The following is a 144,179-nucleotide window of genomic DNA, read 5'->3' as shown; positions in this document are numbered from 1 at the left end:
TCTAATTTACCAAGGAATTGATGAGTATCTTTTAAATACTTTCCCACTAGCATCTCCTGACATTGGGAACCACTAGGAATAATCAAAGGCTTTTGTCAAAGTGGGGAAGAAAGAGGACGATAAAAGACAATAGGGTTAAAGGTACACACAGCCATACAAGAAAGGTGCTTGAAACCAAATAAATAGAAGAAAAAAAGCCCCACAAACAATTGTATAATCCCTCCAAGGGGTAAAGCTATTCAAGTCAGTAAACAGACTCTTAAGATCAAGCCACTGAAAGCAAAGACTAGTACAGTGGTATGTTTAAAAGAATGAAATACGTTTAAATAATGGATGCTTCAGCTTGTGTATTGCACTTCATCAGCATTTTTCCCCCTTTTTGTCACTTGCAGAAAGCCTGACTGCTGTCTTTTGAGAGACAAACAATTTAGACTGTGTCTGGGAGAGCTGAGATCTAAGATAAATAGCTATCATCTGTGTGATAGAGCCTGAGACAGCATGGCACATGAGTCAGGGAGCTTCATGATTGCTGTCAGATTATTAGTTTGGAGACTTGTTCTATTTGTGCTAGCATAAGAACAATTTGCTATAAATATATGGTAGAAGGGGTGCAATTTGTTCATCCTATAATGCCTGTTTCATGCTCTAGCAGAGCCATCTGAGTCATTGAGTCAGTGCATTGTTACAGTGCTGTTTCTATAAAGTATTTCCACAGAATCTGAAATTTTGACTGTAACCATTTTATTGTCAACATTTGTAAATAAGTATTAATACCCTGCATCTTGCAGGCTGCAGCTGAAAATCAAGAGCTATTATTTGAATTTCTAAGGTAAGGTGTTCTCAAAAAATCAGGCTCCAGAGATTTCAGGCTGGACTTTCCAAAACAGTGGTAAGATTTTCCTGTTTCCACTGCATCTCAGTTGCTTCTTGGTTAAATAGGAAGGAAACCATCTTCTACATGAACAATGTGGGAAATAATGCATTAAGTCTCCTGAAGAACCTGTATCAGGGAACACAGAAGGAGTCATGGAGAACACATACATCATTCAAGCTAGTCTTGTATGATGACCAGTAAACAAGGCATAAAACAGCACAATGATGAAAGAGGAAATAGCTGCTCAGGAAGTAACTCCACTGCCCACCCTGGGCACAGATCAATATACCAGGACTAGTGAAGAAAGAAAAAGGAAAAAAACAGTCTTTTAAAGGCGTGCATCACACTGCCGTTTCACAAAAGGCATAAGCTAGTGTCAGTGTTCAACAGCTGCCGAACCCTGTACCCCTAGCGTAGCTTTAGTTTGGGGACAGTAATTTTTTAGCCTTACGGAAATGCCATTAAAAATTTGGTTAACATTACTGAAAGCCTTTGTCTTATTTACACAGATAGGACAAAACTGTAGTCATCTTCAACTACAAAGAAGATAATCCCAATTAGAAAAACCTTTAACTTTCAGTTGGCCTTATCCCGGAAGGCCAGAAATAAGCATTTTCCCCTGTTAGAAAGATGCTCACAGCTTTGCACTGAAAAATCTGGGCACTGACTTGTGCTGCTCTGTCAGTATTAGTATAAATGCATGAAAACTTCAGGTACTTGGGAGAATTTGAGATAAAACACCCTGAAAGTTTATTTAGCCAGTTTCTAGCACTTGCCTATATGCTTCTGCATGGTGAGTGACTAAGGGTCCCTTTTCTGCCTTTCATTAAGGACCAATGGAAATTCTTAGAAAGAGAACAACAGCTGTGAGTGGCACTACAACAGGAGACCTCTATTAATGTATAACTCTGTCCCGTTATTTGTGATGTTAGACATCCTGACCTGAGCATCTACATCTTGTTTTCATTAATAAGGGACTCAGTACTAAAGGCACAGAAGACACACCATTTCTTTTATTGCTCTTGCTGGTTAGTAGCATGCAAAGGAGCACCTTATTAGATATTCTTACAGATGGCTGCACTGAACCATAGGGAGGGAAATACGCAGAGAATTTAACATAATACTCAGTGCTGCCTGTACTCTCCTGATGAGCTTCAGAGAGAATAAGGCACTTTGTGGTGCCACAGATGCTAGTGTTCAAAGCACAAACTTAAAATAAGCTTTGTCTACAGGGAAATGTAGGCAAGTTCCTAACTCTACATGAAATGTGCAGATCCTTTTTTCTTTTATTTAACTAAGAAAGGCTTTCAGTGCCTTTCAAAGGAAAAGAGTGAGTGCAGGTAACATCCTTTCCTCGCTGAGTTACTTACTTGATCTACAGAGAGCTCAAGTTTAAATGTCTTTCTCACAACACTCATATCCCAGGACTGTATCCTGGCCAGTGAGATAGGCTCATGTGAGGTTCTTTCAAACTCTTCTGCTAAAGCTTATTTGAAATATCACTAGGTAAGATGGAGAATCAGAGCTAGAGTGATACAGAAGCCTGCACACTGTATCTGCAGGAGGCACATGGGCTCTCCTTTCTGAAGACAAGGAATTCTAATCATTCCATATGAAGTAAAAAAGTCCACCAAACTTCAAAATGCAGCACTGAGTGTTACCATGAAAGAACAGCCTCCTGCATACTCATGAGAATTTTTGCAACTCTAACATTTCTAACATTTCACTTAGAAATGTTGATTCAGCCTCCTTTGACTGGTCTTCATGCTGCCTCACAAAGAAATTCAGAGATGGGACTGATCACCAGTGGGTTTTTTTCCCTCAGGTTTTCAGCAATATAACAAATACTTTCTTTGTGGTAGCATCCTTTTTCCCACACTTCCTTGGCTTTCCTAGCATATGCTGAAAGAACAGGATTGCCTTTTGGCTTGAAGTCCTAGATCTGTCCATGATTTGATCTAACATCTGCAGCATTTCCATGCTTCAGTTTCTCCACGCAAAACACTATCTTGAGCTATCATCTGCAAATAAGAAGGAAAGGATAAGGATACAGGAAGCTGGAAGAGTTGGCAGGGCTGTATTTCTGGAAATTTTATTTCAAAGCATTATTCCAAAAATTTACTAGTCTGTCCAACTCATTGGTGGTCCAAAGGGATAGTCTGAAAAATAGGGATATATAGAACATAAACTGTGAGGCCAGCTGGGAGGAGGTTATCATTGTGCAGTCTTAGCTAAATAAAAAGAAGAGAGGCAGAAAGAAAACACTGCTGATAAAGTAAGCAAACAATAAGCTGTAACAGCGCTTAGAGTAGTAAGTTATGCTGTTTTCAGAGAAATTTTCTTCCACTGGAACTAGAACCAGTTTTTAAAATTTGCCAGTACTCCAGTTGGAAGCAGATGGCATTTGTGAGGCTGGAAAGATCTGTGAGTCTTTGGCATGTGAGTCTTTGGCATGAAGCCAGTCACAGTTTGGAAAGCAGAGGTTGAATTATGGAGGAAGTGGGGTTTCCTGCTGTTATTTTTTTCATTTACTCTCCAATACAGAGAGCTACCACTCAAAAATGTCCCTGAAAAGACAAGCAGACCTGTATGCACTCTCTTGCACCTTGACGTCCGCTTTCCCTGCTAAGTTTCTACTTTGCAGCTTCATCATGAAGTTTCACAGTGGGTTAAATTTTGGTGTGATTCAGAAGATGAGCCAGTATGGACTAAGGGAAAGGAAGGCTCACCAATGCAATAATGTGAAGCTAATGCTGCTGCTGTTTCAAAAAGTGAGAAGGAAGGAAAAAGACAAAGGGAAATGCTATCAGCAAAAAACATTTGCTGCTCTTCATTTCTTCATAGGCCTGTCCCTTGGTCTTCAGTGTCCCAGAGAGATGTCTTGATCACTCCTTATTATTGTTAATAAGACATGTTGATTCAGTAATTTCCTTACAGTTTAGATACAAAAAAACCTTGTGAGGTTGCTGAAAACCAGCTGTTACCTACAAAACAAATTTTGCCTATGAAGTGAATTAAATGATAATGCCATGTTCAAAGGTTGAATACAAAAGAATTTGTGTATCTCTTCCAATTTGCTAGGAGTTAGACTAGATGACCTTTAAATCTTCTTTCCAACCTAAACCATTCTATGATTCTGTGATCTCTAAGTTGGGCCCATCCATAACAAATGTTAGCAGATCAGAATTCTTGTTTCTCCAACCAGCAGAGCCATTTGCCTCTGTTAAGCTTAGTCTAACTACATCTCTGCTGCTGCTGAATAGTATTTGAAATAAAAGGGAAACAAAACCCACAAACAAAACAAACAAACAGCCCCCCCCCAAAAAACCAACAACAACAAAAAAAACCCACCACCAACCCCAAACCAACAAGCAACAATGCCTCCCTTGACAATACATAATTATTACAGTGCTTGCACAGCACTCTGTGTGTCTTTTTTCTCATTACTTGTTCTCCAGGGAGTTAGGATTAGCGTTGACATCTCGGCTATCTCAGCTTCTAGTCCCTTATTACAGCTTCTGTGCTGCAGCTGAGACCAGACTGCATGTCTTGTTAAGCACTGGCCTTGTGATGCATGCTAGGAAACTCATAACTTTGGCATTTATGAAACAAAGAACAGTATCATTATCTTGTCATGGAGTTACCTCATAACAAGGTTTTGCTGTACAAAATTCTAACTGTTATTTCCTCCCTCCATCACTTTATCTAAAGTCTTACCTAATAGGCCAATAAAATGATTTGTATAAAGACTTGTTAACAGCTGGATTTTCCCTTCAGGGTTGTGGAGTGAAATGAATTTCTGTAAAAGAAAAGCAAATTAATCATGATTATTTTTCAATGCATTCTAACTCCTCATTCAAACCATCATTAATGATTTATCAGGTAGGCCCTACTGCTGACAAATGCAAAGACAATTAGTTCTTCACCTAACACTGAGGCCTGTTTATCTCTTCAGCTCAGGGTTTTTTTCATTTTATCCATAGGACAGGTAGTTGTAGCTGAATTGCAGCAAAGCCTCAGGGAGGACTCTAGGTTGCACACAAGCATGGCTCATCTGCTCACCCTAATGATGTTATAACACTTACGTATATAGCAATACCAGATAACAAGTGAACATTTCTGCATGCTCAGTAGTGAAGCATGAGGCATGCACAGGAGGTGCTTTTCATCATAGTCTTAAATGCTCAGGCTCTGCCTGTTCAGGTTGATACAAGCCACTCTGTGCATGGTCAAGTTATGTGACCTCTGTACAATGGGTGATTGCTTTTTTTTCTTCCCAGCAGAATGTCTCTGTTATCTTCAACATTCTTAAAGGTATTTCCTGATTAGAAATCTAGCATCACCTTGGTATGCTCCATAGTCACTAAACAGGTCACTTACAAATTTTACATAGTAACATCTTACTAACAAAATGCACATCTATAATTCTTTCTGCAGTATATTGTGTTAATATCCATTTAATTACAGCAATGCTAATGGTGATCTCTTCATGTTACAGAGTCCAAAGGCAGCCATATGTATGTGGTGTGGCCAAACATGTGGGGACTCTTCAAAACCTCACTTGATTAGATGTGAAAAAGGAAAGGAGATAGTCTCCTAATCTCACTGCCTGCTCTCTGTGAAACTGAAACCATCCTTCACATCATAGATTTGCTACGTCCCACCACTACATCACATCTGCAGCTCCACTTCTAGCTCAGCCATATCACATGACTCCACAAATGCCAGCCTCTACTGTGTGACCCTTTCCTTCTCCACCAGAGAGCCAGCAGAGTCTTGCATTCTCCTAACAGAGAGATCAGTGACTGGTTCATGTGCAGATGGCTATAATGTGAGGGTGGCTTCACTTGGAGCAGAGTGTTGTGCCATAACCAACTGTCTTGCCTCTGCTACGTGGGTCAGCTCCTGAACAACTGAAATTTGCAGCCCAGATTTTGATGTTTTACAATCAAGATCTGTCAGAGATTTTAGATCTGTAAGGATCCAGGTTCAAAATATCTGATGAAAGAGAAGGATACAAGCTGCTCACTAATCTTCTTTATTTCAGGCTCCTGCTTCCAGTTCAACTTTCTTCTGTCAGATGGAAACAGGATAAAACTTTGGAAGACTTGGTGAGTCAAATAACTTGGTGTTGAATAGAGAAGCAGGACAAGGGGCCTACAAGAAAGCTGATGAGGGACTTCTTAGGATGTCAGGTAATGACAGGACTAGGGGGAATGGAGCAAAACTAGAAATAGGTAGATTCAGATTGGATGTTAGAAAAAAGGTCTTCACCATGAGGGTGGTGAGACACTGGAACAAGTTGCCCACAGAGGTTGTAGAAGCCCCATTCCTGGAGGTTTTTAAGGCTCTGAGCAACCTGATCTAGAGTGAGGTGTCCTTGCCCATGGCAGGGGGGTTGGAACTGGATGATCTTTGAGGTCCCTTCCAACCCTGACAATTTTGTGATTCTGTGAGAGAAGCACTGCCCAGAGGAGACAAGATGGGATGTGCCCTGGCACAGGGAGATGAAGAAAAGGAGCTTTGCTTTCCTTTCCTTTCTTCTTTCTGTGCACCTTCAAAAATCTTCCTGAAGATTTACCTCTATCAGAATAGTTACCATGAAAAGTGAAGGATCCGTTTCAGGAACAAGGTGACACACTCCATCTTCCTGGCAATAAATAATGGAAAAGGTTCTGAGTGAAAGTATCAGTCAACACAGTGGTGTATTTTCCTGCTTGGAGCCAGGATGTCAAAAATTCTGACTTTTTTCTACTACTCTGCTTTTGTGATTTAAAATGTCTTGGCACCTTTAGAAATTATCTTGTAATTCCTTCTGGAAGATTGCAAATTTTATTGTAAAACTCAACTACTAAAATTGAAGGTTTCTTTTTGTTATTAGCTAGTGTTTATTGATTAAAAGTTCAGATTTTCCCCAGTTCATTCATCTCTGACACAGCTGTGTCTTTTGGTCAATATCCACTTTCTAGTAGCTAATCCTGATCTCCTTCTATGATCAGGTGACCCGCCTGGTGGATGTGGGGAGGCCTGTGGATGTAGTCTACCTGGACCTCAGCAAGGCCTTTGACACCGTTCCCCATAGCAAACTCCTGGCCAAGATGTTAGCCCATGGCTTGGATGGGAGCACACTGCGATGGGTTAGGAACTGGCTGGAGGGCCGAGCCCAGAGAGTGGTGGTGAATGGTGCCACATCCAGCTGGCAGCCAGGCACTAGTGGTGTGCCCCAGGGATCAGTACTGGGCCCCATGCTCTTTAACATCTTTATTGATGATCTGGATGATGACATTGAGTCCATCATCAGTAAATTTGCTGATGACACCAAGCTGGGGGCAGGAGTTGATCTGCTGGAGGGTAGAGAGGCTCTGCAGAGGGACCTCGACAGGCTGGGCAGATGGGCAGAGTCCAAGGGCATGAGATTTAACACATCCAAGTGCCGGGTTCTGCACATTGGCCACAGCAACCCCATGCAGAGTTACAGGCTGGGGTCAGAGTGGCTAGAGAGCAGTCAGGCAGAGAGGGACCTGGGGGTGCTGGTTGATGGTAGGCTGAACATGAGCCTGCAGTGTGCCCAGGCAGCTAAGAGGGCCAATGGCATCCTGGCCTGCATCAGGAACAGTGTGGCCAGCAGGAGCAGGGAGGTCATTCTGTCCCTGTACACTGCACTGGTAAGGCCTCACCTCGAGTCCTGTGTCCAGTTCTGGGCCCCTCAGTTTAGGAAGGATGTTGACTTGCTGGAACAAGTCCAGAGAAGAGCAACAAAGTTGGTGAGGGGTTTGGAACACAAGCCCTCTGAGGAGAGGCTGAGGGAGCTGGGGTTGCTTAGCCTGGAGAAGAGGAGACTCAGGGGTGACCTTATTGCTCTCTACAACTACCTGAAGGGAGGTTGTAGACAGATGGATGTTGGTCTCTTCTCCCAGGCAGCCAGTACCAGAACAAGAGGACACAGTCTCAGGCTGCACCAGGGGAGGTTCAGGCTAGATGTTAGGAAAAAGTTCTATACAGAAAGAGTGATTGCACATTGGAATGGGCTGCCTGGGGAGGTGGTGGAGTCGCCATCACTGGAGGTTTTCAGGAGGAGACTTGATGGGGTGCTTGGTGCTGTGGGTTAGTTGTTTGGGTGGTGTTGGATTGGTTGATGGGTTGGACGCGGTGATCTTGAAGGTCTCTTCCAACCTGGTTTATTCTATGTATTCTATGTATTCTAATCAACTATTACTATTAAGTTCAGCAACATTGGTTTTAATAGGGTTATTTTCAGGAAAAGAGAGGGTAAACATTTCAACAAATATAACACCAAACACTCCAAAATTAAATCCAAATTAATCTCAGCCATCCTGAGCAACATGAAATATTTATTGCTTGTTGGCCATTAGTCTCATTTTCATCTGGCCTATGCACCTATGTCCCATGTTTCTGGGTGCTTTTACTCGGCCAAGAAGGACTCTTGAGGTTATGTATCTCTACTGTACTGTGACAAACAGGAGGGCTGCAGGCACCTGGAAACAGAACACTCAGTGATGCACCAGTTCTGTAACAGAGGTACAGAGAAAACAAGAATATTTGCAGATCTTTCATTTATATTTCTCTCTTCTCAGTATTGTAGAGTTATGGAATAGAGCAGCATGAATCTGGAGTCGTTCTGTTTAAGAAATAGCTTAACTGAAGACAGAATAAGACATGGGAATTCGGATTTTAAAAGAGGAATCTTCTAGAAGAGATATTCCTCTAAATAAAGCCCAAAGTAAGACGTCCTGTAACTGTAAATAAATCAGTCCCTCTGCAGAGGAAAGAGTAGGGCACAAATTAGGGTCAACTGAGAAGTTGGGAGCCCAGCTGCAGTGCATGCACACCAATGCATGCAGCATGGGCAATAAGCAAGAGGAGCTGGAAGTCCTGGTCCACCAGGGTGACTATGATGTAGTCGCCATCTCAGAAACATGATGGGATAACACACATGATTGGAGTGCTACACTGGGGGGTTACAGGCTCTTTAGGAGAGACAGGCGAGGGACAAGAGGAGGAGGGGTGGCTCTGTATATTAGGGAGTCACTCTCTGCCACAGAACTTGAGGTGGAAAATGAGGGGATTGAGAGCCTGTGGGTTAAAATCAGAGGGCAGCCTAACAAATCTGACATCCTGGTTGGAGTCTGTTATAGACCACCCAACCAGGATGAGGAGGCTGATGAATTGTTCTACAAACAACTGGAGGCTGTCTCAAGATCATCAGATCTTGTCCTTGTGGGTGACTTCAACCTGCCAGATATCTGCTGGGAACTCAATTCAGCAGAGAGGAGGCAGTCCTGAAGATTCCTGGAGTGAATGGAGGACAGCTTCCTGATGCAACTGTTAAGTGAGCCTGCCAGGGGTCAGACCCTGCTTGACCTGCTGTTCTCCAATAGGGAAGGGCTGGTGGGGGATGTGACCATGGGAGGCTGCCTAGGGTGCAGTGATCATGAGATAGTGAAGTTTTCAATATGCAGGGAGATAGGGAGGAGTACCAACAGAACCTTCACCTTGGACTTCTGGAGGGCAAACCTCTTTAAGAAAACTATTCACAAAGTTCCCTGGGTATCAACCCTCATGAACCGAGGGGTCCAGGAGGGTTGGACCTACTTCAAACAGGAGCTCTTGAAGGCACAGGAACTGGCGGTCCCCATGTGCCGAAAGATGAGCCAGCGGGGAAGGCGACCGGCCTGGATGAGCAAGCAGCTCCTGGAGAAACTAAGGGAAAGAAAGAGGCTGTATCACCTTTGGATGGAAGGGAAGGCTTCTTGAGGGATGTTTAAGGAAGTTGTTAGATTATGTAGGAAAAAAATTAGAGAGGCAAAGGCCCAGTTGGAACTGAAGCTGAACACCTCTGTGAAAGATAATAAAAAGCATTTTTACAAATATATCAACGCTAAAAAGAAGGGCAAGAAGAACCTCCACTCCTTACTGGACCTGAGGGGTAACATGGTGACTGAAGACAAGGAAAAGGCTGAAGTACTGAACACCTTCTTTGCCTCAATTTTCAACAGTAAGGCAGGAGGAGTTCAGGATGAGTGGCCTCCTGAGCTGGGTGATGGGGTCAGGGAGCAGTGTAATTCCCTGGAAATCCATGAGGAATTGGTTCGGGACCTGCTGAGCCACTTGGACACTCACAAGTCCATGGGACCAGATGGGATCCATCCTAGGGTGCTGAGAGAGCTGGCAGATGAGCTGGCCAAGCCGCTCTCCATCATTTTCCTCTAGTCCTGGCTCACTGCAGAGGTCCCAGATGACTGGAAACTGGCCAGTGTGGTCCCCATCCACAAGAAGGGTCGGATAGTGGAACCCAGAAACTCCAGGCCAGTCAGCCTGACCTCAGTGCCAGGGAAAGTGATGGAGCAGATTATCCTGGCGGCAATAACTGCGCACCTGAAGGATGGCCAAGGGCTCAGGTCCAGCCAACATGGATTTAGGAAGGGCAGGTCCTGCCTCTCCAACCTGATCTCCTTCTATGATCAGGTGACCCATCTGGTGGACGTGGGGAGGCCTGTGGATGTAGTCTACCTGACCTTCAGCAAGGCCTTTGATACCATCCCCCACAGTAAACTGCTGGCTAAGCCGTCAGCTCGTGGCTTGGACAGCAGCACTCTGTGCTGGGTTAGGAACTGGCTGGAGGGCCGAGCCCAGAGAGTGGTGGTGAATGGTGCCACATCCAGCTGGCGGCCAGTCACTAGTGGTGTGCCCCAGGGATCAGTGCTGGGCCCCATGCTCTTTACTATCTTTACTGATGATCTGGATGAGGGCATTGAGTCCATCATCAGCAAGTTTGCAGATGACACCAAGTTAGGAGCAGATGTTGGTCAATTAGAGGGTAGAAAGGCTCTGCAGAGGGACCTCGACCGACTGGCAGATGGGCAGAGTCCAATGGCATGGCATTTAACAAGTCCAAGTGCTGGGTGCTGCACTTTGGCCACGGCAACCCCATGCAGAGCTACAGGCTGGGGTCAGAGTGGCTGGAGAGCTGCCAAACAGAGAGGGACCTGGGGCTGCTGATTGACACCTGCCTAAACATGAGCCAGCAGTGTGCCCAGATGGCCAAGAGGGCCAATGGCATCCTGGCCTGTATTAGGAATAGTGTGGCCAGCAGGAGCAGGGAGGTCATTGTGCCCCTGGACTCTGCATTGGTTAGGCCACACCTTGAGTACTGTGTCCAGTTCTGGACCCCTCAGTTTAAGAAGGACATCGAGACACTTGAACGTGTCCAGAGAAGGGCAACAAGGCTGGGGAGAGGCCTTGAGCACAAGCCCTATGAGGAGAGGCTGAGGGAGCTGGGATTGTTTAGCCTGGAGAAGAGAAGGCTCAGAGGTGACCTCATTGCCCTCTACAACGACCTGAAAGGTGGTTGTAGCTGGGAAGGGGTTGGTCTCTTCTCCCAGGCAACCAGCACCAGAACAAGAGGACAAAGGCTCAAGCTGCACCAGGGGAGGTTTAGACTTGAGGTGAGGAGAAAGTTCTTCACTGAGTGAGTCATTCATCATTGGAATGGGCTGCTCAGGGAGGTGGTTGAGTCACCATGCCTGGAGGTGTTCAAGAGGAGATTGGACGTGGCACTTGGTGCCATGGTCTAGTCATGAGGTCTGTGGAGACAGTTTGAACTGATGATCCTTGAGGTCTCTTCCAACCTTGGTGATACTGTGATACTGAATACTGTGATACTGTGAAGTAGGAACAGGAAATAACCTGCCAGAAGTAACCTCATTCTAAGTGAAAAACATCCTCTAGTTAATCTTTTAAAGTCAAGGTTGTGCTTTAGGTTTGCTTTAATAAAAAGCCTTTTTCAAAGTCAATAGCGTCTCATTGACTTTGATCAACCATTTTGGATCCTTTTGAAAATCAGATGCATCTTGCCTGCAACATTACTCACATGAGGAGGAAAAAGTGTCCTGTCTTAAGAATCTGTCTGGAATACTTAAATGAGTAAAACCAGATGTTATTTTAAAACATAAGCAAGCAACTTCAGGGTGTGGTGCAAGTAAGCAAGGGGGAGTGGGGGTGGAGGGGTGGGATAACAGTTACCACAAACAAGAGATGAGGGGAAAAAAATAAGTTACAACAAACAAGAGATGGGTATGAATCACTGAAAGTTATGTGATCACAATGCAGATGGCATAAGCAAGAACTGAAACTTCCAGAAGAGGGAAGCAAAGAATAATTATCAGCATTTCAGGATTTGAAAGTAATTCATCAACATTTCTCTCTCCTGCAGTGTTTTTGAAGCCAATCAAACCACATCAAGAATGAGTGGAGTGACCCTCTCTTTAAAGAGTCATGATGATAGCTGAGATAGACCATGGCTTCTTCCTAAAACAGTTGCTAATTCTCATCTCTGAGTTGAGTAAAGCCTGAGGAAATTCTCAGCTGTGAGAATCATTATCTTTTCAGTCTGAGTAGTTATAACCACTGCTTTGCTCAAGGGCTGGCTGTTAGTTCTACTCTACGCAACTTTGTGTGGAGTCTAGAGTAGATGTGACACACTGTTTGTGTCAGAAATGTCTCTATACATTTTATGTCTCAAACTTCAGCTCTTGGAACACGTGACTAAGGGTGAGTCTCTAGGTTTTGTTTTTGTTAATTACAATTCTTCATTGTCATGGTTTCAGAGAAACAGTCGAAAACAGGAACCATGACTGCTAAATACAGAACCCAGTAAACCAAAACACACTTAAAAAGGTCTTATTATTCTAAGACACTACCACAGAGGTTTTTTTAATCCAATACTTATTTGATGATCAGAATGAGGTATATCCTGAGCAGTCTGCACTTCTTGCTGACTTTGCTTTGCTAGATGGTTTCATGAGATGCCTTCTGACCTCAGTGATTGTGATTCTGTGTTTGCAATTTCAGACACCTGATTATAATTGTAAAGGTGTTCATCCTATAAACAGTAAAAAGAGCTACTGTTTTCTGTTGCTTTGTGCTTATTATTTCCCAAACACTTCCCGCTGTGCATGAGGGCGCTCACACACACTCTCCCTTATGTACTAACAGATACGCACACGGTCCTTGCTCTTATCTAGTCTACATGAATCATGATGTTGGATTTTACCAGGAAGACTCAGAGTACTTTTTTTGAAGATAATCACATGGGCAAACACCTCTATGGAGCACACTTGAGATTGTAATGCAGTCATGGAACACAACAGAAAGAAATTCTTATTCATACATGATTTTTTTTTTTTAAATAATCATTCGAAGTTGTCACAATGTGTTCAGTATCCTGACTGTCCATCAGATAAATCCTGCAGGTGAGAGAACACTATGTCAAAGTATCAAAAAAGCCCCAAACAATTGGGAGTCCAGAATCCATACGTATCATACTAAATACCAGGTGCCAAGTCGGTGTTTGGAGAGAACACATTACCTTAACTGACACTTTTTCCACTCTCTTTTTACAGAATCCTAGGCTATCACAAAACTTACCTCGCAGGTAGATGTTTTCTCTTCATAAACCAGATGAGTGCAAAGACATACTAATGAAGTATTGTTCTGCCAGAATCACAAGCCTCAGGAATGAATGGCTTGCATGGGGAGCAGTATGCAAGAAGCTGTGAGGAACTTTATACACTTGCTCATAATCTTTAATGAATGCATTTTACCCATTTTGCCGTTCAAAACCAAGCACACTATTTCAGATTCTTAGGTTCCACTGAATAACACAGAGAAGGGAAGGTCACAATTTGAGACCGAATGTCAGCATCTTTCAGCATGTTCACTCATAGTCATCCTTTATCTGAAAAACTACTCAAAAGCTACTCAAACTGTTTAACACAGCTGCTTGCATTAATGTTACTTATTTTCTTGCTATGTAAGCTTAAATGTTCATTGAAGGTAGCCATAAAGAAAATGTCTATGGCTAAAGCAAACATTCCTTAGTTTATGGATTGAGTATTTGCAAATGAATGTGTACCTGAGGCATCAAAGCTAACATTTCCCTGATGTACTGTGCTGTGCGGTGCAGTGCTTCATTGTTGAATGCGTACAAAAACCATTTAGGTGGTACCTCAGCAGCAAGTCTGGCTGTAAACTCTACATTTGCTAAGCCTGCCAATAAACTTTTCATATTTAACATCTGGAACTGTATCAACTTTATCTGGTTCTTCCAACAGCAACCCAGCAATGTGAATGCAGTAATCTTTTTGAAAACCATCTGAGGTAGGTTTTTTTGCCCTTGACACATCTGACCCATATAGAAAGTCTTACAGAATGACATTTTCCTAATTTGCCACTCATCTAGTGAGAGCGTTCTCATCTTACCATTTCAATGGTAAACTGCTTTAACTCTCTGTGTGTCCTTTTGTTTGGGCATAAATGAACAAGCACCGCAACATTAAACAGAGCAACCAACATTTGTCTCCTGTCCATTTGTATTAATCAAGTGTTAACAATGCATTTGGAGTAAATATTTATGGAATGCTTTCTCTTGCATCCTGGGAACACACTGTAATTCTGAACACATGGGTAAAAGCCAGATGTTTCTCTCAGACACAGTAACATACTATTAAATAGTTCTCCAAAGTTTATATCAATGTACAAAGTTAAATTGTGTATCTCTTAACCAAGAAGAATTAAGAATAATTTATTATTAATAATTACTGCCAGTTCTTTTTTACAAATACTTCTTTTTCTGTGTTAATGCAGCTATAGAATCTCTGAGGTTGCTGTTCCTTCCACTCTTATAATAGGTTTGTTTATATTTCTGGTCTGTTGACCATCTGATCACACATATTTCTATTGCACTATTCCCAAGAGTCATTCTGCATTTTACCTAGTGACTGTTTCACACAAAACACAGAAACAGGCCAAAGGATGACACCTATCCTTACATCCCCCCAGGCTAAAAGCTCCAAAGCTACAGACATATCCCTTCTCTATTCCTTCTACTTCTTATTTCCATGGCTGTTTTGTGGGAACTTACATTATAAAGCCTTGACGTGCTTCTCAACCATCCTACTTCTGGGTGGTGAAGACACAGGCTATGAGGAACTGCAGACATATCATGCTAGATTAGTACTCCTGAATGATTTTGTGAGCAGCACTGAAGCAACATACAGAAAACGATACAAGAAAGTAAGTACACTTTATCACTCTGATTTCTTACTTAACAGCTGGCATTCTTAGCAACTGGCATTCATGTTATTTTCTCTAGAATGAATTTCCTGCAGAGAAATGAAGTCTAAACCAAGGTGGATACATTCTAATTGTAAAAACCTCTTTTTTTCAGAGCCGGAAGGAAACAGGATGATCTCCAGACATCTGTGTGAGTCATAGCACGCTAACGAAAGACAGATGGGCATGCTTATTTGGCAAGACTTTTTTAACTTCTCATTTGGTGTAACTATTCTTCCAGCTTTTGCCTTAATTACATTGTCATGAGGTGAAAAAAAGAAACAGGTATCAGGATGTTTGGCTTGGATTTTCCCTGATTTGTACAGATAAATATTTCAGGATTTCATAGGTTAAGATCAGATAAAGGCAGTGACTTACATAAACCCTTGTTTAGGACCCTGTTTCCTCAAATCACATTTAAAAAATATTATCTTGAGGAGCAGACTAGAAAGGCTTGGAGTCAGTGCTGTTAGGGCTGAAAAATCTACTAAAAACTCATCTGTCATTGTAGCTTCAAAATACATTTTTATTACTCTGTTTCACTAGCCTCAGCAGTATCAACCCACTAGAAAACCATGCATGTATGGAAGAGCTGGAAGCACAGCAATAAGGTTTAGATGCTATGATTTTCCATGAACCAAAAGAAGATCAGAGCAATTCCACTGCACTGGAAATGAGCTGCTATTCAGTCTTGCCTCAAGCACCACATTTTCAGCTGGCTAATACTACCAAGAGGCTAGGCTGTTACTTAATACTCCATTATCTAAGAGCAGCTTGTCCCAGAAACACAGAAGTATCTCAGCTTCTGTTTGAGAGAATAAAGGTTGTATCACACAACCATGAGTCCATGGAGTAACAAATTATTGCAGGGCGGGGCAGGGCAAGGGCAAAGTGGGGAAGGGAAGGGAAGGGAAGGGAAGGGAAGGGAAGGGAAGGGAAGGGAAGGGAAGGGAAGGGAAGGGAAGGGAAGGGAAGGGAAGGGAAGGGAAGGGAAGGGAAGGGAAGGGAAGGGAAGGGAAGGGAAGGGAAGGGAAGGGAAGGGAAGGGAAGGGAAGGGAAGGGAAGGGAAGGGAAGGGAAGGGAAGGGAAGGGAAGGGAAGGGAAGGGAAGGGAAGGGAAGGGAAGGGAAGGGAAGGGAAGGGAAGGAAATTTTGTTGGAGTGAAAGCTTTGCCATACATAAATATTGCAGCAGGGAAAGAAAGTGTACCCTGGCAAGACTTTCCAGGCTAGGCTTATTTGTTTGAACTTCACTGAGTGTACAGTCTTAAATGGAAGCCCCATGGATTCCAGTTATCTGATCTTTTTTAGCCTGTATGAATAAATAAATCATAACCCAAGAAAAGATTAGCAGCTGTTCTCACTGCTAAATAAGAATCCAGTCAACCAGTGTAGTACTCCAGGTTTTTGCTAGTTAAAAGCCTCTTGAAAAGCCTCTTGACTTACACTCATACAAAATTAAAGTCTCATAGTTGCATAAACAAGAAAATCTCCTTCCAAGGGAACATAACATAAACTAGTGCTTGACATTGTGCCGTTCAGCAGACATGTAGTCAATACCAGCATGAACTTTGTGAACATTCACTGCTGACCAAGGTTTTGAAGTTTTGCTCTGAAGTCTTCTTCCAAATCCAGAGCATGAAGAGATCCCGTGAGAAGTTAGATCCTCCCTGCCATCGGGAGAACATGTACTCAGAAGTTGTTTTCTTGCTGAGTGAAGCTCTCTGGAGGAAAGGGGAAGTTCAATCTTTGTTCAGCCAGATAGTTCAGACTTCTCCACAGATGCAGCTGGGAGCTGTGTGCTGCTCCGCACCTTGCCCCGCACAGCTGCATCTGACCTAAGCAGGCAGCCAGGGTCTGCCAGGATGTAGAGCAGGAGCACAGAAAATAATGATGATTAACACTCACCACTCACACCCTTCCATTACTTCCAGTTTGGCTTAGATAAGACTGACCTTTTATGCTATTTTATGTTGCCATACACTCACTCACTTTGAGAGAGAAATTTTTCTGACATGTTGATTTTTCTTATTTAACGTTTGATCTTTTGACAAAAGTCAGCGTTTGGACATCAGCAGGCAGTTCTAGGACAGATGAGCTGGTTGTAGCCACAAAAGCCACTTTGTATCAGGACTAAGATCATCTCTATCCTTATGCAGTGTCCAGCCTTGTTCTCTTATACGCAGAGAAATAAATTCTGTGCTTCTATTTCCTTCTGTCTTTTCTGCTGGGGCATAAGCTTATTCAAAACAAGCAGACTAGCTCAGAAGGCAGCACAAAGACACCACCAATAGAACTTGCTACCTACTCGCAGGGCCCCTTTGCTTTTTACTGCATGACTGTCCCTGGCACTGAAGGACCACAAAGGCCAATCTTCTTCCCACAATTGCACCTTCAGTCAGGGGCCTTCTATTTTTTTCTCCTTTTCCTAAGGTACATTTCCTGCTAGGACAAACTCTGCACTGCACTTTTCTAATGATACTGAATGTTTACCTTCTGTGGTCTTCAGGATGTTCAGGCTTTGTTAGAAGAAACAGCATCTCTGTCAGGTGTGTGAATATCTCTACAAATCTGGGTTATCTACAGTGGTCCTGACTAACATCTGATGAAGGATATTCCTCTTCACAAGTGCAGCAGGTGGTGTTACAGACTTTTATCTGTCTCTTCCACTGCTGTACCCATGTACATGCAAATGCCTAGTAAAATTGTAAGCTGAACCTCAGAGGAGGTGAAATATGATTGTCTGTCCAATCCATAAACTTTTTATTCTCCAAGTGAAACTAATGTACACAGAGGTGTTCTCTTCCCAGGAAGCTATACTTATTATGAGGCACAATTCAAATATGAATAATTAACCTATTTTACTGTATCCTATTTGGGGCAAAACAAGGCTACAAAGATGAAATAAACCCCAAGAAAATACACAGATCCTACTGAAACAAAAACTTCACTTATAGTTTCATTCTGATGGGACAGCTATCTTACAGCTTCTGCTGCTATGAGTAAGTTTCCCATGCACCTCCCTTCACTGACAGAGTATTGCTTTCAGAAATAAAACTTCTTGCTTTGGCTACAGCTCACCTCTCATGTGCCTCTTTTAATATTTTACAAAAATTACATTTGGTGTGTCAAAATGCAGTCTTTATGCCTGCCTCTGAAATTACAAAGCAAGTCTCCTGTATACTGGTTGGTTTTTTTTCTTATATGAGTAGATATAATGCTTACATAATAAACACACCTTCAATTTTTGAACATCTGTGACTATATTTTGGCTCGGTAGCCGGTCAGAACCGCTCCTTCGGGACAGCACCGCTCGCTTTGTGAGTTTCTGCTGGGCTTTTTGCCTTGCTTTCGGGGTTTAGCGGGTCGGGAGGACTCCTCGGGGGCAGGGATTGAGGCGGGCTCGTGCTCTCGCGAGCGTGCACGGGAGCTAGTGCCTGACGTCAGCCGCGGGAGATTTAAATCCCGGGCGGGCTGTGCGCGCGGCGCCATTTTGGCTCGGTAGCCGAGAGCCTTTCGGCTGCTTGGGAGGAAAAAAAAAAAAAAAAAAAAAAAAAAAAAAAAAAAAAAAAAAAATTTTGGTTTTCACCCACACGTTGCACCATGGTCATTACTCGGACCAAGGGTAGAAAAACAGCATCTACCCAGACAGAGTTGTTTCTCCAGCATGCTGGAGTCCAGGCTGCCAGCTGCAGAGAGTGCTTCAGCCTGGCAGTTGGAATAGAGGGAGAGGGAGAGGACACCTGTGTCAGGTGTGAACAGGTGAACTTTCTCCTCAGCCTGGTGGCTGAGCTGAAGGATGAAGTGGCCGAGCTGAAAGAGGAGGTGTCTAGGCTAAGGTCAATAAGGGAAAGTGAAAGGGAGTTAGACTTGTGGGAGAAGGCTCTGCAGATCTCCCCTGCTGAGGGACGGGCCCCTGAAAACGGAGAGGGATGGACACAAGTCCCTGCCAAGGGTGGCAAGAGAAATCCACCCCGGCCATCTCCTCCCCCTCCGCTGCCCTTGCATAATAAGTATGAGGCCCTGCGGGCTGAGGGCGGTGGGGATGAGAGGGCTGAGGAGCAGCCATCCAGAGGGGAGATCAAGGCCAAGCAGTCCCCGCCAGCTGTAACGACCAGCTCCAGGGAGCAGCCTAAGGCCAAGCCTAAGGCCAAGCGGCCACTACCAGCTATAACGACCAGCTCCACAAAGAAAAGGAGAAGGGTTATAGTTGTTGGGGACTCTCTCCTGGGGGGTACTGAGGGACCCATATGTCGTCCCGACCCATCCCACAGGGTGGTCTGCTCTCTACCTGGGGCGCAGGTAAGGGACATTGCAAGGGGAATCCCCAAGCTCATCAGTCCCTCTGACTATTACCCTCTGCTGGTAATACAGGCTGGGAGTGATGAGATCGACAGGAAGGGCACCAGGGCAATTAAGAAGGAGTTCAGGGCCCTTGGACAATTGATTGATGGGGCAGGCGCACAAGTGGTGTTCTGCTCAGTTCCCTCAGTGGCAGGGGAGTACACTGAGAGGAACGGGAGAACCCACACCATCAACAAGTGGCTCAGGGAATGGTGCCAGCGGAAGAACTTTGGTTTCTTTGATCATGGGGCTACTTTTACGGCACCCAACCTCCTGGGTCCTGATGGGGTGCATTTATCTAGAAGGGGCAAGAGAGTCCTAGCACTAGAGTTGGCAGGACTCATTAGGAGGGCTTTAAACTAGGTCTGAAGGGGGTGGGTGAAGACATCGGTCCCTCTGCAGAGGTAAGAGTAGAGCACAAGGTAGGGTCAATTGAGAGCTCAGGAGCCCAGCTGCAGTGCATGTACACCAATGCACGCAGCCTAGGCAATAAGCAAGATGAGCTGGAGGTCCTAATCCACCAGGGCAACTATGATATAGTTGCCATCTCAGAAACATGGTGGGACAACAGGCACGATTGGAGTGCTACACTGGGGGGCTACAGGCTCTTTAGGAGGGATAGGCGAAGGAGGAGAGGAGGAGGGGTGGCTTTGTATATTAGGGAGACACTTTCTGCCTCAGAACTCGAGGTGGAAGATGAGGGAATTGAGAGCCTGTGGGTTAAAATCAGAGGGCAGCCCAACAAATCTGACATCCTGGTTGGAGTCTGTTATAGACCACCCAACCAGAATGAGGAGGCTGATGAATTATTCTATAAACAACTGGAAGCTGTTTCAAGATCATCAGATCTTGTCCTCGTGGGGGACTTCAACCTGCCGGATATCTGCTGGGAACTTAATTCAGCAGAGAGAAGGCAGTCCAGAAGATTCCTGGAGCGGATAGAGGATTGCTTCCTGACGCAGCTGTTAAGTGAGCCTACCAGGGGACAGGCTCTGCTTGACCTGCTGCTCTCCAATAGGGAAGGGCTAGTGGGAGATGTGACCGTGGGAGGCTGCCTAGGGTGCAGTGACCACGAGATAGTGAAGTTTTCAATATGCAGGGAGATAGGGAGGAGTACCAACAGAACCTTCACCTTGGACTTCCGGAGGGCAAACTTCAGCCTCTTTAAGAAACTTATTTGTAAAGTTCCCTGGGTACCAACCCTCATGAACCGAGGGGTCCAGGAGGGTTGGACCTACTTCAAACAGGAGCTCTTGAAGGCACAGGAACTGGCGGTCCCCATGTGCCGAAAGATGAGCCGGCGGGGAAGGCGACCGGCCTGGATGGACAAGCAGCTCCTGAAGGATTTAAGGGAAAAAAAGAGGCTGTATCACCTTTGGAAGGAGGGGAAGGCTTCTCGAGGTATGTTTAAGGAAGTGGTTAGATTATGTAGGAATAAAATTAGAGAGGCAAAGGCCCAGTTGGAACTGAAGCTGGCCACCTCTGTGAAAGATAATAAAAAGCAATTTTACAAATATATCAATGCTAAAAAGAAGGGCAAGAAGAACCTCCACTCCTTACTGGACCTGGAGGGGAACATGGTGACCAAAGACGAGGAAAAGGCTGAGGTCCTGAACGCCTTCTTTGCCTCAATGTTTAACAGCAAGGTAGGAGTCCAGGATGAGTGGCCTCCTGAGCTGGGTAATAGGGTCGGGGAGCAGTGTAATGCCCCAGAAATCCATGAGGAATTAGTCCGGGACCTGCTGAGCCACTTGGACACCCATAAGTCCATGGGACCGGATGGGATCCATCCTAGGGTGCTGAGAGAGCTGGCAGATGAGCTGGCCAAGCCGCTCTCCATCATTTTCCTCCAGTCCTGGCTCACTGGGGAGGTCCCAGGTGACTGGAAACTGGCCAATGTGGTCCCCATCCACAAGAAGGGACGGATGGAGGAACCTGGAAACTACAGACCAGTCAGCCTGACCTCAGTGCCAGGGAAAGTGATGGAACAGATTATCCTGGCGGCAATAACTGCGCACCTGAAGGATGGCCAAGGGCTCAGGTCCAGCCAACATGGATTTAGGAAGGGCAGGTCCTGCCTCTCCAACCTGATCTCCTTCTATGATCAGGTGACCCGTCTGGTGGATGTGGGGAGGCCTGTGGATGTAGTCTATCTGGACTTCAGCAAGGCCTTTGACACCGTCCCCCACAGTAAACTGCTGGCTAAGCTGTCAGCTCGTGGTTTGGACCACAACACTCTGTGCTGGGTTAGGAACTGGCTGGAGGGCCGAGCCCAGAGAGTGGTGGTGAATGGTGCCACATCCGGCTGGCGGCCAGTCACCAGTGGCGTCCCCCAGGGATCAGTGCTGGGCCCCATCCTCTTTAACATCTTCATTGATGATCTGGATGAGGGGGTTGAGTCAGTCATCAGCAAGTTTGCAGATGACACCAAGTTGGGAACAGATGTTAGTCAGTTAGAGGGTAGAAAGGCTCTGCAGAGGGACCTTGACCGACTGGACAGATGGGCAGAGTCCAATGGGATGGCATTTAATAAGTCTAAGTGCCGGGTGCTGCACTTTGGCCACGGCAACCCCATGCAGAGCTACAGGCTGGGGTCAGAGTGGCTGGAGAGCTGCCAAACGGAGAGGGACCTGGGGGTGCTGATTGACACCCGCCTAAACATGAGCCAGCAGTGTGCCCAGGTGGCCAAGAAGGCCAATGGCATCCTGGCCTGTATTAGGAATAGTGTGGCCAGCAGGAGCAGGGAGGTCATTGTGCCCCTGTACTCTGCATTGGTTAGGCCACACCTTGAGTACTGTGTCCAGTTCTGGGCCCCTCAGTTTAGGAAGGACATCGAGACACTTGAACGTGTCCAGAGAAGGGCAACAAGGCTGGTGAGAGGCCTTGAGCACAAGCCCTATGAGGAGAGGCTGAGGGAGCTGGGATTGTTTAGCCTGGAGAAGAGAAGGATCAGAGGCGACCTCATTGCCCTCTACAACTGCCTGAAGGGTGGTTGTAGCCAGGTGGGGGTTGGTCTCTTCTCCCAGGCAACCAGCACCAGAACAAGGGGACACAGTCTCAAGTTGTGTCAGGGGAGGTTTAGACTCGAGGTGAGGAAAAAGTTCTTCACTGAGCGAGTCATTCGTCATTGGAATGGGCTGCCCAGGGAGGTGGTGGAGTCGCCGTCCCTGGAGGTGTTCAAGGGGAGATTGGACGTGGCGCTTGGTGCTATGATCTAGTTGTGAGGTCTGTTGGAACAGGTTGGACTTGATGATCCTTGGGGTCTCTTCCAACCTTAGTTACTGTGATACTGTGATACTGTGATATTTACCTCAAAGAGCAGATAAGCTACACAGCAGGACTATAGCATGTTTTGATTCCTGGTCACTCTGATTATGGGACCCCTTGAAAAATCTTCCAACGCTCTACAAGGAGAGATGTGTGTCTAAGTCTTCACTTGACTCAATACCAGGATGGTATCTTGTAACAAGTTAATGCAAGGGATAACCTAAGGGGTAGGAATCACTCCCAGGCTCCCCTGGTAGAAATACAGCTTGGGAGACTCTTGAAAGAAATTCTTCTATCTGTTTAAGAAGTTACTCCCATTGCTCATCAAGAAGTGCATGTTTTCATGACAATTCATCTGTGTTTCCATTGTGCATATCTCTGTATGTCTCTGCTTTCCCAAGTATAGACAGCAAGACTTAACAAGATGTCATTTGAACTTGCAAAATTAATAATGCTTTTTTCTAGGAACACTACAAAAGCCCTTGCACTCCATCTATTACATATTAAATGACAAGAGAGAAAAGTGCTGAAAAGCCTTAATAGTGGTCCCCTCTGCCAGTGTCTTCTCTGGACTGTTTTCAGTCCTGTTGCCATTGCTCTAAATTTCCTCAAATTGCAGCTCCGTAACACAGCTCCATGATTCTAAATAAAACAAAAGCTTGCCTTGGCTTTGCAGGCAAGCTGTCAGGATACCATCTTAGCCCAACACAGAATCATAGAATTGTTAGGGTTGGAAGGGACCTCAAGGATCATCTAGTTCCAAACTCCCTGCCATGGGCAGGGACCCCTCACACTAGATCAGGTTGCCCAGAGCTACATCCAGCCTGGCCTTAAAAACCTTCAGGGATGGGGCTTCTACCACCTCCCTGGGCAACTTGTTCCAGTGTCTCACCACCCTCATGGTGAAGAATTTCTTCCTAACATCCAATCTGTATCTACCCATTTCTACTTTTTTTTCCCATTCCTCCTAGTCCTATCATTACCTAAGACCCTAAAAAGTCCCTCACCAGCTTTCTTGTAGGCCCCCTTAAGATACTGGAAGGCCACAATAAGGTCTCCTCAGCGCCTTCTCTTCTCCAGACTGAACAGCCCCAACTCCTTCAGCCTGTCCTCATAGGAGAGGTGCTCCAGCCCTCTGATCATCCTCATGGCCCTTCTCTGGACACACTCCAGCACATCCAGATCCTTCCTGTAACAGGGGTATGAGGGCTGGCTTCCTTCCCCAGTTCCTCAAGGACCAAGTGCCATGCTCAGATATTTTTCAAAGTCTTCTTCTCTCATGCTCTATAATTCAAATAAATGCTGGCCTTGAATTTTCTTCCTGATCTTCCTCATGACAGCAGAGGCCACGTTTGCTCAGCCAGCAGCAGGAACCCGCCTTAAGTCCTGTCCTCCTCTGAGATGTACTGAAGCAACCAGTCAGCTGCGCAACCTGTCAGCTGCTTTGAACAACTGCACAATGTTAAAAGCAAAACAAATACTTTAAATACTATACTAAACCTATAGGAGCAATTAAAGAACTATAATCAACATTAAAAGTCACATTTAAGATGACTGTTTTCATAAGTACTAGGGAGAACAAAGCCAAAATTGTAGATATTCTAGCACAGAATTTATAAGAGATACAGAAACAAACCAATCAAGTTCTACGAGAATGGCTTTAGAGCTAAAGATCTAAACATTTTTTTGTCTTTAAACCAAACATTTTGCAACCAACAGTTATTTGGGACTAATTTTATTAGTAAGATTCACAAAAATTTAAGAGCAAAGGTGCAAAGGCCTGAGGCTGGAATTGACTTGGGTTTTTTTTTAGAATCCCCTTTTCATACTGCATTTCAAGTCCAGTGGGGGGAAAAAAAAATCAAAATTTTCAGCTTCAGTTGTTCATAGCACAAACTATGATGACCTTTTCCAGACAATTACATAAACCAGTAATGATAAGCAGTAGGGATCCCTATTAAAATACAGCCCACGGCTCTTTTTTGTGTGTATGGCTTCTTTTTGGCCCACAGTTACTAGCTACACTGAAAAAGATTTTATGAAGAAAAACAGCAGATATGATACATTCCAACAGAAATCATCTTCCAAATATGAACAGCTAGCATAACCACAGCTGAATACAGCATTTGCTTAATTCACCAGAGATGGTCTGAGACATCTTTTATCCTTTATACTCAATTCAATCTAGGCATACTAGTAAAACCCCATTAATCTGTTTCATGAGTCATAGGCATCTTTGTTCTGTGCACTTTGCTGACAGTTTCCTTTATCTGAGGGTGGAAAATGTGCTCTATACAAAATTCCAACTTGTTTGTAATTTCTTTCTGGCACAGCACATTTGCCTTACCCAATAGATTGTGCTTTCCTTTACCAAATATTGCTACAGCTGAAATCAGCTGAAAATGTTGAGCAGAAAATCCCTTAATGTGAACCACAGAATTGTATTTGAGTGGTCTCAAAAGACAGTCTAGGTTACAGCTTCCCAGAAACCCTGCTGCTCACGTGCTCTGTCCTCTGCAGATCCCATTCTTCTTTCCTCAGTCTTTTCAAAGAAATGGAACTGAGCAGGCCTTTGGTTGCTTGTTTTTTAACATACGGGCTAGACAGTTGTATTTTAAACAAGAGAGTAGCAGTCTGACATCTAACGTTTGTTTGTTTGTTGCATCACCCACACATTGATTGTGTTTGGGAAATAAGTTATGCTGGAGGGAGGGCTGTTAGCAGAAAGCACCCTTCTGTGGAAAAGCAATGGCAATCTTTCCTTCACAGTTTGGAGCAGATCAGATTTCAGTTAACTGCTGCTCCTCTCAACTTCTCCAGCAGGAGCTGACCTTTCTGAGGCATTCCCCAAATAGCGTATGAGGGCGGCAACACAAATCAAGTATTTTTTTACAAACAAACTGGAAGACACAATCAGTAATGCATGCATAGCCACACAAAAATACATCTGCCTCTCCTTGCAATAATAGTCCTACTTCAGCTTCGGAAAGAACATACTTGTGAGGGTGTATAGTTACAGATTTTCTTCCTCTCTTCCATTCTCTACTAAGGAATTTTTCTGAGCTCTTAAGTAGCACTGCCCAAAATTAATGCTGCTGAGTTAATTAAGGGTCTGCAAGCCAGATTCCTGAGAATTTGACCAAGCAAGCAAGCAAGCATTGGTTTTTATTTTTCCATATGATAAAAGCTTGAGCAAGAATGTAAAGTCAAACTTTTAGTATTCTGCTCTTAAATGGTATGAGCCGAATAACAGGTTTTCTGTAGATATCAATTTGGTTGTGTGTGTCAGTTTCACCTGTTATACTTGTAAAATCTTTTATATCATTATCCAGATGCCTCATTGAAGACATGCTGATAGCAGGGCAGAAGACAATGTATGGTATGCTGTGAATTACACCAGTAATTAAACATACCTCAAAACTCACAGCAACTAGGAATATGCTAAATGAAAAGGCAAAAGATCACAATGCCATTAATTTTTTAAACAAATAAATACTGCAAGTCATGTCACTACCTGAAAGAGTTGTATAAAAAGTTAAAAGGAGTTATGTAAAAAGTTGAAAGAAGTTACATAAATTATTGTTTGTAAATAAAGATGAAGTGGCATGTGCAAGAACAGCTCAAACATGACATTCAGCTGTTGCCAAGTGAGGACAATAAAACAGCAGAACTGGTGTGCTGAGCTGATGTTTTATTTAAATCCCATTGTGTCAAGTTTTAAAAGTTCACTGCAAAAGCACCAGGCCAGAACAGAACTTGTCAGGTCTGATGCATGTTTGCCCAGTGCTTCACTCATGCATTCTCTCCTGCCCAGCATTACTTCTGAAGCAGAAAATTCATTGCCATAACACAAACAGATAAGCAAAACTCCATTTTCCTTCTCATTAGACACCTTTGGGATGTGAATACTAAGGCTGATGAGTAGAGTAGAACACCATGAATCTGTGGATTTTCAGCTACTTTTAAGACAGTAAGGAAGAGTTTCTTCTGTGTGCCTCTTCTCGGTGTGATCTTCATCAGCACAGAAAAGGAAAAGAGAATGGGATGGGATAGGAAGCTATTTTAGAGAATGGCTGGTAGAGGGTGGAGGCTTATCTTTTGTATAAAGTTAAATTTCTGGAATTCAATGGGTTGTTGTTAAATATCTGCCTTTTTCTGATGGTGTCAGTTTTGTGCTACCTAATCCCTCGAGCACCAGAAAGCAGCAAGACACAGCTAAGTCTGTGTACTACAGGCTGCACTAAATGCACCACCTCTGTGAAAATGGTGCAATAAAATTTTGGTCAGTTTTCGGCTGTGTCAACTTCAGCTGCAAAGGCTGAAATGTAGCCTTCTTGGTTCTGTGTCCTAGAAGACAGAATTACTTTTATGCCACTTGTGGTCTGCTCAAGTCATCTGTGGCACCTGCATTGGCTGCAGCCATGGATTACATCTGAAATATTCCAAGTGTGTTAAAAAAATTAGAGCTCAATTTTGGAAGTTTCAAAGGTGTCATTTCACTTGTAGAGCTATAGAAATAAACAAGAGGAGGTGAGTCTGATGTTTTCAAGATCACAAACCAGGAGCAGAAATAGAAATCTCAACTACTAAGCTCCCTCTTTGTACCACTGAAAAATTACTCTTTGCCCAAAATGTGGGAAGTCCTTCTTTTCAAACCTTTACACACACTAGAAAGAATTTTCTGCTTTCTGTACTCTAAGACAGTAGCATTCTCTGTGACTCGGCTACTTTTAATTATAAAAGAACAGCTTATTAGAGTGATTGCCCAAGTGAGTCATTCATCATTGGAATGGGCTGCCCGAGGAGGTGGTGGAGTCGCCATCACTGGAGGCATTCAGGAGGAGACTTGATAGGGTGCTTGGTTGCATGGTTTAGTTGATGGATGGTTAGTGTTGGATGATAGGTTGGACACGATGATCTTGAAGGTCTTTTCCGACCTGGCCTATTCTATTCTATTCTATTCTATTCTATTCTATTCTATTCTATTCTATTCTATTCCCTGTAGCCGCAATTCCACATAGAATATTCACAGAAAGACACTAAGTGCACCTTTCTCTACCATTCCACTGAAGTTCAGATAAACCATAGGCCACAGCTGCCCTTAGTGTCTTATTACATGGTAGTCTCCTGTAGGAACCCATATTAACAGGATAAATCTGGAGGAAGGGGATTGAGATGGCAAATGTATGTATAACTGTCACTAAAGCACAGAAATGTGGACATAGTTCTTACTAGTGAGCAAGAAGGAAGACATTACAGATTTCTGTAGTATTTTGTAAATTTAAAAAGGTTGCCCCTGGCATATATATCTGCAGGTGTCAACCAGAACTAGTAGAAATATCCTGGACAAACCCATAAACTTTACCTCTCTTCTGACATATCATATGAGCAATATGATATGTTCTACTTGCTTAGCTGGTTTTAAAATGCTGAAGTCTGTCACTGCACTTGACACAGTGCAGACAGAAGTGTAACAAACCAGGATAAGGAGATATGGCAACAAAATGGAACAGTATATGGGGGAAAGAAAGTGAAGCAGTGATAGGAAAGGCCAGCAGCATTGTTTTGAGATTTTGAACCTGGTAATAACTAGCCTCATATGTGAGTTTGGCCCTATTGGGATCAGTGAAACTTTACTCCAGTTCCTCACTCCACCCCCACCAGAAAAAGGCAGAAGGATTTGTTCTCTTTTGTTTAAGCTTTCTGACAGTACTCTGGGCATTAGGAAAAAGAGCAGTGTAAAAATAAACTAGTCAGAAAAATGAATATGGAAATGACAAATGCACGAGCTATTTTTCACAAGTGACGCTTGCTTTCCGCATATCTTAAATTCTTGGGAGAAGTTATTCACAGCTAGTATTTCCAAGGCAGGTACAGTTATGTATCTTGCTTTATGAACTCAAATTTTATGTGCTCAATTGGAAAATATTCTATTGTTTGACATTTCTTAAACTAGAGAGACAGGAAAAGCGGGTGTTCCAGCTGCATGGTTTGTATTTCACATCCATACCATTTAAATTTTGTCTTGAATATATGTTTTGTTTTTTTCCTTAACTTTGCAATGCAGTAAAAACTTCAGTCAGCTGCACTTCTCTATGTTGTGCACATTCTCAATGATGTTAATGTTGCTCAAAATTACAGTGTAGATCTGCCCCTCCAGATCCCAGCATTTGCAACAAAATCACATATAAAGATGTAAATTTTTATTCATAAGATATCCTTTAAGGAAATTATAAAAGAGAACTTAAATTATTTAGGCTTACTAAGTGCCTTCCTGTTATATGTGCTTTTCTTCTGGGAAGGGAGAAAGACAGAAGCAAATAATTAATAGAGAATTGGAGGAAAAACTATTTCTGTCTCTTGGAAAACACCCAACCCTGCTCCTGCCCTTAAACTGACTTTAAATCATCAGTTTCAAAAGCCCCCAGAAAGTCCAAGTATAAATTGACTAATTTATTTATGAAATATATGATTGTTCACTGGAATAGTTTATTATAATAATGGAATAATTTAAACTGCTTTTGGTTTCTTCTCAGCTGGACCATGACTTCTATGTCATCAACTCTTCAACTTCTTGCTTTCTTGTCACCCAGACAAATATCTAGGCTTCCTCAGCATTACACCCTTTTCTTTACCACTGCTGAACAGACAGATGCAAGGCAAAGGATACAAACAGTTATCTTTCAGAACCCAAACTCAGGAAATCAACTTTGTTCACCAAAAAACTGTATGAGGACAGCCATGCTTTTCTGTGACACGATCCAAAAAATCCACTCTAATGCTGGAAATTTTTCTTTAAAGAATAATTTTAAAGTTTTCAAAGGGAAGCAGAAACAATGGTTTCTTACTCACCGTTTTAAGCACCCACACATTGAGAAGCATTTGCCTATTTCTGTTTGTTTGTTCCTAAGACCATATATGACTAGCAATGTTTTTAGTTCTTCTGTGTGCAAAAGGAGATTAGTCCAGGGTATTCCCATATTTAAAGCATTGAAAGGTTGCTGCTGCAATGATTTTGCATTCATTTCTATAGCTCTGTCATTTCAAGAATAGATGGTATCTAATTGTCCTAGTGCACGAGCACCAAATTAAGCATCTTTCCAATACACACACATGACTTAGAGACTTGAGCTTCTTTGGGCCACTGAGTCTGTAGCCAGGCTATGCAAAGGTGGAAGCCACTGTATCTCAAACTACACATGGGCCTGAAGCAAAATTTAAAAACCTTTAATAATACAATCACAGACTGCTTTGGGTTGGAAGGGACTTTAAAGATCATCTTGTTCTAAGCTCCCAGTCATGGGCAGGGATACATTCCACTAGATCAGGTTCCACTAGACTATCCCTCATCCTATTACTACATTCCCTGATACAAGAGTCCCTCTACATCTTTCCTCTAGGCCCCCTGTAATTCCAAGTGCAACAGTACACAGCACACTGGAGCAGCTGCTTCTTCTATTCTGCAACACATGACTAAAATAGCTTATGCCTATCTTAGACTGTAGATGACTAAAGCTGCTAACAGCATTTGCCTTAGCATCTTAATGAAGGATTCATGTATGGAGATGTAAGTATGAAATACAGAGAACTTTTTGTTGAGTGCAGCTCCAAAGATTTTGCCCTGATGTGATGCATCTAGCATGCATACACAAAATCATTATGAACAAAATGCCTTCACAAATGGCTGCTGAATTCTTGCCATGTTTGTCAGATCTAATGTCCTCTTTCAAGAATCCAGCCACACCTTCACTGCATTTATGAAACTGAGCAGTCAGATAACATGTGATAGAGATATAGAAGACAATAAACCATGGAAGGATAATTAGGTCTCATTAAACCTTATCTTTCTTCACTGCTCTAAATCAGTTGTTTCTAATTTGAGCCCTCAGCACAGCATATAACCTGGGGTTATCTCTTTGGATAACCACTGAAATTCCTAAATCCTGGTCATCTTGAAGTTCACATAGTTCAGTGTCAAACCAACCGCCTCTCAATCCAACCAGTCTAACTCACATCTCTGGTGCAGATGGCCTTATGTTCTGTGCTGCAGGAGGCATTGGACGACGGGATCACAGGGTACACAAGAAATCAAACCCTAGTAAGCCTTTGTTACCCAGGGCTGCACTCTCCAGACAAAGAAAGGATGGGGAACACATGCAGCAGCATGTACAACAGCGAGATATGCAGACTTGAGTTTGAAAGGAAGGTTTTCAAGACGAGAGGATTCTTCTGCCTTGTTTTACCTTCTATACAATGTCAGTACTGGGAGTGTCACAAATATCATATCTTGATAGAAATTAATGTATTAAAACTTTGGTTTACTTTTTTCTGAATATAGCAGTTTATGAAAGCAAGCTACTTTACTTTGGAGAAAATACAAACAACAACAAAAGTATTAAGTAGGATATGTTCAGGTATTATGATAGATAGCAACAGTAGCTGAACAACTAAAACATATATATTCCTGTTTCATAGAATGAAATACCTGTAATACAGGTCAGTGGTGCCGAAATCACTTTCATTTAGACTAGGAAGGATGTGTTTCAATCAAACAGTACTAGTGTCAATATGGCACATACCTATTTAAGAATTGCTTCAGTCAGTTTTCTCCTTTCTCTCTGAAGAGCATAGATAAACCAAATTTAACACCAGGGAAAACAACATACAAAATCAGCACTAAGCAATCATCTTAAAATTGAATTATTTTATTATTAGAATTTTAAAAAAAATTTAAAAAATGGACATCACAGGCTTTTCAAAAGTAACAGATGAAAGGTATTCCAGGTTTTCTTTTCAGTAAGTCAAATATTTACATTTAAATAGAAGTGACTTAAAATATTCAAAACAAAGTTTCATGATGAAATACAGATATAGAAGAAACATATTTCAAAACATATATATAGTGAACCATGAAACCTGAATCTCAGCAGTTAAACTACAGAGACAGATTCACACAGTTAGTATACAACTGGAACATCACTAGAGGAATCAAGAACTCTATCAGCAGAAGACCTACTTTACTTTCATTGGATACATCTACACCATGGCATAATTTACAAGGCTTTATCTTAAAAAAAAAACCCCAAACAACTATTTCATTGAAATTGATAAGCCTATGTAGAGGTCTATATCATATAGTGCTATAATAAGACTGCTCTCAGAATTTCAGCTAGTCTAGATATTTCTAGCCCATACTGTTATGCAGATAAACTGTAATAAGAGCTCTCTGGGCAGCAAAATATTCAACTTACTAGAATTCAGTAAAAATACTATTGTGTCCTGAAAGAGAAATTAAAGAATTTTTTAACTGAAAAAGGTGAATATAAATAATGAATAATAAAAGACATTTTAACCCACTGCAGTAACTGTAAAAAGAAAAATCTGTTCCAACAGAGGAAGAACCCATAAAATACAAAATAATTAAGAAAACCTCCACATTTGGTATGCTTAGCATAAAAATACCACAGAATTAATTCTAATGAAGATCTCTTAATATCCAGATTACTCTGACATCCCTAGATCTTTAAGAGGAAGTATTAAGACATCTTAAGAAAACTGTTGCTTATGAAAAAGGTATTAATGGACAATGGTCAGCAAGCTATTTGACACCGGATCCTAACAAAAGCCTACTTGTTCCAATTCTCCCATTGTGAGTTATTCCAGATGAATATAAATTTGTCTTTAAGGGGAAAAGAGTTACAGCTGAATGTATTAAATATGAAAATTCCTAAGAGAAGGGAAGAGAAACAGTGAAGAAATCGCTCCAAAAACTGCAGGATACCTAGTTCCTCAAGATCTATGTATTGATTAAGATACTCCTAAAAGAATTAGCAGTAATACTTTTATAGCTGCTAGCACACTTGAATAGCCTATGTATCACCACCACAAATCTGGTTAACAGCCTTCCTGTGTTCTACTGCTAGATACATAAAAGCATAGCTGACCCTCCATATAACCAAGGAAGAGCATGTTACGGGTTGTCGCTGCAGGCTGTACTTGCTTGAATGGTGTTATGCAGGAGATAAAATATTTCTCTGTTTGTGATAGAATACAGTAACACTAAAAATAACATACAATCTTACAAGAGAAAAAAAGTTATTTTATTCACCAATAAACAGCATGTTCTATTATGGAACTAAATGTTGAATCTGTATAAAATAATACACAGCTACTTTTTAAACAACTTTTCACCTAATGTTTCTTCAAGTTTAGATTAATATGCAGAAGAATGTTCTATAAAATCGTATTTCTTTTTATGAACTGTTATGAAAAAAACAGACATAGAAAGGTCTTAGGATAGTCTACAGGAAGTGTAGCTGAAGTATGTACAGATGTTAGAAGAAGATAAAAAACCAACAAAACTGCATAACTGCTGCTACTGGAAAGGAACAGGTGGTTTCAACAGAGAGAGGGCATTTACCACAAGAAGAGCAGAAGGTGACTTAGATCAGGCAACTGGCCTTTGCAGAGGTTGTTCATCATCTACACTTCTTCTGCAGAAACTCCGTGCTGTAACAGTATCTGTATTGAACACACTAGTTGCATACAATCCTAGGAAGAAACCCTTATGTACCCCCTTTGGACTCTGGTTTATTCTGAATGTACTCTTAGAACTGGAAATAATACTGCTGCCGCTTCAAACAAACCCAAACCCAAAACAAACAAACAAGACCCCACAGGCAAACAAGCAAGCAAGCAAACAAGCAAAAAAACATCACAGAAAACCCTGAACAAACCTAATACAGTTTTTATAATCTTTACCCAAAGACGAAATGGGGATTAGCTATACAATCCATGCTTTATACTCCATTCTTGGAAAACCATTTCATGATTGCATTGACTGACTACACCACACCAGTTTGTAGCCCTAAAACTTCAACTTGTTGCTAAAGTATTGTTTATTTACAGGAAACTTTATTGGTGGAAGAAACCCCTTCTCCTAGCTTAAGTATGAGGAAAACGTTGGGAGAAAATAAGGTTTCACAAGTCTGACTTACATTTAAAAAATAAAGACAAATGTGAACCTTTACATCCTCACAGCAATAAGAAACATAAAGGTCAGAATCCATGCTTCAGTAGATAACTGTAATAGAAACCAGCACTGAAGCCTTGACTGTCAGTTTCATGAAAAAGAAAATTATGTTTCTGGCAAATAGTTTTCTGATACACACTATTAGATGGGGCCACAACCACAATGTCAGCCACAAAAATACTTCTTACACGAGTGTTCAGAAACATTGCATCTGACATGAAAAAGAGTTATTGCAAAGTATTGCCAAATTCTGATGAATAGTAAAAACAAAAAGGGCAATGTAATTTCCAGGTGTATTTTTTATGCCAACTTTGTGACAGTAACCAAATGAACTTGTGCATCTAATAATAACATTTTACTACTGCCAGTACCACCCACATCCTTTCCCTTTTTCCCTAGTGCTGTCTTAGTCCATGCACTTCACTGTCCATTAGCAGAGGCTGTAGCCCTCTTCTTCCAAAAAGCATCTACAAGTGACAGAGCAGTAAAGTTTTAACTGCTCCCTAAACACTCTGCTTTTAGCAAATAAAAGTCTATTTGTCTTTCCTTTGCTTCTTTCAACATGTGGAGAGCTATGCTGTTTCTGGCAAGGTTGAAAGCTCATAGGCAAAAGGGGCAAAAAGCTATGCTGAGGCAGAAAAAGGAGAAGGTCCTAGAAGGACCTTACTTCAGAAAATGGAATTGGAGGAAACTGAGAAGAAGGTGCATTTATCTTCGTAGTTCACAGACAGCTACAAAGACAGCTCTTTAGCTGCTCACATCTCTGAGTTTGTTCAAGTTTGAACGGTTTCTTCAGGGTTTACAACTTCCAGCCTTCATCATGCTGCTGTAAAAGTTTTGTTTCGAGCCAAACCATAAACTGTTCATATCTTTTAAAGATCCTGTTCTTTAGAAAAAAGTCTTGTGGCAACCTTCTCTCCTTCCAAGACATCTCGTATCAGGCGAATGCCCAAGCTGTTTGCAGGGGCTCCCTGGTAGAGACTATGAGCAGGACATAGAGGGAAAGACCTTCTAGGACAATCATTGCAAGAAGAGCAGATTGAGCAGGTTGATAGGTGCTATTGGAAGAAGTGATTCTAGGATTATGCATGTTACTCATATAATCAGATAACCTGCCGTAGTACTAAATTATTTTTAATTTTACAGATGAGTTAACTTGTGAAATTACAAAGCTTGCAGTTTTTTTCTAACTGAAGTTCCACACATAGAAAAGCTGGTAACTACAAATAATGAAACTCATTTTCACAAGATGTCAGTGAAATCTTCAGATCAAAAGATTAGCAAAATTGAAAAAAAACCATCAAACAACAACTTACCTGATATACATAAATCTGGAAAATTAATTAGCCATAAAGTAGCTAGTGCCAGGAAATTATACCCCTGCCTCAAAGATCAAAGCAAGTGGAAAGCACTAGCACTAGTACAAAAGCATAGTTATCTCACATCTGTTTGAACAGGAGTTTGCTTTTACCTCATCCGAAGATGATAGCTTTGACAAAGACTAAGTTTGGAAACAGGAAGCTTCAGGGCTATGATGTAATGTGGTAATTCAAATGAGATAATTAGGCTTTCTCTGATAGGTTTGCAGTCCTGGGGAGGGGAGGAGGGGAATGAAACCACCTCCAAGAAGAACCCAAATTTGATTGGATATCATGTGATTAAATAGAGAAGTGCACAGTACCAATTCCTGTTCTTTTTGTCATGAGAGAGAATTCTTAAATGATGCTTAACAGCAACTATAAACACTCTGTTAAAGGACATCCTTTGAGCACCATTACTAATTTCCTGTGTTATGTGCACACAGCTAGATCCATATTGATGGATTATACAATGCATGTGCATATATGTCATTTTACCTGATGGAACATGGAATAGAATATATTTGATGATACCAAACTGAGTGAGAAAGCAGATTCTTTGGAAGGCAGTGCCATTCTCCAGGAAAACCTGGATAAGATGGAAGAATGGAGTAACATGAAGTTCAGCAAGGATAAGTGTAAAGTCTTGCACCTAGGAAAACAATCTAGGAGTGTAGCACAGGCTGGGATCTTCCTGGCTGAGGAGCAGCTCTGTAGAAAGGGACCTGGGGGGTCCTGGCAGACAGCAAGCTCAGTGTGAGCGAACAGCATGTTGCTGCAGTAATGAAAGCTCAACAAGATGCTGGGTTGTGATGGGATTAAAAGTAACTGGTGTCTTTACAAAGGAAGCATTGTTGAGGGGCGTTGGAAGAGAAAGGGGGGAACCAGGCAGTTCCCCTTATCTATGTGCATAAACAACAAAGGGGCATCTGCAGGATACCCTTATCTTAAACTCAGGGTAAATCAGTGGGAGTCTGTCAGGAGGCTGACAAGACACTGAACACAGCCTGGACTTCTGAACCTTTAGGATCAGAGTGCAGGCTTAATAGACTACTAAATATTAACTTCTCCACCCAGAGTCACGAAGAACCTAATTTAAATGAACACACAATGTATGTAGTAGGGGGATTGCATGTGAAGGGGGGACATGTAATAGGCATTTCAGGAAAGACTGTAAATCCTGAGTACCTTAGCCAATAGGGAAAAGGAGAGGGAAATTAGCAGCTGGGAATTTAGGATAAAAGGGGAGCTGCGGCTCCCAGCAATTTGAGAGACCCCACCAGAAATTGTCCTGTGGACTCTCCCTTTATTCAAATAAAGCTTTACTAAACTCCCCTGTCTCTGTTGTGACAGGAACTTCTAGGTAGAGGGAGAATTTTTCCTTACAGTTGCTTCAGCAAGGGCATTACCAGCACAGATAAAGAAGTCATTATCCCACTCTGCTCAGTGCTTGTCACACCTGGAATGTTGGTATTTCTCTCTCTTTCCCCATTGGCTGAGGTGCTCGATTTAGAGAATTGCCAGTCTGAGTCCTACATGTTCCCCCTTTACATGTACACCCCTCCCTCTCCCCTACCCCCATCATACATTGTATGTTCCTTTATATTAGGTTCTTCACTTCTCTGGGTGGAGAATTTAATATGCAGTTGCCTATTAAGCTGGCGCTCTGTCCTAAAGTTCAGGGTGTGTTCAGTTCATTATCTAGGGAGGACAGTTTCCTGATGATTCACAGCAAGACTTCTAGTGAGACACCAGCAGAGGCTCTTGGTGACTTACATGTAACAGAGATAAGGGTGGACTGTTGAGATTCCTAATCGTGTCTTTTTTTTTTGTTTTTTTAATCTCAACGTCCCCTGGCCAGATCTTCTTCATGCTTATGATCAATGAATCCAAGTCAGCTGCACACCACTAGTCACTTTCTGAGCTGCACACTGTGTGTCACTGAACTATTTTTCAGTCAGTAATCAGCACATTCTTGGCAAGTGGAAAACCAGGATTTGGGAGAGGTGTTTTTGTCATACCTGGCCCTGAGCAGAGCTCAGCACAACTGCATCTACGTAGTTCCCACCCCAACCTACAGCTGCAGTGCTTCAGGCTGCTTGAACAGCACCCTGGGGGACTATCAGCTGAAAGCATCCAATACGGGACATGAAACAGCCGTTAGAAAAGGACAAAAACAAAACCAGGGCCTTTTAACATTCATCTTCCCACACCACCAAAATTAATTAAGAGAACTCAAGTGCCATTCTGTGCACAGGTTTACATTTGTACCCATCAGCTGAGGGCCCAACATGGCATCGCTTAAAGATGCAAAACTCAAAGCTGTTTTACGCATTTTCTCTCTGACCAGGGAAAAAAACAAGCTTGTTATGGGCAAGATTATTAGTGTCCTAACATGTTTAGTGCCGGGCAACTTTTCCTGAGAAAAAGTTGGAAAAGAGAGCGCCTGGGTGAAGAGAGGGCAGCGGCACAAGAGTGCATCTCTATTAACACATGTGACCAAGTGCTTACGCCCTGGAGCCCATTTCGTGCAGAAAACGGATTCTCCTTTCCGGGACCCTTGGTCCGGTGCCTCCCCCTGCTCGCGGGCGGACTGCACAGGAGCGGTCAGGGCTAGCAGCACACAACCTCACTCTCCAAAGCCTTGCTCCTCCAGCCCCCCAGAGCCAGGACGCCTTGGCTCGGCCCACATGGGAAAAACAGTTCCCGGCCTGCAGCCGACGCCCAGCAGCCTGCTCGGGGAACGGTGCTGCTCCACCACGGGCGCGGCAATAGCAGATAAGGGCCGCCCAGAAGCCGCGCCCTCAGGGGAGCCGCCGGAGCCCTGCCACACGGAGGAATGCCCCTCTCTCCCGCGGCCGGCGGCTTTCGCGCCCCACCCCTGCCGCTGCGTTTTCAGGCCGGGCGCTGTCCCGCCGCGGGAGCAGCCCCGGCGAGCCAGGGCAGGACGAGCAGCCCTCCTCTTCTTCCTCCCCCCGCGGAGTGGGGACGGTTCCTGGCCTAACAGCGCGGCGGCTTGGGCGTGTCCGCTGCCTGCTCCCAGTCTCACGGAGCGGCACGGTGCCGCCTTCCGATCGGGCGGGAGCAACTGCGGCGAGTGCCGGGAGCGGCTGTCACGGAGCGGGCGGCGTGCCTGGGGCAGGTAGCCATGCGGCGCTGGAAGATCCTTCCCTTGTTGGTGCTCATCGTCCTCCTCGTCCCCGTCAGAGGTGAGGGGGGGTGGGCATCGGTCCTGCCACGGACCCTCGCTTCCCCGCTGAGCTTGGGCGTCGACTGCTCCCCTGCCCTCTGGCCCCGGAGCGGGGGGAGCATACGCAGCCGCTCCGAATGGAGACGGGCTGGTTTTGTGGGTTTGGGGATATTTTTTTTCTTCTTCTTTTAATTAACTGGAACTCCTTACTTGTTTTGAATCTTCAGTCAATACGTGGTACTCCCTCCAGTGGGACCCTTGGGTTCAGGGCGGGTCCTTGAAAGGGGGCTGGTAGGGGGATTTCAGGGCGGCGGGGAGCTCGGCTTCCATTTTAGGAAAGAGTGGAGTTACAACAGTTCCAGTGCATCAGAGTTACTCACCAGAAAATTCGCAATCACACGATAGCCTTTTGAAAATAAAATTATTGTGGCCAAGCTGCAAGGCAAAGCACACCCGTGTGTTTTCTGAGAAGCTTCTTACGGCTTCGGTGTATATTAGGGACGATTTTCTTGATTTCTGATCCAAACATGTATGTAAGAGCAGGTTGGTATGTGGTATGAGAGAATACTTCGGGCAGGGGAGAAAAGTAGCAAAGTTCCCAGAACCAAGTGTTTTTCAGGAGGAGGGTTCCTGAACCGAAATCTGTACTGCAAACTCATTTCCCATTTACATTACTTACTGTTAGGACTGTGCCCAGGTATTTTATTCCAGCTGTTTTGTAAAAGTAACACTTCAAAACTTAAACATTTGTCTCTGCTGTAAGAGAGAATGAAAAATATCTGTTCCTAGCATTGACTGGAAGCTGTAAAATACAGCATGCAGGATGCCAGATAGGCAGTTTGGTGTCAAACCTGTTTGAATTAAGTTCTGCTGTGGACTTAACTGTGCTCTTAACTGCTAGGTTAGCAAATCTGAGCTCTTGGAAAAGTGGTACAATTTTACAGTAACTGGCTTTAAACTGGCAGGCTGCTAACATTCAGATACCACCTTGTTACTTATATGGAAACCTTGCTCCACTGCCTCTGCAGTCGGTCCTCACAGTCACAGACAGTAAGATCTTTGGGATGCTCTTAAGATACGGAAGTATGCGGAGTCACTCAAAATCAGTCTTTCTGAACTTTATGCCAAGTAGTTTGGAGGTGAAGAAGGTCTGTCTGGTTTCTGCTTCACTAGAGGGAAGGTGCACAGAAACTGCCTTTGGGGGCTTTGCATCAAACTCTGAGAAAACGCTACAATTTTAATAGTTTGTCCTTAAAAAGCTGGTTTACTTATCTGGGTACTGGTTAATGCCTATAATACAAATCAAGTAGGTGTTAGTTTGGGCAGTTTTTCCTTAAACAAAATACAAGAATTTAAGCACCGTTCAGAATGTCAGCCTAGGGATGGTGCGGCCCTCTGAGGGAGTTTCAAATTTGTGGTGCTGCAATCTTAAAAAAGAAGGCAAAACCTGAATTACATACTTCTGAAAATTTAAACTTCACTGTTGGTACGTTGTCTGTACTCTGAATTTGCAAAACTGCTATAGAAAGTTAAGGATCTTATAAAACAGTTGAGCAGTTGTGCGGTGGTTTGCAGGTAACTGGTTCATTTGGGCTGCATGCTTTCATGATTCAAGTGGATGAGTCTGGACTGAGAACTTCTTATGGGATCATCTCATTTAGGCACATAAAAACTTTCAGTGTTAAAGCAATATTCAACACATCATGGGGATTTGAATGTATTATTAATCAAGGATGAACTTTATTTCAGCTGGCTTATAAAAAGAGCTTCCAGTTTTAACCTCAAAGTTGGTATTTAAGTATTGTGTCATTTGCCAAGCATGAGCCCTGCAAGTCATGCAGAGCTGGAATTTAGATATCATTGGGGCTGGATCCTGAGTAAGGTCAAATGTACATTTTTATATCATTGATTTCTATAGGCAGTCTGACAGCTTGCCCCTGCTGAGGAGTGGGATCTTTCCATTTTGCTCCTCCTGTGTTTGGACTGGTGCCCACTGATGCCTCTACTGAGATTACTCAGCGTGATAAATCAGCTTACTTTACAGAGTGTTTGATGGGTGTCAGAGCTAGCACAAGGGAGTGGCAGGGCCAGGCACTGGAGAGTAGAAATGGGGGGGGAGGCAGGGGTGGAAAGGGCAGGAAGCTTCCTGCTTTGGTTAGCTGTGAAGTATGAGACCAGCGCAGCCATCTTACATTTGCAAAACCACCACATTATCAACATTTAGTTACCAAAACACAAACAAACAAAAAAGTGTTAGAAAGCAGATCTTCTGTACAATTACTATGTAGAGCACAGCGCAGCAAAAGTAAGATGAAATAAAACCCACACATGCTGAGCAACAGATACATGGCACAAAAATCCTCCTTATCTACTGTAGAAAGATGAAGGCATAAAGAGCTGTCTGCTTACTGAGAATCTTGGTGGTACATGCTTTAAATATTCCTTGCAAGAATTTGGTAGAAACACAGTTGCCATAAGAAATAGTTCTGGTAGTGAACACCCAGAAGTGAGCAAAATGCACACTGGAAGGAGGTTATCTGTATTGTAAGATCAGTAGCCTAAGGTGCATTACAAGTGGACGTGCCTTCTTTGTAAGACCACTGTAATTATGGGGCTATGAGCAAAGGGAAGGAAATTCTGGTGCCCCTGACTTCTTGTTGAGGCAAGTCAACATTGAGAAAATTGACTAGTTGGATGAAAGGTGGTGAAATGAGCCCATCTGTAGTCTAGTAAATGGGATTTACAGCCAGGGCAGGGAGGTGGCATAGGGGCTTCTGGGGACTGATCTATCCTTTGTGGCCTCTCTAGTCATTTGCATTTTAAATCTGATTCAAAAACAACCAACAAACCACACGACTTTCTTTATATTGAACAATTTTAGTAGTGGTGCTAATGTGTGTAGATGGCATCATGAATTTGAAAAACACAGCACATTTCTCTTTCTTGCTATTTCCTTTACTTTGAAATGGCCAAGAGGGGTTTTTCCATGTGTTGTTATTTATATAACATGGCCACTGCACTGTTACGTCAAAATGACATCACTGCAACAATCCTTCAGCTTTCCATAGTTACAGTGATTTAACTTGGCAAGAGTTAAGCATGACTCAGCCTACTGCTGTCCAGCCAAGACCAATTTCAATGTTTTCCTGATGTTGCTCTGGTACATGTGTTGAGAAAAGGCTCTGGTTTAACTCTCGATGTCTTGAACCTCTCACAGCAATCAGCCTGCCTTTCATGAGGTTACAGCTGTGTTAGTAATATGCAGTAGTAATAATAATTTTCATCAGTTCAGATCATCTTGCCAGGGAGAAAGCTCCTTTCTTTAAACCAAGCTGCTTTCCATGCTCTGCCACGGGAGCCTACTCTTTGGAGTGTATTAAAAGCATTTTGAGAGAAAACTGTCTCAACTTGGGGAACTTTTACTTAAATTAGCTTATGGCTAATGAGCATTAGCTTTTAATAATGGATTTGGAAACTGAGAGAAAGAAAACGGTCAAGCAAACCCCTAAGGTCTTCCCTTTCTGCTTCACTCCTACCCACTACATTTTGTCTTGCCTGGTTTTCACTGCAGATGATGTGCAGCCCATCCTGTGCTCCTTTGGTGAGGTGACTGGCAGAGCAGAAAGGTTGTGTGCCTAATAGTTTCATGGAATCATAGAATCAAGATTGGAAAAGACCTCAGAGATCATCAAGTCCAACCTACTACCTAATACCTAACACCTCATGACTAACTAAATCATGGCTCCAGGTGCCGCATCCAATCCTTTTTTGAACATCTCTAGGGACAGTGACTCCAGCACCTCCCTGGGCAGCCCATTCCAATGGCCAATAACTCTTCCTGGGAAGACCTTTCTCCTCACCTTGAGCCTAAATTTCCCCTGGTGCAGCTTGAGACTGTGTCCTGTTGTTCTGGTGCTGGTTGCCTGGGAGAAGAGACCAACCCCCTCTCGGCTACTACCTCCCTTCAGATAGTTGTAGAGAGCAGTAAGGTCTCCCCTGAGCCTCCTCTTCTCCAGGCTAAACAACCCCAGCTGCCTCATCCTCTCCTCATAGGGCTTGTGCTCGAGACCTCTCACCAGCCTCGTTGCCCTTCACTGGACACATTCCAGGATCTCAATGTCCTTCTTAAATTGAGGGGCCAGAACTGGACATAGTACTCAAGGTGTGGCCTAACCAGTGCTGAGTACAGGGGCACAATGACTTCCCTGCTTCTGCTGGCCACACCATTTCTCATGCAGGCCAGGATGCCACCGGCCTTCTTGGCCACCTGGGCACACTGCTGGCTCATGTTCAGCCAGATGTCAACCACTACTCCCAGGTCCCTTTCTGTTCCTCCTTGCTGATTTTCTTCTGTATCCCTCTGCTTCTCAGTGTTCCAGCTCCGGTGAGGGTCTCTTACGGTCCCTCAGGTCAGTTGCTGCTCTTGAGTGAGTGGACCTGTTGTGAGTGGCCCACAGCCGTTGTACTGCAGAGGTATCCTTGCCTGGATGTGAATTGCTTATAGCAGCAGTCTCTTGGGGACGTATCCTGTTGGCATGGAACCTCTCCTGCCCAGAGCACACGTCTCCAGCCACATGTTCCTTCTCTTGTCTCCTCTTTTGTGAGTCTCCCAGACCATATCCTCATGTGTCTCCTGTCCTGCTGGCTGATGCTCTTTCTTAGGTGTGTTCAAGCAGGAACACCCCATGCTCCTCTGACTGATTGAAGGTTTGGCGTGCACCATTGGTGTTAATGCCAACATGATATGACTGTAAGCTGCACAGGGCAGTTCATGTCCTCTTACCAGACAGGACACCCTGCGGCCCTCTGCTGCTGATACTCTGCCCAGTATCTGCCCACATTCTTGAGCCACATGTACCCAGGAACTGTTTGGATATGCATCTTATCTGCAAAGACATATGTGATACAGTTTATGTGTGGGAACCCAAAGGGAGTAGCTAATGGAATGTTTAGCTGGCCTTCATGTCTGTGTAGGAGCTCTGGAGGTTGACAAGTGATGGGACATTTTTTAAAACTTCGAATCGTGTGGGAAAGGATGGAAGTAGAGATAATGATATGCTGTATCTTGGAAGTGGATGGGAAAACCAGTTGGGGAAAAAAACCCATCTGTTAGAATAAGATAAACAGTGGGCTTGAAGGGAGTAGGGGGTGGGAAAGTGAATTTTACCATGTGTGAACTTCTCAATAAATAGCCACTGGCTCAGCAGATCAAGGCCATTCTGGCCAAGCTGTGGCTGTGGCCACCTCTTTGCAGACTGGTCTGTCAGTTTGTATTTCAGCTCACCGTGGTGAGACCAGCTGGATCGGGCCCACTGTATTTTTTACGATTCTCATGAACAACCTTGAATGATAAGGACTCCTTCTTTAGGGATTTCAATTGCTGCAGGGTATAGGCAAACTTGGGTCATGATTCTAGTGTTCCCAGGGCTGGCTGGTACTTTGTCTTGCAGCTGAACTTGGGGTAAGTGGTGAGGGCTGCTATGATAGGCTGCTGTGTTATGTAGCTCCCCCACAGCTTCACAGAGGTGAGATTCCCTTTGCCTGGAGTGCAGTTTCAAGGAAGCCGTGTACCATTCCACTTTTCCAGATGCCTGAGGATTAAGGGGATTTGATGCACCCACTCCACTCAACAGTCTTCCTCTGATTCTTGAACAACTATGGTTTTGAAGTGACTACCTCTGAGTCCAGCCAAGCCTGCATTCCATCATGGCAACAAATATGCTTGTTCTAGCTAGGATGCTGGCTATATTTTGTTCCCAAGTGAAAAAGCTAGCAACCCATTTCTAGCTTTGCCACTGTGAGGACGCAGCACCGGACTGTGTTGCTGGAAAGGAGGGGGCAGATCTCGTTGGCAGGTTTCTTCAAACTTCCCTTTCTCCCATCATACTGATTCACCATTCATACTTTCCATGTGTTTTGTATTAACGCCATAGATCTCACATTGCCTAGCTGCTTGCACTGTGACTTCCTGAGACAAATCTAAGCTGTGTTCTCTGCCCTAACACATGAGCCACAGTTTTGTGGACCCACCTGGCTAAAAATAGCTTTCCTTTACGCTCACACCCTAAATCTCTGCTGGCAAGTTGAGCTAACTGGTCAGCCTCATTATTATGTTTCTTAATTTGCTTTTGAATTTCAGATCTGTGTATTAACACTGTGTGTTCAATCAGATGTTTCTCCAAGTAACTCTTGTATTATTCTGTATTTGTGGTGGGTTAAAAATTCCCCCCCAAGATTAAATTTGCCAGACCAGCTTAGTTGGAAGCAAATGAAATCTGTATTTACAAGCAAAACTACAATCTACAATGAAATGCAATGAATATGTACAAAATATACAGTATTTACAATTAATAAACAGCACAAGAACACCCCCTAGCCAAAACCAGGGGAGCTGCAACAGCTTCTCCCTCCCTCTGCTCCTCTCCCTACCCCCTGTACACAGGAGGGACAAGAGATAGAGCAGAGCAAAGTTCTTGTTAATATCAGTCACAACAGAAGTGATGCAGTTGAGGTCAATAGAGCCAGGAGACGCGTCAGCCAGAGCCAAAGAAGTGAAAAGAGAGAGAAATTATTTACCAAACTAATTCTTATGGTAGATAGCTCTCCAATGGGATTGTTTAGAACTATCTTCATTTTCCCTTTTACACCCAATAGTGATTTATTTACATTCTACTACTTTCTGTTCAAGATCTGTGATAAAAATTTAAAGGCATAGTCTAAAACTACCACAATGTTCTTCTGCTTCTGAAAGTGGTTTTCTTCACTGCCGCTGGTTACTGTGACTCCAGTCTGACCCTTCTCTGCGCTGCATTAGTGATCACTCGGGAGTCTGTGGATGTGTATATTCAGGGCCACTGATTCTGCTGAGTGTTTTCCAAAGGCAGCTCCAAAGACCCTTATTTGTTTAATCCAATAGCAGTCTCTCCTCCCTTTGTGGAAGCCTTGAAAGTTTTGTGGATGATGCTATGACAGGTGGTAGGGCTGTGTTTCCATGCCTTGGAACAGCCAGTTTCAGGTGTATATTGCCTGTTATTCCAGGTGAAGGCAATTGGAACCTCACTTTAGCCAGAGGGATTGGAAAGAAAGCTTTTGCAACATCAGTGATGCAGCTGCTATGTTAGCAGCTGTAGTTCCTGGTGTGAGGCAGCTCTTGCATGAGTCAGAAGCCAAAAAATATACCCAGCATGTTAACAGCTGATGTTGCAAAAGGGAGGAGAGAAGCAGTGTTTCTACTTGTGTGTTGTGCCCTTTGCCTGTTGCTTGTATCTTGCAAAAGCATGTAGTGGCAGTAGCAGCACCGAGTCAGCTTTTCTGTAGACCAATAATGCAAAAGCTAGTGTTTGGAAGGTTGGTTGGTAGCATAAAAGCTTAGTTTTAGTATGCTTTTTAATTGAAAAATAATTTTTAAAAATTGTCTTCTGTTACCTATGCTTTTAAATTTATAGTGTAGGTATGATTACTCTGCTCGCTGCAGGAAAGCACTTTTTTCACCTGCTGAAAATAAAATCACTGCAGGGATACTCATCACAAGCTCATTTGAACTGGCTTGGTTTCTGGTTTCAATGTGACTGGGAAGCTCAGAAGAATAGCTTCCAGAAGATTTTCTACAAAGAGTTCCAGAAAGTCATAAGGCAAATTCCTGTGACAGTCCAAGAGCTTAGTTCATGGTGCAAGGGCTGTTTACAGTCATTTTTCTGAATACGGAATAGTTCCTTTAAAATACGAAATTAACATGTCAAACACAGACATCATACTAATGCACTTTGGGCAAAAGATAACTTTAGAAGAAAACAGTTACATTTTAAGTCGGGTCTCATCACACAACATCACTGGCTATGTAACAAATACAGTTGTTTCCTTTATACAGTTTTCATTCACTCCTGAATAGTACGCATCCTGCAAACATCTAAGAAATGGCATCTTTGACTGTACTTGGAAAGCCTGTTAACTGGGGCAGCTCTTAATTAACTGCAGATGTTAATGCTCCAATTTCCTTATGGCTTTTGTCTTGTAAACTGTTGAATCACTTCTTCTCAAAAACTTTTCACAAGAAATGCCATTCCAATGTATCCAAGAAGCTCATTTCACTTTGAGACAAAGAGTTTTAATCTAAGTAAATTCAAACTTTGTTTTTTTGATAGCATTTGTTCTTTCATCAGGTAAATGTTATGACTCCCTATACAAGTTAATCCTTCCGTGAAATGGAAGTTCTTTTTGATGAAACAGCCATTGATTTCATCAGAAAAAATCAGGTTTTCATTCTAGAACTGTCTTACATGCCTTTGGCCTTACCCACAGAAAATATTGCTCGCATCTTTTATACTTGTGAGCAAGTCCAATATTCTGAAGGAAAAATAAAGTGAAAAAAATGTGTAAACTTGGAGAGCAGATCCTGCAAGTCTAGTTATGCATTGCAACATTGGTAGCGTTACTGAGTGTATTACTGCCGCAAAATTACTGCAGACCTTCTCTGCCTAGAAAGAATGGAGTTACACTCTTCAGACTTAGGTTTTAATACCGCTTGTTTGTTCCCTGAATCGGTCTGAATAGGTAAGGGGCAAGTGACAATAGTAGTAACGTCATGATGTGATGAATTGAAAATAAGGGAGGCAAATGTGTTAGGTAGGATGCAGTTTTTATTAGAGCCAAAACAGACAGCTATGGAGTCACACCAGTCCTTGTTAAATTTCGAAATTAGAAGTTTCAGGTTAAAGTCTGGGGGAAGGGTTTGCGGAAGCCTATTTGGAAAGCTTTTGGATATAGTTATTTTCTTCTGTATTTATCTTTCAGTCTGCTGTTTCATCCCTTGCCTCTAGCTTGCCTGTATTCTTCTGTCTGCCTCTGTGTTTCTCAATGTAACCTGAATGCCAGGCATTTGTGATTGAGCCTCAAATTCAGTAGTTAACTTCACCAACTGTTCCCTGCCCTGTTCCTCTGAAAATGTAGAAAATGGTTATACAGACATCACTTCTTCAGGTAAGAGCTGTCGCTGCTTGTCTTAGCCAGCAAATTCCAATCTTATTTGACATTCCTGGCCTCTCCCCTTCTCACTACAGCTTCCAGCTTTCCTTTTTGCTACTTTGGTCTTCTGTAAAGGGCAGCTCTTTACTGTGCTAAGCAGCGATGCAGACTTTTTTTCTCCAACATTTGGGCAAGAGCTGTGATTCCGAAGCTTGTGGCTGCAGCAAGCTGTCAACCACATCTCTTCGACTGATTCCTTCCTCCTCTTCCCTGCCACTGATGCTTCTTCTCCTTTCCCTTGGGTGTTGCCATTGCACCTTTGTGACCGTCTTCACTGCCAGTGCTGTACCAAGGCCCAGCTCCCTTCAGCTAGCAATTCTTACTTGTCCTGAGAACAAGTTTTCCTATTTCTTTCCAGTGGTGGTCTACAATTTGTAATGCAGGCTAAAGTGTGGCGTGTATAATGATGCCTGCAAGTGATAACACTGGAACAGAAAATCCAATTTGCATTAGAAGGTGATGTGGAATCAGAGTGCATACGGTGGAACTATTTCTTAGGATGGACCTGGAGAACTGCTGATAAAAGTTTTTGCCTAAATATAGCAGGAGTACTTTAACAAGATGCACTTGAACTAGAAGTGCTTGTGGTCTCACTATGAACACATTCCACATGTTTTGCTAAGCACATGAACACATTTGAACTACTAGAACACAGCTTTGTGTGATGGTTTAACCAACCCACATCAACAAAATTTCAGCTGAACACAGTCAGGGAAGCAAAATGGAAAAGCTATTTACAAAGCTATGATGGAATGCAATGAATATATACAAAATATACAGTATTTACAATATTCTACAAGTTTTTACAAAAAAACAAAAGCAAACAGCACAGAAATCCTCCGTGGACAGGAGGATGCTGCCCTGCTGCCCCCTCAAACTCTCCCCTCCATTTTTCCTCTGGTTAATTAGAAGAAAGGAGAAAAGGAGAGATGTTAGGGAAACTTCAGTTACTACAAAAGCGTTGTTAAGAATTTAGTAATGCTTATCTCAAGGCTAGCAGATAAGGGTCCTCTTTCCAGTCTTGCAGACATGCATGCCAGCAGAGGGAGTGAGAAAAGAATGTAAGATCGTAAAGCTACATCCCACACATCTGCCAATGAAATTTGTTTTCCTTTTTACACCCAACTGCAGATTTGCTCAAATTTTTTTTAAAGGCATAGCCTGAAACTATCACACCTTGGTACAAAAGTGAAGATTTGTATTGTTTCTCAAAGGATAGAATAGAATAGACTAGATTGAACGAGACCTTCAAGATCATTGCATCCAACCCATCATTCAACACCATTTAATCAACTAAACATGGCACCAAGCACCCCATCCAGTCTCCTCCTAAACACCTCCAGTGATGGCAACTCCACCACCTCCCCAGGCAGCCCACTCCAATGGACAATCACTCTCTCTATGAAGAATTTCTTCCTAAAATCCAGCCTAAACCTCCCCTGGCACAGCTTGAGACTGTGTCCTCTTGTTCTGGTGCTGATTGCCTGGGAGAAGAGGCCAACCCCCGCCTGGCTACAACCTCCCTTCAGGCAGTTGTAGACAGCAATAAGGTCTCCCCTGAGCCTCCTCTTCTCCAGGCTAAGCAACCCCAGCTCCCTCAGCCTCTCCTTATAGGGCTTGTGCTCCGAACCCCTCACCAACTTTGTTGTCCTTCTCTGGACACATTCCAGCAACTCAACATCTTTCCTAAACCGAGGGGCCCAGAATAGGACACAATACTCAAGGTGTGGCCTAACCAGTGCAGTGTACAGGAGCAGAATGACCTCCCTGCTCCTGCTGGCCACACTATTCCTGATACAGGCCAGGATGCCATTGGCCTTCTTGGCTGCCTGGGCACACTGCAGGCTCATGTTCAGCCTACTGTCAACCAGTACCCCCAGGTCCCTCTCTGCCTGGCCACTCTCCAGGCACTCTGACCCCAGCCTGTAGCACTGCATGGGGTTGCTGTGGCCAATGTGCAGAACCTGGCACTTGGATGTGTTAAATCTCATGCTGATGAACTCTGCCTATCTGTCCAGCCTGTCAAGGTCCATCTGCAGAGCCCTTCTACCCTCTAACAGACCAACACCTGCTCTCAATTTGGTGTCATCTTCAAATTTACTGATGATGGACTCAATGCTGTCATCCAGATCATTAATAAAGATATTAAAGAGCCTGGGGCCCAGCACTGATCCTTGAGAGACACCACTAGTGCCTGGCTGCCAGCTGCATGTGGCACCACTCACCATCATTCTCTGGGCTTGGCCCTCCAGCCAGTTCCTAACCCATCACAGTGTGCTCCCATCCAAGCCATGGGCTGACAGCTTGGCCAGGAGTTTGCTATGGGGGATGGTATCAAAGACCTTGCTGAAGTCCAGGTAGACTACATCCACAGCCTTCCCCACATCCACCAGGCAGTCACCTGATCATAGAAGATCAGGTTGGTCAGGCAGGACCTGCCCTTCCTAAATCAATGCTGGCTGGGCCTGATCCCTTGGCCATCCTGTAAGTGCTGTGTGACTGCACTCAAGATGACCTGTTCCATAATCTTGCCTGGCACTGAGGTCTAGGCTGACTGGTCTGTAATTCCTGGCTCATCCAACTGGCCCTTCATGTGGATGGGTATCACACATGGTGAGGGGTTTGGAGCACACATCTGGGACATATCCAGTGAGCCAGGACTGACGAAAAATGATGGAGAGAGGCTTGGCCAGCTCATCTGCCAGCTCTCTCAGCACCCTGGGCTGGATCCCATCCAGTCCCATGGACTTGTGGAGATCCAAGCGGCTAAGGAGATCTCTAACTACTTCCTCCTGGATCACAGGGGAACTATACTGCTCCCTGGCTCCATCTGGTACTGTGAGTACTGGTGCTCAGGAGGCCAGTTGTCTGGAAGACAATCTGTCCTGCTATTAAAAATTGAGGCAAAGAAGGTGTTAAGTACCTCTGCCTTTTCCTTATCTTTTATTACCATGTTTCCATCTGTGTCCACCAAGGAGTGGAGGTTGTCCTTGCCCCTCCTTTTGCTATTAATATATTTATTGAAGAATTTTTTGTTGTCCTTCACAGCAGAGGCCAGTCTAAGCTCTAAATGGGCTTTTGCCAGTCTAATTTTTTTCCTGCATGACCTAGCAACATCCTTGAACATTCCGTGGGTTGCCTCACCTTTCTTCCAAAGATGGTACACCCTCTTTTTTTCCCTTAGTTCCTTTAGAAGCTCCTTGCCTAATGAAAATAATGCAGGATGGGAAGTGGGAAAAATAAACAGCACCTTTTTAAAATGATAAAACAAAACAAACCCTCATCTGACAAACAAAAATCTGAAAACAAAAAACACCCTCATCTGACAAAACCTGTGCAACATTTCTAACCTGACATCTACCTGTGGCTGCCATTTGGTTGGATTCTAACTAATCTATTAGGTTTTCATTTGTCTGGCTTGGGCAGCTAAAACTAGTTTCATTGACACGGGTGCATGCAGTGTCTGTGTGTGTTACTGGCCTTCAGAAGTATTTAATAATTTTGCATACATGATACAAAATGAGTTGAGGTACAAAAAATGATACATTTTACACACATGAAATAGGAAAAAAAAGAGCCTTCTCCTTCAGTGTTCCACATTGCCCAGAGAAGCACACTGCTGTCACATCATGTATCCTGGAGCTGAAGTTAGTCTCCACATTTCCAGACCAGTGCTGATGTGGTGCATTGGAGCTCAAGGTGTGAAATCCTGGCTCACTGAATTGTCACTCAATGCAACTCTGTCTCAATTCCTTAGTATGAAATATCAGTAGGAAGACAGACACTGAAACAGGTCAGAGTTTGAAGTTTGAGTAAAACAATAGATTGTTATAAAATAAGTTGACTAATCCCAAAACTAATTCAATGTCAGAGCAATGGCTTAAAATAGGTGTTGAATCATTGCAAACCTCTATACTGGGTCTGGTTTGCTCTACCTACGCCTTCCCCACAGGAAACTCTTATTGTAAACCCCAAAGTCTTCTTTCTTTAAGCAAAAGCTGTAATAGCTGTTTTTAAGCATGCAGATTGAATTACCTATAGCTCACAAGCCACAGTGAAAGAGAGCCTAAAAAAGCAGTCAATTTTACTGTTCAGTTAATGGTTTTGAGTAGGTTACAAGTTTTGTTTGGAGTTCGCTATTAGTATGCAAGCTGTACTGAACTGGTAAGACTTATGGTGAGGAAGGTAAAAGTAATAGGCTGTAAAATGAATAGTCATCTTACAAGTATCAGCAGACAGTCCTGTTAACAATGAGTCATAATTTTAAGGTGCTTCTGTAAAGAGAATAGTATTCTTCACCTAGTTCTGTGTGCATTGCAAGTGCACAAGAGCCCATTCTGCCCCTGTACTCAGCACTGGTTAGGCCACACCTTGGGTCCTGTGTCCAGTTCTGGGCTCCTCAGTTTAGGAAGGATGTTGACTTGCTGGAGCGTGTCCAGAGAAGGGCATCAAAGCTGGTGAGGGGTTTGGAACACAAGCCCTATGAGGAGAGGCTGAGGGAGCTGGGGTTGCTTAGCCTGGAGAAGAGGAGGCTCAGGGGAGACCTTACTGCTCTCTACAACTACCTGAAGGGAGGTTGTAGCCAGGCAGGGGCTGGTCTCTTCTCCCAGACAGCCACCAACAAAACAAGAGGACACAGTCTCAAGCTGTGCCAGGGGAGGTTTAGGCTGGATGTTAGGAAGAAGTTCTTCATAGAAAGAGTGATTGGCCATTGGAATGGGCTGCCCAGAGAGGTGGTGGAGTTGTCATCACTGGAGGTGTTTAGGAGGAGACTGGATGGGGTGCTTGGTGCATGGTTTAGTTTATTAGATAGTGTTGGATAACAGGTTGGACTCAATGATCTCAAAGGTCTCTTCCAACCAGGTTAATTCTATTCTAGTCTAGTCTAGTGTAGTCTAGTGTAATCTAGTCTAGTCTGTAGTTCAACTAAATTTTAAAGACAAGATTTCTGAATGGAAAGCCATTTTTTATTTACTCGTTATATTTAAATTCTATTTCCTTGATCAGGAGGAGGATCACTCATAAATGTTGAGTGTCTGGAACTTTTACTCCACTGGCTGCCAGATCACAAGTCTTGTTTTCTTAGTAGTTCCATCTTCCTTGTGCTAAAATTTTGCCATCTTTCATCTAGTGCAGACCTTCCTAATTTTTCTGCAACTGAGTCTCGCTGCTTCATTTCCTGTTTGTCACTGAGCTGCTTCTGTAACTGTTCTTCCTTCCTTCCCTGTCTGAATCTAAGAGGCTAACAGAGTTGCAGAGTATGAGAAAATAAGAATGCGAATAAAATACTGGTGTTCCCTAACCACTTGGTGGGGAGGGAAGCTTCCAGTGTATCACCTTACACACTTCCTCATTGTGTGAAGTTTTTTACTGAATTGGGATGAGCAGAAAAGATGCACAAGTCTTAAAGTCAAGAGATCACACAATTGCCCTGAAAACACTTCTCCCTTTCTTAGCACAAGGCTGTGGAACTGTAGAGGTGTATACAGAGATTTTCTGTGCAAAGAGAGGAGGATATTACCTGAACAGAACCAATGAAGAGTTTGTTAGCAGCTTGAATAAAACTTTCTTAAATTCAAGTCTAGTCTTTTGACTGACCACTATAGGGTATTCAACTATTAGTTTTTGGTGCTGTCTTCAGTTTGGGTTGTTAACCCAGTGAGATTTAATGTTTATGAATCTATTCAAGAAGGTGAGAAGCACTGAGTATTTGAAGGGTTTTGAAGGCACACCCCTTCCTAGTCCCACCATCTCTTCTGTTGTCTTAGTGGTATATTGCTCCACAGTTTTGACTGCTTTTGACATACCCACTGTTTCAAAGTACACTCTTCAGAGCAAGAGATTATATGGATGTTGGTCAACTGCAAAAAATTCTTGACAGGAACTGCTGAATCTATTAGATTTAAGTGCAGAAATCCTCAAGAAACAAGGAGATTATTTGACCCTGGAAGAGGGAAAGGTGCTGACAGACTGATCTTTGGAAAGTGTAGTGGAAGTTTGCAACTGGCCCTTGCTGACTGAGAAGACAGGCTAGGATGTTAAACACAGGGTTACAAGGGTGAGTATTCATGCACATGAGGTGTCTCAGCCAAACTGAAGCACTTCAGATGTGGTTTTACACTGAGTTCTGGTAGCCTTCAAGCATTCGGGTGCAACATGATCTGTCTAGTCACTAACATCCATGCTGCTGATTGCACATCATACTAATGTTTTGCAAAGTACCTGTATTTCTGCAGCATTCCTGATGCTTGCTTTTTGATCCAGATGTCCTTGAGGTTAGTCTTGTTACAGTTAGTTATTTATAATGCCAGCCAATGCTGGGAGAGTTTCAAGAAGATGTTAGGGGAGCTAGGATGCTGGCATCATCTTGGTTGTCCAGGCATATCTTTTCTTCTGGATGACTTAAGGCTTCCAAGAAATAAAGTCTTAGGGCCAAACTATCATTTGATTACTTTTATCAAAGCATTAACAGTACCAAAGTCTCTTGTAAAATTCTGCTACCTCACTACATTGCAATAGGTAATGTGAAGTAATATGTATTAACAACATTAATACACTTTTATACCATAAAGACCGATTGATACAATATTTTGGGAAGGGAAATTTCATAGCAAGAGTAAACGTGAGCCTTCTGGTATCCTATAAGCTACAGGTGCAAGGCTTGTCTGCTTTGTGATAGTCAAAGTCCTGCCTGTCAAACAAGTTAAACTTGGACCAGATGGGATCCATCCTAGGGTGCTGAGAGAGCTGGCAGATGAGCTGGCCAAGCCACTCCCCATGATTTTTCATCAGTCCTGGCTCACTGGAGAGATCCCTGATGACTGGAAACTGGCCAACGTGGTACCCATCCACAAGAAGGGCCGGTTGGATGAGCCAGGGAATTACAGTCCTGTTAGCCTGACCTCAGTGCCAGGCAAGATTATGGAGCAGGTCATCCTGAGTGCAATCACACAACACTTAGAGGATGGCCAAGGGATCAGGCCCAGCCAGCATGGGTTTAGGAAGGGCAGGTCCTGCCTGACCAACCTGATCTCCTTCTATGATCAGGTGAACCGCCTGGTGGATGTGGGGAGGCCTGTGGATGTAGTCTACCTGGACCTCAGCAAGGCCTTGGACACCGTCCCCCACAGCAAACTCCTGGCCAAGCTGTCAGCCCATGGCTTGGATGGGAGCACACTGCGATGGGTTAGGAACTGGCTGGAGGGCCGAGCCCAGAGAGTGGTAGTGAATGGTGCCACATCCAGCTGGCAGCCAGTCACCAGTGGTGTGCCCCAGGGATCAGTGCTGGGCCCCATGCTCTTTAACATCTTTATTGATGATCTGGACGAGGACATTGAGTCCATCATCAGTAAATTTGCTGACGACACCAAGCTGGGGGCAGGAGTTGATCTGCTGGAGGGTAGAGAGGCTCTGCAGAGGGACCTCGACAGGCTGGAGAGATGGGCAGAGTCCAAGGGCATGAGATTGAACACATCCAAGTGCCGGGTTCTGCACATTGGCCACAACAACCCCATGCAGAGCTACAGGCTGGGGTCAGAGTGGCTGGAGAGCAGTCAGGCTGAGAGGGACCTGGGGGTGCTGGTTGACGGTAGACTGAACATGAGCCTGCAGTGTGCCCAGGCAGCTAAGAGGGCCAATGGCATCCTGGCCTGCATCAGGAACAGTGTGGCCAGCAGGAGCAGGGAGGTCATTCTGCCCCTGTACACTGCACTGGTTAGGCCGCACCTCGAGTCCTGTGTCCAGTTCTGGGCCCCTCAGTTTAGGATGGATGTTGACTTGCTGGAACGAGTCCAGAGAAGGGCAACAAAGTTGGTGAGGGGTTTGGAACATAAGCCTTACGAGGAGAGGCTGAGGGAGCTGGGATTGCTTAGCCTGGAGAAGAGGAGACTCAGGGGTGACCTTATTACTCTCTACAACTACCTGAAGGGAGCTTGTAGACAGACGGATGTTGGTCTCTTCTCCCAGGCAGCCAGTACCAGAACAAGAGGACACAGTCTCAGGCTGCACCAGGGGAGGTTCAGGCTAGATGTTAGGAAAAAGTTCTATACAGAAAGAGTGATTGCCCATTGGAATGGGCTGCCTGGGGAGGTGGTGGATTTGCCATCACTGGAGGTGTTCAGGAGGAGACTTGATGGGGTGCTTGGTGCCGTGGGTTAGTTGTTTGGGTGGTGTTGGATTGGTTGATGGGTTGGACGTGATGATCTTGAAGGTCTCTTCCAACCTGGTTTATTCTGTGTATTCTGTGTATTTTAGCAGCCAGATCTGCTTGGTGGTTGTGCTTGTGTTCCTCAGTGGCTCTGCTCTTGGGGATGTGTGCATTGATGTGCATGGATTCTATGTATTCTATGGAAGCTGTAGACTGTGAGCAACATGGACTTAAAGGATTATGGTTTCTTAGACTTACAAAAAAATTAACTACTGACATTTTTTATGCCAAGACAGAATTTCAAACGTGGCTGAATGCAAATAGAAGGTTCACAGTGTTCTCTTGATCTTGGTGAAATTTGAGAACAAGACTGCTTCAGAGCTTCCAGTCCAACTCTGGCAGAGGTTTCTGAAGAAGCAGTGGTGGAAAGCAGAGGTGGCTTGGCCCATCGTGCCTGCTCCGTGAGCTTCCGTGAAGAAATGGTTACTGCAATGGTACCTGAGACCTCTGAAGATGAGCAGGAGTACTTGTTGCCTGCCCTGGAAGCAGAAGGACAGAGTTGATTCCTTCAGATGCCCTGTTGACGACAGCACTAGTTCCAGGAATGGTGTTACTGACATCAAGCAGCTTCGTGCTTAATGCAGAGTAATGTCTCTGTGCTCCTATGAGTAAAAGTACCCAGAATGCAAGAGCAGTTACCTAGAATGTTGAAAATGTCATTGTGCTTGTATGTCACTTGTAGCTACAAGGACTGTCATACAGGCTTTAAATATTTAATGTAAAGCTAGGCAATATTTAGTCAAACACCTGCAACCTTCATCAAGGGTATGCTGCATGTGAATGCAGACAAGACTAGGCTTCTGTCTGCCAGTTGTCATTTTGCCTTAGACTCTGAATTTGCATGAAAGGAAGCTGTCCTTTTTCTAGAAAATACTTTATTCAAACACTTGCTAATTTTAGATTTATGCTTACTAAGGCCAAATACTTCAGTGAAATAGCAGCAGGTATAGTGTATGGCATGTGCAGTCTCGAGGCGCGTCTGGGCCTTCCTGAAGTTACTAGTAAGAAGAAATACGCAAGCCTCAAGTAAATATGTCCAACCAGTATCTTTTTATTTGTTGCCATCTGGATTCAGCACCTGTATTATGTTTTGCAAAAGCTTTTTCCTCTCTTCCCACTTCCTGTCACTGTTCCCTCAAAACTTAATCTTGTAATTTCTTGATGCAAGGGCCATGCTTCTATCACCCAGATGTTCTTCTAACAGCTTTGTGAGTGTAGCTTAGGTTTCCACTTAACAGACTTGATGAGAAGAGCAATGTATTTCAGTTCTCATCTGTGAACAGAATTGCAGAAGGACAAAGTGATTTATTCGTAGTTATGTGAGTAGCACAAGAAATTCAGTCCAGTGACTAGAACTGGCCCAAGTCACAGAAACAGTGGATTCTGAGGCTGGAAAACACCTCTGGATACCTTCTGGTCCCACCCTTTGCTCCAGAAGGATCAGCCACTGCAGGTTGCCCAGGGCTCTGGTCAGCTGGGTTTTGAATTTGTGGAAGAGGTACTCATCAAGAAGCAACTGTCTCAAGAAGCACAGAAAGTACTTTAATTCTTTCCAAGCTGCTGTTAGTGACAACATTTTGGAAGCTCTTTTAAGCTTGAGGAGATGTGGGACCTGTTGATTTGCCAATTGATGTTTGATGTTGGTTGAAGGAATTGGAATTGTTTAGTCTGGAGGAGAGGAGACTGAGAGGAGACTTAATCACTCTTCACAACTACTTGAAAGGAGGTTGTAGCAAGATGGGTGTCTCTTCTCCCTAGTGGCAAGTTACAGGATGAGAGAAAATGGGCTTTGTCTGCACTTGGGGAGTTTTAGGTTGGATCTTAGAAGAAACTTCTACATTGAAAGGGTTATCAGGCACAGGAGTAGACTCCTCAGGGAGGTGTTACGGTAAGCTACAGACATGGGGATGTGTGGTTGGAAAGTAAATGCAGGATTCTGCACCTGGGGCAGGGCAGTCCTGGTTGTGTGTACAACCTGGGGAACAAGAGGCTGTAGAGAGCTCCACAGAAAGGGATCCTGGGAGTTTGGGTTGATGGTAAGTTGAACACGGGTCAGCAGTGTGCCCTGGTAGCAAAAAAGGCCAACTGTGCCCTGGGGTGCATAAAACATAGCAGAGCCAGCTGTTCAAGGGAGGTGATAGCACACTGGTCTGTCCCTACTCCAAGTGCTGTGTGCCGTTTAGTTTGTGTCAGTAAAAGTAGATCAAATGATTGGACTCACAGAATCACAGAATGTTAGAGGCTGGAAGGGACTTCAAAAGATCAAACCCCCCTGCCAGAGCAGGACCACCTAGAGCAGGTCACACGGGAATGCATACCAGGGGGTCTTGAATGTCTGCAGTGAAGGAGACTCCACAACCTCTCTGGGCAGCCTGGTCCAGTGCTCTGTCACCCTCACAGTAAAAAAGTTTCTTCTTATGTTTACATTGAACTTCCTATGCTTCAGCTTGCACCTGTTGCCCCTTGTCCTATCATTGAACATCACTGAGAAGAGCCTGGCTCCATCCTCCTGACACTTGCCCTTCACATCTTTATAAACTGGGGAGTGAGGGAGAAGAGGAAAGCACAAACATTCCTAGAAAAAAAATAATCAAGCCATCTGTTGCTCAAGTCAGAAAGTTCTGTGTGTGATGATTCATCACAAATTTCCTTTCTTGGTGTGTCACTGCTCATGTGACTAATGGAAGAACTTTCCAAAAGTCCTGTGAGCTTCTGCAGCGGAATGGTAACATGACTAATCTGTAGCAGTATCCGGCAGCATTGATGAGTATTTGCAAAGGACTCCTATTTGTGTAGTTACTTGGATCTCATGAATACCCTCTAGCTCATTGACTTTTCAGAAGCTGATGCTTTCTCTTTTGTCTGCTGGTTTTTCCCCATCTGACACAAACTACACGTGTTACTGAGCCTGCTGAAAATCGGCCTCAGGTAACAGAGCTATGGACATGGAAGGAAAATGGCATAGGATATAGAGATAATTCTTGTATTGTGCTTTATGTGCAATATAATAACCTGCTTTATTTGGTGATATCTTTGCTTAGACTAAGAAAAGGTGCTCCTTAAGCCTGTAGAGAATACAGCACATTCTTGCTGGCTTTTCCTTCTGAATCTTGTTTCTACCCTTAGTCTAGTTCTGTAGCTTTCTGTTGTCTGATTGTTTCTCCCTTTGAACCCGCTGAATCCCTGGTACTGAGCCTCTTTCCTTTCAGACTCAATAATTAAACTTTAGTTTAGGTGGACCCACTCCTACTAAAAGCTGAGCAACTAGAGTTGTAAAAGCAAGTGCTTTAAAGAGATGTGAAGGTTTGTCATAAACAGCAGAGGAACACCCAGTCATTACTGGGAAAGCAGATTACTAGCACTTCAGAGTGGAGATTATTGTAGTGAGTTTCATAAGTTAGTGCCTATGTTTAGCCCTTATCTAGGGCCAAACTGTAGCAGTTGCTCTTATCACCTGATGACCCCTCCACAGCAGAAAAGGGGAAATCAGGGAAAGAAGACCCACAGGCTGAACTGAAGGCAGATTTAACGAAATAGCCAAATTAATACCACACCTATTAATACTAGCCAAATTAATACTAATAATATACCTATTAATAGCCAAATTAATACTATATATTTTGTCAATACAAAATAGATATAGTTACACTGAGCCCAGCGAAAGCACAGCAGTCACAGTATTCAAGAAGTCAGTCCTCAAGAGAAGGAAGAGGAGCAGGCTAAGGAGAAAACCAAAGAGAAAGCAAGACACTCTCCTTTCCATAGCAAGCTTCTTCCTTTATACGGAGTGTGATGCTCATGGTATGGGATACACCTGTAGCCAGTTCAGCCAGTTCAGCTGTCCTGGCTGACTCAGGACTGCTGATGGCCTGCAGCCCACAGCTGGCCTGGGATTCTGTATCAGCAAAACCTGGACAGTTTGGTTTTGGCATTTTCTGCTAATTAATTGAGATAAAGTAATATGTTTGAGGAGCATGGCATCTTTCTGCATGCTTGGAAAAAAGACCCGCGGCTCACAATATTGAATATTCCAGTCAATATAGAACTAATTTTTTCTTTTATTAGTTTTCAAATTTATTGCTCTCTCAAAACATATCTTATGTGAGATTGTCAGTCAGCAATTCCATCCTAAATTATTTCTTCAGGAAGATCATGTGTGAAAACCGCCCCTTAAAATAGCAGTGTCACTGAATACACTCTTCTACACTCGCTTCCTCCTTTTGAGGGAAACCATTGCAGCTGGAACTATTCAGGATGCTCAGACTAAGTTTTACTGTGGCCATGGGACACTCTTCATACAGTCTCTGTTCTGCTCCAGGTGAAAATTCAGCTGCACCAAAGCATAATGTTGAGTGTATGTGCTTGTTTTTCCCTCTGCCACTTCTTTAAAAAGAAATAGTACTCTTGAAATACACCCACCACGTAGTATCCATTGCTTTGATGGTATATTATTAACCTCGAGACAGATGGTGTTAACAGATAGTGTTGGCCCATTCTCTGGCTGCTACTCTGCTAGAATGTTCTGAGGAGCATGTATCTTCAATAGATACTTCTGCCTGCCTTCTCAAAGTTAGGCTAGCAAATGTCTGATCAGGGCCTGAAGGTACTTAAAAAAAGAAACAAGCCAGAATTCAGGTTTGAGGAACAACTATTCAAATGCCTGTTTCAATTTCTCTTGAGTGCTTTGACCTTTTTCCCCTCTTCAAACAGAGGTTTCTTGGTGTAGTCCCAAGAAAAGGGTAACTTCAAAGGTAACCAAGATTTGGGTCTTACCAATTGCTTGTTTTATTGAGGTTTTTAAAATTGTATTTGCAAGATGCTTCAGATAAAGAACTTGCAAATATTTTCCATTCTGTGAGACAGTTCTTAATGAGATAAGTATTTCAAACGGCTCACTTAGAGTGAAGTGCTTGTTTTTTATTCCTCTCTTCAGACTTCGCAGTAGTCAGTTCTGACTCCTCTTCTCTAGGCATATTCAGAGAAAAGAAAACCCAGACATGACGTTTCATAAATTCATAGAATGGTTTGGGTTGGAAGGGGGCTTAAAGATCATCTAGTTCCAACCCCCGGCCTCCCTGCTGCCACGGGCAGGGACGCCTCATCCAGCCTGGCCTTGAACACCTCCAGGGAGGGGGCATCCATGACTTCCCTAGGCAACATGTTCCAGTGTCTCACCACCCTCACTGTAAAGAATTTCTTCCTAATATCTGGTCTAAATCTACCTTCCTTGAGCTTCAATCCATTCCCTTTCATCCTATCACTACAAGCCTTTGTTAAAAGTCACAGTATCACAGTATCACAGTATAACCAAGGTTGGAAGAGACCCCAAGGATCATCAAGTCCAACCTGTCCCAACAGACCCCACAACTAGACCATGGCACTAAGTGCCACGTCCAGTCTCCCCTTGAACACCTCCAGGGATGGTGACTCCACCACCTCCCTGGGCAGCCCATCCCAATGGCGAACGACTCGCTTGGTGAAGAACTTTTTCCTCACCTCGAGTCTAAACCTCCCCTGGCACAGCTTGAGACTGTGTCCCCCTGTTCTGGTGCTGGTTGCCTGGGAGAAGAGACCAACCCCTTCCTGTCTACAACCACCTTTCAGGTAGTTGTAGAGGGCAATGAGTCCCTTCATGGCTTGCTTGTAGTGCACTTCACGTACTGGGAGGCTGCTATAACGTATCCCAAGAGTCTTCTCCATACCCCAGCTCTCTCAGCCTGTCCCCATAAGGGAGGTGCTCCAGCCCTCTGATCATCTTCATGACCTTCCTCTAGACCCGCTCCAGCAGGTCAATGTCACACTTAATGCTGGGGGCCCCAAAACTGGACACAGTACTCAAGGTGGGGTCTTAGGAGAGCAGAGTAGAGGGGGAGAATCACTTCCCTTGTCCTGCTGGCTGGTCATACTTCTTTTGATGGAGCCCAGGATTGACCACCTGGGCTGTAAGCACACACTGTCAGCTCATGTTCAGTTTTACGTCAGCTGACACCCCCAGGTCCTTCTCAAGACTGCTCTTGAGCGACTCCTCATCAACTCGACATCAACGCTTTATGCATGTATCTTCTGAACTAAGATAGCTGTGGCTGGAACCAAGATCTGCTTTGTCTGCCTTGATAGTAAGTAGAAAAAGTCTTCCAGCCTCTTTGAGTCTGGGGCAGACGATCTGGATATCACTTTCTTGAATAGCTGGTGTTTCATGCCTTTTGCCACACTTCAATGAAAGTAGGAATGATGAACTATCAGAAATGTGCCAAGCAGTTGTTTTAGCTATCCATTTATCTTACAAGCCTCTGCTGCTGAGATCACACTACTCTCTATTCATGCTCTGAAACCAGTTTCTATCATGAATATATTGAGTTACCCTGCTTGCAGTTGGCTGGGTAAGCAGCAGTAGTTCTGGCAAATGATGTAGTACAGCAAGAGAGAATGATCTTATCATGAGGGCTGAAAATGAAACTTAATCTACACAGTGTGATATGTTGGGTTTTGGATATGTGGGGTTTTGGTATCAAGAGAAGGGCTACAGGCATGGCTCTCTGAGAAGCTGCTGGAAGCTCTCCTGGTTCCAAGTCAGACCAGCTTCTGGCCAAGGCCGAGCCAGTCAGCGATGGTGGTAGAATCTCTGTGATAAACTATCGAAGATGGGAAGAAAAACTGCTGGAAAACCTGCATCTGAGAGAGGAGTGGGATGTGGAGTCTAAGGTCAGTGAAGAAGGAGTGTGGGGAAGCACCAGAGCAGAGATTCCCCCTGTGGTGAGATGGCAGGCTGTCTCTGCAGCCCATCGCAGTTAATGGTAGAGCAAATGGCTACAAGCAGCCTGTGGAGGATCCCACATCAGAAAGCAATGTGCCTAAAGAAGATTGTGAGCCAGTGTGAAGCCTTCACTGGAACAGTCTCTTTCTGAAGGAGTGCACCCTGCAGAATGGACCCACACTGCAGCAGTTCATGAAGAACTGCAGCCCCATAGGAAGGACTCACGTTGGAGAAGTTCACGAAGGAGTGACTTCTGTGGGAGGAACCCCAGTCTGGAGCAGGGGAAGAGTGTGAGGAGTCCCCTGCCTGAGGAGGAAGGAGCAACAGAGAAACAATTTGTGATGAACTAACCTCAACCCCCATTCTCTGTCCCTGTGTACTGCTAGCAGGGTGGACCCTGATAGGAGTGCAGGGTGAGGTAGAGAAATCATCTTCATACTGTGTTAGATCAAAGACATGTTTATGACTCATAAGGGTTGGATTTGAGTAGGAAAAAGTGTTCTTACTATTGCTTTCTTTTTCCACAGGCAATAGTGATGACTTCAGCTTAGAAGATGCACTTGGTAATTATTACTCTCTTGCAAATTTTGGGAAGTAGATGGGAAAACAGTGTCTGGCCTTTTGCCTTATACGCTTCCAAGTATCACAGCATGACACCTTCCCCACATGCTGTTTGTTTATAGCTCAGTGGAGAGATTCATCTATGGGTATGTTCACATAAAAGTGAAATTTGTCTTTGGGAAGATTCTTCTTAAGGGGAAAATATCTTGCTGTATAGATTGATCTCGTGCTTTTCATTGTATAAACATAGGTTTACATTTATCCTTCATGCATCTTCTAAACAGTGTGTAAAATAGTATTTAATCTTTTTTCTTTCTTTCTAACCATCTCTGACAGATACCTCACCGAAGACGACGCCATCACATTCTGGTGAGATCTGATTGGTTTGTAATGTCTTCTACTGTGAAGTTAAGTGTAGCTGTACAGACTACTTTGAGAGCCTGAATTTTTCAAAGTAATGGCACACAGAGCTGTGATGTTTCTATAAAAGATGGCAATTCCCTAGCTGCAAAGGAATTTCTGCATTTGGAGTCTTCTGCTAGTGCTCCCACAAAGTTACTTTGTGATCTCAAAAAGCTTAAGGACTCTGTGAGAATCCCTTTTGCTGGCTTTCAATCTGAATGTTCTAAGCTTGCCCACTTTGAGCTTGCCCTTGGCATGTTCCATGATCACCAAAGTCAGCATGTGGTTTGGCAGATAATACCTGGTAGCTCTTTGGTCCTTTTTCTGTAGGTCACTGTCGAATAATCATGCCATTATATTCTTGGTGAAAACATTGTGAGGTGCATTTTGTATAAAAATAGTCTAAAATTACTTCATTTTTTCATTATATTCTAAATTTCCCTTCTTTCTTTGCAGATGATTTAGACTTGCATGATGCCGTTCAACCTCGTAAGTATTGTGTTTTCCTGGGTACTGCTCAATGGTACTTCATTCAATATCTACCCATCCATTATTACCTCAATGTAGTCAGAGTAATGAGCTGATTAAGGTAACAGACTGCAGATAAAAATCATTACAGTCTAGTTATGTTTATTTACGTTCAGTTTGAAGGGTCTGGATCACAAAAACTGTATTTATTTCACTCATTTCTTATCCAAGTCTTTCTTGTTTCATTGCTGTGTCTTCACTAGATGGCGCTAATTCCATGAACGATTACCTATGGAAGTATCTGAAGCAATCTTCTCCTTTCCAGGAAGTAATTTTAGTAGCACAAGAAAACATTAATCTGTTTGAAATAATATGAGGAAAGGTTCTCTTTCTAATGCACTTCAGCTCTGCAGTGTGGGCAGCAGTAGAAAGTGCAGTGTTGTTTTCACTCAGCCAGTTAGGCAGATAGTGCACAGTTGCTTTTTGAGTACCATCCCAAGACCTGTTGCAGGGTAGGCAGCTTCCCTGACACAGGGCATACAGCTGTAGGACAGTAGCACTGTTTGCCACTCTGTTTGGCTTAGGCCTTTGAAATTTCATCTGTCATAAAAGCTGTTTCCAGCTCCTGACATTTTTTAAAACGGAGCTGGCTAACTGAGAAACTGTTGACCAAATGAATCAGATGGGCTTGAGCACCTTTTCTGTGAAGATGGGCTGAAAGCATTTGGGCTGTTCAGCCTGGAGAAGAGAAGGCTCTGGGGAGACCATATAGCTGCATTTCAGTATCTGAAGGGGACCTACAGGAAAACTGGGAAAGGCTTGCAGCAGTACGATGACAGGCAATGATTTTAAACTAGAGCAGGGTAGATATAGGTTGGACATAAGGAAGAAATTCTTTACAGGGAGAGTGGTGAAATACTAAAGGAGGTTTCCCAGGGATGCGTTGAAGCCCTGACCCTGGAGACACTCAAGATCAGACTTGATGTGACCCTGGGCAACCTTATCTCATTGGAGGTGTCTGGGTTGACTACAAGGGGGTCAGACAAGATGACTTTGAGGATCCCTTCCAACCCAATGCAGTTGGTGAATCTCTAACTAAAGAGAGAGGATCCTGGCAGGCACCTCCAGTGCCTTCCTCTTTACTTTGAATATGTAGAGGGAAGACCATGCAACATCAGGGAGTGGCATACAGAAGAAATGAGCTGCTAGATTGGTTCAGCTGTTGGTGAAAACACAGGTTTAGAAAACAGCTATTGGTGTGTTAAGTTGATGTTGACAAGAAAGGCTGTGACCAGTACAGAAAAAAAATTTACTAAATTCTCTTATTCTCCTGTTTTGTGGCAAGTTAAACAAACTGTCATTGTGAGAGCCATGTTTCTAGTTCTGTTGTGTCTTGTCTTTTTTTGTCTTTTTTTTTCCTTTTTTTTTGTCTTTTTTTTTGGTCCTTTTTTGTCTTTTTTTTCTTGCTTTTTTTCTTTTTTTCTTTTTTGTAAAGTGAGGTACTACTGTTTCTTACTGGTTAAAATCTGATGATTTTAAAAGAGGAAACTGACAAGTAATCTGTACCTGGAAGTAAACTTTGAAGAAGTTCTGCATGTGCAAACTAAAATGCTACGTAACACTTAGAAAGCTCTTCTGTACATGTTCAGTAAGCAAGGGTCTGACATGCAGGCTAATGTAGCAGCGACACTGTCAATTGCATTAGAGTACAGCGATTAACTTGAAGTAACCAAACAAATACAGCATTAGCTAATGAAAATGCCACGAGAAAGATCTGATAGCATTTTTTTTTTTAGCTCAGATAGTCTTTTAGAGGTCCCCTATAGGTTCTGCTTTTGGTTTCTTCACACTAGTAACTTTGCATGCTTTATTCTAACTCTGCCTACAGATGACCCCAAGCCAAGTCCTCTGCCTTCAAATCCAAGAGACACTGGTAAGACTGACCTAACAGGAATTCCTGCACAGTAGAAAAAGATTTGTTAATCTTTCCTAATGCCTTTCAAAGTTACTGTATTGTAATTCACTTTTGAGATCTTAACCTTTTTTCCCCCCTATATGTCTCTAGTGTGTGTAAATAACCCCAAGCAAGGTCAATCTTTACATCCTGAAAACTGTGGTAAAGCTTTTAGTTCAAACTCCTGAATCACGACATGATTTTACTGTTTCAGTTAAACATCTAGTAAGTTCTGCTTGTCAATCATTGCTATGTATGTCAGATGTTGTACTGGAAAAACGCTGAAGATTGAGGAAAAACTACTGTGCAAATAAGCTCTGCAGCAGTCTTGAAATTCCATAACAAACCTATTGAGTCATTTTTAATTAGAAGTGGGACCTTGTGAGGAGGAAGGATGGGACAGTGTGTGCCCTTGGGACAGTGCTGCTCTTCTCTGCCAATGTGGAGCAGCTGTGTATTGGATTGAGTCCTTTAATCTTTAGAAACCAAAGGCCTGCTCATTTTGCTAAAAGGTAAATAGGAACTGTGATCTATGTTCTTAAAGCATGTAAATTAAAGGTAGAGCTCGAAGTTAAAGGGATAATTTTTTAGTTTTTCTCTTAAGGGCCCACTTAAGAAATACAGTTTTTCTGTGTTTGAAAGTCAGGCTTAAAAGGTAGGCTTCTCTGCCTGTTGTGTTTTAAAGGTCTTCTCTGCCTATCTCAGAACAAATCAGAATCAAATGGATGCAAATGTGATGATGCCATTATCCATGATTATGGTGCCAGAAAGTCCTTACCTGGAATGCAAGCTCTGGTTCTTGTTTCTTAATCTGATTGATTTGCAGCAGATCTTTGAATTTAGGTCTTGTATGTCTCAGTACGGTGCTTTTGTCACCCAACAAAAGCATGCTCTGATAGAATGCTTTTAGTTTTGCTGCTTGAAATAGATTTGCTTTCCATGAACTAAAGATTCATTTGGCAGCAGCGGAAAGGAGAACTGAGGCCCCATGAAGCACTGTCCAGTGAAAACACAGAGGGACTGGTTTAATGTCCTGCAGTAAATCAAAGGAGGGAATTACATTTTTGTCTTCCCATTTTCATGGTAATACTTCCATGGCATGTTGAACTGTGGCATGTTGAACTCTTTTTGTCCTCTAGCTACTATGTTGTACAGGTTCAAAAGATTGATTGTGACTTAGAAATCCACCTCTGAAGAAACATTCAAAGCTGCAGCCTTGAAAATAAATGGTCTTTTTCTGTCCCTGGCCTTTCTCTGCTTTGACGGGACAGTGATATGTGGGCTGTTCCAGTTAAATAGCTTACAGAACTTCTTAGTTGTTTAGCCTATGACTTGTGCTGTGGTACCTGCTCTTGGACACTGACTTCCCTCAGTTGTTCAGGAAATTCAGAGGCAGAAGTGATGCCATCAAACTCTATAGTGCCAAGCTTGAGATTAGGAGAGCTTCTGAAACGTGAACATGTTGCGACTACATTGCTGAGCTTAAAACTACCCCAAACCAGCTAGACAACTTAGAGAAAACTTCCTTGTTCTTCTGTGCCTGGAAGTATCTTTTCAGTGGAAAGCCGTCTAACATAATACTATTTTTATTTTTTATAGGTGGCTTTGATGATTCAGATTTAGTCAATGGCAATTTTCCAAAAGGAGGTGGCGATAGTAGTGGCAATAGTGGCAGCAATGGTAAGACTGTAGCTTATGCTTCCTATTGATCTCGCGGCTACCTAAGCTTTTGATGAAAGCTTGCACACAAGACATGGTCTAATTCATATCACCTTTGTTTCTGCTATCTGAAACTGAAAAGCATACCTTCCAGTTCAAAAGCAACATGTTCTGCCTGAAAAAAAAAAATAATTCAGATAACTAAGAGGTAAAATCTTCAAAGATTTGTTTCAGGTGGGTTTAAAACTGAGATGTGAATGCGGTACTTATTACAAAATTCACTGTAAATGCAGTTCTTAAAGCCTTTCAGATGTTATTTTCAGATCTTCTGTGACATAACTCGGTTTCTTTTAGTTCATGAGGCTAGGAAGCTCAGGTGTGTACAAGAAGAGGATCTGCCTTGTTTTCTTAAAATTCATCTGTTCCACAGGATGAATTGATCCTTAAATTTCAAAGTGATGTATGGTATATCTACTTTGAGTAGTATAAAGCTGTTTCGTGTCTTACCAAACTCTCTGAGTAATCTGCCCTGTCTAATTGTTACGACACAGCTTAGTACAGAGGTGGTCACTGGGACCAAGCTGAGGTAGTGGTCATCATCAGAATGAGGTTAGTCATCCCTCTGAGTGTTAGTGCAACTTTGCAAGTTCTGTATCAGTGTTAGCTTACGTATCTTGATATGGTGTTGAGACATGCCTCTGATTACTGAGTTCTTTAGGGAGTTGTCTGAGGCAGAGATTGCTGTTGATACTTTTTTGGGGAAGCTTTCACCTTCCAAGATTCCTTTGAAGCAGTAACTGGAAAATTGGCAGGGGCAAGAAGCACTTCTTGAGACTTCCGTGGTGTTAGTGCCCGCACAGGTTTCTGCATCAGTTGTACAACTTACAGGTGTAATAGATGGGTTGCATTTTTGCAAGATTGTTTGACAAAAAGGCATCCAATAGTGATTTGACTGTTCTTTAGACATGTAAAATCTAAACCTTTTGTTCATTTCTGCAGAACGAAAGAGCCCCGGTCCAGGAAATGGTGAAGCGTCTGAGGGTAAATGCATACATTTATGTGTATGATGGTGTCTGCATGTGTGACGTTTGTTTTCTGGGATTTTCTGTATTGCTAATATTCTGCTGGAATGGTCACTGCCAGTAATGGGTTTCAACATAAAAGCTTTTGTGGAATCGAGAACGTTAGGTTCTTCTTTCATAATTCTTTTAAATCGCCATGTTGCAAATGATTTGGAACTGTTCCACTTCTCGGAGCTGCTGGTGCAGTGATTTCTTGCGTACACATAGATTTGGCTGTGAAGGGGTAGCTTTGTTAATTAACTTAATTTACACGTGCATGCATAAGTGGCTTAACAATAGGCATTGCTAAGAAATCAATGGTTGCAATATCAGAAGATGCACTTTTCATTATTCACAAAGGAGCTGATTATGACAGCTTCATCTAATAATTTCAGTTTACTGCTTTTTGGAAGTGTTCATGAGGATTTACTCAAACCTTTTTCTTCTCTTTTTTTTTTTTTTTCCCTCCAGGTTCTCAGGGAGCAATAGCTGGAATTGCAAGTGCTGTAATTGCTACTGTAATTGGAGCAGTATCAAGTTTCATTGCTTACCAGAAGAAGAAACTCTGTTTCAAACAAAGCGGTAAGACCTCTGAATTAGTTTTCTTTCCTACTTGTCTAAAGAGATGCATTTTTGTATTTATATGGGGGCTAGACATTGATCTTATGCATAAGGTAGTTTTAATAGCACAATGAATTTGTGTTCATGGAGAGTAACCTCTCCTACTAATCATCTAAGAGAGAGTGAAGAGTACCTCACCCAAAATTTAGACTTCTAGAAGCAGACAGACTTCAGGCTTTGCATTCTGAAAATAAAAGCGCTTCCTGCTAAAGAGTAAGGAGTCATCACTGAAAGAAAACATGTCTTTAAGAAAAACTGTGTGGAGGTTGGAGATTAGAGAGTATTTTAATGCTGAAAAGTTCTCATTTTGTAAATTTTGCCTTTGTATCTTCACAAAATGCTTGCCTACATACTAGTTTTCTGACAACTACTCAGATGTTTATCCCTGAATGATTCTTTCTTCTGCAGTCATCTGTTCCTTGCTATCTGCTTCTTTTCCACCCAAATAAGATATAACTTAGATGAGAGAACTTTGGGAGTACTATAAGTGATAGGTGAGGCAGGAGCTGCTTGGTGAAGGGAGATCAAGCAGCCATCTAGCAAGACACTGAGAGTTTTGTTAGTTGGGAATTTTGGAAGCTGAGTAACATGCATATTAAAATCAGCATGCAGGCAACACAAGGAAAAGCAAACTACTGTCAGTAGCCCACTTTATTTAGTGCTGTTTCTTCTCTCAAACTATCTCTAATAATCAACAACTTCGAAGATAACAGAATTTGGATGCTAAATGTCTGTTTGTTTCCCAGCAGATGAAGAGAATGTGAATATGGAAAGCCATCGGGGAGCACAATCTGAGCCACCTGGTAAGAAAATAATCTAGATGGAATATCAATTTATTGGTGGGGAAGCTATTAAATGCACTTCATTGAAAGGAAAGAACTGCTTTATTTTATTGGGTTTTAAATGTTTGTAGCAAGAACGACAACTAACTTAGAACTGAGTCAGGCTTTCAGTTCTGATTATATGGCTACTTTTCACTAGCTTTTTATTCTTTGAACATACTGATGTATTACCTTGAGAAGTCCTTGAATTACAGGATCTTAGAGAAAGTAAAGAATCAAATTCACTTTGCAAAAGTATTACTAAAGCCAATTGGAAAAAACATAAGCCCGCTGCTTTATGTGTGATACATAACCTCAGTTAGCTGTCAGGTGTTTTATTAGTGTATGTTGTATGCATTTGGAATCTGATAGCCTTCTTGATTGTAACAGATACAGCACTCTGCAAGAATGTGTATTAAAAAATATTAATAGTATTTGGGCAGAGGTGTAACCACACTGGGAGGAAGGAGGACTGAATTTGCTGGCATGTTGTAAATAAAACACTCTCTTGTATGAAAGAATCGTCACATAATAAATCTTTCTACAATGGTGACAGCTACGGAAGGATCTCTCTTACAGCAGTAAACCCCCTAACAACCTCACCCTTCTGTGAATGGTGGTACAGGGTTGACAGAACAGGTGATTAACTCCAGGAAAGCCGTAGACAGATCTGGAAGAAAGAATGTAGGTGAAAACTTGGGTTTCCAGCCTTTTTAACTGGTCAACAAGGGAATAAGTATTCCAACCATATGCTGAAGTTTATTGAGTATCTTTGAAACACTGAATATTAAAATCTCAAAGCAGTATATATTTGTAATACATTCTTCTGTGGGCTTAATCTAAACCCCACAGAGCTATTTATTTTACTTAAAAATGAATACCTTGTCCCTCAGGTATGCCATCAGTTCGCTAAACACTTGCTTCTGGCTCATGATCTTCTTTAAAAATGTTTTTCTTTGCACTATTAAATATTTAAAACTCTTGAGGGGAAAACATTTTCCTGTGACTGGCTGTTGAAGTCAGAACTTGAGATAGCCAGATACCCTCAATTTAGCTGTGCATTAGAACAGCAAACAGTACTGTTTAAAGAGTTCTACCAAATGCAGTTAATGTATGAGTTGGAGCTAGACCATGCTAAAATTTTGGCCAAGATTCACCAGAACTCATACATGAAATGTGTCAGATAATGCATGCTTTATTTTAACCAATAAAGTCGAACTTGGGATGTTGCCATAAATCATTACTCCTGCCCACATAGTGATGTCATGTGACATTACAAATTTCATACCTCTATTGTATTTTGCAAGCAAGCATGAGCATGTTTTGAGCCAATAAACTAGGCAACCATGGTCATCATGGTGCTACTTCTGATCTAAGCTCTGAGTGTCAGCAGGTGTTAGCTTTGCTTTTGGGGATAGAGTGTTGACATACCTGTATGGTTTCTAGTTAGAAGCAGGCTTGCATTAGGCCAGGTCAGATGGCATAGAAGAACAGGTTTGTATTTTTATGTTGTCTTAGCTTTGACTTCCTGAAATTGTAGATAACTTAAGCTAGCACTTTCTTTCAGTAACCCAGTTTTTCTGTCAGTTGTGCAGACTGTACTCCATTTTGGGTTTGCATCTGCAAAACTTCAAGTCTGAAATTACATATTGGGCTATGCTGCAAGTGCAGGTGCTACATGGATCTAGTAGGATGTGGTTATATCTTGGATGTAATATCCCTTGGTATGCTGGGTGCTGGCTTCACAAAATCAAGCCTCTGCTTACCTGAACTTACCCTTATATTTTCAAATGCTCACTGAAAAGTCTGTTGGCACATATGCTGCTGCACAGTAATGCATAAGTTACAATGTGTGCTAGCTCAGTGAACTAACCTTGAGTTGCTGTTCCTTTTTCAGTTCAGCGCACACTTCTGGAGAACTAAATTGAAGAAAACGTGATGAAGAATACAACACTGAAACTGGATAGAGAGCCTGCGTTCCGCCTGGGGGGGAGGGGAAGGGAAGCAAAGAAGAAGAAAAAAAAAAGAGGAAACAAAAAAACCCATACTCTAAACAGCAGTCTGAAGTTGCATGAGAAAACAGTTCTTGTTTGAAACACCTCTGGGAGCGTGACTTAGATCTGAATATTTCTGTGTGGTTAGCCCTGTGAAGCATTGTTGCACACCAGTATATGGCCTTAATGACAGGAGTGTGGAAGTATGTTGTGCCTTTACATTCTTGCCTTGACCCCTGTGACAAACAGGTGTGTCTCAAATGCATTCAGTATGTTTAACTTTTCCTTACCTCTCAAAAAACAATACGCAATTGATGTTTTGCTATAGCATTGCTTTCTGGCAGTGCAAACATTTATTTAATGTCCTGTACGCAGTGAGTGTACCAGCCAAACAACTGGGTGTTTGTTGTGGGCACCTGAAAGCAAATGGCTCACTGTGCATGAATAATGGATCTGGGTGTGGGTGTTGCTAAAATAAACTCTGTAGCTGCTTGGGTCAGCCACGAGGGAAGAGATGCTCATTCTTGAGCATCCAAGAGACAACAATTCAGCTTTGGGTTATTTTTAATTTTTTTTTTCATTGGTTCTGTCTGGTACAGATTCAAAACACTCAAAACTAGTGCACACAGACCCTCCATCCTTTCTGGCTCTTTCTGCTTAGCAGGTACGGAGCTGGTCACATGTGGAACAACCCGATTTTCAAATCGGAACTATAATGGGATTTTGTGCATCTGGTGAGATTGATGTTTGGCAGCTGTCTAAACAGTTGTGGATGAAGTACTGGGGAGTGGGGATTAAGGCTTCCCTAATAAAAAACTTAACAGAAAATAACAGAACAGAAGGCTTATAACAGAAGGCTTATCCTATGCACTTAAAAGACAGAAACAGTACCACAGTTCAAAAGTACACAGTAGCAAGACTGACCAGAACAACCCAGCCTCACTCCACAAGCATCCATACATATGAAGAATACTTTCAGAGTTGTGACAGATTGTCATCAGAAAGAGGACCTAGGATTGTATCCTCAGCTGCCAAGTGCTCGTGAGCTCTGCCATGGCTCTTGAAAGACACAGAGAGGGTTCAAGGATCTGTTGAAGCATGGGAAACTGCAGCTCATAACAGTTAAAGGACTAAGTCTGGAGTAGTGATTAGTTCTGTCTGGAAGGGTCTGACCAGTTCTCTTGGCTTTCATTCGAATTGTTCTCAACTGTAAGGCAATTTTACAATATGTGTCTTACTAATGTGCTTCAGCCATCTGCAAAGTTCCACAGAGAGATGACATTTTGTAGAACATTGTAGAAGTCATTATGAATTTGAATATTAAACATGTAAATATATCTGTGCATTCAAATATGAATGTATGCCAAGGATAATTCATTTAAGAATTTCTTGTACATGTTTCTTAGCTTGCAACAAAGCTTTACACAGACTTTAGTATTTTAGTATTTTGTATATCTTTTTGTCCCACTTCTGCTTTTAGTATAAAAAGTGCTAAAACCTTTAAATGTGTTAGAGGGTGGAAAATTGATTTTTTATATAAGCATGTGATCTATGTAAACATGAAGAAATGAAATGTACTGCTTACCTGAATGAATGAACAGGTACCTCCTATCGATACCAAGTGTCAAGAAAACAGAAGTAAGGCAGTGTTTGTTAGGCACAGGGGGAAGGGGAAGCTCAAACTACCTTTTAGCTAACCAGACTCTTGAATCCTGCTTTTGCAAACCTAAAAATTGCTTATTAAAACCTATCAACATTGTGATTTTTCTAAAAATAAATTAAAAAAACAAAACAAAATGAAAAAATGTTGATGCTTTTTTCTTTCTTAGTAGCTCCAGAAATACATAAAAACTTGGTGCTCTTCAAGGGAGTTTGTATTGCTTCATCAGCAATTCAGGACCATTTCTTACAGACTTTTAAATCATGTTGAAGGATGTTGGCCAGTAGCAATGAAGCTGTGAGCTGATTTCACTGGTTGCTTACCAGTGCAAAATGCAGAGAAGACTGTGTGGAGGTCAGCAAGGCTTTTGAAGAACACCTAGATCACAGTATCACAGTATAACCAAGGTTGGAAGAGACCCCAAGGATCATCAAGTCCAACCTGTCCCAACCGACCTCACGACTAGACCATGGCACCAAGTGCCACGTCCAATCTCCCCTTGAACACCTCCAGGGACGGTGACCCCACCACCTCCCTGGGCAGCACATTCCAATGATGAATGACTCACTCAGTGAAGAACTTTCTCCTCACCTCGAGTCTAAACCTCCCCTGGCACAGCTTGAGACTGTGTCCCCTTGTTCTGGTGCTGGTTGCCTGGGAGAAGAGACCAACCCCTTCCTGTCTACAACCACCTTTCAGGTAGTTGTAGAGGGCAATGAGGTCACCCCTGATCCTTCTCTTCTCCAGGCTAAACAACCCCAGCTCCCTCAGCCTCTCCTCATAGGGCTTGTGTTCAAGGCCTCTCCCCAGCCTTGTTGCCCTTCTCTGGACACGTTCAAGTGTTTCAATGTCCTTCTTAAACTGAGGGGCCCAGAACTGGACACAGTACTCAAGATCTGGTAACAATCTACTGAAAGTATGCATGGCAATAGAAGGGCAGACATGAGATTTTGCGCTGAGTGTTCCTCATCCAGTTATCAGAGCCTTTAGAAGCCGATACTTTTGCAGGGCCATGTGTTGTTGTCTTACCTTCTGATACCATAACTAAAAGAGATGGCAATTATAATGGGAGCCAAGTGACTAAATAGTAACAAATTTACTGATTTTTCTCAGTCTAAACAGGCAGAGATTGCTGTATTAAATTTGGGCACAGCTATACTCCACAAAGCAGGCAAATCTAAAAATTAAAGAGGGAATGCTGATTTCAGCAGCACATCTTCTCTGGCTTTGTTTATGGCTTCACAGGCTGGAGTTCTAAGAGAAAGAGGAGAGACTGTCTCCTGCCACCTAGGAAGCAAAGGGTAAAGAGAAGGTTAGAAATTCCATGGTGTTCTCTGTAGTGAGCAAGAAACTGTCAATTTATGAATTTCTGTTACTTATGTGTGGATAAAATGTAGAAGTTCACTTACTTTTTTAAGTTGTCAGGGCATTAATTGCTACAGCATTATTTGCCTCACCAACCTTTGAGACTTTGATATTTTGCCTTCCTAGCTCAACCTGCTCATGCATTCCATAGCTACATATCCAAAATAATTATTTCTCACATGCATCCAGTCATGAAACATCAGCAGTTATTCTTTATCCTACTGAAGTACTTTTGTAGTTATCTCCTACAGATGAGCTCATTGTTGTCTTATAAGCTGTCGGTGACTTTCAGATCTCAGTTTGGGAATTAAACCTTCTAGTTTCCATGCAGGTTTCAATCAGACTGCACAGTGGAATGAACAATTACTGTACTTTCTAGGCCCAAACTGCAAGTTCACTCCTGGTGAGGTACTTGCAGCATTAAGCCAAGTTTAAATGAATAGCAACAAAGAGCTCTGTCCTGGCCCTGTAGCAAACCCTCCTCAGTTCTCTTTCTCCAGTCTGCCTCCTTTGAGGAGGAGGAATTACCTCCAGTAACAGGAGCAAAAAAACGAAGCAGGATCTTCCTGTCAGTTTAGCTTTTCAAAGGAAGCTGAGATGTGAGTTTAGTTCATCGTATCAGTGAAGGGGCTGTTTGAAAAATGTTTTGACAGTGTTCAGATGTGATGTCCATTTCAAATACTTATCCAGACTTACTTAAACTTAAACTTACTTAAACTTACTTAAACTTACTTAAACTTACTTAATTCATCAGGCTATGGAAATGAAAGCAGGCAATTCTTAAGCATAAGATTTGGCAGGTTTTTACTGAGGCTCCTACTCATGCTCATTTCAACATCTGTGCCAAATTCTGAATGCTAAGGAAAACTTTGTAGTGCAATCAGCTTTTAGTGTATGTTGGGCTGAGTTACACTCCCAGTTGTGCATTTTGGTGTTTGTTTGTTTTCTAGTTATTTTAGGCCCTATCTAATTAATTGTGTGTTTTTAACTTGGCAAGTTTATGAAACAAACCTTAACCTTTCCATAAACGAGGGATTCTTTGATCTTTCATGTGACACAGAACAAAAAAGCACATTAAAAGAAAAGTGAAGAGATAATTGCAAATAGGAAAAGCACTTACATGGAGGAAATGCACAGTGGTTTTTTCAAGACCTGCATTTGGAGTACTTTAAACACTAAAGTGTATGTTCCTCCATCTGCTTGTGAAAGACCAATGAAGTCTTAGTTAGCGTCTCACACTTTGTATTCCTCTATTGCCAAGAAATTGTATCAATGATTCACTTGTGTATTTGGCTTATATTTAATGTCTAATATTGCCAGAAGTTTCAGTATTTTAATTAAAATACTTCCACTTTCATGAAAAAAGATGAATACTCTAGGATATTAGTGGCTTTCCACAGTAGCTCTAACATATAATTTGGTTCTTTCATCTCCAATAGACTCACACAGCAGGTCACCCCTGCCAAAAGACAGCAGTGTCTAACCTCTGCCCACAGGAAGGATGAGGCTGAAACTGGTGAGTTGTACCTATCATTTTCATTTGGGTTGGCTCATCTAACAGAGGCCTGATGGACTAAAAGTATATGTGCAGAGAATAGGCAGTCACACTAGGTGTTTTTCTCCACCCACTTTCTATGCACTAAATATATGTTTGGTTGTTGTTTGTTTCTTTCTTTGTTTGTTTTAAAGAACAAATTTTACAAAACAGACAAGTTACCCACCTTGTCAGGTGAATATTAGGCAGAACTTCGTTTGCTCTTTAAATAGAAGAAGATGGTTCAACGCTTTCTCAAAGGGATAAAACTGCAGTTCATGGTCAGTCAAGGTATAAGACCTTGTATTTTGGGGTTTTTTGGTTTTTTTTCTAATTATAATATTTATTTGACATCTTAGGCAAGCAGTTACATGTCTTTCACAGAGGGAGCTGAGAAGCTCCTGCAGTGCCCCCAGGACAGAGGTGGGATAAGTATTCAAGATATCCCAACACCAACGCTGTGTACACTCCTTCCTGTGCTGCCTTCATGTTGATTTTATTTAACTGAAGAGAGCAGTTGGTAGCTACAGAAGAGCTAGGCAAGGGGTGCCTCATTGTCAAACTTAATCTGAGAATGTTTGGTATCTCAATGTCATCAGACAACAAGGTAAAGTATTTTGGGAAGCCTTCACTTTCCTGAAAAACTTTTGAAGTAAAGCAGCTGAACATTTTTGAGCTGCTTGGACTTGCCTTGGACTAGCACAGAGCTCTGCTAGCTTTTCAGTTTCCTTCAGGCGAATTCATCACTGATAGGCAGATTAGCACACTTACCTGCTTCAGTTACATGTTCTTAACTTTTCTGAGATTGAACAATTGGCCTTGACAGGGAGAATGATGATACATACATTGAGCTTTAGAGCTTCTATTGCTAGCTTAAAGATAGTTAAGCCACGTGCTGCAATAAGCCAGGCTACTACATACTGTTCTGCTGGTTCAAATCTGAGGGTGGACAGGGAGGACTGACCTACTTGAACATCAGACTTCTTGAAGAATCAACATCACTGGGTTCTATCAGTACAGTTTTGTTGTTGCATCTGCTTTTTGTAGTTAGAATAAAAGTGTGATGTCAGTGCGCACACTGTATTGGATGTTCTTGGTAACAACAGAAATGCAGCTGGGGCTAGCCTGTGCCCTACATCAATCACCCAGCAACACCATGAGTAGGCCATTCATGGGAGCAGGTTCCTGACATACATGCTGCCCTAGTTAAACAATGCTGACAAAAAATGCCCTCAGCTTACCCCCCAGCAAAAGGGAGGACACACACCAGACTCTTTGCTGGCACCAGGCACCACTTGATGGTGGTAGTCCAGGTCCAGAGACAAGTACACTGTCATATGAATTTGCTGGAAAGAGGCTATGACAAAGCTCTTATTTAGATCAGATCAGTAATTTTAGAGTATATTCCTTGATGGATGAATGCATGAGTTTTGTTCATTTTCCAAACCTTAAGTGTTCTCAGGCTCAGCACTATGTGAAATTTCTCTCCATGTAGGATATGCAGGGATATTAATATTTAAAAATATATATAGATCAATAGGGAAAAAATCATGACAGACCTTTTCCTTGTGAAGAGAGCATATGCTAGGATGCAGAGAGTGATTCATTCAGTTCAGTAGTCTGACATCACATCTTAAGTTTATAAAATTAGGGAGTTTTGTCAGCACTATGCAGACAACTCCCAAGTGTTGCAGATTCTTGGCCTCCAATTCTCTATCACAGTGGTTTCAGTTAGCTGTTAGGACTCTAGGTGTGATTGCATTTATCAGCAATTACTGCCTAGCTAAAAACTAAACAGGGAAGCAGTGCTTTAAGGACAGAGTATATCTAAGAGAACTTTTTTCCCAGCACACTTCAGCTTCAGCTTCTCCCAGAAGCTAGTTGAACTCTCACAGCACCACACCTTGCTTTGAAGGTGAAGATGCCAAACAGGTTGGCTTTCCCTCCGGGAAGGAGGTGGGTTCAGAGCACACTGGCTCCTTCCTCATTGGGTACTGCCACTGGTTCCCCAGCTCTCCATGCACCCTGCCAGGGAGATAAATAGATTTCTTAGGTGGTGGGTGGCCTCTGTGGTGCTAATCACAGCTTGGCTGTAGTGGGATTGTTTGCTGTTATTTATCTTGTAGCATAAAAAGTTTTTAGGGACTTCTCTCTCTTCTGTGGTGCATGAGTGTGACAGAGAACTCGTCAGACAGAGCTGCTGATTCCAAGTGTCTCCCTCAAACCTTGGCACAGTAGTTGCAACAACAAGGCACTGCATAGAGGACCATGGGAAAAGTCAGAAGTATCCTTCTTTTGTGCCTCAGCTTTCTTTTAGTCCATGTAAGAGGTAAGTGATCTTTGCCTTGGCTTATTTCTAGGATAGGATTATTAAAAACTGGGGGCGGGGGGGGGAATCCAAAAATCTAAACACCAGCCCCTAGAAAAGTACACTTGTTTATTTAGAAATGCTTGCTGGCATTATTTTTGTTTGCTACGCTTTCATGAGAAGCATTCAAGAGTGCATTCAAGAAGAAGCATTCAAGAGATAAGTACTTACGCAGTTTCTAAAGGGATATGTATCTTTTGGATCATTGCTCATAATAGCAATCCTAGTTGGACTTTTTTATATAATTTCTTGTTTTATCTTTAGCATTGCTCTCCTAAAATTATACAAGCTTGAACTTGAGTATAAATTTTTTTTCACGGAAGCTGTAAAATGAGAACTTCCAGGAGAATTCATTCTTTCCAAAGAAATCCTTAGTCAAATACTGACTTCATATTTTTAAAGCTTTTCTTGGTTATTGGCATATAATGAAATACATTCATTACATTGTAAAAAACAAATTCTGATTCAGTTTAAAGATGCTCATGCTTTCATGTTGGTTCTCATGCTTTAATAATTACAAATTAATAATTTATAAACCTCAGCCAACATATTCCTGAATATACAAAATCCACATACCAGCATACTTACCTACCTTTTTTTCATGAAGGATTAATGAAGACTGCTATGACATTTTAATGTATTTTGCAACGAATCAATGGTGCTTGGGAAAATGTTTTCCTTTCGCATCAAGTCAATTTCCTATCCTCTAACATAATTTTCTTTTAGCAAGACATTGTGTAAAACATTTTTGATACGAAACCAAGCGCACCTGGTGTGCATTAGCATTACTTCAGAAACTTGTAGCACACTGTTTGACCAGGAAGAAATCAGTAGCTTCTGATTCTCACCCTCCCACCACCCTCAATTTAAATGGAGTTCCTAGGAGATCTTGCAGTGATGGGCAGTGAAAAAGTCTTGCCTTAAATTACTATCATAGTTCCATTTTAACAAATAGGGAAGTGCTATGGAGGTCTCCAGCAACTAAAGTAGCCTAGAAACAGGCGAGCAGTAGGACTGTGCTGGCCTGCCCCACAACAGCAATGATTCACCCAGTCTCTCATCACTGGAATGCAGATTTTCTTGTTCTGGATGAATCCCTTCTGTGGTATATTACTGTTTAAGCCATCTGAACACGGGCAAGCCAATTTTCATACATGCTATCATTTTAATTACAAGGATGGTCAGCCTAACCATTCTTGCTTTATACATGTGTTAATTTAGTGCGAGTTCAGGCCCTGCTTTGGGGAAGGCGTCATTGCTGAAAGCCACTTGTAGGCTTTGGACACAGTCTTATGATGGTGGAAACTATTTAATCCACTTTGGAAAGCAAAATTAATTATTCTAAATCTATGGGAAGAGCCACTAGATTTTATCATCAAGTTACTTGTCATATTTCAAGGGACGTTTACAGGAACTTCTTCTCAGTCCTAATAAAGACATGATGTGAAAAAAGCTTGGTCATGTTGGTGAAAAGCTGATCTAAATCCTTATGGTAAGAATTCCTATATGCCTTTTATATGAATCCTTAATTCTTAATCTAAGATGTAATCATCTGTGCTAGTCTGTAGAAACTACTGTGCCACCATGGCCAGGCCAGATCACATTACTGCTCTTATCATCTAGCATTTCTTTTTTTGTCTGACTATCATCAGTTATTTGGCTAGACTCCCTTGATGGACACATCTCAGCAAAAGTGTGGCATAACCAAGGACCACAAGATGCATTAAATGTGCTCCATTGGGTAGTTTTCACTGGAGTGAATAGACAGAATGAGAAAGATGAAAATCACAGAATCACAGAATCACAGAATTTCAGGGGCTGGAAGGGACCTCTAAAGATCATCTAGTCCAACCCCTCTGCCAGAGCAGGAATCACACAGGAATGCATCCAGTCAACTTTTCAGTATCTCCAGAGAGGGACACTCCACAACCTCCCTGGGCAGCCTTTTCCAGTGCTCCATCACCCTCACAGTGAAAATATTCCTCATATTTACATGAAACTTCCTATGTCTCAACTTCCATGCATTGCCCCTTGTCCTGTCATTGGGAACTACCGAGAAGAGCCTAGCTCCATCCTCTCAGGATCCTCACTGTGCTGTTTTTGTTATACTGCTCCATCAAACCCCAGTCCTCACTGTTGCTCCATGTGAGGTGCCTGCAGTGGTACTTTGAGGCCTTTAAGAAAAAACTGAGTCATAGAATAATAGAATCACAGAATCACAGAATCAATAAGGTTGGAAAAGACCTCTGAGATCATCAAGTCCAACCTATCACCCAGCACCTCATGACTAATTAAACCATGGCTTCAAGTGCCATGGCTAATACTTTTTTGAACACCTCCAGGAACAGTGACTCCACCACCTGCCTGGGCAGCCCATTCCAACAGGCAATCACTCTTCCAGGGAAGAACTTTCTCCTTACCTCAAGCCTAAACTTCCTCTGGTGCAGGTTGAGACTGTGTCCTCTTGTTCTGGTGCTGGCTGCCTGGGAGAAGCGACCAACCCCCTCCTGTCTACAACTGCCTTTCAGGTAGTTGGGTTCGGTATACATAGAATACATAGAACTCAAGGTGTGGCCTACCCAGTCCTGAGTACAGGGACAGAATGACTTTCCTGCTCCTGCTGGCCACACTATTTCTAATGCAGGCCAGGATGCCATTTGCCTTCTTGGCCACCTGGGCACACTGCTGGCTCATGTTCATATGTCTATCAAACAGTACCCCCAGGTCCCTTTCCACCTGGCTGCTCTCCAGCCACTCCAACCCCAGCCTGTAGCACTGCATGGGGTTGTTGTGGCCAATGTGCAGCACCTGGCACTTGGACTTGTTGAATGTCATCATGTTGGACTCTGCCCATCTGTCCAGCCTGTCAAGGTCCCTCTGGAGAACCCTTCTATCCTCTAACAGATCAACATCTGCTCCCAACTTGGTGTCATCTGCAAACTTACTAATGGTGGACTCTGATCCCTGGGAGACACCACTGGTGCCTGGCTGCCAGCTGCATGTGGCACCATTCACCACCACTCTGGGCTTGGCCCTGCAGCCAGTTCCTAACCCAGCACAGAGTGCTGCTGTCCAAGCCACGAGCTGACAGGTTGGCCAGGAGTTTGCTGTGGGGGACAGTGTCAAAGGCCTTGCTGAAGTCCAGGTAGACCACATCGACAGGCCTTCCCACATCCACCAAGCAGGTCACCTGACCATAGAAGGAGATCAGGTTGGTCAGGCAAGACCTGCCCTTCCTAAATGTATTTTGGCTAGGCCTGATCCCTTGGCCATCCTGCAGGTGCACTGTGATTGCCCCCAAGATGACCTGTTCCATAATTTTCCCTGGCACTGAGGTCAGGCTGACTGGCCTGGAGTTTCCAGGTTCCTCCATCTGGCCCTTCTTGTGGATGGGGACACACTGGCCAGTTTCCAGTCATCTGGGACCTCTCCAGTGAGCCAGGACTGGAGGAAAATGATGGAGAGCGGCTTGGCCAGCTCATCTGCCAGCTCTCTCAGCACTCTAGGATGGATCCCATCCGGTCCCATGGACTTGTGAGTATCCAAGTGGCTCAGCAAGTCCTTAACTACTTCCTCGTGGACTTCAGGGGGATTATACTGCTCCCTGACCCCATCTACCAGTTCAGGAGGCCAGTTATCCTGGAGTCCTCCTGCCTTTTTGTTGAAAGTGGAAGCAAAGAAGATGTTTAGTACTTCAGCCTTTTCATCATCTTTACTTACAATGTTCCGCTCCAGGTCCAACAAGGAGTGGAGGTTCTTCTTGCCTCTCTTTTTCGCATTAATAGATTTAGAAAAATGTTTTTTATTGTCTTTCACAGCAGTGGCCAGCTTGAGTTGTAACTGGGCTTTTGCCTCTCTAATTTTTCTCCTACATGATCTAACAACGTCCTTAAGCGTATCTTGAGTTGCCTGTTCAATATCTTTATTGATCATCTGGACATGAGTATTGAGTCCATCATCTGTAAATTTGCAGACAACACCATGCTGAGGGCAGGTGTTGCACTGTTAGAGGGTAGGAGAGCTCTGCAGAGGGACCTCGACAGGCTGGCCAGATGGGCAGAGTCCAATGGCATGAGATTGAACACATCCAAGTGCCGGGTTCTGCACATTGGCCACAGCAACCCCATGCAGTGCTACAGGCTGGGGTTGGAGTGGCTGGAGAGCAGCCAGGCAGAAAGGGACCTAGGGGGAGTGGTTGATAGTAGGCTGAACATGAGCCTGCAGTGTGTCCAGGTGGCCAAGGCGGCCAATGGCATCCTGGCCTGCATTAGGTACAGTGTGTCCAGCAGGAGCAGGGAAGTCATTCTGCCCCTGTACACTGCACTGGTTAGGCCACACCTCGAGTACTGTGTCCGGTTCTGGGCCCCTCAGTTTAGGAAGGACATCGAGACACTTGAACGTGTCCAGAGAAGGGCAACAAATCTGGTGAGGGGTTTGGAGCACAAGCCCTATGAAGAGAGGCTGAGAGAGCTGAGGTTGCTTAGCCTGGTGAAGAGGAAGCTCAGGGGAGACCTTACTGCTCTCTACAACTACCCAAAAGGCAGTTGTAGCCAGGTGGGGGTTGGTCTCTTCTCCCAGGCAACCAGCACCAGAACAAGAGGATGCAGTCTCAAGCTGTGCCAGAGGAGGTTTAGGCTGAATGTTAGGAAGAAATTCTTTGCAGAGAAAGTGATTTGCCATTGGAATGGGCTGCCCAGGGAGGTGGTGGAGTCACCATCACTAGAGGTATTTTAGAGGGGACTGGATGAGGCACTTGGTGCCATGGTTTAGTTGATTGGATAGTGTTGGGTGATGGGTTGGACTTTACGATCTTGAAGGTCTTTTCCTACCTGGTCTATTCTATTCTATTCTATTCTATTTTATGCTATGCTATGCTATGCTATGCTATGCTATTCTATTCTATGATCCTGGACCCCCTTGTTCTTAAGGGCTGCTACCCAGTGTACTCTCCGAATTAGTTGCTTAAATAACTAGCCCTGAGTCCTTCAGAAGGACCTCAGGAGTCCTCCTGAGTCCTTCAGGAGGATCAGAAAGGTCCAGGAATGGACCAGAAAATGGTAATTTTTTTATTTAATCCCATGATTTTGCTATCTCTTTGTAAGCTGGCAGCAAGGCCAACTCAGTTTCTTTTCTCCCTCCTTTCAACTCTCCAGAGGGAGTCCCTTATCTGGTAACAATGGAGGAGTAGGTCTGTTTGTGGCTTTTGGAGGCCTAACTAATTTTCCTTACACAATCTTGGCCTGCTTAGGCCTAATGGAAGGGAGGCAACAAGAGAGGGGAGACAACAAGCACCAGGATTTGTGGTTTAGTCTGGTTGGGGGAAGGTTTTGGGTTTTTTTTTCATGTATCCTGTATATGTATTAGGTGTTGAGGATTCATGTATTCTGTATCTTCCGGTATATTTCTGAATATAATGCTGTATTTCTCTCCAATTTTATGAGAGCATCTTTATTGTACTTCTTTTGGGAGTAAAATTATTTCTGTCCACATTTTAAGATAAGATTTCTGTGTATGTGCTGAGGCACTCATCATATCAGCAAGGATATATCAGAGAAAAAAAATCTGTTGCTGGGTGTCAAAAATTATCTCACTCCAAATACCAGGGCTGCTATCACCTGTAGGCGTGTCAGTGCTATCATCCAAGGGTGTGATTGCACTTTGATAAGAGGACATATGTGAACTGGTTGAAATGCTAAAGCAACAGTAGACCAGAGCTGGAGAAGAGCCAGCAACCCATTACTCAGCTTCTTGGGTTCACTTCTCAAACATTGCTGCCACATTTCACATGTCTGTTAGCAGTGCCCAAACTACTTGTTTTCAGTATGTGTTTTTCCATTATTTGCATCAGCAATTATCATTCCCTTCCCATCCCACTGAGGGTAATAATTTTTACTTTTTACACCTGCAATCCTTTCAGGATCAAAAATCAATAAAAACATGCCTTTCTATGAATTCTTGTCTCATGGTTAGGAGGAGGGAAATTCAGACTGCTTTTACAAGAGTCTGTCTTTGTTTTCACAAGGGGGACGACAACTATGAGTATTATGGGAAAATACTATCTAACATCTGAAAGGTGGCCATCCTAACTGAAAGAAAATTTGAATGGGTTACAAAAACAAAACAGTCCCACTTCCACTGCATAATATTTGCCTGTCATCAATGCATTTTTTAATTCCTGAGGAATTTATTTTAAAAGCCAAATCACAGCAACGTATTTTCAAAAGGCGACAATGAACACAAGAGCCAGAGCAGGCATCACAGTATCACAGTATCACCAAGGTTGGAAGAGACCTCACAGATCATCAAGTCCAAGCTGTCACCCAGCACCTCATGACTAGACCATGGCACCAAGTGCCACGTCCAATCCCCTCTTGAACACCTCCAGGGATGGTGACTCCACCACCTCCCTGGGCAGCACATTCCAATGGCGAACGACTCTCTCAGGGAAGAACTTTCTCCTCACCTTGAGCCTAAACTTCCTCTGGTGCAGCTTGAGACTGTGTCCCCTTGTTCTGGTGCTGCTTGCCAGAGAGAAGAGACCAACCCCTTCCTGGCCACAACCACCTTTTAGGAAGTTGTAGAGAGCAATGTGGTCTCCCCTGAGCCTCCTCTACTCCAGGCTAAACAATCCCTCAGCCCCTCCTCATAGGGCTTGTGCTCAAGGCCTCTCACCAGCCTCGTTGCCCTTCTCTGGACACATTCAAGTGTCTCAATATCCTTCTTAAAATGAGGGGCCCAGAACTGGACACAGTACTCAAGGTGTGGCCTACCCAGTCCTGAGTACACGGGCAGAATGACCTCCCTGCTCCTGCTGGCCACACTATTTCTAATGCAGGCCAGGATGTCATTGGCATTCTTGGCCACCTGGGCACAATGCTGGCTCAGGTTCATATGGCTGTCAAACAGTACCCCCAGGTCCTTCTCTGTTTGAGAGCTCTCCACCACTCTGACCCCAGCCTATAGCTCTGCATGGGGTTGTTGTGGCCAAAGTGCAGAACCCAGCACTTAGATTTGTTGAATGCCATCATGTAGGACTCCGCCCATCTGTCCAGTCGGTCAAGGTCCCTCTGCAGAGCCCTTCTGCCCTCTAACAGAACAACACCTGCTCCCAACTTGGTGTCATCTGTAAATTTGCTGATGACTATCTCAATCTCCTCATCCAGATCATCAATAAAGATATTGAACAGGATGGGGCCCAGCACTGATCCCTGGGGGACGCCACTGGTGACTGGCTGCCAGCTGGATGTGGCACCATTAACCACCACTCTCTGGGCTCGGCCCTCCAGCCAGTTCCTAACCCAGCACAGAGTGCTGCTGTCCAAGCCACGAGCTGACAGCTTAGGCAGCAGTTTACTGTGGGGGATGGTGTCAAAGGTCTTGCTGAAGTCCAGGTAGACTACATCCACCGCCTACCCCACATCCACCAGGCAGGTCACCTGATCATAGAAGGAGATCAGGTTGGTCAGGGAAGACCTGCCCTTCCTAAATGTATTTTGGCTAGGCCTGATCCCTTGGCCATCCTGCGGGTGTGCTGTGATTGCTCCCAAGATGACCTGTTCCATAATTTTCCCTGGCACTGAGGTCAGGCTGACTGGCCTGGAGTTTCCAGGTTCCTCCATCCGGCCCTTCTTGTGGATGGGGACCACATTGGCCAGTTTCCAGTCATCTGGGACCTCTCCAGTGAGCCAGGACTGGAGGAAAATGATGGAGAGCGGCTTGGCCAGCTCATCTGCCAGCTCTCTCAGCACCCTAGGATGGATCCCACCTGGTCCCATGGATTTGTGAGAGTCCAAGTGGCTCAGCAGGTCCCAAACTAATTCCTCATGGATTTCCAGGGCATCACACTGCTCCCTGACCCCATCACCCAGCTCAGGAGGCCACTTGTCCTGAACTCCTCCTGCCTTGCTGTTAAAAATTGAGGCAAAGAAGGTATTCAGAACCTCAGCCTTTTCCTCATCTTCAGTCACAGTGTTCCCCTCCAGGTCCAATAAGGAGTGGAGGTTCTTCTTGCCCTTCTTTTTAGTGTTAATATATTTGTAAAAATGCTTTTTATTATCTTTCACAGAGGTGGCCAGCTTCAGTTCTAACTTGGCCTTTGCCTCTAATTTTTCTCCTACATAATCTAACAACTTCCTTAAACATATCAGGAGAAGCCTTCCCCTCCTTCCAAAGGTGATACAGCCTCTTTTTTTCCCTTAGTTCCTCCAGGAGCTGCTTGCTCATCCAGGCCGGTCACCTTCCCCGACGGCTCATCTTTCGGCACATGGGAACTGCCAGTTCCTGTGCCTTCAAGAGCTCCTGTTTGAAGTAGCTCCAACCATCATGGACCCCTCAGTTCTTGAGGGCTGCTACCCAGGGAACTTTGCAAATAAGTTTCTTAAACAGGCTGAAGTTTGCCCTCCAGAAGTCCAAGGTGAAGGTTCTGTTGGTGCTGCTCCCTATCTCCCTGCATATTGAAAACTTCACTATCTCGTGGTCACTGCACCCTAGGCAGCCTCCCACGGTCACATCTCCCACTAGCCCTTCCCTATTGGAGAACAGCAGGTCAAGCAGAGCCTGTCCCCTGTAGGCTCACCTAACAGCTGCATCAGGAAGCTGTCTTCCATGCACTCCAGGAATCTTCTAGCCAGGTGGTACTTAACGAGTGAGTAGTCACTCAGAGAGTTTAACATAGCTGTTGATTGTGCTGCACTACAGGGATTCAGTAAGAACACTCATACAGGTCTCTTTTTTGAGCCCATCTTATGTAGTATCGCCATTATTAAGCCTGACACTCTCAGACTAACTGAAAAGAGCTGACAGCTTGACCAGCCACACAAGGACAGAGAAAAAAACTGGTTGAACAGCCCATGCTGCAGCTTAAGCGCCACTTCCTTGTGACACAAGGCTGAAAATCTGAATTTCAATAAGCTGCACAGCCACATAGTGCTGCTTCATAAGAGCTCCCATCTCTTTGTCAGCCTGTAATTTTACAGCACACATCAGCTTCTTCTGCACTCACTTTGAAGCAAAATGTGAAAATTGTATATATTTTATAAAAAATATCAGGGCATATCACATCATAAATAGTTACCTTTGAACAGATGTTGTTTTTCCACAGCAAAGCAAACACCACAGAATCAGAAGATTTTCTTTCATGTTTGATGGACCACGCTGCACAGACCTAAAAGCACACTGCCACTCCTGCTTTAATAGCACATCTTATTATCTGGTAATTATTTAAATGTGTTATTTTATGAATAAGTGAGAGAGACCTTTTCATTTCCCTTGAATCCAAACTATAAACAGAAGTGGCCTAGCAAAAAGCATGAAGCAAATAATCAGGTCCATATGCTGTTGTCTACAGACTAAAACTTAGATCTTAATTACAGATTTTAAATCATGCTCTTTTTCCACCCCAACATCAAGAGGTTGTAATGGCAATTGTTGTTTATGGAATGAAAGGGCTACAATGGGTGTGTGTGTGTGTGTGTTTAATAAAGGCACAGTAATCTCATCAGGAAATATGGATCATGGCGGTACTGCATCAAAGAAAGTGTACCCACTCATTGGCATTTTATCCAAATCATCCAGTCTGGGGTGTAGACCTTTATGTTCTCCCATTTTTCCTACATGAGTAATTTCCTTTAAACAAACTTCATTGCTCCCTGTATAAAGTTGGGCTGGTAAATGGGTATGTTCCAAACCACATACCTAGGAGAATATATCCTACTTTCTAATTATAAGGGGAATATATCTCATGATTGTGTAATAATCACAAATTATCTATACAAAGAATAACTTGCTATTTCAGCTAAAGAGAACATAGAATGTGTCCCAAGAGTGATTTGCTCCTTTTTAGAAAATCTGTATGCTCATTTGTGAATCACCCACTTCTTTCTCAGTCTCTGCCAGCTTCGTGTTTTAAACTCATTGTATTCACAAAACAATTCTTTTCAATTACACTTAAGAAATTTTTTGTTGTTGTTCTTGCTTTTAAATAATGTAAACCCAACTTATTTTCCCTCTCTATCTAGCACACTTTTATAAGTTGCTTTTAATTCATTTGTTATACCACTTATACAGATTATACTAGTTGGACGTGATGATCTTGAAGGTCTCTTCCAACCTGGTCTATTCTATTCTATTCTATTCTATTCTATTCTATTCTATTCTATTCTATTCTCATCTCCATCATACAACTAATAGCAATGCACTCAAAGACTATTAATTTAATCATATTAACAACAAAGGATTTCTCTAACATACATGTGCATGTATGTCTTTAAGATGCAAGTCCATGCACGTGTATATACACACATAAACATATTTTCTTACGGATCTTTGCTTCATTTTTAGTACTGGACTATGTATATTACATTTTTGAGAAAATAGTTTAATTTGCTCTATAGTCTGACTCTTATTTAGAAATAATCATGGTCTCATATCTAAATATGCATCATTTTAATGGTCACAAGTTGTGTTCAAATAGATCCAGTGCCTTAGGGAGATTAAAAACTGCCGAGTGAGTTGTAATGATGACCAGGTAACATGCACCCACAGAACTCAGCCCTGTTCCTTGTGAATCTTCCTCAAAGCTTTGGGATAACAGAACCTTATGTCAGCTACACAGCCAATGGGTCATGGATCCATTTAACATTTAGGTCACAAATTCAACCATAGGCAAAGGACACTGCTTTCTCTCCTTTGTATGACTGGATATTTTAGTCACATTCTCAGAAGACTAATTACGAGCAAAAGTTTGTAAACATTACATGCATATGTGGCTGAGGATACCACCTTGTGCAAGACACTGTTGGCAGGGTGAGATGACTTCAGCTCCATGATGCTTCATCTTATATTCAAGGAAAACTACCAGAGGTTTGTTCTGTATATGTGGGAAACATCAACTCTAAGTGCTTCAGCTACTGTTCAGAGGGCTGAACAATTCCTTAGCTGCATAGAGCAAAACAGTAACATTCCATGTGAGCCAAGAACAACATCCTTACGTTGGCACCCTTTGACTGGAACATGCTGCAGAAGCCACCTCCTTGACATGCTGGCACCTCTTATTGGGAAAAGATCTTAGCTTATATATTTACTGGTTAAGCAATTGATAACAAAGAATATATAAACAGCCACTCTGAGCAATAGGTATCTTGGGTTAGGGCTTCGGTTAAGGACTTAGGTTATGGATCTTCAGTTAAGGCTGCTAGGGACTTCTGCTTCTGTTAGCTATTTCTGGCTAAGGCTTCAGTGTAGGGATGCTGCTAGGGATATGCCTATGACTTCTGTTAGCTGCTTCATCTGTTAAGGGCTTTTGGAAGTTCTTCTGTAAGTGTGACTCTGAGACTCTGTAATGCTGGGGATTCCACAATGCAGCAATGAAGGACTTCTGGGAGGACTTCTGGGATTCGCTGCTCTCTGCATTTCTGGAATCTTGTTTCTATGCGGCAGCAGGGTTCATGCCTTCATTCATTACCCCATGGCCCCCATACTGGGAAGAAAACCAACACCTATCAGTCTACACAGTAGAGCAAGCGGCCTAATAGGGATTTTATCTCACCAGCCTGAACACATGATTTCAAAAAGGCTTGTAGAATGTATGGACATAAGTAAAAGCAAATGTCTACCTGAGAGAATCATGCCTGTAAAAAGAAATGTAGCAACTTTGAAATCTATTACTATGTTTTGGTGTTTGACTTTATGGAGTCTATTCTCCTCTGGCTGCCACAGAGAAGTCTGCTGTTAGCTGTGTAGGCCAGACCTACACTTCAGATTTTTAATGGCACAGCTGCATGGGTTAGGTGGTGATGAGAGAATTACATTCCAAATAAGACTGTCCATGCTAGAAAAAGTCCTGCTGTTAGTGGAGTTCATCATGTTTGAACAGCTGGTAAAACATAATTAAAGCAGGACCTTTCACAATACAAATTCTATATCCATTGGGAAGGCTTGCTTTCTTAGCATTTCCTCATTTGCAGATAAGGACTGTTAGAACACAATAGAATAGAACACGAAGCTAAAAGCAATTCACAGTAATTGGTTGCATTCAAAACTACTGGCCACGGCAACCCCATGCAGAGCTACAGGCTGGGGTCAGAGTGGCTGGAGAGCTGCCAAACAGAGAGGGACCTGGGGGTGCTGATTGACAGCCTCCTAAACATGAACCAGCAGTGTGCCCAGGTGGCCAAGAGGGCCAATGGCATCCTGGCCTGTATTAGGAATAGTGTGGCCAGCAGGAGCAGGGAGGTCATTGTGCCCCTGTACTCTGCATTGGTTAGGCCGCAACTTGAGTACTGTGTCCAGTTCTGGGCCCCTCAGTTTAAGAAGGACATTGAAACACTTGAATGTGTCCAGAGAAGGGCAACAAGGCTGGTGAGAGGCCTTGAGCACAAGCTCTATGAGGAGAGGCTGAGGGAGCTGGGGTTGTTTAGCCTGGAGAAGAGGAGGCTCAGGGGTGACCTCATTGCCTTCTACAACTACCTGAAAGGTGGTTGTAGACAGGAAGGGGTTGGTCTCTTCTCCCAGGCAACCAGCACCAGAACAAGGGGACACAGTCTCAAGCTGTGCCAGGGGAGGTTTAGACTCGAGGTGAGGAGAAAATTCTTCCCTGAGACAGTCGTTCGTCATTGGAATGTGCTGCCCAGGGAGGTGGTGGAGTCACCGTCCCTGGAGGTGTTCAAGAGGGGATTGGACATGGCACTTGGTGCCATGGTCTAGTAGTGAGATCTGTGGAGACAGGTTGGACTTGATGATCCTTGGGGTCTCTTCCAACCTTAGTGATACTGTGATACTGTGATACTGTGATAGAATAGAATAGAATAGAATAGGCCAGGTTGGAAGAGACCTTTGAGATAATCGTGTCTAACCTATTATCCAACCCACCTAATCAACTAAACCATGCAACCAAGCACCCTATCCAGTCTTCTCCTAAACACCTCCAATGATGGTGACTCCACCACCTTCCCGGGCAGCCCATTCCAATGGGCAATCACTATCTCTGTATAGAACTTCTTCCTAACTTCCAGCCTAAACCTCCCCTGGCACAACTTGAGATTGTGTCCTCTTTTTCTGGTGCTGGTTGCATGGGAGAAGAGACCACCCTCCGCCCATCTACAACCTCCCCTCAGGTAGTTGTAGAGAGCAATAAGGTCTCCCCGAGCCTCCTCCTCTCCAGGCTAAGCAACCTCAGCTCCCTCAGCCTCTCTTCATAGGGCTTGTGTTCCAAACCCCTCACCAACTTTGTTGCCCTTCTCTGGACTCGTTCCAGCAAGTCAGCATCCTTCCTAAACTGAGGGGCCCAGAACTGGACACAGTACTCAGGGTGTGGCCTAACCAGTGCAGTGTACATGGGCAGAATGACCTCCCTGCTCCTGCTGGCCACACTGTTCCTGATGCAGGCCAGGATGCCATTGGCCTTCTTGGCTGCCTGGGCACACTGCAAGCTCATGTTCAGTCTACCATCGACCAGCACCCCCAGGTCCCTCTCTGCCTGGCTGCTCCCCAGCCACCCTGACCCCAGCCTGTAGCTCTGCATGGGGTTGCTGTGGCCAATGTCCAGAACCCGGCACTTGGATGTGTTCAATCTCATGCCCTTGGACTCTGCCCATCTGCCCAGCCTGTCGAGGTCCATCAGGCTGCAGCTTATAGGCATTTTCTCAAATTCTGTTATGAGCCAGTGTAGACTACCCAACTATTCCATTTTTTTTACTTCTATGTAAAAACAGAGATGATCCCAGAAGAAAGGCTAGAAATGATGCCAAGAAATTTTGCCAAGCCCAAAGCAATAATGAGAGTAATAACTCTGAGATAATACTTTTTGCATAGCTAAATATCTTCATGACCTCATCCAGGTTAAAAGCAAAAAACAAACAGCACAAAGCAAAACCCCCCAAATTACACAAAAACCCTCCAACCAAATAAAAATACCCCAAAGGAACAAAGGTGTTTTCTAACCATTAAAATTTCTTTCATTCTCATTTTCATCAGTATACTTCCAGCTGTTTCTGTTATGGAAGGTGGTCCGATAAAAGAGACCATTTTTATACGTGGAAAATTAATTGTTTTCAGTCTATTCTATGAGGAAGCTTGACTAATTTGTTTCCTTTGTCATTTATCTTCAGAGTTCCCTGAAGTGACTGCAGTTCCAATGGAGTCAAACCTCCAAGTCTAATCTGTTTTTGCTCTTAGACCCACCATTTTGTAGATGAAATCTGAGCTGTTCAGCTATTTAACCATCTGTTATGCTCTCAAATTAGATTCTTAAAACGCCTAGGTGCGGTCACAGAAATGGTAATAAGCATTTAAAATTCTGCTCCACAAAATGTTACTCCTTGCAGTCATTTGATGTTATTATCTGAGGAAGTCGGGATGGAAGTCCAAGCACTCTTCCAGTTTGTGGGAATATCATTTACCATGCTGCACAGATGTCTAAATACCATGTGTCCATCTGCCAAGGTTTATATTTCCATAGCCGAAGAGCTTTCAGTGTAGATGCCTGTCTTATTCCCAATCAGTCATTCTGTGTTGGTGTCTATTTTATTACTGGGTTTATCATTAAAAATAAATTTTAAAATCTGGGTAATTTCTGTGGGGGATTTTCAGGCTTTCTTTTTTTGTCTTCTTAGGGTTTCTGTTGTCTTCTATTTCTCCCTTGCTGTCTCACAACATCACCACTTTGACCTGTCCCATCTTTTTAATAATAGATCAGACCTACAACAGGATAGGGGCATGTCAGTAATATCCAGAAGGGCAGACAGAATCATAGAATGGTTTGGGTTGGAAGTGACCTCCAAAGGCCATCTAATCCAATGCTCATGCAGTGATCAGGGACATCCTCCATTAGATTAGGCTGCCCAGAGCCCTGTCAAGCCTCACCTTGAATATCTCCAAGGACAGGACCTCAACCACCTCCCTGTGCAACCTCTTCCAGTGTTCCACTACCCTCACGGTAAAGAACTTCCTCCTAATCTCTGACCTAAATCTATTCTTCACTAATTTAAAACCATTGCCCCTCATCCTACCACTACATGCTTTTGTGAGTGTTCCCTTTCCATCCTTCTTGTGGGCCCCCTTCAGGTAGTGGAACTTTGCTATTAGGTCTCCCAGAGTCTTCTCTTCTGCAGGCTGAAGTGCCCCAGCTACCTCAGCCTGTCCTCACAGGACAGGTATTCCATTTTCATTGGCCCTCCTCTGGATCCGCTCCATCACGTCCATGTCCTTGTTGTGTGGAGGGCACCAGAGCTTGACACAGTACTCCAGATGTTAGTAACTGTTTCAGTTAGCTGTTCTGCTTTGATTCTCAGGCTATTGGAAGGATCTGCATCATCTTGTCTGAACTGCAGAATTTCTTTTGATCAGAGTTCTCCTTTTATTTTTTTAAAATTTCCTTAACTTCAAAGCAATATTATACTTGGAATAATGTCCAGTCTCTTCCTTCACAAGACAATTTGGCCACATTCTCTTTACAAAATTGGGACTTTGGTAGCTGCTTTCCATATTAGTTCCTGCAACAAAGGAGCTGGTTTGGCCGACTGCTCTTCGATGAGAAATGATTTGAGCTGTGGTATCCTGAAGCAGCAGGGCACAGGTCTGATAGCCTGCTTCAGCATGCAGGATGCTGATGAAGAACGAAGATTCATCCAGAGGACAAAAATCGAAGGACAGGTAAACTTAGGTGTAGTGGTTTGAGCCTTAACTGGAATTTAAGAGCTCATATGGTAGAAAACCAAGTATTCCTCCCTGCTCCTCCTTCCTTTTTTCCCAATAGGGGAAAAAAAGGAAGAAAGAAAAGGGTAGAAGAAGAAAAAAAAAGGGGTAGTAAAAAAGGGAAAGAGGTAAATCTACCAAAGAATAATTCGGAGTTGGTTTGGAAGTAGGAGAAATAATTTTTTTAAAAAACAATATATATATATATAACAGTAACAGAAAGGGTTTACAAGGGTCAGGAATAAGGATGAATAGGAAAATAGGGAGTGGAATAGACCACCTTTGCCCCAGGGGACCCCTCCTCCTGGGAGGGGGAAACCAAGTCCCTCTCTGTTCACCTGGATCAGGTTTCTTTTGTCCCCTGGGGAAGCAGGGCTCTCGCAGCCCTTCCCCCAGGATGGGTGTAACACAGCACAGTCCACCCCTCTATTCCACTTCCACTTTCCTGTCACCGTCCCTTTATGCAGTTGTGAAATGTGGTATTAGAGTTCTTGATGCAAGTCCTTCTTTATCCTGGCTGTCTTTCTCTCAAGGCAGACTCTCTCTGGTTCTGATTGTTGCAGGTGGTGCTTGGACAGGGCAGGGATGTGGAAAAAAATCAGGAACCAGGAAACAGTCTTTTTCTTTGAAGGGGAAATCAGGAACAGTTTGTTACTGTAGGGAAAGAGGAACAGTCTTTTGCTGTGGGGAATCAGGAACAGGTGCAGGTGAGATGATGAAGAAGTTCTCTGGATCAGTGCTTGTGTGTGGTGGTGTCTTGGTCTGGAGAGGGAAAGAGACATTGTTCTTTTGAATATTCCCATGTTGTGAAATGAGAGGCACAAACGAGGCCAAAATATCAACAGCTAGACTATTCATTACATAAATAAAGTGGATGGATCAGAAGCAGAGAGAGAGAGAGAAAATAGAGAGGGAGAGAGAGAAGAGAGACAGAGAAGAGGAAAGGAATTATTTTATCACACCCCTCATCCCCCAAGACAGTTTGAGTCTGTGGAGGAAAGGTGCTGCAGGAAATGTTGGGTCTGTAGAGAAAGGGTGCTGAGGCTTTGGCTGTAGAAGAGATGGGGTCCTCTGGGCAGCCTCTTCAGCTCCATGAGTTGCAGCAGGTGGAACTCTAGGACACAGAGAGAGGGTTCTGCTTCTTCCAGGCTCCATGGTGATGTCTCTGTCATGTTTCCTCTCCTGGCTTTTCTTCAAAGCAGCATTGCCCTGAGCATTGTCCTTCTCCTGTGTTTTTCTTCATCTGTGTTTTTGGTTCTACTCAGCCAGTAGTTGCTCAGGTATTTTATACAGTTTTTAGTCCTTAGGTATGTGTCCAAGTATTGTCCCCCAGGAAATCGGGGGCCAAGTGGTGAATCCACTGTCTCACCATCCTCCCTTTCCGGGGTACCTGATGGGTGGAGAGTGTCTTCCTCGGTCCATTGTTGTCAGGCCAGCTGTGGTCCAGTGAGCAATGTTATCTTTGCACCTTCCCAAGAGTCCTTCCAGTGGCTCTGCCCAATACACATCAGCTATTGTCTGGGCAAGCAGCAAAGGTGATTTTATCTTTGTTGAGTCACACCAGAAGAGACAAGCTTTAGTCTCTCACAGGAGGGTTCATGTTGAATCGTGGAAGCTAGGCTGCTATTAAACTAGGAGCGAAAAAACTTAGAATATCTTATAACTATTATACAGTGGCTATATTACCTTAAGCTGCATTACCCCTCTGAGCTTAGCCCCTCTCAGCCAGGGTTATATTTCACTGCGGGATACACTGAATGTCCCCAGTTTCTAGCATGACCCAACACATGTGACCAGGCCCCTCAGCAGAGACCACCCCTCGGGTTGGTTTGCCCCCACCTGCAGCAGGGAAAACCCACACCAACTTCCCCAGCAGGTTTTTCTCACAAATCACAGGAACTCCATCTCCATCCACTGTTTGCAGCAGGTCGGACTGGGCAGGACCAGCTCGGTTTACAGATCCTCTGCTATTCACTAACCAAGTGGCTTAAGCTAGATGTTTTTTCCCAGTTCAACCCCTCCATGGCTTTTAGGGTGGCCTTTAGCAAGCCATTTGTGGTGGGTTGAAAGGAAAGGCCCAGCATCCCCTCCCCCACTAAGAAGTAGCCACAGCCGGTAAAAGCAAAAGGGAATGCTGTATTTACAATGCAATGATCGCAGGGAATTTATGTACACAAATATACAGAAATGACAATATATACAGAAATATACAGCAAAGAAACAAAACAGGAACAGGACCCCCTAACAGAGGGGGGGTCCCCCTGTACCCCCTTCACCCCCCTACCTCCCTTCTTCCCCAAAGGGGGTTAGAAAAGAGAAAAGGGGAGTTAACAAGAGCAGAGAAGAGGCCTAAGCGCAGCAGGAGGATTAAGCTTATCTGTTATTTGGCCAGAAGCCCAGAAGCGGCCAACTAGAAGGGTGAGCGAAGGGAAGTGAAACTGAACAAAAGTTCCAGCTGCACTGAATCTTAAGACCTTACTCCCACCTATTAACCAATGAAATTCATTTATAATACAATATATTTACAAACATTTAGCCAGAGTGTCCCTTCCTTAAAGGCACAGTCTCAAACACCATTGTAGCATTCAACCTACCCCACAGCTGGTGCACAGTATAGGATATGGTAAATCCACTCAATCCCATGTCCTTCTGCCCAGTCCCTTATGAGATGGTTCTTGAAGTGGGTTCCATTGTCTGATTCAATCGTCCTGGGGTGCCGTGTCTCCACAGGACATGTCTCTCCAGGCCCAGGATGGTATTGCAGGCAGTGGCATGAGGTGCTGGGTAGGTTTCCAGCCACCCTGTACTTGCCTTTGCCATGGTCAGTAGGTGCTGTTTGCCACTGTGAGAGCGAGGAAGGGTGATGTAGTTGATCTGCCAGGCCTCTCTGTACTTATACTTTGACCATCTCCCCCCATAACACAGAGGCTTCATGGGCTTAGCCTGCTTGATGGCAGCACAGATGTCACACTCATGAATAACTTCTGAGAAGGCCTCCATAAATATGTCTACTGATCTGTCCCAAGCCCACCGGTATGTGGCATGTCTCCCTTGGTGACCAGAAGTGCCATGGGCCCAGTGAGCTAAGAACAGCTCACCCTTGTGTTCCTAGTCCAAGTCTGTTTGGGAGATTTTAGCAGCCAGATCTGCTTGGTGGTTGTGCTTGTGTTTCTCAGTGGCTCTGCTCTTGGGGATGTGTGCATTGATGTGCCGTACCTTTATTGGCAGCCTGTCCAGGCAGATAGCGATGTCTTGCCACAGGTCAGTGGCCCAAACAGACTTCCCTTTTCTCTGCCATACGTTCTTCCTCCATTCCATCAGCTACTCCCACAAGGCATTTGCTGCCATCCAGGAGTCAGTATAGATGTACAGCACTGGCCAGTTCTCCCATTCTGCCACATCTAGGGCCAGCTGGACAGCTTTTACCTCTGCACACTAACAGGATTCGCCTTCTCCATCCCTTGCTTCTGTCACTTGCCTTGTTGGGCTCCAGACAGCTGCCTTCCATCTCCTCTTGCTTCCTATAAGACAGCAAGATCCATCTGTAAATAAAGCATAGCCCTTTTCATTATCAGGGAGATCATTATATGGGGAAGCCTCCTCAGCATGGGTCACTGTCTGCTCTCATTTTATCTGCTCAGGTCCCCATATGAAATAATTTTTCTTCCGTGTTACATGGAAGAGAGGTTTCACAATTTGACTGTACCCAGGAATGTGCATTTTCCAGAAGCCCACAAGCCCCATAAAAGATTGTGTCTCTTTCTCACTAGTGGGTTTTGCCATAGTGGCTACCTTATTCACCACCTCCTGAGGGATGTGGTGATGGCCATCTTGCCATTGAACTCCCAGAAATTCCTGATCTGAGTCATCCTCATGCACCAGTGGGTTCTGTGATGTGCTGGGTCCTGCTGACATGCCTTCCTCACCATCCATGTTTGGAGATGATTTCTGCATCTTTTTCCAGTGTGTGGTGACAGGTGCTAGAGGAACTATGTGGGCAGGAGCATCAGGGGTTAAGTGAGGAACTGCTGGGGGGGGGGGCAAACCCTTGTGTCTGGGGCTGAGGCTGAGAGCGGGAGGCCCTTTTCACTGGGCAGCACTCACTACAACCAGACCCCTCCTTCTTTGTGTCCCTGTTTACACAATGCTTACAGTGTTCACAGCACCCCACCTCTCAGCCATCAGAGTTTACAAAAGCCTGCCTGGTGCCAATTGTCTTTCTGCAGAGTTCTTAATGGGTTAGCACCTCTCCCTCCCCATATGGCCGAAGTGAATGCCACTATAAGGATTACATTTAGACATATAGAACATATCGTTACATAATGCAGTTTTCCTTCAAAAGCATTTTTATCTGCATGGTTAGTTTCATAGCCTGCTTCAGAAAAATTCTCTATGTCATAGAATTATCACTGCCAGTGAAATTCACAGAATTTAAGATGTACTGTGTCCTCCTGCCCAAGGAGGATTTCTGTGCTGTTTTGTTTTTTTATAGATACCTGTATAATATTGTAAATACTGTATATTTTGTATATATTTATTGCATTCCATTATTGCTTGTAAAATACAGCTCCTTCATTCGCTTCCCAGACTGAGTTCAGCCAAGCTTTTGTTGATGCAGTGGGTTAAACCATCACAGGTACATGCCCAACTGCACTGGTAAAGTTTTTATCCAGTCAAGTGGCATCTCTATCATTAACCAAACCACATGATAAGTTACTAGTTTATAGATATCGGTCCAAAAGATGCAGTCAAAAACCCATGCAAAAGCTTGGAACATTAGAGTCTTCAAAATTAACATCTCTACTTCAAATCCTTGCTTTCCAAACAAAGTATTACTGTTCAAATAGAATATTATTTTTCAAACCCCAGGTTGGAGCAACAAAATATTGGAGTGGTTTGAGCATTAACTGGAATTTAAGAGCTCATATGGTAGAAAACCAAGTATTCCTCCCTGCTCCTCCTTCCTTTTTTCCCGATAAGGAAAAAAAGGTGGGAAAAAAAAGGGAGAAGACAAAAAAAGGGGGTAGGAAAAAAGGGAAGGAGGTTAATCTACCAAAAAGTAATTTGGAGTCAGTCTGGAAGTAGGAGAAGTAAATTTTTTAAAAACAAAATATATATAACAGTAACAAGAAGGCTTCACAAGGGTCAGGAATAAGGATGAATAGGAAAATGTACAAAACCAAATTTGGATGGCCTTATATCTCCTTTGATGTATGTGGATTTCAGTCCTTTAGGGAAGCATGGATGTGGCAGGGAGAAGACCAGGCCTGACCACGTGGCAGAAACAGGAGGCTAGCAGCAGCTGTGGATCCTTTCAAACAGGCAAGGCAGGAGCAAAGAGAGCAAATGGCTGAAGCGTTTTCCTTTTTCTAGGCTTGATGGACAGGAAGGGGGAGTGGAATAGACCACCTTTGACCCGGGGGACCCCTCCTCCTGGGAGGGGGAAACCAAGTCCCTCTCTGTTCACCTGGATCAGGTTTCTTTTGTCCCCTGGGGAAGCAGGGCTCTCTCAGCCCTTCCCCCAGGATGGGTGTAACTCAGCATATCAGGTTGCTTATACTGCTGATACTGAAGAAATGCTTCAGAAAAATATAATTTGGACATACAAGTTGAGGTGATGCCAGGATATAACCCTGTGGCTAGGGGTCTGCATCACTATTAGCTGGTTTTAAACTGGAGAAGGGTAGCATTAGGTTGGACATAAGGAAACTGCTCTTTACAATGAGAGTAGTAAAATAAAGGAACTGGTTGCTCAGGGATGTGGTTGAAGTCCTGTCCCTCGAGACATCCAAGATCAGACTCGATGTGACCCTGGGCAGCTTGATCTAATTGGGGGTGTCCCTGCTGACTTCATGGGCGTTGGACAAGATGATGTTTGAGGGTCCCTTCCAACCCAATGCAATCTGTGAATCTGTGGTTCATGGCTGGGCAGTGACATGGGAAGGACTGAGGACCAGTAATGGCTCGTGGTGCCCTCAGGGCTCTGGCAGGGACTATCTTCTAAGGAAGCTACTTGGCAATGTTATGTATTTATGGATTTAATCAATTCCTATTTAAAAAAAGGTTATTACACTTGACAAGATTGGGTGAACAGCCAGGGCAGGGGCAGGAGAAGTGGTTGGATAAGATGACAGTCCAAGACCAGTTTAAATAATAAGTGATCAAAGGCTACTCTAATAACATTACTGGAAAAGACTTATGCTGTTATCCTCTTTCACTTTCCAAACACAGGTTTGTCATAATGTTTTATAGGGACAGTTTAGCTATAGAAGCCATTCACTGTTTTGCATTACAACCTAGTTTTATCTTTTCCATCAGACACCAGCTATAATTAACTTCATAGATATATGTGAAAATCCTCATGAGAATCAAAACATTTGTGCTTTATGCTTCTGCAAGGACTGTTATTTAAGGATCACACAGTGTTCTACTACTCATAACTAATCTTTCTAGGAGCTTTTTGACACAGGCAGAAGCTATTAAACATGTCCAGTAATTAATGCAAAGAATACCATGAAGATGGACAGCATCTGTCAAGAAGAGAGAGCTGAGCTGAACTCAAAGTGCTATGATGCTGGAGAACCTCTGACAGCCTTTCTCTCTTCCTCAGTTTCTCTGCCCAAAGAGTGACACCTTTTGTGGAGTGAAGTGTTGAAGACTTACCAAGAAAAACACTTATTCAAAGATTTAGGCATTAAGCCTTTTAGACAGCATAATTAACAGACACAGATGAGGAGGCTTACTCAATGGAGCCTAGTAATACATTTCTGCTCTGGGAATCCATGGCATGACTTTGTGAGGGTTTGTGCAAACAGAAAAATACTTAAGTTTCAGTCTGGATGAAAACTAATGCATACATAGTCTGCAAAGAGGTGTTTCATAAAGGCTGTGTATTAAAAGGAAGTGGGAGATTGTAGGGGGTGAAAGTAAAACTGACCTGAATAACTGTGTTCAGTCTAAAGTCTTGTGTTTCAAGTTATACATTTTAAACATTCTCCATTTTTATTTACCTGTTAACTTCAAAGGTTTGGATGCTAATTGCTCTGCTGTCACATTTTTGGACTCAGTGATCTTGAAGGTCTTTTCCAGCCAAAACAATTCTATGATTTAATGACATCATTGTCACCTAACACAGAATGGGGAAGATTCTTTTATCCCCTTTCAGATTTTTTTAAGGTACAGCAGAAACTAAATCAGGTAAAAATATCTTTGTATCTTTCATTGCTGGCACATCACAGGAAGCATTAAAAAAACAGCTGGTTCATGTTACAAGAGATCACAAGGTAGGCTTACCAGTAAAGCATCTCTCTGAAGCTGAGCTAGTAAAACAAAAATGAAGATATTAGAAATTCTCACGTAATGATTCTGGTTTGCAAATACTGTGCTGAATGATATTTTCAGCCATCTCCTGGCAATAGCCCTTGTGCCCTCTAGCAGACAACCTGTGCTCTTCAAAGGTGTGTTTGCACAGCAGCTGAATATGGATAATAGGAGAGAGTGGACTTGCTTTGCACTACCTGAACAAACAGCATCTTCAAATTAAGTGAGCCCATCTCACATGGTCATTCAGGACTGCATGGCACAGGAACAACATCTGACAGATTGCTCTGTGCCTGCTCCTTTTTGGATGGATCTTTTTCTTTTGCTCCTCACTGGTGTTCTGGCTTTGAACAGAGCCCTCAGATTTGGAGGCCATTGAAACCTGCCCACTGACTTAAGTTTCTTTCTTTCTGTCATCTTCCTTATAGGTCAACGTGATTTTGATTTAGCTGATGCACTTGATCATCCAGGTAAGTAAATCTCCTATCCTTATTTTACTGCGGCATTTACACCAATAATAAATCTTGAGTCCTCTTCCGTGAGGATTGGAATATAAAGCGCTAGTACTTCAGTTAAAGGCATACAGAATTGCAAAATGCTAGATTTCAATGTTTCTGTCACAACATTAAAATTTTCTTTAAAATAATTTTTGAAAGCTTTGAAAAGATATCCTCTCATGTTTAGCTTGTGTCATTTTTTTCTGTCATGATATGTAAAGATTTACTGAATGCAGCTCTCTAGATTTGCAGATACCTTCTTTTGATAAGCTGAAAAAGTTTAAGCTGTTATTGTTTATTGGGATGTCATTGTGTCCCATAGATGACATAATTACAAGGAAGCCTACTGTGATCAGAAGACCGACAAGGCCTGGTTTGAGTGAGTATTGAAGCCAACAGGTCAAAACTGATTTTAGATATATAGAAATTGTGTCCCATGAGATTCTTGATCAGATTTGCAAATGCTTTGTATCTGGGATGTTTTTGTGGATAGTACCTGTCTTCTGCATGTGAAGTAAGTGGGGTTTTTTTGACAATTATCAATTACATGTTTTAATACTTCCAGTAATGCTTTAGAGAGAGGGTGACTGGTCTCTGACAACATTTTATTTCCTCAAGACCTTCTTCACACTTTTACACTCTGCCTGGGGAATATAGCAAAGAGTAACTATTTCTTAAAATGGGTAACTCTTCCTCCACTTCCCCCCCACCAATATTTTCACATTAATATTCTTGATGCTTGTTAACAGACATGGAAAAAATCAGCATGTCTGGGGATGGTTCATAACACTCTAAATGTGGATTTATTCTGATCCCAATAAAGACTTTTCAAGTAGGTTACTTGAATCATGCCCCAAAATATTTTGTCAGTCACGTTTAAAAGTAACCTAGAGATGCCAATATCTACAATGAAGCTGCTTCAGTCAGGTGAAAGGGATTTGATTTTTAGGGAATCCTAAATCTGAGAGAGATACAACAGTCAAATGATTATCTACACTACCTGAATCAACTTTGCTAATTCTTGAGAATGAGGAAATCCATGGGTTTTTTGACCATTTTGGAATCTCCTTTGCCGTGGAAGAGGATTGCAGGGAGTTTAAAAACAATTATAACTTTTTTTTTTCCTCCTATAATGTTATAAAATAATTACTAGATTTGAAAACATCCTGAAAGATGATAAAATATGTCCTAGCATTTGCCTGATCCTTTATACCATTTAGGAGACACCAGTTTTTATGAAGAGTTCCTTTGCCTCTCAGTCCTGCATACTTCAGTATCTCTGAACCCCAGTCCACTGGGTTGCTGCCCACTGGTTGTTTGGGGTACACAGATTATGTCTACAGTCTATTTTCTGGTGAGCAAACAGGAAAAGTAATGGAATAGGTGAAATGATGCAACCTTTGATTCTAGAAGGACCTTTTCCTTTTTTTCTTCTGACAAGTCATCACAGGCCTGATGATTTTGACAGAAAAAACACATTCCTCAATTTTACTGCTGAGGATGGTGACCTTTATTTTCTGTTCTTTTAACATTTTGCTCTGCTGTTATTTTTGGTCCCTAGAGACACAGGTATTTCCATTTGTATTTCATTCATAACAACTTTAGCATTTCTGCAACAAATTTCTGCATGGAACCCCTGCATTTTACCTAAATTCTTCATCTCTAATCCAGTTTGCATTTTACTGCTTCTTACAGTGTTAGCATTTGACAGGTAAATGAATTTTTTAAATACGAGTCTCTGCTGGCTAGACATAGACTAGATCAACACTCAGTAAGAACAAGCCAAGTCATGTAGTGTGAATTCCATTATTTTCCTGCTAGATTTCCTGGTGACATCAAAGCATTTCTGAGTTGTTACACAAATAAGACTAGATACTGTGCAAAAGCAGACTCTCACACCCTCCAGTTACAAAGAACACAAAAAGGCAGAGTTCTGCACAGTGATTCATTTGATCTTATCATAGAATCATGAATGGTCTGGGCTGGAAGGGACCTCTGAAGGTCATCTAGTCCAACCTCAGTAAGCCAGACCAGGCTGCCCAGAGCCTGGACTTCTGACACAACGGGGAAAAAAAAAAATAGTTGTGGGTCCATTTCATTTTCTTTGTCAACAAACATCAGTATCAAAATTCAGCAGATTTTGCTGCCCCTTTTCTCCTGTTTTCATTCTAGTGCTGCACATGTATAAGGAGAAAGAAAGGGACTCTTGGAGTTATGATGTTTATCTTCTGCCTATTGCTCAGTGACTGTCATTCCCTGCACACCCTAAAATGCCACTGACACACTCATATTCACACCTGCACATCAGAAATGGAGTTCCTCTTGTTTATGAGTCTTCAGCTCACAGAAAAAATTGATACTGGATGGAAACTTCCATCCCAGATACAGTGAGACACATGCACAGTGCCAGGGGAATACCAATAGCCTGTCAACTGACTACACAATATGCACATGCATACATTTAAGTATATTTTAAAACCTTTATAACTCAGCAAAAGAAAAACAGACTGTCACCTAACCTCAGAAAGCTATCTATGATCACTTGAAGCAAAAAATGTTATGTGGCCGTGACCCTCAAATAAATTAGCTGATTCAATTCTCTCTCCCTAAGTAAGGTTTTGTTCTTGAAATGGGTATTCCATTTTTGCAATTCAACAAATTACACTTGAGCATAACACGCATATACCAGTTTTAAACACTGACATAAATGTTAATCAATAGGTATATTAAAAACAAATATACATTTTAAGATTCTATCATAGATAATTTTATTTATGCTCATGAAAATGTAGATATTGATCTTGATTCTATTGTGAGATTTATTCTGAACTTACTTAAAGCAGGAATGCATCTTTGATATTTTGAGTAGAAAATATGGTATCACTTGACAATTATTGTTTGGGCAAATATTAAATCCTATAAGAGTTCTCAATTTGAGGGACTAATCTCAAGAAAAAATGTTTGTCAAATATTGTTGTACATTTTATATTAAAACAAACATCTCTTCTCCCTCCAAGGTTGTGTGCAACTTACTTCTGTACATTTTCCTCCTTTTCATTTTCAGACAATGATCTGCACCTAGGAGATGCTCTTGATGGGGGTGAGTTCTTTCCTCAAATACAGTCTTTTTCTAAAGTATGACTAATTTGTGAAAAGACATGTCAAGATTGTAGGAGGAACTGTAGCAGTAAGAGTCATTACAACTCACGCACATGTAGCCCTTCAGCCAGAGGCCATCACACAGAGAGGGAACAGCAGAATGGTCTGTGTCTGGTTGCCAGCTATAAAAACTTGTAGGCTGGCCTACCTGTAAGAACAAAAGTCAGCTACATCTTACATTACCTTCTGCCAGGCTACCACAATCATGGCTGTGGAAGGGATGTACTGCCCATTCAGATGGTGGCCTCTAGCAGAAGGCTGAAGACAACAGGTGATGGCAGTAGTTCCTTCAGCTACCTAAAAAGAATCTATCTAAGATTAGGAATTAAGGTAATGGTGGATAGAGAGAAGTGTGAGTTTGTAGCTCTGTTAATCCCAAATCAGAAATGCAGGAAAGAATGTTTCAGAGATAAGCACTGATGGATATGACTCCTATAACTTTCAGATATTTCCATAACATCCAGAACTTATCTAGAAAGTATTCACCATGCTGTGCTGAGATGTGTAAACAGACTAAATCCTTGACTTTGGAAATTTTCACACCACATTCTGTCTAGTATGTTTAGAGGTATATCAAGGATGTGAAGTATTCTAGAAAGGTTCTTTTCCAATGAAATTATGTAAAATGTAAATAATACAAAATTCCACTGGAATTAGGGTTCCACAAAATAAAAAATACTTCTCAGCCCATTGCACAGAATCTCTGAATTACAACTCCAGTGTGGTGGTGACAGAAAAATTCAGTTCTCCCTCCCCCACAAAGAAAGAAACCACAGCTAACTCAGTCAGAGAAGCAAGATGAATTAAAGCTATATTTACAAGCAGGATGAAATGCAGTGAATATATACACAATATACAATATTTACAATATATACAGAAATACACAGCAAAGAAAGTAATACAAAACAAAACTCCTTCCTCCGGCCAGAGGAGGGTTCCCCCCCCATACTCCCTCTCTCCCCCTACCTCCCCTTTTTCCCAGGAGGGTTAGAGAGAGAGAAAAGGTAATTATTAAGGAGGAAATTCTGTTAGGCTCAAAGCACATGCAAGAATTACTTTTTTTCTTATCTGTTATCAAGGTTAGCTCCCACAGCTGTTGCTCAGAAGCAGACAGGCTGAAAAGACAGAACAGAACAGAACTGACTCTGAGACTCAAACTGAACTAAAATTTAAAGTTGCATTCTACCAATCTACCAATGAAATTCGTTTAGACTTTATCTTTGTTTTCATTACATTCACCAAAACATTCAGCCAGAGTGTTCCAGCAACTGTCCCTTTCTTAAAGGCACAGCCTAAAATGGTCACATCCAGTAATGGTAGTCTGGTTTACTCATGTTTCAGTCTTAGGGAATCATAACTTTTCTATTATTCTTTCAAATTTCTAGGGCTTTCAACATTTCCAGTTTCCCCTGTGGCATTTCATGCCTCTGTTTGAATGACATGTTAGCCCACACTTTATAAAGATGAAGCTATTTTTTTCATTCCCATGTTTATACTGTAACTTCTTCCTGCCCATACTAATTTGTTCCATTCTTGCAAGTTTTGAATGTGTTCTCTTATGAGATGATGAGTTTAGCATGTTGATGAAATTATTAATTAATAGCTTAAGCATCTTCAGTAATTCACACTTTTTCATTCAGAGCATGGCAAACTATGTTTCCCTCAGATTTTATTTCTTTGCCTCATTTTCATTTCAAGTTTCTAACTGACATTCATACATAGCATAGTGGGATTAGTGATATGTACCTCACTGACAACAGTACTGAAGACTTTTTTTTTCCTAGCTATGCCATAGAATATGTCTTATTATGCTTAGAGAAGAATGAATAATTGCAGCATCCCTAATAGAAATTAAAAGAAATTAAAAAATCAGTTGCACCATGGTGAGTCTTAGTTCATTACACACAGCTCTGGAACAGAGTAAGTCTCTTCTTCTACTGAATAGAATTAATTGGGCTTTGATTCAGCAAAGCTTTAAGACTTTACCTAAAATCCATTGACTGTAGTAGGCTAAACTCACCTGATGTTAAGCATACATCTTAATAATTTGCTGAATCAGAACCTAAATGCTACTCACAAACAGGCACTCTATATTTAGCAGCTAGGCAAGAAGAAAACATGGCAAAAGGGTAACTGGATTGTATTGAAGGTGTATGAAATATTTAAGGAGAGGGAGAGCAATTGGTATATTTTTCTGTGACCTAACTTAACTTTATCCAGAGCTAAATTCACTCTCCAGCTATAAGAACAGTTAAATATATGACTGAACTGGTTGGAAAAAGGGTAGAAAGAGGGGACCTCTTGCAACAGCACTGGGCATTAATTTTAGCAGGTTTTGACCTAAGTCAGCTCTTGCTACTCCAGCATTGTATGTGCAGTTTGGAAACTGCTATTAGCCATCAATTCTCCCACTTTTTCCAAAGCATCTCTTTCTAATACTCTGGAAAAAGTTAAGGACAAATACCAGCACAAAGTCCTAAACAACAAAGCTGAAGTCTGAGTTCATTTTGCATTGTTCATGAGTAGAAAATCTGTCATGCATTAGGATAATTCAGTATCTGTTAGATGAAAGTAATCTGCAGATCTTATTAACACCTGCTGAGGGCACAGAGATAACTTGTTGCCTTCTGCCTAGCCCAGAACATCAGCATCTCTGTTGGCTCTGCATAACTGCACCACCAGCACCTACCTGAGATTTCCTAACTAGTGAAAAGGTTCTTTTCTTAATTCACTAGATGACAAATTAGAAATAGGTATTTAAATAAGTATTTAAAGCTCCCAGTTTTGCCTATCCAACCATCTAACTATATTAATTATCAACAGGTGACATTCCAAGGAAACCTTTATACCCCCCTCTTCCACCACGACCGGGAAGCTATAGTAATTCTGGTAATTCTGGTAAGAATATTTTCTCCTAAGAAAATCCAACACTATAAGCTGTTCAGAGCAGGTGTTTTAAATTATTTACTCTCTTATTTGCTCTCTATTTCTCTATCTCCCTTTAGTAATCACTGTTCCTGACCCAGTGTTGGGAAAGACCTTAGTAATATAAAGCCTTTCTGTCTGCAAAAAATGTGGGATGTTGACTGTGAAGTGGCGTGAGATTAACACTCATCTTGTTTGCCTTCTTATTTTGACTATGTACACACTGAACCTTGCTGAGGTTCATATCTGACACTGAGACAAATGTTATGCCTATGTTCAAAACCATAAGTAAGATGGGCATCTGAGGTGGCCCTGCTACATACAACAGGTGGGACTGGGGAGATCAGTGCAAGCCTGTGCTGCTATTGAGACAAACACTTAAATAAAGTGTAAGTGGCACATCTATTCCTGCTACCACCATGGGCACCATATTTACTTCAGGTATGATTGTAGTGGACAGGTTTTTCTGGAATCGTTCCGGTAAAGCATCCACTGAATTCCTGCCCCAGAAACAGCTGGGATTTGAGATGTCCATATTATATAAGGATTTGTGCTACCACCAAACACACACATCTCAGAAGAGCCAATATACATACAAAATGGGTAGACAAACAGTTTTAGTACTCCAGTTCCCAGGTGAATTTGAATAGGTGACCATTCCAGTGAAAGACATGTGACCCATCCCCCATGTCAATGCTGGTATCTCAAAGGTCCCTCATTCTCCATAGAACATTACAAAAAGACTAGATAACAGAGCTGAAGGAATTGACATTGTTCAGAAAATTTTGCAACAGAAATCCTAATCTTTACCTTACAGGAGGTTTTGATGACTCAGATCTCCTTGATGGGAAGAGTTTACCACCGTACGTAGCAGGTAGTATTTGCCAATTCTCCTTGTGTCTTCTTTCTAATACTTGTAACTTAGGGCTGGCTGGTTTTACTTTATCAATAATCTATTTGACATGGGAGGTATAGAGTCTGCTCTTTTCATTTAGATTTGTTCTCCTTCTCCAGAAACAATAGCTTTTAGCCTGAAGTTCAAACTTGAAACACATTCTTAAACATCTTGTAGCATTCGGAACTCTGCAGGATTTGTCTCTGAATTCATCTAGGATTGTCCCAAAGCAAGGGGCTTCTGCTGAGAACTGAAAGTAGATGGACTGGGCCTATGCCCTTGACTTAAGTTACTGTCAAATCATCACCTTGTCTGTCAGAACACACTGGCCTCCCACTCCCTGAGAAATCAGCTTGATGTAGACTGCTAAGTATTATCCTTATTTTAGAAGATAACATTCCTCTCTAAAAAAACAGGTGTCAGGAGTATGGACAGTTATTTCACCATCCAGCTCAGCTGTCAGTCAGGACTAGAAGGGGAGATCCTCACTCACAGTCCTGCTGAGAAGCTCCCTTTTGCCTTCTATACAAAATCATACTTTGCTGAGTAAAGACTTCGTTCTCAAAACAAGATGTAAAACATTTGTTGATGAATCTCCACCCTCTGTTTCAGGACAAGATGAGCATAATTTCAATCATGGAGGAAACACAGGTACAGTAAATAATTTATTCTATAGTTTGTTTTCCACCAATAATAAGAAAATGTTAGTCTTATAAATGAACTACATATACTAAATTAGGCTTAAGACATCATCTTCAAACCAGCTGTAATGTCTTAATGAATTTCTAATCTTTAACCAAACATCTCTCATAGTTTGGCAAAAGCAATGAAAGAATACGCCTCAGTCAAACTGATTCAGTGACTCTGACAAAAACCTTTCTCTCTTTTTCCACAGATTCAGGATTGGTAGCTGGACTTACATCTCCTATAATCTCTGCTTTTGTAATATTAGTTGTAGGATCGATAGCAGCCTACTCCGCTTACAAGAACAAGAAGCTTTGTTTCAAACCACGTGGTAAGATCAAACTGGTTTCCCACTTCCAGAAGTGATTTAAATGCTGAAGTAGATGGGAATGTTACAATTTCAGTGGGAGCAGAAATAGGTCAGGTACAAGGGCATGTGAAAATCTCATCCTAAACAACTTTACTGGTCTATAAGATAACCTGGTAAATAATATTGGTAAATAATATTCTTCATCAAGAAGTATAGGAACCTGTAATGTGCCCAGAAGGTGGATATATATCACTTTATGAAGGAAATGGCATGACATGAAGTCCCTGCCATCAGAGAGGTGACTGACCATAATGGCTATGTATGTGGAAAATAGCCTGTGTGGCCTAAACCAACCTCACTCGGGGTGCCCCAGGCCTGTGTGTACCCCCCACCCTGGTCTGCACCACATCCCAGCTTGCCTTTTGTGAGAACCTGACTCTATCGTCTCAAACAATGTAGGGTCTCAAACAGGGTCTCAACAGACAAGACAATGGCTTTCGATGGCTGTCAATGACCTCCTTTGGTTGGTGGCATTTGACACATAGATCTGTCTTTTTTTTTCCCCTACTTCACAATTCTGACAAAAGAAAACCTTTCTTTAGTGAATATTTTACGGAGACACTGCAGGCTTGCTCTCTCTTACCTGACACCACTCTTGTACCTTGAGCTTCATGTCAAAGATGTGCTTAAAACACATTGTGGATTGTATTGACAGACTGTAACTGGTCCTGGCAGATGGTTTAACAAAGGGAAATGATAAGTTCTTCATAGGTGGAATTCTGACTTTTTCTTGTTCGAAACCACTGCAAGCGTGCCATGGAAAGGCCTGTGATAGGCATTACACTGCAGGGCCTGCATGCAAATCAGCAGAGAGTTTTTTAATCTAGCACAACCTCCCCACTGTTTGGGGGCAGGCTCCAGAAATCAGGCCATGACACCTGTCCTGGCTGTGAGCCTGGATGGATGGCTGCATTTCTTGGCGTGGCCTTGGGACAGGCTGGCTGCTTTGTCTTCATCTGATGGTAGATGGCGTTTCATGGGGCCCATCTGCCATCACTGCCCTTCTGTATACACCTTCCACTGGGGAGGCAATGTCCTGGGCCCTCTGGCACTGTCCTCAGGTCCCAGCTCTTCAGGAACAGCCCAGCCATGACCCTTAGCTGCCGTAAGAGCCAATTTAAACTTGTAACTTTTACATTGACTGTTCCATAATGGGACTAATGACTAAGACATGAGTGAAATGCAAGAGGTGTGTGGAGACGCTTTACAGGCATTTCTGAGATATCTGGGATACTCCAGCACTTCAGAAAGCTTCAGCCTGGGGATGCCATGGCAGTCTCTAGGGTTGTTGCTCCTGCCCAGGTGCTGTGACAAGGCTTGGGCAGGGCTACACAGGGCAGATCCAGCCTGGGATGCCCTGAGAAAGGGGAAGGCTCATCTGGGCTGTGAAAGCTGCTTGTGCTCTGTCCTGACAGTCACTTATTTTTCTCTGTTTCTATGTACAGGGTGTAACTAAAGCATTAGGTCAGTGACCCCACAGCCCTCTGGAAATGGGGATACAAACAGGGAAGGCTGTTTATTCATCTCTGGAGACAGGAGGTTCCCACCTGCTGCCTCAAAGAACTGGGGCAAAAAGAGATCAGAAAACATAACAGAGGACATCCATGGTGGAAATACTGAATGTACAATCTTCATTTTTCAGGTGGAGCTACAGTGTAAAGCACTGGAAGAAGAGCTGCGCTCTGACCACAGGCTCCTTTGGTTGGTGGCATTTGACACATAGATCTGTCTTTTTTTTCCCCTACTTCACAATTCTGACAAAAGAAAACCTTTCTCTAGTGAATATTTTATGGAGACACTGCAGTCTTGCTCTCCCTTACCTGACACCACTCTTGTACCGTGAGCTTTATGTCAAAGATGTGCTTAAAACATATTTGTGGATTGTATTGAACTATCCAACTGGCATTCATAAAGGTTTGATATGAGTTTTGGTTCAGAATTTATTTTAGCAAATAAATCAAGTTTAACATGAGCTAAAACTAGAAAGATTTTGGTTTCTGAGAACAATTTTCCTGTTTTCATAAATACTTAATCCTTCTAGTAGAATAGAAATAACTGCCATTTCCATTCATACTTGTTGGGTTTCTTTACTGTATTTCTGTATTGTGTATAATGTTTAAGGAAGACTCGAAGCTGTGTAAGGTATTGAAAATGTTAATGCCTTTACTTTGTATTTATGTCTGAATTCTAGGAAAGTGAAAGGTGCTATAGATGGAAAATTCATTCTTCATTTTAAAATACAGCATAAAGACAAACCACTGTTTAAAATAATAAAAATGAGAAGGAACACATGCTGATATTTATTTATTTATACTGAAACAGTGTTTAGCTCTTATCAGGAGCAGGAATTAGATGTAAATTTTGTTTTTCTTCTTGAAAACCCAGGTCCTGTTCTAGGAGCCTTCAAAGACATTTATCTGCCAGGCTGTTTTTTAAAATACTCATATCATTCATAATTTCTGCAGAAGGAAAATAGGTACAAAATTTTCAGAATTATTTAGAATGAATCTGTGATAATTTGTTCCATAAAATCTATGTCACACAAACTTTCAAGCCACACATACACAGAGGTATGATATAGTTTTACTCACAAGGCTGTTTCATCTTTTTCTCTTGCTTCTGATCAGCCTTGTTGTGCTAACAGATGCCCTTATGTAGACAAATCTGTCAAGAAAGAAAACCACTTTTCCAGAAAGCATAATTTTCCAGTTTCTCTGTCTTCATTTAATTAACTGAATCAAAATAGAAGCAAATGAATAAAATACAGATGAAAGTTGGCAAAACTAGTAGTTTGGTGACATAATTTTGCAATACAGTTATTTTAGGTAATTCTTCAAAACACAGAGAGAATCTGAATATTTTTCTCTTCATCATATATGTGATGGATGCTTTTTCTTACTGAGGTATGGAGGTAAACATGATTTTGTGTTTATTAAATTGTTGAGAGAAAGACATTCTGATCACGTATTATTCTCATAAAATACTACTCTATCTAAATTATATTTGAGTGAACACATACCAGTTACTGAGATTATGACAATCTTAACCTTTATTTTTATCTTGGAAATAAGTAATTATAATGTACATCTGTTTAAATAAGGAAACACCTTGACAACACAGAAACAACCAACCACTTTTGTGGCTATGAATTTCAACTATGAATGAGAATATAACTTCTAAGGACACTTAATATTTCTTTAAAAATATTATTTTCCCTTGTTAATAGTTAAAACACATTTTATATATATATATTGCCAGGTGTATATGAAGTTTTGATTAATGAAATGTTGAAATGTTTTGTTGTTTTCTCTTCACTTTTTTCTTAATGGTGAAAATACATATTTAAATCCTTTCTCTTACAAAATTTCAGTAAACACATACCGTGTTATATCTACAATGATCTGAGTTTTATCTGTTTTGTTTCTTGATTTCTGGGACATATGTTCGCTGATACCTTCTACATACAAATTCATCTAAGTCCTGGTAACATAGATTTAAAAAAATGCTTCAAATTAAAGACATTAAGGAAGGGGGGAAAAAGAAAACCACATAAGTATCATTTTTGTACCAGGAGCACTGTCCAAAGAAGGATCTTTGTGCAGTATTATTTTTTTATATTACCACAATTTATTTAGATAAGTTCACAATATTTTCAAAATAATTTCTTACTCAAATTGAAATTGTTTGTGTTAATATTGTTAGCCAAAAAGCAGATTTCATTATGGAGAACTTGAGAAAAAAACCATGAACTTGAATTGGTAAACCCAGTGTTTATGCTTCTGAAGCTCTTCAGTCTAATGACATCAACAAACAAACAATATACCACTTTGCAGGCAAATGTTTCAGTGTTAACTTCCCCTCAACCAGGACAGTGATGATGGTTTTTGAATTTTTATTACTCTTATTATGTCAGATAATTAGAAGGTTACGCAGAGAAAGAACATACTTAAATTTGGAGAAGGAAAGAATACAGACTGGTTGTTAGACCATGTGAACTCTAGCTTGTGTTATTTGCTCCGGCATCTAAAGTCTGTTCTACATACTTTTAGAAAAGATGTTTGCACACAAATAAAATACAAAATTATCCAAAACATCACTTCTATTATCAAGAAAATATTTTTATTGATTACAAAGTTGCCAAATTGAAGCATATGTGCCAGTAAAAACATCTATAATAGTGATCTCGCTACTCATATTGTTAGTTGACCTGACTACCTAAAAAGATAAACTAATTTTTTCAAGAATTTGTTTCTGTGGGGTAAACAAAGCTTGATTCCCTGTGCATTTATGTTCTTTCTTCCTTAAACACCTCTGCCACAAATGAAGCAATGACATCCACTTCTCCAGTGCACTTTTAGGATACTCCCAGTGTGTGAGAGAACAAATGCTGCAGACTGGATTGGCAATACTGATCACATGCAAACTATGGTAAACAGAGGTTTCGTTTTTAAGCATGTGTGCATTTTCTTCAGAGGTAGAGTCTTGAACTGCTGTTCTCTGCTAAGCAGCTATCGATGTTCACAGAACAGTTTGATGCTTCTGGTGAACCAGGTCTGCCTAAAACTACTTTGCAGAGATACGCTGTGTGAATATCTGTGCACATATATGCATCTGAAAATATATATAGCATTCTGAATAGAAAAAGCGCTCTGAAAACATGTATTTATTTGAGTGACAAGTTGTCACACTTAAGTACCTATAGGGGTTATGGTTGCTACATGAAATTACCGGGTAGACTTCCTTAACCTGGTGAATAGCCTGCATCTGGGTTACAATAAGGCACTCTGGAGCCATTGTACCAAGATTGCTCCAAGATCTTCCTTCCACATCCTGCAATCTTCACCACAAAGCAGTTGACATTTTCCTCAGAGGGCTGCATGGAAAAAGGTCAAGTGCAAGGTCCTGCACATGGGTTGGGGCAATCCTTGGTATCAATACAGGCTGGAGGATGAAGGAACTGAAAGCAGTCCTGAGGAGGACTCGGGCGTACTGGCTGATGAAAAGCTGGCCATGAGATAGCAAGACACCAAAATAAGCCTGGCCAGCAGGCTGAAGGAGGTGATTCTCCCACTCTATTTTGCTCTACTGAGACCAGTGTGGGCACTGTGCCCAATTTTGGGGCCCCTAGCATAAGAAAGACATGGACCTGCTCAAAGTGGTCCAGAGGAGGGCCATGATTAGGGGGCTGGAGCATCTTCCTTATGAGGAGAGGCCGAATGTGTTGGGTTTGTTCAGTTTGGAGAAGTGTCTTTGGAGACTTTATAAAAGCCTTCCAGTACCTAAAGGAGGGCCTACAGGAAAGATGAGGAGGGACTCTTCAGACAGAACCAGGGTAATGGTTTTAAATTTAATGAGGGTAGCAATGATGCCTTGAGTGACCTGGTCTTAGTGGAAGGTGTTTCTCACCCATGGCAGGGGAGCTGGCACTAAATGATCTTTGAGGTTTCTTGCAACCCACACTATTCTATGAATCTAGCTTCGATATTAGGAGGAAATAGTTTACAATGAGTGTGCTGAAATGAAGCACTGGAACAGGTTGCCCAGAGAAGTGGCAGATAGATACCCCATCTCTGAAAATAAATCAAGGTTGGACAAGGCTCTGAGCAACTTCATCTAGTTAAAGATGCCCCTGCTCACTGCAGGGGGGGTTGACTAGATGGCCTTTAAAGGCCCCTTCCAACCCAAACCGTTCTATGACCTTTCTTCCGCTCCGTTTCTGCACCGAGCATGGCAGGGTAGTTGTGCAGTGGAAGCATCACGAATGGCGGGATACAGACCACGCGGTCTCCATTTCGTCCCCTCAGGCTGCAGCTCCTTGCACCGACGGCCGGGTTGACCGCTCCCAAGGCGGCGGGAGCGCAGCCACGGTGCGGGGCCCTCCCACAGCGCTTGCCCTTCTCCCTGATATCACGCCGCCGTGCAGCATCACAGGGTCCAGTCGGAGCCCCTCACCCGAGAGCCTGGCCACAGCAGCGCGAGGTTGTGGAGTAGGTCCCTCTTCTTTCCCAGCGCTCCTAGGCAGGGAGGACCTCTGGCCCGAGGAGAAGCTTTATCAAAGCCCCGCTGAAACCCTCGTCCCCGAAAGCAGCGGAGGCAACACGACAGAAAACGGAAGGAAACCAGGTGACATACAACCTCCCACAGCGCCCATTACTGGAGCGCTCCGAGAGGGTGGGAGTGGGCGCTGCCCCGCGGCGGCCAATGGGGCAGGAGCGTCGGGCCGCGCCGCCAGGAGGCGCCGCGATGCCGCCACCGTATGCTGGGGTCGCGGCGGCGGCGGTGGGGGACGGGAATGGGAACGGGACAGGGACACGACACGATACTAGCGGTCGCGGAATTGCGTACAGGTGCGGGGATCCTGCCAGGTGGGCTGCTGTAGCCGAGCTCCAGACCCTCTGCCGTGCCTTAGGGGCAGGGCGCTGCTGTGGCGCACGGCGGGGCAGTGGGCGAGAGGAGGATGGCTCCTTTGCAGTAAAGCCAGCGCCTGAAACGGGGGAGGAGGTGGGTCGTGCCACCCCTCCCAAATAGTCTCTGCCATTAATGCCGTTTCTCTCCTGCTGCGCAGGAGTCCCTGGGAATATAATTCACCTACCACTGTCTTCAGCAGGAAAGAGGCTAATCCCATTTTGCGATTTACCGTGCCCGCCGCGAGCAGGTGAGGCCGCGGCGGAGGTGGGTGTCGTGGGCCTGGGCCGTGCCCCTACCCGGCTGGCACCCGCCTGCTGCAGGATGTCTGGTGAGTACCGCGGCTCTGGCCGCTGGGCTCCCTATGAGGGGCTGCCGTCCCGTTTGGCGGCTGCCGTCGCGTTTGTGTTCCACAGCCTCTCGTGGACGGCAGAGCTGCACCCGTAGCGCTGGCTGGTGTCTCGGGGCCTCAGCCTTCCCTCCGCTCACTGTGGCGAGGGTGGGGGTCTCCGCTGTCTCATTACCAGCAGAGTACTGTGCTGTAATTATCAGTCTCTAGGATTTTAACCGACTAGCTGGTGGGAAGAAAGAGTTAAACTCATTTTTGTGTTCTGTTTGTATGTACAGATTGGCCTACCCAGGCCCCTGTGGCCTTCCTGATGGATCGGCAGGGTTACAGGCTGAGGTGGCGCCTTCAGCCTGAGGCAGCTTGAGAGAAAACCTTTCTCATGCCCCTTCGTATATAGCAGTGGTATTATGTTTATTCGCGATTATCCTTAAAGCCGTGAGGGAGTGTAGTTCAGGTAGCTCTTTGATAACTTGAATGTACTGTCAAAACTGAGGGAAAAAGTTGGACGGCAGCCTCCCGAAGTTAGGTTTGTTGAACCATTTGCAGGTGTCACAAACATACCTTTCTCAGGCATTTGGCCTGAAGGATCCTGAGTTTGAACTAATGTATGTGCCCGCTCTGTGTTAAGGGAAATGCAGAGAGGGAGTCAACAGATTAAAGGATTACAGAATTGTGGGTTTGTTCTGGTTTTGTGGTTTGTTTGTTGTTGTTTTTTTTTTAAGATGAGTGGAAAGACTGGAAACATCTAAATGTAGCAAGTTGTGCTGGTTTTGGATTGCTTAAGCAATTATTACTACTTTTTTCTTCATATTACTGGTTTGGAACTAGTTTGAGGTGCTATGCATTATGCTTGTTTGCATATTATAGTTGTTACATTTGTTTTTTCATAAGGATAGTTTACTATTTGTTGAATAACAAAATTGAAGGACATTGGAGCAGGATGTAACTTCTTAACAGGTATGGAGTAAAAGCCATACAAAAAACAAGTTCTCTTCTGTAGCTTTCCAATATAACAATTGTAATGCTATCTACTAAAATTTAGTATTGCTTTAATAAAAGATAAGAGAGAAGCTGGTTTTGGATCTGACAGAACTTTGTTATACCAGGAGAAATAGAGCTTATCATCAAATGTCAGTTTATGTTCTGTTATACAAAGGTCTCTGTAAAGAGCTGGTTGTGCCATCTTCATCAGTTATGTAAATGACTCTACTATTGGATCCTAACCGAGAAACCACAGGAGTTAAATATGCCAGTTGTCATTTGTTTACTGGGGCAAGAAGAGATTCTTTGCTGAAAACTTGCTTGATAATTTCTGATAGTGTCTGACATCATTATTCATTACTCATTTTGCCTACTTATAACAAAATAGTTCTTGATTACTTTTAGGGTTGTGGGTGTCAGCTGGAGCACAGCTTTCTTTTTCAGGTTCTTCTGATACAATTGTGCTAGGTCAGAGAAGTGAGAATGCCAGTGGCTTTCTTTATCTTTGCAACAGTCCAATGGATCTTCACTGAGACATGGTTCTGAGGGAGGATGGATAGAGATCTGTAGGGGAGAGAGTATAACAATGATGTTAGAACAGGAGATGTGAGCTGGGACTGTGTTATGTCATAATTTCTTGGGGATTTCAGGGAAGTGGTTTGGGCTCAGCAGGCACAGGTCCAGACTGTCCTGCAGATCATGTCTGAAGCGTTGAAATGACGAGAGCCACAGATGGTACCAGGGTAGAATTTAAGAAAGCAATTGTGTAGCACTGGTTAGAATAAATGGCAGTACGTATCAAGGACTTGACCAGCCTGTGGGAGGCTTAGCTATTGGTTTAGTTACTCTTTTTATGCATGAGATAGCAATGTGTTGTTTAGCCTATGCTTGTAGGAGGATTATAACATATGAGTCTTTGGTCTCCAACTGCAGTTTTGGAGTAGGCAACTTGGCAAATTTGAGTTGTTACTCTAGAAACCACAGCTACAGCACATTTATCTTTGCTGTGTCTATCAGAAGAAAGACTGAAGTATGTTAAAAAAGCTATGTCTAGTGGATGATGGGAAAAAAAACCCCTCTACTCATCTGAAAGCTGACAGGTGCATGTGGTTCATTTAGTACTTGTTATTATGAGTCACTCCTTATTCTCAGTGGGTACCTGATGTTTGTTCATTCCTTCTATCCTTTTCCTTTGAACATCGAAGTGAGCACTACCCTGTCTCCTTGCTGGTATGGATTCTAAGTAAGGCTTTTAGCTGCCCTGGAATTGATTGTCAGGCCTGTTGAAGAATTTTGCCTTTGGCAGTGTCATAAGTACTACTCCTATGAATAAGCACCATAAGAAGTTGTTGATCTTAGCTAAAAAAAAAAAGTAACAGGTTTCATGTAAAGTCACCTTGACCTTAGTGATTCACATTACTTTTGCTGTCTTCTCTGCGTTGCTATCTGTAGCTGCAGAGCAGGATCTAAAATTACATGCTTGAAAATTCTTGGTTTGTTGTGGGAAACTATTGTTAGGTATGAAAAATGAGGAGCCAGTGCTGTTGATAATGATTGCTAAATTTGCTTCTTCATGTGCTGCATGGTACTTCAGACTAGAAGTGAGCGGATTTATAAATTCATATGACACAGTTTCAATGTGATTCTAATCATATGCTTTTCTCATAATTCACAGAGGGTTGATGGTATTAACCATAGGATCCTGAAGCTTGGAAACAATTTGCTTGAAAACTTAATACTGTTCACACTAGGTGTTTCCCGTGACAAATCCTATTGCCATTCAGCACAAAGAATTGGAAGTTATGAAAGTGGTGCACTTGACTCTTAAAAAAAGATCCAGTTGCAATGAATTTTACATGCCTACACCTTTGACTTTCGCACTTAAAAGATCAAATATTTTGCAGGTTAAAGTCAGTGAGTGAAACCCTGTGTACACTAGATTTAATGCAGCATTGTACTTGACTTCATTTAAATGGGGATTCTCAGGTTAATTATTTAACTTTGTAGCTTTATATGAAAAGCTGATCCTTAGTTCTCAGTTATAAAAATAACATTTAGTTATATGCAGTGTTCCAAAGAATTTTATAAATGAAGCAAGTCAGGTAACATGTCTTCCTTGAAAATAGGGATTAGATCAAAAAACAAGTAATGATAAAATATTGTGACTGTAAACCCCCTCTGGCCCTTAGTGGATTAGTGATGACATGTACAATTTTCAAATAGCTGGGACACCCTTCTCTCTTTGCACGAGAAGTATTTTAGTATTGTGTGATTTCAGATAATTGTTTGATTATCTATTTAATTACCTCTATAAAGATTCACACTGTTAAGAAGAGTGGCATATGTATCCCACATCTGGTTCTCAAAACAAACAATTGGTTTATTTTCTGCATGAGATACAACTTCTAAGGAACTCTTGCTAATATTTGTTCATCAGTTTGCATCCTTGTGGTGTTGACTACAGCTTTTACCTCAAGGTAATGAAAGCATGCGGTGGATGTGGTAATTTGCCATACCAGTTTGCTGAACTGTTTGATGAATAATCTGTGTATTTTTAGATGTGTTACTTAAGCAAAGATTCAGCTTCTGTAGCTAAAAGAATTTGCAGAAGTAGTAAGAAGATTATGTGTTCAGTTTTGTGGTTGTTATTTAAACTAGTATTTTAAGATTTAAACTCCCACTCACTTGGCAGTTTGCTTTTGTCTTCACCTACCTCCCACATTTCTCTCACTAGTTGTTTTATTAACTTAATTTGGTTGAAGAGCTTTGTTGCCTAACACAAAAGTGTTTTTCTTTGCTGACTGTGTCTTTTGAGAACAGTTTTATTGCTGAAGTAGCCTTCAGTGCTTTTTTGTTTTGTATTTTTTTAATGTATGCTTATGTTTAACCTCATTAAACCTATTGAAATACTGCAGCAGGAGCAGTTGACTTGCACAACTGTCTTTTCAGACAGCTCCACGTAAGCAACTCCTTATTCATTGTTTTCTGGAACAACCATAACTTGCTTGAGCTGTTATGATAACAGGATATTTGAAAGCTCTTTTTTTCATTTGCTTCTTCTGGAAATTGTGACTAAAAACGTCGCTGGAGTTTGCTAAGCTCATCTTAGCTGCTTAGTTTGGACAGATGATTCAGTTTTCCCACATTTAACACTACTGGGATACTCCTGAGGTGCAGGGATCTGTTGCAATGGCAGCGAACGTGTTTGATTCAAGTTCAGGCCTGGCTAGAAATGATTGGGATGCAGAGCAAAAGGTTGGAAGGAGACAACAGACCAGTGATTGGTGTTTTGCTCTGGATTTGGCAGACATGAAAAATGGGAATACTTAGTACACAAGAGCTTGTTATCAACAGCAACTATTCTTCATTTTATGCCCTGATGTTAGGTTAGAGGCTCAAACTCATTCATTTTGGCAGCTTCTGGCAGAGGCAGCCATGAGGTCATTTGTTGGGTTTTCTGCAAGTGGTTCTGTGAGATTCTTTCCTAGTACCTCTCACAGAGCCTGGAAACTGTATGACAGGATGTTTATGTTGTTATTGTCTGGTTGTTTTAATTTAACATGTCCTTTAAGATGATGGTGGTTTTAAACAAGTAATTCAACACAATTATTTATTGAAGGTCTGTAGAGCTCAGTGGAATTCCTCTCATCTGTGTGACTTGCTTGTCCTGTTCTGGTTGATTTTGCTGCCTAGAAAGCTGTCTTCCTTTCGCACTGAGGATGCTGTACACCTTCCTGAGTCATAGGTTCTGGTTCTTCGCAGGAGAACCCTGGTATAATGGTGGTTCTGTCAGAGGACAGAGTTGAGGAGCAGCCACAGGCCTGTTATCTCTACAAAATATATTATATCTTCTGTTATGCAGGGGCATAGCTTGTCTTCTCTTTTACTGTAACTGTTTCTTAACAGTGAGGACTCCTGAATTTCCTGGAGTTGCCTGAGGTAGAGATCCTTAACTTCTGAGAGGTGTACCAATCTCAGAAGGACATTTCTGGCTAGTACTTAACATACTGTGGTTTGTTTTTTTTCCCCTTAGCTTTTAGCAGCATATAAGCAGGAAACTTTTCTTTATTGATTGTATTGTACTGTATGGAGATCAACTTTTTTGATTAACATTATGTTTAGGCAATAAGACTTGGGGAATTGTTTAAGGCTAGTAGGAGAACTTCATAGCTGCTATTATGTAAATCAGGTAAACAAAAAATAACGTGCATTCTGCAATTACATGCACTTGATTTTCTATTCAGTTGCTTGTCACAGGAACTGCAAGTTGTTATGGGTTGCAGCTGGTTGGTTAACTAGTGGAGGGAGATTATAGGAACGTGTGAAATGGCTTATGTTAAAGCTGTAAAGTGACTTCTATGAATATTTGCTCACAGTAACAGATCAAGCCTTTGTGACCCTTGCTACCAATGATGTGTACTGTCAAGGTGCGCTGGTTCTTGGACAGTCATTGAGGAACCATACGACATCTAGAAAATTGGCAGTACTAATTACACCAGAGGTTTCCAGTGGGATGAGGTAAGGATTCATATGTTTTTGGAAGTTGATGATATGAGGGAATAAACAACAAACCTGAGAGATTTTAGTATGCTTCCTGTAGATTTCACATTATGCCTAGAAGTTCCCCCTTGGCTAACATTCATGATAAGATCATAAGCCTAGTAAGAGTTCACTTCCAGAAGTGGAGATTGTAGGTGAGAGTTGGTTTAAGCCCATGATTTGGAACATAAGCTGAAAGTTTAGGAACTGTGATTTTAGTATCTTGCTTTTGAAATGAAATAAAGGCACTACTGTTTTTTCTTCCAGGCATCTATCTTCTAGAAACAGCAAGATAAGGGACTTGAACATCTCTGTTATGAAGAAAGACTGAGAGAACTGGGGCTGTTTAGTCTTGAGAATAGAAGGCTGAGAGGGGATCTTATTAATGTCTTATAAATATCTCAGGGGTGTGTGTAAAGATGAAGGTGATAGTGTCTTTTCAGTGGTGCCCAGTAATAGGGCAAGGAACAAAGGCTACAAGCTGGAACACAGGAAGTTCCTCCTCAATATGAGGAGAAACTTTTTTACTGTGATGGTGACAGAGCACTGGAACAGGCTGCCCAGAAAGGTTGTGGGGTCTTCTTCTCTGGAGACTTTAAAAACCCACCTGGATGTGTTCCTGTGTGGCCTGCCCTAGGTGATCCTGCTATGGCAGGGGGGTTCAACTAGATTATCTTTAGAGGTCCCTTCCAACTCCTAATATTTTGTGATTCTCTGCAACCTCACAAATTTCCAGAAACCTTGGAGACTCAGTTCAGATGACTAATGTTAAAGTACTGGTGCAGCACATCTTTCATGATGAGAAATTAATTTTCACTTCTCTTGGGTGGTGCTTGTTTTTGTTGTTGTGGGTTTTGGTGGTTTTTTTTAATCACTTTCCATTTTGAGTTGTGGTTTTACCGGCACCACAGAACTGCATGTACAGAAATGTCAGATCTGTTGAACTCAGGCCCTGTTATTTGGAGGTCTGTGGTGCTTGTTAAAAGGAACATGACATGCCATAGCTACTCAGACTCTTGATTCTGCAATGTCTTGGGAAGTGTGTAAGATTGCCTGTTTAAAAGGTGCAGTTTTGAGGCTGCAATGACTTGGGCTTAATAGGTGCAGATGACTGCCCTGGCAGTGCGTGCCACGTCCTGTGCAGTGCGCAGGGAACACAGCATGGTGCTGTTCTTTCGAGATAATTGTGCAGGATGAAAGCTGCTTTAATTTCTGTTGGTATTTCTATAGGAGATTAAGTAACTAAATAAGGACTGTTTTTTCCTCCATGTAACACCTGTCGCTTTTGAGCTGCTGGCCTGTAGTGGAAGAGTTCATGGTTTATGGCCTGATTGGTAGCTGTCACTTCAGCAAATTGTTTACAAGGACTTTTCACTTTTGACTTCTAACCAATCAATCTAGCCTTGGTTATCTTCATAATAAATGTATTACTGTGTGTCTCTCTTTCCATGCCAGAAGTGAGATTTGATGAACTTCTCTAAATTCAATTCTCTCTTCACTGCTTGCTCTGGTAGGTCTGTCCTCTGCAGCGTGTTTGATGAAGTCGTTGAGGTGGATACACTTGACAGTGCTGACTCAGTTCGTTTGGCTCTGATGCAGAGGCCAGAACTAGGTGTAACTTTCAGTAAGCTTCACTGTTGGACTCTTACTCATTATAGCAAATGTGTCTTCATGGATGCAGACACATTGGTGAGTAGAGTGGGAGCTGTGGAAACCTTTGTGTCTTAAAGAGCTACTCCGAGTGTGGGATGCTTGTCAGGTAGCCCACTGGCCTATGAAGTGACTAGATTTGCTAGTGGTCACAAGGTTACAGGAGCTCCAGCTGGCATGTTTTGGCAAGGCTTACAGTTTTGCCATTTGCAAAGAAATCCTGCTTTGAGAGTAGTCTCAGGTCTGTCCTCAAAAGATGTCACAAGCACACTCTATGCTAAGTGGCTCATGACAGACGTTTAAAATAGATCTCTCACATTCTTCTGCTTGGATTTAATCTAGTCAGGTAGACAGTTTTAAAATGGTGGAGAAAACCCCAATAACAGAAACATTAATTTCTTAAAAAATAAAATAAAATTAGAGGGCTAGAGATTAAAATAGACATATTTTTTAGCAAGGACAATCTTGTCAGCCTTCACCTGCATTTAGATGGCTTACATTGAAAGACATGGATGCATTTTAATTTAATAGGATTGTATTTGAATTAGAAAGCAAATTAAGTTACTTGTATCAGAGAATGAGGTGGGGATTTTTACGATGCTGTGCTTTACTTTTGAGTTAAAGGAAGAATGGAAATATTTGCTTTTGTTTTAAATTCACTTTCTCTGAAAATAATTTTTGCTGTTTCTCACAGTAGTTCAATTTTGGATGAGGTCCACATGTCAACTGCACAATTGTATTTCCACCATCTTTAAAAGTGGTCTTGACCCTAACTTGATTGATTTTTAAAAATGTTTTATTTTTATTTTCCCATTTCCTCATGAAGCTCTGTTGCAGTTACTGAGGATAGTGGACTTTGGGAAGGTGAAGGACACAATAAAGAAATAGTGTGTTTTCATGGTATATTATAATATTTAAAGGGATCTTTGGGACAATCTCTGAGGTTCATGAAGTAATTTCATAGGATTCATGCTTCTATCAGAGAAATGGAGAACTACAATTAATGTTGCCTTACTATATTAAAAACAGAGGTTCTGGTGTTCCGACCCCTAGCATCTTTTGCATTGCCCCTGCTTTCATGATCTCCAAACTATATATTTGGCCAAACTAGGGTTTGTCTTGTTTGGTACCGATTTATCTGCTCATGTTCTACAAATACATTTGCACTAACATTTTTACTTTTTTTATTTTCCTACTGCCTGTAAGGTGCTTTGCAATGTTGATGAATTATTTGATCGAGAAGAGTTTTCTGCAGCTCCTGATTCTGGCTGGCCTGACTGCTTTAATAGTGGTGTGTTTGTGTTCCGACCTTCTTTGAAAACTTACAACCTTCTGCTCCGGTTTGCTGCTGAACATGGCAGCTTTGATGGTAAGGGGCAAGATATAAGGGATGAAGACAAAAATGTCAGATTCCCTCTCAGTAAGCTCTTTTTTCCACAGCTTCCAATCTCTCAGGCAGAACAGAGAAAGACAGGAGTTCTCTGGTCTTTATGTATGTGTGCCCCCACAAAAATGTCAGGTGCAGACCTTTGCCTCTTATTTGACATAATGTGCTTCCCAGAAAAGGGCAATAAGGGGACATTGTGTCTTAGTATTGCTCAGTAAGTTTTAATTTTGCTGTCTGGTTTAGGAAAGAGAAATACAGTTGATCTTCAGACTTCTGCTCTGAGTGGGACCAAAATCCTATCCTTCTCCTTTCTTCATGTATTACAATAGGACTCCATTTACACTGAACTTGCAACAGAGTGGATCAGGTATTATTTGCTTGTACCTGCTCACATGGCCATGTTGTCAAGTCCAAGTTGCAGTCCCATGAACACACCAGTCTCACTCCCATCCTTGGATGTGAAATTTTTATATACATTTGAGTGTACACATAATTATGGTAACACTGGTTTATATATTTTTCAGGAGGTGATCAAGGTTTATTGAATAGTTTCTTCAGCAATTGGGCAACCGCAGATATTGGAAAACACTTACCTTTCCTCTATAACTTAAGCAGCAGTGCTGTATACACCTACATCCCTGCTTTCAATCAGTAAGTAATAATACTTCGGACTGTAAACCCTGTAGTTTACCAACAAACATATTCTGTCAATTATAAATTAGTCACAGTGATGTGAAGTAAAAATCATGCAGTAGAAGCTTAAATGCAATAGGAATGTCTTCCATGTTGACAGAGTCCCATAGCTGGCAGCACTGTGTTATATGTTATTTCAGAGAAGCATTTATCGTGTTTGAAAAGACAGATTACTTTAGTGTTAGGTTCTGACAGCTGCAGGGAAGTCATTGTGCCCCTGTACTCTGCACTGGTTAGGCCACACCTTGAGTCCTGTGTCCAGTTCTGGGCCCCTCAGTTTAAGAAGGGCATTGAGACATTTGAACATGTCCAGAGAAGGGCAACAAGGCTGGTGAGAGGCCTTGAGCACAAGTCCTACAAGGAGAGGCTGAGGGAGCTGGGATTATTTAGCCTGGAGAAGAGGAGGCTCAGGGGAGACCTCATTGCTCTCTACAATTACCTGAAGGGTGATTGTAGCCAGGAGGCAGTTGGTCTCTTCTCCCAGGCAACCAGCACCAGAACAAGAGGACACAGTCTCAAGCTGTGCCAGGGGAAGTTTAGGCTGGAGGTGAGGAAGAAGTTCTTCACTGAGACAGTCGTTCGCCATTGGAATGGGCTGCCCAGGGAGGTGGTGGAGTCACCATCCCGGGATGTGTTCAAGAGGCACTTGATGCCATGGTCTAGTCATGAGGTCTGTGGTGACAGGTTGGACTTGATGATCTTGGAGGTCTCTTCCAACCTTCGTGATACTGTGATAATGCTGTTCCCTTCTTTTCCAGTCAGTTCTATGGGAAAGGTTGGGTTGTTTTTGGTGTAGTATTTTTCGTTTGTTTGTTTTGTTTTTTACAATTATTTTACAAGCCATTTTGAAGTTTCTGTGATACATAATTTGTCCTAGTAATTAAAATACTTCACAAAATGCAGATAAGAAACTTTTCTGCCTTGTGGCAGAAGGAAAATTTTATTTAGGCTGTCATGAATTAGTGCTCCAGTTGTGCAAAACACTCTTACTGGAAGCTGATCTTAGTGTGACATATTTATTAGTAGTTTTAAATATAGGATCAGTAAGAACCAATTTTTCTGATTTGGTGTTTGAAGTGGTATATGGAGGAAGACTGAAAATCGTACTGCAGTAGCCTGTCAATTTCCTTCATGAGCATTTCTACTAGAATCAGCAGCTGGATGTGAATGGCAATGCAGTCTTTTGTTGTTTTTTTATTTTCTGTATGCTAAACAAGATACTTTAAAACTACTCAGACAGAGTAAATATATACTCCTATTCAGTGTGTTGCTGTTGCAAAATGTTGAAATTACCAGTGAGCGTAGGCATGTTCCTTTCACAGTTTGTATAGGCTAAAAATATGTATGTTTGTGGTGGGTTGAGGCAGATTCTCCCTTGCCTCCCACTAGGGCAAAAAAAGGAGACTCAGACAAACGGATTGCAGAAGTGATGGAAAGTTTAAATGGAAAAGCAATGAGTGTTTTACAGAAAATCACAAGCACATTGACAAAAGATCTCAAAGCATACCCAGAAGCATCCCAACATTCCCCTCTCCCCACCTGAGGGTACACCCAAACCCCACAGGGCTCTTTCTTCTCCCCCACCCCCCCTCCACTGTTAGGCTAATCTCAGCTGACCAGATCTGAGACTACCCTTCCCCCTTCTCCTCCAGGCATTAGGCCTAACCAGGCCCAAGAGGCCATGAGATGACTCCCCCTCCATTACCAGATAGGGAGCATCTCTGCAGGAGTGGTAAGGGAAGAAAGAGAAAGTGTAAGGCCTTGCTGGTGGTTTTATAGGGAGCAGGACATTATGGAATGAAATACACAGCTTCCTATATCCACCCACTGGGCTGGACCCTTGGTACACCGCGGGTGTGTCTTAGGTGGCCACAGCAGGGGGGCACCCAGCCCGAACTGCCACAATGTTTAATGTATAGACCTTTATGTTTTATCTCTACAGTTTTGGTAGAGATGCCAAGGTTGTTCACTTCTTGGGAGCGACGAAGCCCTGGAACTACAGATACAACCTTCAAACAGAGAGAGTTATGCATGATGGCACTACCTCTGGATCATTTCATCAGCTGTCATTTCTTGCCCTCTGGTGGAATATATACAGTGCCAGTGTATTGCCTTTGTTAGAAAAACTTGGAAAGGTGAAAGAATCAGAATCTGAGGAATGCAAGGTAACTGATAAAGAATGAATGGGAATATGCTGGAGGAAGGAATTGCAATGAAAAATGTAGAAGCAGTGATTGCAGCTTAGGAAGGACTTTTAGCCCTATTGCCTTTTCAGAGATTTCTCCCAGCTCCCTTCTTCATTGATGAAGAGCTTGTATGGGAATGTGTGTGTATAGATACTGCAAATTAAACACAAAGTAGTCAGAGAAGGTGATAATCTGGCTATGAAACAAGTGGATTTTTGATTCTTTGAAGTTAAGTTGATGTAGGGCATCAAACTAATCCTCAAACTACAGTAAATTTTTTCAGAACTGTGTTGTAATTTGTTTTATGAGGGTCATAACAAAAAATCAGATTTGCAGAGTCAATATTCATTTTATTTAGGATGTTATATTAATCATATATATTATTAAGCATTTACTGAGCTCTTTATACCTCTTCTTCAAAGGAAGTGCATCAGTGTATAGGTTTCCATGAATAAAAAATGTTTTAATTAATACATGATTTCTTGGAGACCAGCAGGATAAAGTAATAAGGAGCAGAAGTATGACTTTTAATTTTGTATTCAGACATGATAATTTAGGATCACTTCTATACATATGTAAATATTTTCTTAATGGCTTTTTAAATATTGGACTGTTACCATCAATGAGCTAATTGCATAGGTCCATAAGGTCTGTTGAACAATTACCGTCAAAGCCCCAGAAACTAGTTTGGTTTGTTACCTCATGACACGTTGGAAAGCAGATGAAGGAATGGGTAGATTTTGATCTCATACTTTAGCATGCTTTAATTCTTAAGAAAATCTGCAGTGAAGAAATATTTCAGCCGTGACAACATGAAGCTGGAAATACCTGTTGGATTTACCTCCTGGTGATGCTGGATCCTTAGGAATGGTGAAATTGAAACTGCAACATGCTTTGAATCTGGCATCACAAACTTTGTGGAATTTATGAACTTCTTAATTTAATGATGAGATCCTTGTAAGGATGTGGAACTGTTGTAAATTAGATATGAATTTCCCCTAAAAATGCTTTTAAATGGTGCTATGTTCTTGCTTTTGTTAGCACACTTCCAATGGAGTTGAAATCGCCCTAAAAAAGGTCAGTCCTTATGTGGCCAATACACTGCAAATGCCTGTGCTTCCAGAGGAGGTGTATGAAATAGATGCCACAGCATGTTCATCTGAGGAATTCACTTTTGTAAGTATATTGCATATTACTATGTGCAGTAACAAAATAAAATTATATACTGCAATGAGATTTTAATTTTTTAAAAATTATGCCTCTGATCTGGGAGAGTACATCTTTACCAGTTTTGCTCTAGCTATTGACTTTTATTTCTAGCATGAGAAAGCATCTTAAGAGTATTTTTTTTTTCTTTAGGCTTTATTTATTCATGTGTGACGTGCCTGGAGATTGAAAGAATTTGCATTGAACTTTATAAATAGATTACTTATTGAACGTTGTTAGATACTTAGCAAAATAATTTTTATATTAGATTATTATTATTATTTTTTAAAAATATTAATATTCCTGTGAAATATATGTATTTACCACTAGAATCCTTTCTATCACTCCTCTGTAGATTTTTTTATTTCATTTATTTTTTTTTTCTCTCACTCCTCTGTAGATTTTTTTAATTTCATTTATTATTTTTTTCCCCAGAAGTGTTGACTGGGAAAACTGTTCCCCAAATTTCTGTGATTTGGGCAACAAGGAATATCCTAAAAGAATCCACTAATGATCACTGTAGGGGTCCTGGTTATTTTTTCACTCTTCCTGTGTTTGAAGTTTTGTATTCATGTGTTTCTGTTGCACTAACTCCCCTTACTTCATGCAGGAATTAAGTTGGACACAATAGTATAATGGTTCTTCAGCTGCAAGTCATTGCATGTTGTTTTATAAAGCATAGTGCAGTGAGGTACCACTGGGAAATACCATTCTAATGTCATCTGCTATTGTAACTTGAGGACTACTCTCTAGTAAGACGAAGACAGTTTTTCTTGTTTAGTGTTTCATCCCTTTAGACTATAGTTACTCCATAAAATAAAATTGTAGTCTTCCTTCCTTTCCTTCTACAGTATGTGGAGAGGCTGGAAGAAAATTACAAGCCTTCCAGATATATAACTGAAGAGTAATTTTTTTTGCAAAAGGTGTGTTACCTTGTGTGCCTCATGCATCTCGTGCCATTGGAAATGTTCAAACAGGAACACATTTTCAAGATATTTGTTTATGATTATTTATGTGTTTGAGTTTTTTTACCCCAACGTTCACTTAAAGTGATGACATTGATATTTAAATGTCTTTTATTTTTTTTCTTAATTACTAGAATGGTTTATCAGAAGAGCATATTAATTAGAAATTAATACCATGATTGTCTTCTTACTTAGGAGCACCATTGTTCCACTTTGTTGTTGTTGTTGTTGTTGCTTAGCTTCAGTAGTCTTGTGGGTAGCTTAGGTTTGGTGGAAAAGACTTCCGAATGGGATCTGTCTATTTATTTATGTTTTGATATTTGGCAAAAGCAAATATTTGGGACAGCATGTGTTGGGCAATATGTTTTGTCTCTGTTTCATATACATTCTATACATAGGAGAAGTCCATGAGTTATAGAACAAGTTATTACCCTAAAATAAGACTTTCCTCATTGAAGTTTGGCCTCATGAATGCTAGGCATCTACTGTCAGCTAGCTTTCCAGGTTGTTTCTGTAGACACTGAAGAATGGCAGCCACTTTTGAACCTAATGTAGGGTGAGATGAGCTGCTCTCTGGAGGTACTTATGCTAGACTGACCATAGCAGGAGCTTAAATTCAATGCCATTTTTGATAGCAAAAGCGGGTGAGATGGATTTTGTCCTCGGTGACAATGTGTTTCATTCCTTTTCCTCCTGTCCGCTGCTTTTCCCTGCCCAAAGACTCAAATTGATTTGTACTGTATGAATTTGCATGATAAGAAAACTATGAAAAAGTATTATCCTAATAAAAACTCAGTGGCTGTATTTTTAGCAAACTTTGTGTGGAGCTGAACAAAGCAGTTCTAACGTCCATCTCTCTGAGCCTGAGGGACCTTCAGGACAACTTGTATTTCACCCTGCGTTTCAGGATACCTCAGAACTGGTACATGTACCTTTCTGTATTGTACATCTGTTGGTAATTGTGTGCATGTCTTTGCCAACATAATATTGGGAAATCTTAACTAATTATGATGCAATTTTCAATTCAAATCTTGAATCTTCTAGCTATAATTCCTTTACTCCTTCCAGTACTGTGGTATTTTCCTTTTCTATTAGTTACAGTTTTTAAATGTGTATTTTCCTTTGCTAGCTCTCAAGTATTAAAAGCATGGTATTAATTTCAGCTCTCCAATCAATGCAAGCAAAGCTGTTTGGGTTCTGTTGTTCTGTTCTGCTGAAGTATGTTTCCCAACAAGTGGAAAATAAACTTACAGTGAGTTGGGCACCGAGCCTAAGCTCCTAGGCTTTCCTTTGTGATCTTGCACTGCATTTATCTATGGGCAGTGTGACAACATTGCCCTGCCAGACCCAGATTGGGGGTGACAAGGTGTATCTTGTAAGGTGCACAACACTGCCATTTTCCATATGAGGTCTTCTGTATGATGGTGAAATACCTTAAGACTGAGGGGAAAAAAAACCCCCAACCTATAGGTGAAACTAGCTCCCATGCAGCCAGGGCTGTTTGGGCCCTAGCTAAAATCCTTAATTTCTAAAAACATAATTCCTGTCTTGTTAATGATGTCCAAAGCTGTTGATAAGGCTTGCCAATGGTAAAGAGAGGAATTTTCTTGAATTACTGCAATTATGTGTATATAAAGCCTGAACAATAATTACCAAGTATTGTTGCATGTTTGCACACATAGGAAACTCCAAGACACTTTATTCCTTTTCAAAGTCAGGTACAGAGTGAGACCCAGGTGGGGATACATATGGAAGGATGCAGATGCCTAAGTATTTAGTGTCATGTTGGTTCTTTGAAATACCTTACCTGCAGGTGCAAGTCTTGCACAAGCCCAAATTTGCCAGATTTAATGGTCATTCCAGAGCATTTAGGCAGTTTAAGCTACTGCTTCTTGCAGCAAATTCTATTCTGAAACATTTTTATACTGAATCTATGAGAGCTTTGCTAGAAGGCCATTCTGGTCAATTTCAGTATTGATTATAACATGAGGTAAGTTGTTTGTCTGGGAGTCTCTTGGAGCAGTACTCAAAGCAGGTTTCCAGTGGCTGCCTTCATTTGTCCTTGGTGTATTCCAGCTTTGTTACCTGTTATAATTGTTGGGATGTTCCAGTTTTACTAACACTACTTGGTCATGCACATGACTTTATGTAGTTGAAATTATCATTAATAATATGTCTTGCATTTGAGCACATTGTAACCTGGTCTTGAACCAGGATGCACCATTTCGAACCATGATTCAAAACGAGCTGGTTATGGGTTTAATGAATAGTGTTGATCTTTTGAAGTCATTTATATGAATAATATGTCTGATATCTTCTAAATAGAACTGATCTCACTGAAGATCAGATAGAACAAATGACCAAAAGTTCTAGGAACCTATGTTCACGTGAAAGCCTGTTGAAGACAAAATTTGCACAGATAGATGGTTACAGTTATTGTAGAGGATACTCTGCTCTAAACAGGTTGTATTTGTAATACTGTGTTGTGGCTTAGTATGCCAAAGTCTGAATTAAGACAAGTGAAATAAGTGTTTGGTATGTTCAGAGATGCCGTGACAAGGAATAAAAGCATGGGAAAATGAGATCACTTTATCAAAACAAGAATGAATGTTTGAATACTGTTCGGTTTATTGTTGTAACTGGGACTGTAGAAGCAGCACTTCACATCACTGAAATGCAAAAAACCAAATGACTGTTTTCCCACTCTTCTACTTCTTCCTACAGAATGAGGTTGCACATTCCATTTCAGAGCTGTCTATTCATGTCAAACCAGAAGAACCAAGTCCAGAAGATGAACGGAGAAAATGGGAGGAAGGGCACATGGACTATATGGGGAAAGATGCTTTTGAACATATCAAAAAGAAATTGGATGCATTTTTACATTAAGATGCAGTGTACTGTAATGGCCATCACAATCTATGTTTCTTCCATAAATACCACCCTTGAATATGTGGTTATCTTTGTAGTTTCTTTGACACTTAACTGAACGACTTAGATATAGATCTTCATAAATTTTGATTAACAGGTACAGACTCTTGGTTTCTTAACTGTTAAGTGTGCCTCATCTTTTTTGTTGTGTGTGTCTCATTTTCATTGGTCTGCTGTTGTGCCTTCTGAAGTGTAATCAGTCGTGGTCTCTGAGGTTGAACTTTCACAATGAGGGTGGTGAAACACTGGAACAGGTTGCCCAAAGAGATGGTGGATGTCCCATCCCTGAAAGCATTCAAGGTCAGGTTGGATGGGGCCCTGAGCAACCTGATCCAGTGAAAACTGTCTCTGCTTACTGCAGGGGGACTGGACTAGATGACCTTTAAAGGTCTGTGCTGGGTTACACCCATCCTGGGGGGGAGGGCTGTGAGAGTCCTGCTTCCCCAGGGGACAAAAGAAACCTGATCCAGGTGAACAGAGAGGGACTTGGTTGTCCCTTCCCAGAAGGAGGGGTCCCCCAGGTCAAAAGTGGTCTATTCCACTCCCCCTTCCTGCCCAGCAAGCCTATAAAAAGGAAGATGCTGTTCCCATTTGACCTCTTTGCTCCTGCCTCGCCTGTTCAAAAGACCCACATGCTGCAAACAGTGGATGGAGATGGAGTTCCTGTGATTTGTGAGAAAAACCTGCTGGGGAAGTTGGTGTGGGTTTTCCCTGCTGCAGGTGGGGGCAAATCAACCCAAGGGGTGGTCTCTGCTGAGGGGCCTGGTCACATGTGCTGGGTCATGCTAGAAACTGGGGATATTCAGTGTATCCCACAGCAAAATATAACCCCGGCTGGGAGGGGATAAACTCAGGGGGGTAATGCAGCTTAAGGTAATATAGCCACTGTATAATAGTTATAAGATGTTCTAAGTTTTTTCCCTCCTAGTTTAATACTAACCTAGCATCCAGGATTCAGCATGAACCCACCACACACAAGCACCAATCCAGAGGACTTCTGCATCATCTCACCTGCACCTGTTCCTGATGTCCCACAGCAAAAGACTGTTCCTGTTTGTGGTGGGTTGAAGTCTTTCCCCAACATTAACTTTGCTAGACCAACTTAGTTAGAAGCAAATGAAACTGTATTTACAAGCAAAATCTACACTCTACAATGGAATGCAATGAATATGTAAAAAATAAACAGTATTTACATTATTTACAGATACTTACAATTAATAAACAGTATAAGGATCCCCCTGGCCAAGGACCATAGGAAGCTATTAGCTTCTGCCTCCCTGTCTCCCATCACCCCCTTGTACAAAAGGGCCTAGAGAAAGGAGCAGAGAAGTTAGACTAAGCCAAGGCCAGCCAAAAGCACGTTGTCTCTCCCAAGTGAAGCAAAACCAGTCAGAGATCAGAAGAGAAAATGGAAGAATTGTTATGGTACAGCTCCTCTTAGTCTAGATATTTAGCCAATGAATTTGTTTACAATAATCTTTTGTTTTCCATTTAACACCCAATAGTGATTTATTTATATTTTTCTATTTTTCTGCTCAAAATCTGTAACTATATTCTAAAGGCACAGACTAAACTGCCACAATCCACCCATTCTAAACCATTTCATTGGCTGATAATGCTATTCATCTACTCTAAACCAATATCTATAATACTGAGTAAATAAAAATCATAGTCCATTTTGGCTATCTGAGATGTAGATGATTCAGAAGTCCAAAAACCTGGAAACAAGAAAACAGAAAACAGTTTGTCTCTCCGCAGATGAGGCAAAGGAACAGGGACTCTCAGGTGACTCAGGGCTCTCAGGGTTCATACACTGTAGATTCCTCATTTTTTCCTTTGGGTGTGATGTTGTATCTTACAACACTCTGAATTTAAACTCTCTCAGCTAAAGTTAGATTTCTTTTTGGAATACACTGAGTTTCACCACTCTCTTGCATTACCCAGTAAGTGTGACCAGGGCCTTCAGCAGAAACCACCCGTTGGACAGGTTTAGCCTGTCCTGAAGGAGAAAATACCCAAACAGCTTTGCCCAAGAGATTATTTTCTCTAACAACAGGAAGTCTATTATCTTCTACCTTTTGTAGCAGATCTGAGTGTGCAGGTCCAGCTCGATTCACTGAACCTCTAATATTTGCCAGCCAGGCTGCTTGTGCTAGATGTTTCTCCCAGTTTTTCAAAGGTCCACTCCCCATGGTCTTCAGCAAACCATTGTAACATTCAATCTTCTCTGCAGCTGGTGCATAGTAGGGAATGTGGAATATCCACTCAATGCCGTGCTTTTTGGCCCAGTTTTTCACAAGATTGTTTTTCAAAGGAGTTCCGTTGTCTGACTCAATCCTCTCTGGAGTTCTGTGTCTCCACAAGATTCATCTTTCCAGACCAAGAATCGTGTTACGTGCAGTTGCATGTGGAACTGGTTAAGTTTCCAACCCTCCAGTATTTGCCTCTACCATAGTAAGCACATACTGCTTAGCAGATTGAGAATGAGGTAGAGTGATGTAGTCAATCTGCTAGGCTTCACCATACTTGTACTTGGACCATCAGTCACCATACCTCAAGGGTTTAATTTGCTTTGCCTGCTTAATAGCAGCACAAATGTCACATTCATGGATGAATTGTGTGATAGCATCCATGGAAATGTCTATGGATCTATCATGAGCCCACTGGTAGGTTTCATTTCTGCCTTGACGTCCTGATGAATTGTGAGCCCACTGAGCTAAGAACATCTCACCTCAGTGTTTCCAGTTAAGATCAAGATCAGAGTCCATGTCTACTTGAGAAACTCTTGCAGCTTGATCTGCCTGATGCTTGTGTTGTTCCTCAGTAGCTTTGCTCTTAGGAATGTGAGCATCAATGTGTCTCACCTTCACTGGAATTCTCTCAACTCAATCAGCAATGTCCTGCCACAGATCAGCAGCCCAAACAGGCTTTCCTTTTCTCTGCCAACTATTCTTTTTCCAGTCCTTAGCCAACCCCACAGGGCATTGGCTACCATCCATGAGTTGGTGTAGAGATAAAGCTTTGGCCATCTCTCACATTCATCTGTGTCAAGAGCTAGCTGGACAGTTTTTATCTTTGCAAATTGATCAAATTCTCCTTCTCCATCTTTTGCCTCTGCAACTTGATCTGTTAGACTCCACACTGCAGACTTCCATCTTCGCTCATTTCCAACCAGATGACAGTAACTGAAGAACGCATATTTCTTTTCATCATCAGAAAGGTCATTGTAAGGAGGAGCTTCCTCCACACGAGTTACTCTCTCCTCTGGAGGTTTAGTACAGTTGGTGCCTTCAGGACAGCTTGTGATCACCTCCACCAGACCAGGTCTTTCAAGATTTCCCATTTGAGCTCTCTGTGTTATCAGAGCCATCCACTTGGACCATGTGGCATCTGTGGCATGCTGTGGTGTGGAACCTTTGCCTTTGAACATCCAATTCAAAACTGGCAATCTAGGAGCTAAGGGAAGTTGTGACTCAGTTCCAATTACTTCAGAGGCAGCTATTACTCCTTCGTAGGCAGCTAGAATTTATTTCTTTGTTGGAGTATAATTTGCCTCTGAGCCTCTGTATCCTCAACTTCAGCAACCAAGAGGATGTCCTTGTGTCTCACCTGGAGGTCTTTGCCATAAGCACCAGATTGGACCATTGTCACTTGCAGCCATGTACAAAACGTTCTTAATGTCGGGACCACCTTGAACAGATCCCAGACTCATTGCTTGGACTACCTCTTGCTTTATCTGGTCAAAGGCTGCTTGTTGCTGAGGTCCCCACTGGAAACTCTTCCTCTTTTGAGTCACATCATACAGAGATTTCACAATCTGACTGTATTCAGGAATGTGCAGTTTCCAAAATCCCACTATACCTCAGAAACATAGAGTTTCTTTCTTGTTCATGGGATTTGCCATGGTAAAGACTCTGTTTACCACATCCACTGGAATGTGTCAGTATCCATCCTACCACCACACTCCCGAAACTGGATCTCTCTGGCAGGTCCTTTCACCTTGTCTCAATAGTGAAACCTGCTTTCGAAAGAATGATTTTGTTACCTTTCTCAAAGACTTCTTCAGCAGTTTTAACCCAGACGATGATACCATCGATGAACTGGATGTGTTCTGGAGCACCACCTTCCTCCAGAGCATCATGGATCACTGCATGACAGATGCTTGAACTGTGAACCCAGTCTTGAGGTCATCTGTTAAAAGTGTACTGGACTCGTCTCCATATGAAAGCAAACTGAGGCCTGCATTCCCCTGCTATGGGAATAGAGAAGAAAGCATTAGCAATGTCTATGGTAGCATACCATTTGGCCTCTTTGGATTCCAGCTCATATTGGAGTTCCATCATGTGTGGTACTGCTGCATTCATAGGTGGAGTTACTTCATTCAGGGCATGGAAGTCAACTGTCAGACGCCAGTCTCCATTCTGCTTTTGCACAGGCTACATTGGACTGTTGAAAGGTGAATGAGCTTTGCTGACAACTTTCTGACTTTCCAACTGATGAATCAGATTTTGTATGGGCACCAGAGTCACGGCTGGTTCTGTATTGTCTGTGAAGCACAGTCTGAGAAGCAACTGGCACCTTTAGATCCTTTATCTTATGTTGTCCCACAACTGCAGATTCATCAGAAAGCTCAAGTCTAATAGCTTCAATTTTCTTCCATCAATTTATACAGTTGCTATTCCAAAAGCCCGTTTGTAACCCTTAGAGTCTTTGAAATGTCCTTCTCCCAGAAAATCAATTCCCAAAATACAAGGTGGGTCAGGTCCTGTCACAACAGTATGTTTTTTCCACTCTTTACCACTTAAAATTGTATCAACTTGTATCTTAGTCAACTCCTGAGACCCACCAGTGGCTCCCAGAATAGTTACAGGCTCTGATCCCTGATGAGTTGATGGTATTATGGTGCACTGAGCTCCTGTGTCAACCAAGGCCCTGTACTTCTGAAATTCTGAAGTGCCAGACCACTGGATGTACACATCCCAATAGATTCTGTTACCTCCATTATCCCTCTCCTCCCCCTGTCAGGAGGCAGGGCACCCCTAATTATGGGGAATACCTCTGCATCTGCAGTTAGCACAGCATCTAGCGTCAGAGGTGGAATCACTGTTAGAGCTATTAAAGTTGTTCTGGGAAACTGAGGAAGTAACAGCTACCCTTCTGGTATTGCTACCTCGGGTTCTGCCTCTCTGCAGTTCCCTTAATCTCCTGGATAGATCAGAAGTTGGTTGCCCATCCCATCTGTTCATGTTCTTACCAAACTGATCACGCAGACTTATCCAAATACTCCCGTGTGATTGCCTCTGTTGTCTGTTCTGGTTTGACCTGTTTTGGAATGGCCTCCTTGGAGGATGTCTGTTTCTAACAGCTGAAACTTGCATCCATCTGGAAGAAGAAGAATTGGAATTATCTCCCTGTGCCAATTTGGATATGGAGGTTTTAAGTTCCTCCTTCAGCTCTTTTATGCAATTCTTTATCTCACCAGACAGAGTTTCAATGGCTGAAACCAAAGAAACATGTGTGAGACTATCCTCCAACTGTCTCATTTGGTCTGTGAAATGGCCAACAGTAGGAGGTGTTCCCCCGTAATTTCTTGCCACAATTCTGCTTGCCAGAATAGAAGCATAATTAGGAGGAGCAACTTTGATGAGCTTTTTAGCAAGACTTGTTCCCACAGGAATTTCATCAGGATTCCGAGTACCTTGGTCTCCATACATCACTTCTCTCATAGCAAACTCAATTGCTTAATTCCCTCATCCATGGTGTTCCAAGGCTTAGGGTTCTATGGAAGGTCATCTCTGGATGGGTACCTCATAAGAGCTGCCAGTAGAAGTCGTGTCCACACAGAAATCTTTCCAAGACACCTGCCTTCATGTCTATCCCACTATCTTTCGGGAGGGTTCCAAGCTGAGAGGCAGACTTGTCTCCCACTACTAAAGCAGGGACACCTATATCATAACATTTTCCTAACCAGGTCAGAATTGGCTCATTCTGTCCTCTAATGTAGTCCTTTCTTACATGCCTAATTTCCTGCCTGGGGGGGTTAGCTGTCTGAATGTCATCTTCCTCTTCATCAGTCTCCTCCTCTTGGAATGGCTGTCCCCATAATCCTAATGATACTCTCTGTAGGACCCCTCTTTAAGTTCAGAAGCACCTTCATTAGCTCCTGACTTACCTATATCCTGTTCTGCATCTCCACTATCCACTGATGGTCTCAGTAATTCAGCTATATCTTTAAGGCAAACTTTATCTCCATTTTCAGAGGGATCCTTTTTAACAGAAGGTCCCTGAGCCTGAACCCCAGAGGGATCTTGCCGTTCTTGCTGTTCTTCTGCCTCTACATCTGCCTTGCATCTGCCTCTTTTATCCAAAGCTGCAATTTTTTAAACTGGAGCTGCGTTCAAATTTACAGCAGACTTAGCAGAAGCAGAAGGGGGTTGCAAGGAAACAGCATCAGTGGGTGGACTTTGAGACCCAGCAGCTCCTGCAGAACTCACTCCTGCTCCTGCTGATGCAGTCAGAAGTGATTTTGCCTTGTTAATGGCTGCTGGTGGAACTGCAGCTGCTGATGCTGCCACTGTGGGCTGCGTCTCACCCCCCCGGTGGCTGAATGCCAGAACTGTTGCCGATCTCACTCAGAGCTGCTGTACCATTAACTCCTGTCTGCTTGTTTCCCTCTGTTTGTCCTGTTTCTGTGTCTTCCTCATCAGTAGAAATTTCTGCATTTGAGCTAGAACTAGCCCTACGATGTCTGCGTCTGCTGCATCTAAAAATAGAACACCTATTTGCTGCACATCTCTCTCAGTAGAGTGCCATTAATAAGAACACATTAATTATTACTGATAACAGAATCAGACATAGCAAATAAATAAATTTTGGATCCCAGCTGCTTACATAGCTCTCAGCTACAGGAATGCTGAATTCATATATTTCTGCGGGAACAGTAACAGTCACATTGTCATATCTTTTAAGCCAGAGAAATCCCAAGCAGTGGTAATACAGTATTTTCGGCTTGTATTTCAACCAAAGGAACAGTTTATATGCCAAATATCTTCCCAGTTTATCTAACATCAGAGCCATGCACCACCTATACAGAATCACTGTTAGAGCAGAATATATCAAATGTCACAAAACCCAAAACAACTTCATTTTTCTTCCATAATCTGAGCAGGAATTAATCAATTAAGCAGTTGCCCCGTGTTGAATAGGTGCCAATTATTTTTTTGTAATGTGGTGGGTTGAAATTTCCCCCCGGCATTAACTTTGCCAGACCAACTCAGTTAGAAACAAATGAAACTGTATTTACAAGCAAAATCTACACTCTACAATGGAATGCAATGAATATGTAAAAAATAAACAGTATTTACATTATTTACAGACATTTACAATTACTAAACAGCACAAGGATCCCCCTGGCCAAGGACCAAGGGGTCCCTCCCTGTCTCCCCCTCCCCTCCCTGTGCAAAAGGGACTGGAGAAAGGAGCAAAGAAGTTAGAGTTAGCCAAGGCCAGCCCCCGGTGGCCATTCGCTGCTTTGCTTCTCGGGCTACGGGACCCGCCGGCACCGCGGGGATTGCTGCAAGCGCTGCGAGGCTGCGAGGCTTGCAGGAACCGTCTTTTCACGGGGCTGAGGCTCGTGATCCCAGCGTCGGCAGCGGCAAATTTTAAAAGCCACAGCCGCGGTTCGTGGGGGTCCGTTCGGCGGGAAGCTCTCCTGTCTTTCCTATTCTCTCATGCTCTCACGTGCCCCGCACTTTCTCTAATTTTTTTTTTTTTGTCCAGTGGGTGCTGTGGCCAGGGACAAGCATGGTTGTAACTCGCAGCAAAAACTCCCTAAAAAAATCAGTGTCGACCCAGACTGAAGTAGAACACAAGCAGGTAGCTGTCCAGGTAGCTGGCTGTAGAGAGTGCTGGGAGCCTGGCTCTTGAGATGCAGGGTAGTAGGGGCAACTCTTGTATAAGGTGTGAGCAGATTGACTATCTGCTTAATCTGGTGGCCAGGCTGAAGGACTTGGTTGCTAGCCTTAGAAATGTAAGGGAATGTAGTAAAGAGATGAACAAGAGGAGAAAAGAGATTAATCAGAGTAAGCAGGCTCTGCAGGGGAATGGATGCAGGTTCCTCTCAAAAGACACAAAGTAAAACCTCCTTGCCTCCCCTCACCTTCCCCACTGCTCTTGAGAAATAGGTATGGGGCACTAGAGATCAAGGGTGAGGTGATCCTGATGCCAGAGGACACACCATCTGGGGCTCTCCCTGAGGCTAAAGAGCCTAAGGTTAAACAGCCTAAGGCAAAGCAGCCTAAGGTTAAACAACCTGGCATCAGGACCTGCTCCCTAAAAAAAAAGAGAAGGGTAATTGTTATTGGTGATTCCCTTCTGAGGGGAATGGAGGGCCCCATATGTCAGCCAGACCGATCTCACAGGGAACTCTGTTGTCTCCCAGGAGCCCAAGTTAATGATGTTACCAGAAGGCTGGCTAGCCTGGTGCAGCCCTCTGACTACTATCCCTTACTAGTTATGCAGTTAGGGAATGATGATGTTGCAACCAGAACTCCCAGGGCTATCAAAAATGACTTCAGGGCCCTGGGAGATCTGGCTGAGGGGTCAGGTGCTCAAATAATTTTTTCATCAATACCCTTAGTTGCAGGAGGGAATACCATAAGAAACAAGTCAGCACCTATAGTTAACAAGTGGCTTAGAGGCTGGTGCAGTCAAAAGAATTTTGGTTTTTTTGATCTTGGAGAACTTTCTACTGCACCAGGTCAGCTGGCAACAGATGGAGTACATCTGTCCCAAAGAAGGGGAAAGGTCACAGTATATGAGAATGGCCTGTCCCCCAAAGGTAAAAAGATTCTGGGAAGGGAATTGGCAGGTCTCATTGACAGGGCTTTAAACTAGTTTCGAAGGGGGGAGGGGCTGAAACTAGTCCCCTCAGGCAAGAGTCTGGGGGCGATAAGCTAGGGTCAGAGGTGAAACCAGCAGCCCAGCTGAGGTGCATGTACACTCGTGCACAAAGCATGGGTAACAAACAAGAGGAGCTGGAAGCCTTGTTGCGGCAGGAAAGTTGTGATGTAGTTGTCATCACAGAGATGTGGGACAAATCACATGACTGGAGTGCTGCAATTGATGGCTACAGGCTCTTCAGGAGAGACAGGCAAGGAAGAAGGGATGGAGGGGTGGCCCTGTACATCAGGGAGGCACTAGATGCCATTGAGATGGAGATTAGGAACGATTGGGTTGAGTGCTTGTGGGTAAGAATTAGAGGGAAGACCAGCAGGGCAGACATCCTGGTTGGAGTCTGTTATAGACCACCCAACCAGGAAGAAGTTGACGAAGCATTCTATAGGCAGCTTAAGGCTGTCTCAAGATCTGACCTTGTTCTCATGGGCAACTTCAACCTGCCTGACATCTGCTGGAATCTCAGCAGAGAGGAGACAGTCTAGGAGGTTCTTAGAATGCATGGAGGACAGCTTCTTATCCCAGGTGCTGTGTGAGCCTACCAGGGGCAAGGCTATGCTTGACCTCCTCTTCACCAACAGGGAAGGGCTGGTGGGTGATGTGGTGGTCGGAGGCTGTTTAGGGGCCAGCGACCACGAGATAATTGAATTTTCAATATTCGGTCAAACTAAGAGGGGCAGCAAGAAGACCTCCACTCTGGACTTCCAGAGGGCAGACTTCAGGTTGCTCAAGGAACTAATTCAGAGGGTTCCTTGGGAAAAAGCCCTTAAAAATAAAGGGGTCCAGGAGGGCTGGACCTGCTTCAAGGAAGAACTGTTGAAGGCGCAGGAACAGGCTGTGCCAATGGCTGGAACATGAGCCACCGGGGCAGATGGCCAGCCTGGTTGGGTAATGAACTTTTAATAGAGCTAAGGGAAAAAAAGAGGGTGTATCATCTTTGGAAGAAAGGTGAGGCAACCCATGGAATGTTTAAGGATGTAGCCAAATCACGCAGGAAGAAAATTAGGGAGGCAAAAGCACATTTGGAGCTTAAACTGACCTCTGCTGTGAAGGACAACAAAAAGTCCTTCTATAAATATATTAATAGCAAGAGGAGGGGCAAGGACAACCTCCATTCCTTGGTTGACATAGAGGGAAATGTTGTATCAAAGGATGAGGAAAAGGCAGAGGTACTTAACACCTTCTTTGCCTCAATTTTTACTAGCAGGACAGAACGTCTTCCAGACAGCTGGCCTGCAGAGCTGGCAGAAGGAGCCAGGGAGCTGCATAGTTTCCCTGTGTTCCATGAGCAGGAGATTGGAGCTCTCCTCAGCCGCTTGGATCCCCACAAGTCCATGGGACCAGATGGGATCCATCCTAGGGTGCTGAGAGAGCTGGCAGATGAGCTGGCCAAGCCACTCTCCATCATTTTTCATCAGTCCTGGCTCACTGGAGAGGTCCCAGAAGACTGGAAGCTGGCCAACGTGGTGCCCATCCACAAGAAGGGCCTGCTGGATGAGCCAGGGAATTACAGTCCTGTCAGCCTCACCTCAGTGCCAGGAAAGATTATGGAACAGGTCATCTTGAGTGCAATCACACAGCACTTACAGAATGGCCAAGGGATCAGGCCCAGCCAGCATGGATTTAGGAAGGGCAGGTCCTGCCTGACCAACCTGATCTCCTTCTATGATCAGGTGACCCGCCTGGTGGATGTGGGGAAGGCTGTGGATGTAGTCTACCTGGACTTCAGCAAGGCCTTTGACACTGTCCC

The 144,179-nt window shown here is 42.7% G+C and overlaps 3 protein-coding genes across 3 annotated transcripts; all 3 read left to right on the top strand.

Annotated features, from left to right (window-relative positions):
- The first annotated feature begins 65,273 nt into the window (after nt 1-65,273).
- Nucleotides 65,274-71,719, top strand: CD99 (CD99 molecule (Xg blood group)). The gene is made up of 7 exons (XM_054164838.1): nt 65,274-65,314; nt 65,462-65,541; nt 67,162-67,242; nt 68,221-68,262; nt 68,754-68,864; nt 69,653-69,706; nt 71,622-71,719. Exons 1-7 carry the CDS (start codon nt 65,274-65,276, stop codon nt 71,645-71,647), a joined length of 435 nt encoding a protein of 144 aa, XP_054020813.1. The 3' UTR covers nt 71,648-71,719.
- A 22,451-nt stretch (nt 71,720-94,170) lies between these two features.
- XG (Xg glycoprotein (Xg blood group)) lies at nt 94,171-111,641 on the top strand. Its single transcript, XM_054164836.1, has 10 exons — nt 94,171-94,293; nt 97,066-97,090; nt 102,084-102,125; nt 102,475-102,531; nt 105,217-105,252; nt 108,135-108,200; nt 109,054-109,110; nt 109,744-109,782; nt 110,027-110,146; nt 111,631-111,641. The coding sequence occupies exons 1-10, from the start codon at nt 94,171-94,173 to the stop codon at nt 111,639-111,641; spliced, it is 576 nt and encodes a 191-aa protein (XP_054020811.1).
- Nucleotides 111,642-116,503: 4,862 nt separating this feature from the next.
- GYG2 (glycogenin 2) lies at nt 116,504-133,612 on the top strand. Its single transcript, XM_054164814.1, has 9 exons — nt 116,504-116,921; nt 122,297-122,438; nt 123,974-124,148; nt 125,316-125,478; nt 126,021-126,147; nt 128,132-128,354; nt 129,417-129,551; nt 131,358-131,468; nt 133,271-133,612. The coding sequence occupies exons 1-9, from the start codon at nt 116,726-116,728 to the stop codon at nt 133,430-133,432; spliced, it is 1,434 nt and encodes a 477-aa protein (XP_054020789.1). The 5' UTR covers nt 116,504-116,725; the 3' UTR covers nt 133,433-133,612.
- The last annotated feature ends 10,567 nt before the right edge of the window (nt 133,613-144,179 follow it).

Source organism: Dryobates pubescens, chromosome 10 (genome assembly GCF_014839835.1).
Source record: "Dryobates pubescens isolate bDryPub1 chromosome 10, bDryPub1.pri, whole genome shotgun sequence".
NCBI classification, from domain to species: domain Eukaryota; kingdom Metazoa; phylum Chordata; class Aves; order Piciformes; family Picidae; genus Dryobates; species Dryobates pubescens.
Note: the sequence above shows the minus strand (reverse complement) of the source record. Positions and strands in the feature narration are given on the sequence as shown.

Bases quoted from the DNA above. Each gene is read 5' to 3' on its own strand.
- CD99 (XM_054164838.1), top strand. From the start codon at position 65,274: ATGCAGGCTAATGTAGCAGCGACACTGTCAATTGCATTAGA. The intron at 68,263-68,753 runs GTAAATGCATAC...TTTTCCCTCCAG, and splicing joins AAATGGTGAAGCGTCTGAGG to GTTCTCAGGGAGCAATAGCT. The intron at 68,865-69,652 runs GTAAGACCTCTG...GTTTCCCAGCAG, and splicing joins ACTCTGTTTCAAACAAAGCG to ATGAAGAGAATGTGAATATG.
- XG (XM_054164836.1), top strand. From the start codon at position 94,171: ATGAGAAATGATTTGAGCTGTGGTATCCTGAAGCAGCAGGGCACAGGT. The intron at 94,294-97,065 runs GTAAACTTAGGT...GTGTCTCCACAG, and splicing joins GGACAAAAATCGAAGGACAG to GACATGTCTCTCCAGGCCCA. The intron at 109,111-109,743 runs GTAGTATTTGCC...CCTCTGTTTCAG, and splicing joins TTTACCACCGTACGTAGCAG to GACAAGATGAGCATAATTTC.
- GYG2 (XM_054164814.1), top strand. From the start codon at position 116,726: ATGCCGTTTCTCTCCTGCTGCGCAGGAGTCCCTGGGAATATAATTCAC. The intron at 124,149-125,315 runs GTGAGTAGAGTG...ACTGCCTGTAAG, and splicing joins TCATGGATGCAGACACATTG to GTGCTTTGCAATGTTGATGA. The intron at 129,552-131,357 runs GTAAGTATATTG...CTGTATTTTTAG, and splicing joins CATCTGAGGAATTCACTTTT to CAAACTTTGTGTGGAGCTGA.